Source organism: Macrosteles quadrilineatus, unplaced genomic scaffold (assembly GCF_028750875.1).
Source record: "Macrosteles quadrilineatus isolate MER2022 unplaced genomic scaffold, UCM_ALF_1.0 Scaffold_3__2_contigs__length_128488019, whole genome shotgun sequence".
In the NCBI taxonomy this organism is placed as follows: domain Eukaryota; kingdom Metazoa; phylum Arthropoda; class Insecta; order Hemiptera; family Cicadellidae; genus Macrosteles; species Macrosteles quadrilineatus.
In genome coordinates this window covers 16,306,705-16,450,883 of record NW_026542596.1, presented here as the reverse complement: position 1 = coordinate 16,450,883, position 144,179 = coordinate 16,306,705, and the positions used below count along the sequence as shown (strand labels likewise).

Genomic DNA, 144,179 nt, shown 5'->3' with positions numbered 1-144,179 from the left:
AAAAAAACTAAAATTTAGTTAAAATAAAATGACTTTTAGATTAAGTTTCAAAAAGTATTTTATTGAATAATTATCCTAAATAAATATTCTAGAGTAACAAGACTTAATATTTCGTACAAAAATATTACAAAACAGATTTTGTCGAGGTAAACATTTTAAAATCAAACATAAATGCCAGGAATGAAAAATACAATGAAGAGCACTTTCTCTATATTAACAAATAATCTAGTTATTTACAAACTGGCACAAAAGTTCTTTACTTGCTTTCAATTAATCTTTTATTTAAATTTCAAACGCTAGGATCAATCTTAGTCGACAATCATGAGTTACTGTGGCAAATTGGGAAAGTCTACCAGTGTTTATTTATATCACTTGTGACTTTTTAAGAGTCTTTTACTTTTTATACCACACATTTTGAAGATTTATTTGCTTTAAGATTATTCAATAAAAAAAATTCTAAACAAAAACTCATAAACAATAGACTTACAAATAATCAATAATCTACTTAACACATAAAATAGTAAATAATAGCAATAACATCTCATTTTACATAAAAGTTTGTACTAAATTATTACTGCTAAAGTAAAGTCACAACAGTCGTTACCAAATAATATAGTCTATACAGTAGTATTGAGTGAATATTTTTTATTAATCAATTCTTGATGTGATTTAGCATATCAAACAGCTGTTAAATGTAATGGTTGTGATCACTTAAAAAAAATGTTTAATAACAGCATAGAAAAAAAGAATTAAATATAGACTGTCAGCCGTGCTGCGGTTACCATGTTTACCATAGGTTCTGGCGCACACCGCTTGGAGCGCCGTGTAGTTACGTAGTGCGTACGCCGTAACTACATGGCGCTCCCAGTGGTGTGGGCAAGAACCTATGGTAACTGCAGCACAGCTAACGGTCTATATTTAATTCTTTTTGTCTATGATGATAGTTAGTTGATAACAACACCATCCTTGACACAGCATTTGGATAGCTCAAAATTACAACCAAAATTTCAATTCTAAAACACACGTTAGTTGCTGGAAAATAGTGGAAAACCACCTCAACTCAGATCTTGTAAAACATTATCCTAACTGAGCCTTCGGTGCAGAATGGAAAGGAAAAAATTCCCATATCACAAATGTTGTATCAACATTTTACACAAATATTGTGACAAACACAAAGACATTTAACAATTGAAGCTATCTAAACGAGCTGTTACCCACAGGCTTCACCCCATTTGACTTCATAAGTATTATATAAATCTATTGATTGGTTAAGTTAAGCTGAAATAAACAAAACAGAATACAGTAATACAAACAAATAGGCCCTAATCACACCTGACTTTAATAAGATAATAAATTGAAAGAATAACGTAGGCTACAGCTAAGGTATTTTTAACATTAGATATAAAAATGGAAACTTCCATTTAGAAGGGAATTTCGACCTTAAAGGGCAATTTATGAAATAATGGATAGTTTTACGCCAGATTTCTCATCATGAAGAACATTTTAAGTATTTTATGGTTTATGGGGGTGTGACTTGTAGTTTTCTCAAAAGTTCATAGGTACTTTGGGATTTATATATGGATACTACTTCATAACAGTAGATCCCTCTTGAATACAATATTTAGAAATAATTAAAAATAATAGAAAAGTTGAATATGTAACACAAAATTACTAATTATAATACCACAAATTAATTCAACTTTATAGTGCTAAATCCTATGAATAAAACTTTAAAATAAACTATTCCTGGACTTTCCTTTTAACAGGTCTTCTTATCTTAATTAGGGCACAGAAAATTTTTTTCAAATTTTTTTTTAATTTCATATGGGTATATCCAGTCAATGGTATATCTAATAGCATCTCAGAAATACATAATAGGTAGGTAGTAGCCAGACTCGGGTTTGGACCGTTCCATTAAAAAAATAAACTTAAAAAATACCAACAACGTGGTAGAATACACAAACTGCTTTTAATCTTTAACAACAGACTGGAAATAACAAATTAGCAATAACCTATTTATACATTTCTGTGTGCAAAAATAATAAAGTAAAAGGTAATAGAATGTGGAATGGAAACACAAAATAGATATTTAAAATTGTGTACATAACTAAATTACTTTAATAAAAATATAACATTTATATGCATTATACTATATTCTATTTTTATGTCATGGTCTTCATGGCAGTATTTTCCACCTAACTTAATTGTAGTCATAGTTTGCAACTCTTATCTTGTTTTTTTTTTTTTTTACTTTCTTAACTTTCAACTCTTTACATTTGGAGTAGAATACAGCTTAAAACATTATTGCAGACATATTTAATCACAATTTTAGTAAAATAAAAAAACAACACAAAAAAACATTGAGAGAAACAGCAATTTCAAAAAATATTTTTATTGAAGGTCTTTTTAGCAAATTTCCCATATAGAGAACAAGCTATTACCGTAGGTCTCATGACACATTTCAATAACAAATACCCCCGCCACAGCAAACCTGCAGACTAAGCGAATTTCCATTTGACTGATTGGATTTACACTGAAATGTCTACTTAAAAATATAACATTTTTATTCCCGATTTAAATAGAATTAGTTTAACAAGTACTTAGGTTTGCTGCATCAGGGAGGGTAAAATTGTTTTTTTTTTTGTAAAATGTTAATAGTTAGTAAGAAATAAAAACATTTTCCAAATTTGATCAAAATATGTTCATAAACAAGCAAACTACAACCGTTTACTTATTCTCCATAAGAATAACATGGGAATTTTAAATTTAAAATTTTTTTGAATTTTCTCCGTAACCGTTAGGTGCATAATAACGCTTCAATATACTAAATTATTTGTTTTTTTAAGATCTACAAAATGGTTTGGAAATAAATTGCAAAATTTTAAGTTTTTTGGGTAAAAAATGGGAAAAACCTATTTTTACCCCATAAAACCCCCCGTAAACACCCGTTCCCATGGTCCGATCATGCTGGATCGCGAACTCGTTCGAATAAACGTAGGTTTACACGTTTGTACCAAATTTCATCAAAATCGGATCATTTTTGCTTGAGTTATCGTGCTGACGGACACATATATATATATATATATATATATAAATATATAAATATATAAATATATATATATATATATATATGAATTTGAACGGATGGTGTTTTTGGCCTCTAGGGACCTCAAAACGAAAAAAAAAATCGGTCCCGCGTCCAGGTCTTACCATGAGTACTACGGTAATAGCTTATTCCCTATATGGGAAATTCGCTAAAACACTATGTTACCTTCCCTGTAGTAGGCAAACTCAAGTACTGTAAGTTACGCATTAATTTGATTTAAATAGGGAATAAATCTGACAATTTTAAGGAAAAATTTTAGTGAAAATCCAACCAGGCAAATGGAAATTTACTTAGTCTGCAGGCAGGGTATTTTACCATTGGACAGGTAAAGAGTTATAGGGTGGTTATTTTCATTTTAGCATTATTTGTGGCTTAGATGTTTTTGTCACAAACCACTGCCATGAAGCCAATAAATCTCTATAATTAAATAACGACCAAAGCTCTTGACAATGATTGAGCAAATATCACAAGCAACGAAGATGGTGGACGGGGCTAAGATGTGTAGGGAGGGGGAAGGTGGTTGGATGGGGGTAAATGGTGGGGGCTAGTGGATGACAGAGTTACGAGCTACAAGTAGGACATAACATTCGTCACAGACTCTAACTGGCTTGGCAGACGACGGAAGTGGCATTGAGTTGTCTGAACAACTGTTACAGAAAATGTTCCCACAGTGCCTACAGTGGTGCTGAAACCAAGTTTGTGTTGCTTGTAACTCATCAATATTATAAACTGGACAAGTTAACACTACTACCACCCTGTCATAATAACACATATTTTAGGAAGAAAATAACATTTTGATGATGACATTTTTTCCCACAATAAAACTGACTAAAAGCTGTGATAGCACCTTATAAATAAATAAACCTTAAAAATCAACCCCTGTTCATTCGACATCCAAAAACCCTGCTTATTCAATAGTCCCTAATTAATCTTATTTTTCATTAAATAAATCATTTATGTACTCTTGCTGACAACCCATTTAATTAGCTAAGTAAAGGTGTATTGAAAAATCATCATAGGAAATGGCCTAAAATCTAGTAACAGCCTATTTTACTTATTTTAGTGGAATTGCCACTGTCCTTGCAATAATGATAATTTTAGACTGTGCACAGTAGGCCTAATCCCTCATTTTCAGTACTCTGGCACTGCTTCAGACCTTAACTTGCAAAATTTGCAACTGTCTATCATATTATTTTAAAAGAATTTCTAGCCATACTATTGCAGAGAAATCTTATGTTTTAGCAAAAAAGAATTTTGTGTTTTTTTATGCTTCAATAACGCATAGAAAAACAATAGTTAAGTCACAACATGTTTCACTGTTGGTTTTCAATGGGTTTATTTTTTTGATCCTACTCTACATGTCAGAGCTCTGACCTTCTCTATGACTCACCTTTCTCCTGGTAAGGTTGAACTCCTTGCTGCACGCTCTACAGTGAGTGACCTCCTTGTCAGAGGTCCAGCTGGCGTCTGCCACACTCCTGGTAGCACAGGCCTCCTCTCTTAGTTCTGAGACCTGCAGTTTGCTATGACTCAGCTGTGTTCCTAGTTCCTCTAGGGTCATCTCTTGCTCCCTGCACTGCTCTGCCAGGCGATAGTGCTCCTCTTGCAACTCTACATATTTCTGAAAGAGGTTTTATAGTCGAGAGGAGTCTTTATCTAATGTATTGCTTGATTTCAAATCAAGGTCACAAAATACATCCAATGAAATGCATGGGAAAATATTTAGTTTAAGAAAACATTAATTTAACGAGGGCACCTAAGTTTTACTGGCTAAATAGTTATTTATTCTTCACAGTCTCGGTCCAAACGTGACTGGTCAAAAGTGAGTCTACTATGTTAAATAAGTGTCAGCACAAAAGAGAAATGAAATTCTCACATCTTTGTACAAGGATCAAACAAGATATTGTTGAATACTCACAGCTGCCACTGCCTTCAGTTGGGCTATCTCCTGCTGCAGAGAAGACATCTTGTCTTGATCCTTGGCTAAGGATTGTCGCCACTCCCTCTCTACCCGCAGTTCTCCCTCCAACTCCCCCCTCCGCTCCTCGGCCACCATGTTCTCCTCTCCTGCTCGACGTAATGCCTCCTCAGCGGCACTGCGCAACCGAGCCAGCTCAGCTTGTCTGTCGGCCACATCACACACACACCTTAACACAAGCTCACAGCCATGCACGCAATCTACAAATGTTTGAGAACACTTGCAAAACTAAATTTAATGCTTTGTTGGTTGTGTGATTTCATAGATTGAACATGCTCTTTTTAAAGATTTATCATCTCTATGAATCAGCTGAAGACAGTTTTAGGGTATGTTTCTGCTTATTTAGTTATGGTCCTGTTTAAAACCATAAGGCTCAGCCAAACAAACCAATGCAGATTCTGTGCAACAGATGTAGAATCAAACATTTCTGGCTTGCCCAGCTCTAGCTTAGAGATTATTGAAATATCTTGGAAAGGCAACCATGAGGCCAAATTAAATAAGAAAAATGGGTCTCCAACAGCTGTTAGGCTTTACCAAGAGACTAAAGATGTTAGACAGAGTCGAGGGGTGCTAATAACGGCTAAAACGTTATCAAAGTTGGGAAGGGAAGACCCCAACCTCCACCTCTGGTGATCTTGTGAGTTGACCAGAACTGACAACCAAGACAGGATGCAAACCCCTCTATCCCTGGCTGGGAAGACTTTAAACCACATAGTAATCCACAGGATCTAATGATTAACACTATATTGATGGGTGTAAGGATTTGAGTTCTTGATTCGTCTCCTATTGCAGCAAATGTTTATGGTAAGACACTAGTCTTGTTTATTATTTTTCCTATGGTAATTGAAAGTTTCCTTTTACTACTGCAGTTTGGTGAATCAGACAGGATTATGGGAAATATCTCTATTAAGAATAAACTAGTGCACCTGTTGCACCTGTTTTAAAGCTTAAGGTCCAACGACAGTGGGAAAATATCAGAAGTGTCAAAAATTACCCCTGCTCTGTCCCACAGGTCGTCAAAGATCCAACCATTTTCTAATGGAAGTACTGCTACAGTGTTTCTATAAGCTGTTTGAAATATAGCAGCTGATGTAAACATTGCATATTTGTATGTTTATTGATTTTATTTTAGTGTTCTGTTTTTACGTTAGAATGGTAATGCAGTGTTGAAATGTATCGTGTTAGGGGAAGACCACAACTACGAAGGAGTTTTTTTATGAATGGTACACAGCATAGGGAATGGTTAAGGCCAAATTACAACGGAGGTGAAAGGCAGCAATTGCTGCTGTGGGCCCCTAGTATAATGTAGTATATCTTCGGTTTGTTTGGTAGTCTTGGTTGGATTAAAGCTGTAATTATTTAGAGTTAACAGTGGAATGTATTGTTTTCAAGGTAATATTTTGTCATATTTGTTGGCCATTTTTGATTTTGGTGCCGTGTATGGAAATTTTCAAAATTTCAAAAGGGCTCCTAGGCTAAAAATTTTTGCTAACCATAAGGTACCTTTGTACAAAGTTTGATGCTTTTATCTACCATGTAACAGTAATTACACTTAGCCACCTCGCTATAAGTCTCAAGTGATTTGATTTTACACAGCTGCAGCACCGTAAGTCCCAACCTCATCACTTTTAGTCTCAGACAGTTAGAAACCAGCTGTTAGTTAAACTAGAACTTGAACGACTTTAAATTTCTAGTGTTGGCTCCTAGACTTTTTAAAAATTAAAACTTAATTTCTAAAAAAGTGAAACCCTAAACTAAAATTATGGCTTCGACATTCCCTAGTTAACAAAATTATCTTTCTTTCGACATAAAAATCATGAAAATCCGTCAATTGGTTGATTCAGATTGTGAAATAAAAACCCTGTCACGTTTTATTAGCGAATTTCCCATATAGGGAATAAGCTATTACCGTAGTACTCACGGTAAGACCTGGACCCGGGACCGATTTTTTTTTTCGTTTTGAGGTCCCTAGAGGTCAAAAACACCATCCGTTCAAATTCATATATATATATATATTTATATATATATATATATTTATATATATATATATATATATATATATTTATTTATATATATATATATATGTGTCCGTTAGCGCGATAACTAGAGCAAAAATGATCCGATTTTGATGAAATTTGGTACAAACGTGTAAACCTACGTTTATTCGAACGAGTTCGCGAACCAGCATGATCGGACCATGGGAACGGGGGTTTATGGGGGCTTTTATGGGGAAAAAATGGGTTTTTACCATTTTTGACCCAAAAAACATAAAATTTTGCAATTTCTTTTGAAACTATTTTGTAGAGCTTAAAAAAACAAATAATTTAGTATATTGAAGCGTTATAATGCGCCTAATGGTTACGGAGAAAATTCCAAAAAATTGTAAATTTAAAATTCCCATGTTATTCTTATGGAGAATAAGTAAACTGTTGCAGTTTGCTTGTTTATAAACATATTTTGCCCAAATTTGTAAAATGTTTTTATTTCTTACTAACTATTAACATTTTACATAAAAAACACTTTTACCCTCCCTGTTGCAGCAAACCTAAGTATGTTTTAAACTGATTCTATTTAAATAGGGAATAAATGTGATAATTTTAAGGAGACATTTTAGTGTAAATCCATTCAGGGAAATGGAAATTCGCTTAGTCTGCAGGTTTGCTGCGGCGGGGGTATTAGTATATATGATTTGACACTAGTAAAAAAAATCTTGTTAATTCTTTACGTTTCTGTTTAAAGCAGGTTTTAACAGAGAAATTGTTGGTTTAGAGAAGAGTGAAAATATATATGATTATCAACAAGTTTTGATATAAAATATGTCCAAACTTTACAAAAAAAATCCTCACATAAGCCAAATATATTTCTTGGTTATAAATTTAAGTAATTGCAATTGATCATTAGACTTTTATTAAATGGTCCTGGCTAAAAAAAATTATGGCCTTAGTGAGTAACAAAGTTACACAAGGCATCTCGCTCTATTCTAATCTCATCCTAACATACTTGGGATGAAATACACATTCCCTATCCCTATTTTAATTGGTGATCAGCCAAACACAATCACACACAAAACAAGAAGGGCAAAATAAAGAGAGGGAAATGGCAAAATTAAACTACAGGTGCAGCCAAAATAAAATTGGTAGAAAGGATCAAAACGAAAGATGGATATAAGAAATGATTACACATTGGAAGTGTTGAAGCATATTTTATTATAGACATGTTACAAAGCTTATCAGTTACAATATCAGTCTGTTACCAGGCTGCCTGTGGTGAAAGTTTGCCATCGACCTCTGCCCTACACTACCACAGACTACAGAAGATCTACCACGAGGTGTATCAAAACATTAGTCTAGTGGCTATTTAGAGATTTAAAATTTAAAAGGAAGTTGGAATTTCATCAATGAACTCTAAGCCCCAGTCATTACTCATTAATTTATTCATGTTGATTTTTATCACATTTTTTCTTTTCTTATGGACACAACAATTTTTTTTGTAGACACACACGTGCAGTATAGGCAAAAAGTAGGATGATTTGAGGCATTAACAAAGAATCCACCATTCCACTAACTTCCGCCGCATAATTTAGGTGTGTGCTTTGCAAAAAAAGAACTGCCAAAACTCTTTGAGAAACTAACTTGATAATATACAATAATTTATAAGTTTAAAAATCATATCCATTATTATTTCATTGAATAAAGAAAATAAATGATTTTCAAAATACAAGGCACATTCTGTTAATTAAGTTTAAAAAAATGCATATTTGATTCACCTCGTGTAGATAAATAAGAAAAAGCAACTTTTATAGAATCCTAGTTTTACAGAAATATATATTTTCATTTTTTTGTAAAGAAACTTACTCTAAAGATCAAACTAAGAAAAAATATTTATCACAAATCAAATGAACTTAACTACATCTATAAAGGCTAAAGGCTACGATTAGTGACCTCTTTCATTCAATATAATAATTAATAATGATATAATATAATCAACAAAACTCAAACTATATTAGTAAAAAAACTGAATTAACTTAAGTTAGTTGGGAAATTTAATATCTTCAATAAAGATTAATACTTCATAATTTTGTACATTATACTTCAAAGTAAACCCACTGCTATTATTATTATAAACACCAATAAATTAAAATTTCTGAAAATAAAGATTACATATAACATTCACAGCCCTTAAAGTAGTGTGTATACATTAACATACAAATACTGTAGAATGGATCAGAAGTTGTAAAAGATAGCATAGAAACCTCCCTTTATTTTGATATTAAGTCTTTCCATGAAAATTTGATTTTTGCTTAAACCTCTTGATTACCGAAATAAGTATATGCAATGGCCTAGATAAATTTAACCGAATAAATTGACGAATGAATTATGAGAACACTACAAACTCAGTTAAGAGTAATTAACAAAATAGGATAAGAAGTTTTAACAGTGATTGAAAAACTATTCATAATTATAAACATAATCTCAAACATAACCTCAGAATAGTCAACTACAAGAACAGTTGATTATAACAACATGTTTACTAATACAAAAGGATCTGAACTGTATAATCTGAAAAAAAAAACGAAGGCCAGGGGCACACAGGCGATTTTGAGTCTAGCAACAGTTGCCCGACTAAAATGTTCACCATTGTTTTAAATTCGAGTGCGCACTGCGCACACCAAGGAAACAGTCTAGGGACAGTCGCGCAACTGTTGCAACCGATGTTCCTGGACCAAATTTGCCAGAGACTGCTCTGCGACTCAATTGTTGCGGGACTGTCGCTCAAGGTTTGTTATCCATTGAAACGAGTGTAGACGCGCACACATGCGACTAAATTGTCGCTAGTCTCATCCCAGGAATTCAGCTACTCATGGCCAGAACTGTCACTATATAGTGTTTGCTCTCTTTTTGTTGTGTGAAGTTTTTAGAAAATTACTTAAATAAGAGTGTCCGTGATGAGGATGCCATACAATTAATTGATGAAGTTGAGGAGGCCGCATTTATATTTAAAGTCATTGAAATACTATTCGGATATTAATTTGAAGAAGAAGTTGTGGGATGAAGTGTCCTTGGCAGTTACTGAAGATTGGAACCTCACAAGAGGAAAAAATCACAACATAGATCACAACTTCAACAACAAAGCACATACTACTGCTGTATCATTGATATCCATTCGGTACTGTTAACAAATGTAATCTCCAACTTAACGTCCTTAAGACTTTAGATTCAAGACTAAAAAGTTGCCTGTGTGCGCACTCCAGCTCAACTGTCGCTAGACTTCAGAGTCTCCGAGTGGGTTGCGCAACAGTCCCCCAATTAGTTGGGCAACTGTTGCTAGACTCAAAATCGCCTGTGTGCGTCTGGCCTAACATAATGTATACCCTTCCATAAAAATTATTTACAGGAATTTTCCATTTGCACCAATTCTGTAGGATATATAGCTTTAGTCTTTCTATTTATATTTAGGAGAATAGTTAAGAAGAAACTTTCAGACACAGAAAATTGTGTAACTGTTAGAATTACTGCAATTTTGCTTCACCTAGTAAAATTAGTATCAATGAAAAAATTAGTAAAATATTTATTTCTAGGTGGAACAAAGCCTGTATATTTAAGGTACATACTTTTCTTCCATTTTTTGCAAAGTGTCAGTCATTGCAATGCTTTTACTCTCCAACTTTGATATCAGTTCTGTTTTGTGCTTTAGGGAACTTTCACATTCCTGCAAAATTCCAACCACATTTTAACACACACAAAAATAAAACAGCAGCAATAAAAAAGTCAAAGAAATTAAAGAGCTGCTTAATACCATGAAAACTGAAAACAAAAATCAAATAAACGTTTGAACCAATGACACTGTCAATATTCCATTTTCAAACCTTAAGGAATTTCTATGACAAGTGAATGTTATTTCAAATGCAGTAACTGTTACTAACGAGAACAAGAAATCCTAATAACTTGATTTTCATAATTTGTCCATTAATCCGCCAATTTTATTTAACTCACACAATCTGGTTCATTATACTTCATGATGATCTACAATAGTTTTCTGTTTGGCAAAATATACACCTGAGTAAATGGACAGTGTCATGGTTTATATGAAATAATTTAATTTCTCGACCTTCAACCAGTAATTAATCAAAACCCTTTGAAATGGTTGCATTTCTAAATATTAAAAGCTATGAGAAAATTTAATTATGCTCAAAATAAAGAAACAATGTACACAAATGGGAATATCACTTTTGTGTTGGAATTTCAAGAAAATAACAATTTGTGTAAATTGAAAAGTTGTCCAAAAATGAAATGGTTTTTAACGTGTATTTCTCCTTAAAGATTTTATTGATCACTAGCGTTTATTCCAGAGGGGCGTGATTCTTTATCTTTTAACGATTCAGTCCCAGGCTTATCCTTCTCACTAAAGATTTCGCTTTGTGCTGAATTATTCTCACTGGAACAGCTGTCAGAGGTTAAAAGCTGTTCTTTGACAACACTTTTACTTGTGAGCAATATACTGTTTTTATTTGGGGGAGAGTCGAATTTTCCCTTTGTTAAATTACTGGTCAAAGGTACGTTTTTAGACTTGAGTGTACCATTGGAAAAGGTGTTTTTTGGACAGGTTTTGACAGAGGGTGTTCCCCTGAAGGGAGGTATTTTAGGGATGTACGAGTCAGTGGGAGAGGAGGCTTTTTCGTTCTGCTTTTGCAGATTGGTTAGTAAGTTTCCGATCTGAGAAGTCTTCTCGTGCAGCCGACTCACCAAGGCTGCTTTCTGCGTCAATTCCTCCTCACATTCCTGTCACAATACACACACACACTTACACAAATAACTGGGTAAGTAGCATGCCTATCAAGAACACTTTGGGAACTGGTAATACAATTCAGATGAGCATTTAGACTACATTTCACGGGGAACTAACCTCTAGATCACTCAATAATGGTTTATATTACTTCATCTGTCAATTGATCTGTGTTTAATAAGTTGTTCACCACAATTTACTTGTTTTAAAAATGTAAGTGGTTAGCAACCCGTGGGACGGATTACACAAAGCAAGGCTAGAGACGATACGGTTTAAAAATAAACTATATCTTCTATATATATAAAATCCAATGTATGTTTGTTTGTTGGTTTGTCCTTTATGGACTCCGAAACTGCTCGACAGATTGTAATGAAACTTTCAAGCATTATTAAGCATTATTCAAGGATGGTTTGTGTGAAGTTTGGTGCAGATCCGTCAAAAGGGGTCCGCCCCAGTGGCTCTGGAGTTTCCCATGTTAACCTTATGAGTACTCATATTTAAATGGAATTAAAGAATCTTAACAGCTGGTTCAACTAAACAATTTGATTCTGGAATGTTCAATAGCATTAAAAAGTTAATAGGTTTACCAACAGGGTGCAGCACTATTATTCTTTTTAAATTTATGACAATAGCTCATTTGCAACCAAAAGGTGAATGAGCGTAGCGAACGAACTTCAACCTGGATGCGAGTTAGCGTAGCGAAGGGTTGAAACGCGAGTTAGCGTAGCGAACAAGCTCACCTGAAGGCAAGTGAGCGCAACGAACGAGCTCCAACCTAAAGGTGAGTGAGCGTAGTGAACAAACTTCAACCTGGATGCGAGTTAGCGTAGCGAACGAGCTCACCTGAAGGTAAGTGAGCGCAACGAACGAGCTCCAACCCAAAGGTGAGTGAGCATAGCGAACGAACTTCAACCAGGACGTGATTGAGCCATGCGAACGAGCTCATCTTGAAAATGAACGAGCATTTGACATAAAACCAAATTAGGACAGGACGACGTCTGTGGGGCCAGCTAGTGATAAATATAATTGGCGGCTCTGGGATGCAAATCCACACAACATCTCTATTTTAGATTTGCAGTCTGTCCCACTAACTGAGCTACCGAATAACCATAGTTCCAGAATTCTAAAAGTCCATCTAAGCTGTCACAGGAACAACAAAGGAATGTCAAGACTCATCTTCCACTTATATGTGTCTTAAAATTTGTACTGGTCACTACAGTAGACCATCTGTAATCCAGCACTGCGCCAATCCTGCACTCCAGTAATCCGGAGTCTTTTGACAGGTGTGGTCTTCAGCGACCAAGGCACAATTCTGAAATTCCAGACATTATCACCGTCTCCCACGTTCACAGAAACTTCATTGCCGTCTTCCGTGATCGTGTACACAAACAAAATCATGTACACCTCCCGCAGTCATGCAGACATCATCGTTGTCTCCTGCGCTCACGGAAACATCATTGTTGTCATCGCGTTTGCGGCAACAGCAGTTTACGATGGTGCAATCTTCGAAGACGTGTTTCGTGCATTGATGACATCCAGTAATCCAGCAGTATCACATTCTTATATCTGCCGGATTACCGAGTCTATTTTATTTATTCGTCCAATGTTTATTAGTCTTGTGTGCATATAAAATGCCTAAAATTTTAATTTTTTTATAGATCTGCCTATATTGACAACACAGTCTTTTGATGTTCATATGAAATTTTAGGATACACTCTTAGAAGTCTGAAACCTTAGTAGTGTACCACTGCTAAACACAAATAATTTGACAGATCAGGTAATTAAACTCAAAATATACGAGTAGATCTAGATATACACTTATAAAAGTTAGTTTTGTATCCTAAAACAATTAAAATCTATATATTATATATTATAATTTCTAAAGTACTTTTTTTGTCGGTACGCCAAAACTTCCTCATGATGGTTACCTTTTTTACCTTGAGTAAACCCAACTTGACTGCAGCTTTTAGAACACTTCATAAACGTAAAACAAGAGTAGTTAGTAAAAACCACAAAGTCATTGAGAAAATGAAACTGTTTGAAGACAAAAAGATTATACTACATGGAAAATGGAAATATCTTTTGTAAAAAATGATTTAATGAGGGTTGTGCTTAAGCTACAGAGAGAGGTAATACATTGTAGTTATTAACCACCTATTTTGGAGCGGAGGGTCTATACTATAATATGACTAACATTTGAGCACAATGATTTCAAAAATGGCTCCTATGATTTTCTCCAAATTGATAGAAATATCTTAGTTTTAGGCTAAAAACAACATTCATGCTAGGCTCAGTTTTGGAAAAATTAGTTTTTCGTTAAAAACTTAAAATGAAATTTTAATATTTTTAACATTAGTCTTATGGACTGTCAAGTAGCTATGACAGTTTTACAAAAATGTAAACAAATGAATTGTAACATATGCTTGTAACAAATAATCTACAGTACAGTAAAAGTACAGTACAAAGTAAAAGGACATTCCTATGAATCCTATTGAGCATTATATATTATTTGATTTTTTTTTTATTATATATTGCATTTGGGGTATAAGATGTACCCCAAATGACAGTTCAAAAACGTTGTTTTTTACAGCAAAACATTATGATATGAAACACATAATATTGAACTAAAAACCTGGAAGAAAGGCCAGGCACGTTTTGTAGTTTTCGACGATGCCCCGCCGGAATTGAAGCATTGTTCCACAATCCCATAATTAGTTGCCCGGTTCCGCGATCCCAGTGACTAACACAATAACGGTCAAAAGTCAACAGATGTTATGAATTATGAGTTTTTATATTGAATTTTAAGTTTATTGTAGAAATTTTCAATATAGATTGCTCGTCCACATGAAAAAGTTTGTTAGGTAAATTAAGAATGAGTAAATGTCTACCGAAATTGAATTGAAGGCGAAATATTTTAAGGCTTATAGGTTTTATTTTTTTAACCTCTTGAACAAGTCAAAAACCTCGAGCAATGCTCGGTCCCCTGGTACTATTTTCTAAACTTAAACCAGCTTTAGTTGGCCAATTAAAATTTTCATATTATAGAAAAAAAATAAAATATAAAAATAATTTGAAAAATCTAAATAGGCCTAACTATTTTTCAACTACAAATTTGTTAATAGACATAAACTTAATAGCATTAAACTATTGTATTATTTATTGATTAGCATTAATCGTTTAGGTGCTACTAAATAGATATAATAAAGACGTCTTTCAACAAAACTCTATCTATATTATGTACTGTAAGAAATGTGTAGCTCTATGTTTTTAACTCAAGAATAATTTTTTGTCTTGGATAAGCTATTTTTGGAAAAAACCATTACAGTAGAACCTCGGTTAACCGAGCCTCGCTTAACCGAGACTCCGGGTTAACCGAGGCCGTCCTCGAACGATTTTTTTTATTTAAAAAGCAAAAGAAACTCGCACAAACTACGTACAGTAATGAGCGTTTGGGTGCTCCTTTTATCGCAATACGCACGCTAGCCTGTAAGGCGTTAAAACTACTGTACAGTAAAATGTTGGCAACTGTTGTGTTTCCTCGGCCAAATATTTTCTTAGCTTAGCGCTTATCTTTGCCGAATGCATACGGCACTGTCACCCGACACCGCTCGCCAGAGCAGCTGCAGGTGTTGTAACCCAACACCGCTCGCCGCCGGACCAATGCGAACTGTTTCAATGCCGAGACGCGACTGAGCCACTCGCTCTCCCCACCACCCCGATTCGACAAAAGTTTTTTTTACAGCGATGAATCTGATGGGGCGACTGAGAAAATATCACATACAGAAGGTCTAAGAATGATCGAGGGAGCACTGGCATCACTGAGCTATAATTCTAACTGGAGGTAGCACTGAATGTCAAAGATGCGTGTCGCCAGCCGCCATGTTTGCGTGAGGTGTGAGTTAAAATGAAGCCATGTTATTGGATGAAAAAACTCACTGCTATGCAAACCTAGTTATAGAAGCCATGTTATTGGATGAAAAAACCTGCTGCTATACCAACCTAACAAAATCAGCGACACGCTTTTGACAGACTTCTGCAATGGCAGTGCTACCTCCAGTTATAATTTTAGCTCAGTGACTGGCATACATTGAACAACAAGAAACCGCAACAACAAACGATTTAGTTTGGCTGCGACGCTGGCGCAACAGGGCGGCTAGCCTAAGATCCTCTAATCTAAGTCAAAAAAACAATAACTGATTTCTTTGGGAAAAAAGATTAGCTTACTTTGTTTATTTTTGTACAATGTACAGTAAATTAATTTTCATTTCTTTGATTTAATTTTGTAAACAGGAATACTGTACTGTAACTAAACTTCTGTACATTGTGTAGCCTATATCATACGTATTCAGTTGTGCAATAAATTGAGTGTTATATTAAAACAGTGTTTAGTATTGTGAGTGTTACCGTTTCCTCTCACGTTTTATTGCGTACTAATAACATTTCTTGTACTAATAAACTAAACAACAGTTCAGTTAATAACTTTTGTTCATGTTTTAGTATATCTTGAGCTATTTTTAGCCCCGGTAACGATTTTTAGGTTACGTTCCGTGTTATCCGAGGTTCGCCGTATCCGAGGTACCCTCGGTCCCAATTACCTCGGTTAACCGAGGTTCTACTGTATTAAGTAGTTTATAGCTTGTTCTATCATAGATTAGATTATAGGAAGAGATATAATAGTTTTAAGTGTAGATATTGCTTGAAGTTAACAAACGCTTTTTCAGCTAAAGTTGGTTTAACAGTAAGAATAAAAACTGTAAGTATTACAATATAAATAAAAATAAAAACTGGTACAGTTGAAACTTGATAATCCAATACTCACGGATCAGGGAGGGTTTCAGCACAGAAAACATACTACTATAACCCAGAATGCCAACCGCATGGTAAAAAGCGTTAAGTACTTTGATATTTAGTCAAAGGATCTCCTTGGCTAGGTTTTACCTGCAGTTTCTTGTACATCTCCAAGTTAATAATCTTGATATCGTCTAGCTGCCGCCTCAAGGATATAATTGTGTCCTGTTTCTCATGAATGTCCTTCTCCAAGAGTTTCATTGCCACTTCCATTTCTGCCTTCAGACTTATCTGTAAAAGGAGACAAATGAACTGTAATGCAACACAGAATTAAATAGAAACAAAATGTACTAGAACTTCCCATATTATACCTTAGAACTTCTGAACCTCCTTTATTCTGATGCTTATAGAAATTAAAAAACAATAAGTACCGGTAATCCTAAAGTCTACAACGAAAAGTCACTTGGAGAACTTCTGAAGGTTCATCTGTTTTTTGGTGTGTAGCACTAAAATCTATTTATTTATTAGTTAGTAATCAGTTGTGAACACTACTGTTCTGATTCAGTTCAGTGAGTAGTTGCATCTAGACACATTACCAACTCCAGTAGCGTCTAGTGACTGGATTTATAAGCGTTTTTTTCAAACAAACAACCTTCAATGCCAATTCTAGCTTTTGTTAAATGAAATTTAATGTAATTAATTCAATTTATATGAATAGTTGGTTGGTTTATCAAGCCTAGGATCAGTCCCGAGGTATGAGGGGTCCTGCTGTTAAGATAAACGGCACTTAATAATAATGATAGCTCAGTCAGTACTGCATGCAAATTTGGAGCTAAGAATTTACAGTTCTTGCACTACACCCACTCACGTTTTGTACAGGTTTGTTACTTATAGCCCAGGCAAATTATAGACTACTTGTAGCTCCCAAAAATTGGAGGAATGCTGGAAATCGTTTTAACCTGCTCTGGAGATCCTAAATAAGTTAAAAATGAGTTTGCGACGGATTCTGAAATGAGCTAAGGGTATGGGTGACAAAAAACTAGGCCAAAAACTAAAAAATGAGCAAAATCGGCCTAGTTTTTTGCCTCCAGCAGCAAAAAAAAAATCACAATGCACACAGCAGAAAAAATTAATGCTGTCTAAAGAAAATTTTGAATATGTAATGACCATTGATTGGCAATTTATTTTTAACTTATTTACGATCTCCAGAGTATATTAAAATGATTTCCAGCTTTCACTTAATTTTTAGGAGCTACAGCTCTTTTTTGGGCTAATTTGCCTTGGCTATTATATGTAAATGCAGTTTTGATGGACATCACCAACTTCTTTATTTATAGGAGTCAAACGACTCAAAATCATAAATATTAAGAGAAATATGTTTTAAGGATTGTGTTTAAAGATACTTCAATAGATTTTGGTTTTAATATTATTTTGTTCGATCACGGAGAGAAAATCTCATTAATAAAGATTCAAATGAAAAGTATGCCAATTCTGAGCTTTAAATTATTTATTGAAAATGGATTTTAAAAATCAATATCTTATGACAATTTCTGTATTTTGAAAATATACAATAGCCCATGAACCTAATTCTTTTACAGCATGAAAACAATAAATGCAACAATGTGTGACTGAAGATCTACAAAATATGTTTGAATAACAAAATTGTTGAATGTGTTATTTTGCATAGGTAAGATATCTATTTTTACAAAAATCATCAACTCACTTGCAGATGTAGTTCTCGTTCAGTTTCGAGCCTGAGTTTCTGTTCATTTTCCAGCTGTTCCTTCAGACTTTCTATCTCTTTGTCATTGTTGCTGCTGTTGCTTTTCTGAAGAAAAAGTACACAAAAGTCATTGAGTTAATTTGTCAGAATCTTAATGATAAAATGTTCAGTGTGTTGTCAAAAGGACTTAAGACAAATTTTAAAGGTGTCAACAAACATGTCAATAATTGAAGTATGGTTAATTTTTAACGGCATAGATTTTAATAATGCCAATAGTTAATAATAATTAATAGTTAATTAATTGTTAAATAATGCCAAAATGTATTAAATTGCTTACAATATTACTGTTCAAAATTTCATAAAAAAACATGCCACTCAAAATAAGCAAAACTTACTTTTTTATACCTCTACATTTTATACAACTCATCGGCAAAATCTGTGATAATTTCTTGCGATCACAGTAATCCACGATCATTTCTAGTGATTGTCTCAAATCCCCAGTAACTATTTTTTGTGATTGCGGCCACATCTGTGATCACTTGCAAACACGGTGAAATTTGTGATGATTTCCCTTGATCGCGGCAACAGCAACGATCATTTCTTGCAATGGCGGCAATGTTAGTTATTCCTGATAGTTTCTTGTAAACGCAATTTTCAACTAAGCAAAACAAGAAAAACTGGTGATTTTGGGCGGATTTTTTGGCTACTATTCAAACACCTTAATTTCCCAGTTCTTTACAAAATTCACGTACAATTCCCGGTTCTAGGTTGGCTGGACACCCTAGCAAATCTGTTTTGATCTCTTTTTCTTTCTTCATAAAACCAATGTAAAAAATATCAACATTTTACTTGTACAGATTTCTTCTGTTATCTAGTGATGAGAATATTGAGAATCCTACCCTTGTATCCAAGAATCAAACATACGTACTGCAGGCACAAGATCACTACGAGGGCTCTCATTAAGCTCAGCCTTGAGATTGGAATTTTCCTCCATCAGCTGCAGAAGATTGTTTTTAGAAATGGCCAAGTCTTCCTTCATCAGGGCATTAGTTGTGGTTAGAGATTCAACCTTGGCTTGCAGGTTGGCCACTGTTGCACTGGAAAAGAATGACTACTCTTAGTCAGGGTCATACACGGGTGAAATGTACCAGAAATGTAGAAAATGTTGAAATGTAGCGGTTTATAACCCGGGGCCGGCCGCACATTGCCTCAGACAAGGCAAGTTAACCTATTAGTGTTTGATACATTACTGCATGATTTTAAATTAAGCTGACACAAACTGCTTTTTACTGTTTGATGAAAATCCAACAAATTAAGTCTTGCGACAAAATGCCATCGGACTAATTCTAAGAACTGTGTATGCACTGCTAAACATGTGACTACCTTTTCAATAGGCGTTTTTGGAGGCTGTTGTTCGATGACTTACCTTGGGACGCTTTCAAACAGAAAATGACATATAAAAACCAAACTGTATTTTTATGTTTGATACAGTATAAGTCGCCTAAACCTCCTTTAAGTAGATGGTAAAATGAGTGATGTTTGAAACAATCTGACAAAAATCAACGTTGTATAATTGATTCTACCTTAGCTAACATTTTTTTATATTCAGGTTTTGCCAATGTCAAAAATAATGCTGTCTAAAGAAAAATGTTGGAAAAATATCTGGAATGCAACCTACATTATAAAATCAAATTTTGCTTCTTGCACAATTAATATAAACATACACTCGCCAACACTTAAAAATCTTGACTCATAACACATAGATCCAATTTCTCTGGCTTGTGCATAGTACTTTGTGATCTCCTCAAAACTGTAGCTGGACTCAGGACTGTATTGCACACCCGGTAGTTTCCCAACATCAGACTTTGATCTAGTCAAATAAGGTGGAGCATAATTTCTTGATATTTATGGCGATGACTCCTGAAGACTAGGCAAACAGGTTACAACAACAGTTATTAAAACAGAAACTTTAGTATCGTCATCAATTTCATTAGCTTTGAAATAATTACTAAGCCTCATTGCATATGATTCAATGGACTCATCTTGTGGGTTGAATTCACCTACTTTACCTATTCCTGCCATCTTAGTCTTTAAGTTTACCTCCCTATTCAATTTCAATAAACTTAGTCTAATTTTTTTTCATTTGCCATCCGTAGTGAGGAAAAGTAGTAGGCCATCTAGTAGGGTAGACAAAGTAAAGGGTAAAGAAATCAGCAGTTTTGCAAACGAACACGAGTTAACAAAATGCAACTTTGTATGACAACATTGACAACTGCAGATAAAAATGTGTTATGGTTCTAGTAAGCACCTAACTAAGTATTTTACTGACTTGAGGTGCCTGTTGAGCTCCTCTATGTAGTTCTTCTGGTCCAGCACAGTAGTCATGTTGTCAGGATCCAACTCATCAGTAGGCAAGTCCCCCGTACTGAGGGTGTGACTGGAGCGTAGGTACAGGGAGAAGTCAATCACTCCTTGCTGGCAGTCCAGGTCCTCCTCCTACCACATATCCGGTACATTTAGGACTTTGAATGATTACCGAGTTCTAAAAATTACCATTATTATTGGTAGGGTACCGGAAATACTTCTAAAATAGTTATAAAAGAATTTTCTGAATAGCAAAAAAGGAGTTATGCTCTGCCAAAAGCACCCAGAGGACTTGTTCAGTTTTTAACCCTTACGCCTCTCGTGTCGGCCGTCAGCTGACATCGGCCGTTTCACAATCGTATCAAATCTCGACTTTATTTTATTTTATATTATTAATGTAAGTGGAAGTTAAAAAACGGGTAGGCTTAATGACCTAATAAATTAAACCTAGGGCGTAGGGCATAGGGCCTTACAATTAGAGTGGTAAGGGTTATAAAAACCTTGGACCTTTGACTATTAATACAACAACTTCTGTATCCAATAGTCAATGCTTGGACTTAAGCTGTATTATTAACTGTTAGAATGAACCAAAAAACTCATTTTTTTGTCAGTTAGTAACGGAGCAGAAAAATTGCAAAAATGTTTAAAGTCAGATATCTTCCAGTTGCAAATACACTAAAACCTCACTAACTCGACACTCTGTAACTCTACAGTCAACATGGCGCACGTCTAGGTGGCTTTGTCTTACTAGCGAGTTCAAATTTTCAAGGACGACTGAAGATTAGATTATTAATAAGATTCTTTGAAGATTGTTTACTCAATGTAAAGATACTCATGTAAGTAACAAATTTGAATGTAAAAATTAGTCTGTCGTGTATTATTAACTATCAAAACCCATTCAATCTTCTAGATAACTCGACAACTCACAAATGGTTTCATAAATTGTCAAGTTAACCAAGTTTTACTGTAGAAAAAAAGAATAAAATTCTATTTTGTAAAATTGTTTAAAGTTTTTTTTTAGCAATTAACCATGTTGTTTTCAAAAAAAAGTTTTAAACAACAGATTAGAATTGTAAAATTGCAATATGTCAACTGATCAACCCAAGTTGATTTGCAGTTTTAAAAGTTAATTTTCAATTTTCTGCACTATAAAACTATTATGTTTCTACCCACATTAGATTAGGAGGGAATTATTGTATAACCCTCTAATAGGGCATTCTACAGTTACCTTGACACACAGGTTACAGTCAATGACGTTGAGCCCAGTCAACAACCCCTCGATGACATTGGCCTCTTCACTCATCATGAGAGCGTCTGGCTCAAAGAAGTCTGCCATCACATCGTCTCTATGATCCACCAACACCTTCACATAGTCTGACAACTTCTTCTGCATCAGAGCCAGCCTTAGCCACGCCCTCGCACGTCCCATGTGTGTTCTAAAAACGTTTCATTATTGCTTTCTTTTAACTAGATAGTAGGCTTCCACGGTCATTGAAGACTGTAGAATCTTGGTTTCATTAGATGACCGTGGCATGGAACTGGTTATAATAGCCTACTGTCCGATTTCTTTGACTACAGATAGAACTAGATAACCATCACCATGTTTAAGTTGTTGCCAGTTTTTTAATCGAAAGGGACATAGTTTATTGAGCCACCAAATGGAACACACCCATAGACTAAGCAACACAAGCAGACTTCTCATCCCATTGTAAATTTGGAAGCTTGTTTTTCGTGTCTAGTTCATGTACGTCGACACCGATCGCTAATGTGGATGAAATTTTGTAAGTAATAACATATGAATGCGAATACTACTGGGGGGGAGGGGGCACCGCGACCATGTTTGCCCTGGGCCAACCCCAGGGACGGCCCTGACTAGGAGACCAGTTATTGTTTATGATTAGATTGTTTTATTTGGTTAAACGAGGTTTTAAATGACTGAAATAACAAGAAACAAATTGTAAAAAAAACACAACCTCTACAGTGTGACGTACACAACTAACAATAAAATTGGCTTCGGATGTTCCATAAGGATGACAAATCTACTGGGAGTATGCCTAGTAATCAAAAGGTCGCCGGTTCGATCCTGAGAAAGGTTAGTAGCTTTTTGATGGTTCAAAACTGGACCCAGCTGTTCCTGATCATTGGGCTTTAAATAAATGATCCTGGCTAATGAAACCGCTGATCTTAGTCAGTAAAAAAGCTACACAGGTCATCACACACCATTCTACACTCATCCTTCACTCATATTTGGGTTAAAATACGCTCCTAGGTGGCGTCCCCATCTCAATAATTGATTGATTGATATGTTTTATCTATGGTACAACTAAGTAAATTACTGATTTCTGTTAACTATGACAACATATTAACCAAGTCAAACTGATAGGACGACTTATTATCAGCTATAGCATAGGTCTACTTCACATCACTATCTCAGCAACAAAAACTAAGGCAGAAAAATTAACCTATTTTATTTTTTGACAGAAAATAGTCCATAGCTGGTCCATATAAATGTGATTACTTTAGTATCCGAAAGTCAATTCAAACGTTTTGAAAGTGTGATCTACTGTAGATTGCTCTGAAAATGAATTTCTGCAACATATTCAAATTGTCAACCAGTATAACCAGTATAAGGTAAGTAATTACCTTGGAAAAATTAACAGAATTTCCAAAATTGAAGTAGCTTTTTAAAGTTTTGTTTGGATAATCACTGGTGGGAACTGTTTTTTACAGTACATTAAAATGGTTTAATTTAAACACTTGCATGAAGTAATCATTGGTTGCTGTTGTGGTAACTAGTTTCAGTTCATGGATGATCCATCTTCAGGCTTACAAAGAGTCACATAGTTGGGAAAGTTAGTAAAAAAATTTAACTAGTTAGAAGTTAGTCCTTTAAAAAGTAACTGATGGAAGTTATTAGTAAGTAAGTTAGTTAAAAAAGTATCCGATAGATGTTATTAGTTAGTTGAAATACCCCTGAAGTAGCAAACCTGCAGACTAAGCGAATTTTCATTTGCCTGATTGGATTTACACTAAAATGTCTCCTTAAAAATATCTCATTTATTCCCTATTTAAAAAGCATTAGTTTAACGAGTACTTAGGTTTGCTGCATTAGGGGTTTAAAGTGACTATAAAGGTTTTGAATAAGTAGGCTTCATACTACTTCATACTAAGCTATAAATATTTCAATAAAAAAACACACGTTGTCTTCCTTGTTGTACCAAACCTAAGTACTCATTTTAATTAATGATGTTTAAATAAGAAATAAATCTGACAATTTTAAGGGAACAATTTTGTGGAATTCCAGCCAAATAGATGGAAATTTCCTTAGTCTGCAGGTTTTCTGTGGCAGGGGTATGTCTATATAATACAGTTTCACAGGTGTGTACCAAATTCGGTCTTAATTGGAGGTTCAGAAGAGATTATATGGAAAGAATAGTAAGGTTTAATATGTTTTCAAATTTCTGGACGCCATATTGTAAAAACCCAATTTTCGAGACTCTAATTTTATTATACTCTTAGTATATTATTTCACATACTTATTGGAAATGTAAACCATAAAAAACCTCTTAGAGCAATTTTTTTAAGGTTAAGGAGTTTTATTTCATATCTTGACTAGACTATCTCTTATTTTTCCTCACCCCAAGTGAAGCACAATTAAAACAACTAGTCCACTAGAGGATATATTGACAGCAGATATTACCTGACAGTTGGTAGGTCTCGTACACTAGTAGTGATGTCTGCAGCCTCAGGAGCTAACTTTTCAACCACCTGGAGAAGATCCCACAGCTCCTTCTTTGGTCCCAACAACCCCTGAAATTCATATATTCATATTCAAACATCTTTATTCGTAAATCATGTACATTGGTGGTACAGTGAAAATCCATGTTATTAATTTATAAAATCTCTATCAATTGTTGTTAATCTTTGTCCTTGATTATTGCATATTATCTGTCTAATGCACAATCACAGCATGTATTCTAGCTTCTCTTATATATTTTTTTCAATCATATAATTGAGCTATGCATGTTGCATATTTATACATACTGCCTCACCACGGGGGGAAAACACAGAGAAGATTTAGTGATTCTTCCCTGCCTTGTCCAATGCAAACTGCTGGTTGATTAAACACTTATTCTTTATGTAAATCAATTTTATCAATGTCCAAGTCACAAGGAAAAATACTTAACTCTTGATGCAATATAGAAATCTATGGTACCTAAAATCAAAAGGCTAACTCAAGGAAATGTAAACAAACAAACTAAATTAAAAAACAAATCAAACAGCTGGTGTATCTTCAATGGTTTAAATGCAATTAAATACAGTCCTTTAAACGATGTTCCTGCCTTTGGGAGAGGGCTTATCATCAAGAAACTGATATTTTTCGGGGAACTTTCACAGCAAGAACTTTCATTCGAGTATGCAATTGATAGGTGTCCGGCTTATAGTTTTCTCAAAAGTTCAAATCCATCCTAGCTTTATACAGGGTGAGTTTCTACTTAGCGTGTTAACTTCACCAGTAGGTTCTACTCACTAAAAGGAACAAAAAAGGTCCTATAAACCCATGTCCGGTTTTCAACCGTTTTGCTGTAATAGGGGATTTTGTGTTTTTCTTATTTTATTAGACTTTGCTCCACAATTTATGTAATAAAAACTTAACCAATTACTTTAGAGAGTTATAGTTAAAATCATTGGAAAGAATATTAAATTTGCTATAAATTAAAGGTTTCATTCAACAATTATACCATTACATAGTCCACGTTATATAAAAAATAAAGTAAAAATGTCATTAAATTAATTAATTACGAAAATGTTCATGAGCCCACTTTGATACATAAACCTGCATTTATGCAATGTTGAAATGCATAAAAAACTTGGTCATTTAATAATCTTTCAAATGATATGCTATTCAATACTATTATTGATATAAACCAGTGAGAAATTACTAATAAACTACAATAAAACACGGTTTACAGATTTTGTTTTTGCACAGTTTTACTGTTGATAATAATTACTGTATACTCCATGTTGTATTTTATTGAACAATCTGATAAGATTTGTACATTATTTTAACTTTTAAATATTTATTAAAATTATCTGAATTAATAAAATGTATAAACTCAAGGTTTTTCACATTTTCAAAGATGTAAAGTGTGTTTGATTCTTAAATGCTGTATAATTAGTTTTACCCTGTGCTTGATTAAGTCAGCTTTTATTGATTTGTCATCTATAGCTAGATAACTCAGCTGCTTAAACATACCTTGTTGAGTAATTTGCTGTTTTAATTTTATATTTCCAAGTCAATTAAGGGGTTTTCAACATTTACTAAACTATGGAGCGTTTTACCAATCAAGAACATGTTAACATGATGAATACAGCAATTATTATTAACAGTGAAAACTGTGTCAAAACAAAATCTGTAAACCGTGTTTTATTGTAGTTTATTAGTAATTTCTCACTGGTTTATATCAATAATAGTATTGAATATTATATCATTTGAAAGATTATTAAATGACCAAGTTTTTTATGCATTTCAACATTGCATAAATGCAGGTTTATGTATCAAAGTGGGCTCATGAACATTTTCGTAATTAATTAATTTAATGACATTTTTAATTTATTTTGGATATAACGTGGACTATCTAATGGTATAGTTGTTGAATGAAACCTTTAATTTATAGCAAATTTAATATTCTTTCCAATGATTTTAACTATAACTTTCTAAAGTAATTGGTTAAGTTTTTATTACATAAATTGTGGAGCAAAGTCTAATAAAATAAGAAAAACACAAAATCCCCTATTACAGCCAAACGGTTGAAAACCGGACATGGGTTTATATGAACTTTTTTGTTCCTTTTAGTGAGTAGAACCTACTGGCGAAGTTAACACGGTCAGTAGAAACTCACCCTGTATATAGATTTGTACCAAACATCAAGAAAATCTCAATGTAATATGGTGTATTGCTGTGTATAATAAGTACAAATACAACAATGAGTAAACCACACTATGTTAAGTGAACATTTAGATACACACATTTAGCATTTAGCTGTGGTTGCCATCTGGCTTACCTTTTTAGGCCTTAGCCCATGCCTTAGCACATGTTCCAGGACTATGAAGAAGTGTTGTAGAGGCATATGATCAGAGTCAAGCATTCGTCCAAACTTGAGGGACGTCTCAATCAACTCCTTTACAATCAGTTTGGAAATGTTAACCAGGTTACGTCTTTCAATGATCACTGGGTCTCGAGCTGGAAGAGAATGCAATGTTTATTCATCTAAGAAAACTTGCAAAGTTGCAAAGTTAAAAGACGAGTGAAAAAAGTGAATGAATCTGTCTATCGTGTATGGCGGAGTTGGAGATTAGTTTTCCCACTTGTGACTGTGTTAGGAACGCGAAAACTTAAGAACCGTTGCACCAATAGCGTAAATGTTGCACAAATAATTATGGCACTACGGGGAATCTGCCATCAAAATTCTTGACGATTCAGCTTAATTGTTAATAAGAAAGTTAATTTTAACATTTTAAAAACAATCTGTAAAAGGATAAAAGATCAGAAATAAAAAGATCAGATCCTGCACTCTAGTGGATTTGATTTGTTTAAAGAAAGAAAATGTAAGAACTTTGTTTGAATTGATTTTTTATATAAAGTAGCTGTTTACATTGTCCAATTTAATATTATGTTTCATACAAAAAAAACATGCTGTAGGCAAACATAATCTTTAAAACTACCGAATAAATATTATACATGTAATAAACCTGACCTGTGAAATATTTGTTTTGTTTCAAAATGAGCGGATTTTACTTTTATTTCTGGAGGTCGTACTGTACTGCAATGCCAATTTCACGAAAAAGCATTCCCTTAATTTTGTCAGATTGGCAAATCAGATGGAATAGGCTAAATTAAGTTATTTGAACGATAGTATGTACTGAGTGATTAAAATCTTAAGACTAGTGATAAGAAATAGGTCTTAAAAGTATATTTGAAATGAAATAAATAGATTTTTCTTGATGCATTTGTATTTATGATTTTAACTACAGGATGTAATGATTTAATATCGGCATAATAAAACCAATTTAAACATAGGCTAATATTAAAAATTGTATTTATGTTACTCATGTAATAAGGGATTAAAACTGTATATCAAAGAACTTTGATTTTTGTAAGTAGTCCAAAGAACAAAATTTACGCCCCCCTGGCTTGCCTACATGACAAAATAAACTAAACTGCTCGCAAATTTACTACAGATTGCGGGTTAGATCTTCGGCATTACACGATGATAAGTTTTTGTGCCAATTCAGTTTATTAATGAGAAGAAAAATGTAGTTTTTTAACTACTCTCAAAGTTGGTGGATTAAATGACTTTAAAAAATGAGTCACACTATTGATTCACACAATTCATTGAATTAGGGGCAAAAATATAATTCTTTGATGTAAGACTATTCAATGAATCAATCATTTAAAATGTTTAATATGTTTCTTTTACATGGTTTTTTATGGTTACATGATTTTTAAATGGTTCAAATCTTTGAAGATTTTGGATTATAATCGCTTTTTAAGCAGGTTGACCTGTGCTCATCGTTCAAGTGAACAGAAGCGATGGATTTACCACCTATCAATAATTGTTGGAAATCCACCACAAATTTGTCCAATGACTTCGGTTAATTAATGGACAAGAAGTTATGATTGTTTGTTGTTTTTTTTCCCATACAAATAACATTGTGTTCACCAGTGACACCAGTAAGTGCAGGTTGACTTGTCCATTGTTGCGCCCACAGTCATTCACTTCGTTCAATTCCTGGCACAACACATATGGGTTTGGACTGCTTTCCCTAAAAGCGATATTTTGGTACACACTGTACATTGTCTCTTAATGTCAATTAATTTTGTAACAAGGTCATGGAGTAACAATATTCTTGCAAGTTTAGTAATAAGCAGGATATCTACTAGATTTATAAAATACAAATATGAAACATTTCAGTGATTTTTTTTTCTGCAACTGGGAAAATTTCATGAATTAAATAAATTTTTAACTAATCATGAGTGTGAAAATGTTTGTGTTACTAACTAACAACATCACTAATATACTAACTGCTTTCCTTTTGTTGATAATAATTTTAGTGGATAAAAAATGTACAGTGGCCTTAATAAAAATTGTGTCATTCATTAAAACCAGTGACTTTTCTTAAACCCTCAAGTGAAACCGCCTATTTCACTGACCAGTAGACATTTCAGTCTATCTTGCTGTTTGGTACAAGAAAAAAAATCATCCAAAACAACTTAAATACAACCTGTGGACATCCCAAAAAGCATCTATATATGTACTTTAAACAAAACTCCTTAGCACAGACAACAGTGAGAGCCAATTCAAGCCTACCAAGCATGATCGGAGGAGGCTCGACAGGAGATGGTGTGAGAGGTACCGGAAAACTCTCAGGAAGATTGAACTCAACGTCTTGCAGTTCCTTGAGGCAGAGCCATTCTCCGTCCACAGAGACACGGAAGTTACACAGGTAGATAGTGTCTTGGGCTCCTGCCATAGCAACGTCCTGGTCCAGCATCCTCATGCTCTATCACTTATCACCCACAGTAACACTACAATGTCACTCGCCACAGGAGTTTTGGAAATAACTAAACCTAAAATAATCTTAGGGGCTAGGAAAAAGTATAACGTTTTTAAAACCGCTGTAAAATTGTCTATTTACAAGAAAATTTTGTCAAAATCTATTAGCTGCCCTCCACAGCAGTAGGGCACCGGGTATCCCTAAAGGTTAGAATAGTAAGTTATTTTACCTAGATTATGTCTATTGATTTCTTAAACTCCTCCACGGATGGATCACTATCCATAACCGCTATCCATAACTATCCATAACACTTCTAAACATAACCCAACATGCATTTAAATAGGCTGAAGGCAGCTAACAGATTTTGATTTAAGTGTTCTAGACAGACTTTTTTTTAGTAGCTTGTGTACTAAACGTTTAAAGTTGTGCTGCTTGAGATCAAGACCTTTAGGTTATTTTAGAGGAGTTCAATGAATCTGCAAAGTTTAGTAGAACAGTGGGTCTGTAAGGAAAGCCTAGATATTTAAAGGTTCAGTGTTAAGTATGTAGGCCTAACCAACAAAATAAAAACTGAGTTCAAAAATATGCCTAAATCGATTGTTTATTTTTTTTTAAGCACTGTCGATTTAAATCGTAGTCAATTTAAACTAGTTAATGACATGCCATCGGTATTGCATTAATCAATACTTGGTGTACATTATTGTATGTTCATCTTGACAACAAACAAAGACTAAGAATAGAAATACAAATTAAGACCTATCATTTTGATAAATATCCAGTGCTGAGGTCACCAAGCATAAAAATTTATATTAAATTGTAAATACTAGAGAGAATATCCTAAAACAATTATCTGTAAAAGCAATTTTCACCACCGGTGAACTGTAGTGTTAAAGTAAGCTAATTTACGCTGTAAAGAAGTGACAATATCAAACTATTGATGGCAAATAATAATGTACAAAGTTGTTAATGTCCATGGTCACTACTCAAGGATAATACAATGTTATAAGTCAACATTAAAAGAAAGAATCACTATTTTCAGTTCTCCAGAGCAGTACATACGAATCACATGAAACTATAAGACAATATTGATTCCAGTGGGGTGGGGGTGGTTGTATAAAGGGAGGGGGAGGAGAGTTGGGGAGAGGAAATCAATATCATGGTGTAATAATAACATAGCCAATGGCCTATCTGATGATGGAATATACAAAACATTAACAATATATACTCAATATACGTAAAATATATGGATATGAATTATATGAATGATACTCAAGTAGCCTACCTATAACGATGAATGAAAACTAAGAGATTTAAAAGTGAAAATTACTAAATGAAAGCTACTTGCTCCTACTAACAGCTTTAATGGTGTATTAGACATTAAAATAGAATCAACAAAATAAAAATAAAATAAAAAGGTCTTTATAAGTTTATATGCAAGCGAGTTTCATGTAGGAAACTGACTCAAGTCAAACTAAAACTAAGGTAACCTAATATTTACACAAATATAATATACAAGTAATTAATATGAAAAATATTTACACTAACATTTTAGTTTTAGCGAATTTCCCATATAGGGAATAAGCTATTACCGGTACCGTAGAACTCATGGTAAGACCTGGACCCGGGACCGATTTACTTTTTCGTTTTGAGGTCCCTAGAGACCAAAAACACCATTCGTTCAAATTCATATATATATATATATATATATAAATAATATATAAAATAACATGAGTATTTATAATATATAAATAATATATATATCGTTAGCACAAAAACTCGAGTGAAAATGATTCGATTTTGATTAAATTTGGTACAAATGTGTAAACCAACATTTATTCGAGCGAGTTCGCGAACCAGCATGATTGGACTATGGTAACGGGGGTTTGTGGGGGGCTTTATGGGATAAAAATGGGTTTTTCCCATTTTTCACCCTAAAAACACAAAATTTCACAATTTCTTTCCAAACCCTTTTGAAGAGCTTAAAAAAACAAATAATTTAGTATAATGAAGCGTTATTATGAAGAAAATTAGTTTCTTCCAACTTCAAGCCTCACTTTAGGAAAGTGAAGCCTACTGTCCGAAGGAGTACCACGCAGACAGATCTGCCCACTATACTTAAGCCTCTCGCTGAGGTACCAAGGCTCTCCCAGCTTGAGCACTTTGTGGACCAGGCAGCAGGTCAGGTTCCTGCCATCGATATATACTACTGGATCGGCAGCCCCGCTCCGCTGCCCGAGCCGCCTGCAGTGGTTGCGTTCAAGGAAATGAAGGGTGAGAGTGGGCAAAAGCGCAACGCAGCATATTGCTTCTGCATTGTCGCGGCATATGTTAAGCTGTAATAAACCTAAAAAATAGGTTTTCAGAGACTTCTTTTTTCAAATAATTTATCTTCTTGACATGCTCAATCATAATCAATGTAATGAGTAAACATAACAGTACTACTAACAATTATTCTCAAGGGTTTCTTCCGTAATTAACAAGATGATATTGTTTATCGACTAGATTCTGCTTGTTTAAATCTGTAAATACATGGGTTGCAATCACTTATATAATTTTGTATAGTAGTAGGATGAAATAAAAAAAAAAATGAATAAAAAACCAGTGTTTATTTAACATAACTGTATTTATAACGATTACTAAACGCTTACACACATCACATGTTACAAAACAAAATGGTCTTTGTCAATTTTTGCCTTTATTCTAAGTTTGACTTTTTTGTTCTTTCTACCGTTTCCCTTTCGCAAGGTGATCTTGAAAAAAAATAATAATATGTAGGCCTAATTACATACATACTTGTACCGTACACACATACCGACATACTTGTAGTTATTCCATATGCAAAAATTAATTATTTGTTGTCTCCTTTTAGGCATATCAAATCAAATTATCCTTTATTCATTTTGCACATAAGTCATAAATACACGAATAGTGTCAATACAATAATAGGGACAAAACGTATCTTAAAAATACTGTACAAGAGTCAGTGGAAATAATCATTTACCTTAAAACAGCATTTATTGCATTAAAACTTAAATAACTGCTTTTTAAACGATTTAAGGGAAGCTGCAGATTTATTCGAATCAGCAGGTTATTATAAAACTCAACACCAGAATAGCGGGGAGAAGATTTTAAAGTTGAAGATTTGTGTTTAGGGTATAATTAAAAGGCAGCTATTGTGTCGGGTATTATAATTATGACTGTCCGAATTAACAGAAAATTTTGAAATATTTTGTTTCATAAATATTAACAAACTACAGATGTACAGACTAGGAAAGGTAAGAATAGGCTATTGTTTCTTTTAAATGTATTTTCACAAGAACCCCTAGCTTTGATAGAGTAGGCCTAAATTGTTCTAATGATTCTTTTTTGCAATTTAAATTTTTTTTTTCTTTTTTCGGAATTCTCTCAAAATATTATTCCATAATTAAGATAAGGATACACATATCCATAATCATAAGAGTGGAAATATCACCTGTTCTAGAATGAATGAGAGTTACAAAATATGCTATATATTTTTAGCTGTTTGATGACGTCTTTTAAGTGAGTTTTCCAGGTTAATTTATGATCCACTGTTATTTCAAAAGAATTGGTGCATCTAGCAAGGTTGCAAGATAGAGTAGTGTTTTTGTGCGAAGAATTGTTGTTAACGTATTTTTTTAAGTTAATTAAAAGAGACTTGGATTGATTTAGTAAAGGTTATCTCTATTCGTTTGACAAATTCGTAACAATAACATCAATAAATAAAAATTCATATGCTATAAGGGAAAATTTCCAAGTATTCAATTCCAAATTAATATTTAATACTTACTTGTAAAAAGAAAGGTTGCAACCTCTACTCCATCTTTGCGTTCAATTGTATGCAGCGCAACTCTTAACCATTGTATTTTATTAACATTTTGAAACTTAAAAACAAACTATGCACTAGTTATCACATGTATTTAAAAAACTTAGTCTTTCTCGTAGCAGACGTCAATACAAACAGCCAGGGTGCCAAATCACACATTCGCGCGTCTGACTATTATTTATATTATCATGTGGCATTAAAAGGCGGGAAATTAAATGTGGGAAATAAAGGAGGATAATTATGTAAACTTGTAAAGGGATTTCAATAAAAGTAATAATTTACAACAAAGGAAACTTAAAAACAATCTAATTACACTACGCATCATAATTATTAATCAAATCATATTAAAAAAACTGCCAGTGTTTGTATGTAGTCGCGTGGTTGTCGCTCAGTTCTTGCCCACCCAGCACCTGCGCGTCTATGGATACTCTCCCGCATCACACTCGTGTGTGCGACCGGATTTTAAACCACAGTGCTTATGGACAGCGCGCAATCCAGTAGTTATATATCGATGGTTCCTGCATACATCATTCATTGGGACGAACACCATCCATTGGGATTGGGAGCTTTGCAGCATCTCGGAATGAGGACATGTGGTCAAAGCGATAAGGGCCAAAAATGAACCTTGTGGCAGAATTTAGAATTCTTTGAACTCCTGCCATATCCTCCTTGCTGTTTCCATATGCAGGAAAGCAATATGTAAAGGCTGGGAGGACCAAGGACCGCATGAGTTGCGTTTTGGCATATTCTGGCAGTAGAGTTTTAAATCTGCTAAGATCTCGAGCAGTCTGCCCACTGCGCGTTAAACTGCGGATGTGACATGGTCAGAAAAAAAGTACAACACCAAGCGTGTTAACAGAGTCACAAACAGACAATCTCATGCCACCAAGGATGACTTCTATAGCATATTTACTCAATTCCTGCATCACAATGTGTGGTGTATGCTTGACAACACACTTGTGCTTGGCTTCTAATAGTATTCTAATAGTAATTTGAACTAAGCCTATAAACTTAAACATAATAATAACAACATAAAATACAGTCAAATGTAAAATTATATAGTTTTGTCTGTAATTACACAAGTCTTAGAGCATGATTTAGGTTGTTTGCTGGGTAGGGCTTAGAGTTTTTCGAGAGCTCTTTGTAGTAAATGTTACATATTTTTTTAGACATAGCTGGACAGGCCTATAGCTATAATAAATACATTTGTTATACATGATTTATCTTCAGTTTAATGCTCTTTAAAGTGAATGTAAAATGAAATTTCAATGAATATTTAATCTTCAAGTAAAATTATTAATTAGGCTAACAAAGAAAATCCATGCACTCGGTGGAGGAATACTTTGAGCTGTGGGAATAACCCCTTATCACCACCAACAATTAGGCCTATAGAGAAATTGTGATAGTTTAGTAGTTTTTTAGGCTTTTTTTGTTGTTATTTTACTCTGAAACGTTTATCTGATTCATGTTCAATAGTCTATAAGCCAATACCATACTGTAACTGACTCGCCACATAATTTTTTATTTTATGTAAGCTATGTATTATAAAATTGACAAGACCTATTGTATTTTGTAATTACTTAAGGGTCAATAAAATGTCTGATTGTCTTTTTGTCTCATAAGTTAACTTATGTTATTTTAACTCAAACTTTGGAAATGAGAATAAACTGCATCATATTTCTGTCTTTTCCATGAAAATATTTTATTTCAACTCATAAAACCCAACTAAAATTAGTATTTTAGGTACTTTCCTGTTAAGGGGAACATTCATTATTACAAATGATTTCTTTTCAATATATCGATATTTTTGTTTTCCTTTACGATCCATATTCCATCTGTTTTAATATCTTCAAACACATTTAAATTACAGACAGACAAACAGACATAGGTTAGCAAATATGTTTAAGTCATACTTGGTTCAATAACCGAGTTATTGAGTTATAGCTCGTATTAGAGGGTAATTATTGCGATGAGGGTGACCAAGAGTAGGTACTATAGTAATTTATATATCATTAGAAACAATATTTTTATCTGAAAACAATGGTGCAAAAAATTTTCTGCTTTCACAAAAACTGAATTAACTACGATTTTTTGAATTTTATTACTTCAGTTCTTATTTAGACATGTGAGGTCGGTAGGTTGTGTGTTATGCGGATTCGTGACTGTATTAAGTGTTTTGAAGTTAGGTTAGATTAGAAAGGTAAGGTTTAGGTTATAATAAATCAACAGCTTGATTCATTATAACTTAAACTTTATCTTCCCTAATCTAACCTACCTTCAAATACAGAAAACATACTACTATAACCCAGAATGCCAACCGCGTGGTAAAAAGCATTAAGTGTTTTGAGAGAGCTTTGCCTGTCAATCCATAGGCAGCGCCACTATTGATAAACTCCCAATTAGACATTCCATCCCCATATCGCTCAGCTACCCCCCCCCCCCCACCCACACCCCGTTTTGATCTAAATTACTGATTTCTGTTGAATACAAGAACTGTTTTACCAAGTCAAACTGGTAGAACGACTTTTTGTGAGCTATTATAGCTAATGTCATGACCCATAAAGTATAAGGTACAAAATAGAAGTTTAGACACTAACTTAGCACATTCTGTTACTGGCTCACACAACTAACTTAGGCTATGTTCTTTTCAATAAAAATTTGGCAACAGCTAGTCCATATAGATGGGATGTCTACTTCAGCATACAAAAAGCAAGGTTAAAAGATGCCACCAACCTCTTAAAAAAGTCATGACATACCGACATACAACATAACTTGCCGAACCTAAAGATTGTCTTAAAATTAAGATTTCTCAACAAAGCAAGGTAACTTACGCCACTTTTTCTTCATCTTCTTGTAAAAACTAGGAGGTTTCTTTGAAACAAGAAGTGTTGGCCAGCGGTCGTAAGAGGATGAAGATGGAGAACGAGATATTTTGCTCTCAGATTCTGTTGGACTATTTACATCTTCTGATACACTATCATCATTAAATAGTGAATTATTTTCAGTTTCACCACAGGCAGCCATAATAATTACAAATATAAAACTACAATAATTATAATAACTACACCTAAAATAACTAACTATACATGACGGTAGGGTACGCCTACGACAGCAAGTTGCTGTCAGCTAGTCAGCTGTCACTGTCAGCTCAGCAACACAGCAACCAAGTACCAACACAGCTGACGCGCTGACGGTCGACGCTGACCTTACATCATCTTATATTTTTTTATCAGAATTTATTTTACAATCTGTTCAAATATGAGAACAATAAGTAAAACATATATCAAAACAATGTCAGGAAGTAAGCACCTGTTCATCAACGAGTCTTGCCAAAAATTGGACCAATCATTTAAATATTTACAGAAATCTGTAGCTTAGGTCCAGCACATGCACAACTCTTTTTAATCTGGTAATGCACTGACTATTGTCCAGCAGATTAACAGCAAGACTGTTCGGATGATATTCTAATTTTTCTTGATAATTTTCGCTAAGGTCTGTAATTTCTTCTTTCACTGATTTAATTTTGAAGTCATTCCTAATTGTAGTGTTGGATACGAACCAGGGTGCGCCAATAATTCTTCTCAGTGCCTTAGCCTGAAATCGTTCAAGAATTTCGATGTTGGATTTGCTCGAGGTCCCCCAAAGTTGAATTCCGTATGTCCAAATTGGTTTGATCATAACTTTATACAGTAAAATTTTGTTAGCCAATGATAATTTTGAATTCGTACCTAGTAGCCAATTGAGTTTACGAAGTTTTAATTCCATTTGCTGTCTCTTGCACCAGATATGAGATTTCCAATTTAATTTTTTGTCAAGAGTTAGACCTAAATATTTTACACTGTCTGCCTCCGTTAAGGCTACATTATTAATGGTTACTGGAGGATTGTACCCTGTTCTCAGAGTAAAAACAATATGTTTGGACTTGTTTTCGTTGACTTTTATCCTCCACTTTTTAAGCCAATATTGGAGCTCAGTCAAGGCAGCTTGTAGATTAATGTAAGCGACTTGAGGGTCCACATGACTCGACAATAGTGCGGTGTCATCAGCAAACGTAGCAACTGTGACGTTGGGGACCATAGGGATGTCTGCTGTATATATCAAATAGAGCAAGGGACCAAGAACACTCCCCTGAGGTACTCCGGACTGTATCGGCTTCAGACCAGATAACGAATTATCGAATTTTATTTGAAAATATCGAGTGGTCAGATATATATGATTTTAGAAGGTTACTAGCTGTGTACCCGTTCTACGCACGGGGATCTTATAGTAATCAGTTGAAACCTTCTTATATAAAGAACAGCAGTTGGTTTGCATATTTTCAGATATGCTGGCCAAACTATTTATTATACATAACTTCATTTTATGTCGTTTGTTGTTCTTCCGGATCGGTATGACAATCAATAAAAGGCTAAATTACCTGTGTCCGCCGGTCGATCCTAATGTATCCTATTACAGGAGATGCATTTCGGCGAAATTAAATCGCCATCATCAGTCCTAATATAAGATTTTGAGCTTCCCCATTAGGTGCGTCTTGGAGTTTTTGAAACACATACACGAACTGTACACTTATATACATGACGAATAAAACATAAATACACGGTAGGCCTACTTTTATTTTTACTACGGACAAGTAGACGCGCGTCGGTCGTGTGCCGAGGGGAGGCCTTCTTTTAGGCAACCTTTCACCTAGGTACCATTTCACTTAAATCACATATCAAGCTGGTACCGACAGCTCAAATCGGTCAGCTAGGTCCCGGCCCCTCCCATCTGGGGGAAGGGCGTGGCTTCGCCGTGGTCACGTGTTTCGCGGTGCGGTCGCTTACCCTCTACACTTCTAAAAATTCCCGCGACTTCTTTGAATTACCTCTACTCCACCCAAATTTCAGCCTTCCTTCGTCTCGTTTCTTGTTCTGTTCTGCGTTTCTTCTTCTTCTTCTCTTCTAGATCTGCTTCTGCTCTAGCTCCTGGCTCCTAGTAAGTTTGAGGTTATGAGGTTGGATTTTGGAGAATTTATTGTTTGTCAATTTCAATTGTCATACAAATTTGTATTTTAGGTGTGTATTTTCAATTTATGCCTATCTTAAGTTATAACTACTACAGTTTAAAGAACCATTTTTGTCATCACAAAATTGAAAGGTGTAACTTATTGACATGGACATGGTCATTAGAATTTAACGTTTCAAGCAAATTCAAATTAGTTTCTGGTAGCCTATAAAATAAATTGGGGGTACAGTTTCCTGGGCTTCGCTAATATCGATTGAAACTATCAAATTGAAAATATTGATTAATAATCGATATTTAAAATGTATCTATTTTAAAATTAAACTGCACTTTGAGCCTTACGTCCTACACTATAATTAGAATAAATATATCGATCGATAAATTGATTATTTCATTCAATAGGCTATATCAAGTTTGGTTAGTAAAGTTAACCTAGCCTAACTTAGCTAACCGAACGAATCGATACATCAAATAGGCCTAGTCTATCCATTAGTTGCATACTACGCTTTTAGTTGGATTTTTAAACTCTTAGAAAATTATGACTATTAGTTTTAATATAACTTCCGGTACTAGACTATTGATCGATTTCGAGCAACAAGTGCACTAGTTTTTTTATATTTTTATTTTTTATAAGATGCTGACAATGTATAAAGTTTTTTGTATGACAGTTTTAGTTTACCATTTGAGTTTTTAGCATTTTATAACATAGCCTATACGTATTTGATACTCTCAGCAGCTGGAGTAGTATGATTTTTTTTCTTTGATTATTGTGGCTTTACGTGACAGGTGGAGGTGGATGGCTATAACTTACAAGGTTACATGGTACACATTAAATTCATAATGATTTGCCTATTTCGGTAGACTGGCTTTTTCTTAGGCCTACGCTTCATTGCTCTTTACAATTTCAAGAGATCTATTGTTCAATGCGTCAATGGGCAACTAACCTAAGTTTATCGCCGTTCTATTCTACCGCATTATAACCCACCCTACAGGGCCCGGATTTTGTAGGTAGCAAATGCGCAACTAACCTACCGCCAGGGCAACGGCCATCAAAACATTTTTATGTGTGATAATAAACCTTGATCAATAGCAATATAGGCCTATTATCACAGTCACATTTTTTATGCATAGCCTATCAAATATATAGGCTCTATCACAGACGTTAAAATAAATAATAAGTATAGCCTAGTTGTGCAGTTAAATAAGTTAGATCAGGGGTAATAGTACTTGTTGTAATATTTAGTTCTACTTCATCAAATCCATTTCAATGCATCAAGCAAAAGAGCTGTAACCCCATGAATAGCCTAGGCTAGTCTAATAATATTTTAAGAAATTTTTATTTTATGATATTAAAAACATTAGGCTACACTAAGCTAATGAAATCTTCCCATAAACTTAGCCTACTCGGCTTTTAATTTTTGCTTTGATTTTGACTGCCCTACCCGTCAATGAGGTTAAGGGTATAAGTTAGGCCTAACCTATACAAAATCCTGCCTTAATCTGAATGGGAAAACATATTATTTGCAGATGATACAACGATGCTGTCCAGAACCTTTAGGATTATTACAGTTGTTCGGCATTTGGATCATTGCCGGCCAATCTTAAAGGATCTTAAGCTACGTTTCCATTCCTGCAAATTTGTGCCGGCACAAATCTCCAAATTTGTAGGAATGGAAACTTCCTGGCTCAAGTCGCGGCACAAATTTGTGCTCGCCGACTGCGCGACAAAACATGTGCCCGGGCCGCGGGCACATGTGCCTGCAACTCGCGCATGCGCAGGTCCTCCAAACTACCGCATGCTCATAAATGACAGGTAATCATAACCTCAAATTTCGTTGAGTCCGTTGGAGGAAATTTTCGAAGCCACTTTGTACGCGCAAATCTCTCATCAATTGATTAAATGCACCTTCCAATGCTCTTTTAGCCAAAAAACTTCTTATCCACTATCTAGGTAGTTTTCTTCTAAGTTCATTGTATGCACCAGCCATAAATAAAAAAGCAGAGGCTGTTATGTCATCAATGGTGATTTGTAGAACACAATATAATCAAAATCAGCCACCGAACCTCACCACATCACAATAATTGAGCGGAGCGAGCGTAGCTCTTTGGGATCAACTTCAATGCAACAAATAAAGCAACATCACTCAATAATGGCAGAACACATTTCAGCCAAACTTAACAAGATTACTTAGACTAATAGTGAGATGGTTAATAAACAAACAAATTTCAATTAGATAATGCTAATGCAATTTAAAACGAACTTAAAATTTCAAAATTTTAACATTAGGCTTATGGGACTAAAGTAGCCATATGACAGTTTTTTGTTTACAAGAAAAATGTAAACAAGAGAATCATAAGGTATTTCTGAACTTTCTAGAGTTTTCTTTTAAACGTTTTTAAACCATTCCTATGATTTCAATAAACAAGAAAATGCCGTTAAAACATTTTTTTAAGGCGCGGAATTCACTGAAAATCGAGAAAATATACGGAACTACTTTCTCAATGCGCGGAGCATAAACAAGGAGCGGAGGGATACGGACCAGTGACTACTTTCTTGGGAACCTATTTGTGTTGCCAGCTGATTAGAAACAGCCAATGTTAGAAATCAGGATTTAATAAGCGATATATCAAACCGCATCGAAATCGATATTTAATCCGATAATACATCACAGGTTATATTATGTTGAATTACATCGACGGTGCAGTAAGTTATTACACTTATTAATAAAACGCAGATTGAACACTCATCTAATTTAGGCATGTGGGGAAGGTAGGTCGGGGTTTATGAGTATTCCTGACTACATTAAGTGTTTTGAAGTAAGGTTAGATTAGGGAGGTCAAGTGTAGGTTATAAGTAGGTGATCGGGTTGTTTATTTGTGTTGCACTAAATAAACTGATAATATTTTCCTGGTCAAAACTACCATAATGCACTTTTGGAAGAGGTATCTGAATAGCAAGATGTAGTAAAAACAAATCTGAATTATTATAATTTTAATCAATAAAACAAGCATTAGTACGTCTATTGACTTTTTTACATTTATTTAGTTACTTATACAAATATCAAATCACGTTTGTTCCGCTCAACTGGCTTTCACCTCTCTGAAAGCAACCCTAGTAGAGAACACTGCCTTGTCTGCCAGTTGTAGTCGCGGGACTTGTGCCTGGAATGGAAACGGCATGACAAACTACGTGCGAAATGTGCCTCGTCATGGTCTCGACATGTGCCTCGACTTGTGCCTGCGACTTGTAGGAATGGAAATGTAGCTTAAGGGTACTCACGGCGTAGTGCTTGATATCCTGACCCTAGAAAAGATGACATGCAGGCAGTGGTGGATCTAGAACAGTCACAAGGGGGGGGGACCGGGGTGTCTGAGAGGTTCGGGGGTACCCCCTTCCTCCCCAAATATTTGTTTAAACTAAGTCTTCAAAAATGGCAGTTTTATACCATTTCTTTGTCCTAAGTTAGTGTGACAAATTATTTTACGCAATTTGTATGCACTACTGTATTACATGCAGTCAAAAATATATGACATATATTTCCAAACTGCGACTGCCCCCCCTCTGGATCCGCCACTGGGGTGCAGGAGTACTATACCAGAAGAGCACAAAATATAGACTTTTCCTGCTGTCGTCTAAAATGTACCTAGAATAGCTATCCTCATTCTACTATTAACTACAACTCATAACTGCCTGCTCATTTGCAGGAGATGGATGCACCCTCCTTCAGAAGGCGCTGAAAGGAATACTAATTATAGGCCGCTGTACTCCGTAAAAGAACTTAAGGAAGAGCACCTAGTGAGATAAGTGTATGTCTGCCATATCATCCGTTAAACAGCCAGCTTTTTGAAGGTATAGTTTGTTGTAAATATTATATATAGAGTTATTTATTAAATCACTTAATAATTTACTAGCTTCTGTGCCCGTGCTTCACAACGGGAAGATGAACTATACCGCCTAATCCAAACAGTTGTTAAGTAGTCCGAATTTATGAACAAAAGCCACCAAATGTTGGCCTACTGTATAAACACAATTATGACCAACATTGTAATTGCCCTACTGTTTACGTTAAAACATATCAATAACATAATATTCATTTTCATATTTGAGTTGTTTTGTCTCAAGATCAATGAACCAACTATAAAAGGTATAAAATTACCTCAGTACTGCCAGATTGATCCTGTTTAGTCCTTATGGATTACGGGTTTTAAGGACTTAAGTCCTCATCATGAGATCTTGTACAAGAACATTTAACACTGTAACATCGATAGGGTCATCAAGAGTTTAAATGCGAAACACGGACATATACTATTTACAGTCATAGACGTTTTATGAACAAAACGAGTAGGCTTACTGACAAAAACTTACAATGTCCAACCCCAACCTCGTGCACACAGTTGCAGATGAGGGTCATGACTGCGATGCGGAAGATGGTTGGTCAGTGGACTTTGTACAGTTCGGCTCCTTGTTCATCAGCTGTTCTTGTTTTTTTATTAGAGTATCATACAGAGCGTTAGACTGTAAACTGATTTTGTCGGTTACTAATGTGTTAGCTTGAATTTTGATTGTTTTATAAATTTCAAATTCTTCTAAAGCATATATTCCTGTATATTGCTTTTACAGTCAAAATAAACTACGCCATGGCTCGGTCCCCAGGTACTTATTTCAATTCAGGAAATTAAAGCCTTTACAACTATTATCCAACAAAAACTTCTTTGCACTAACTTGATCAGGGAAATATAGGCCTAGACAAAATATAAAAGGATTAATTTACCTGTTGCTGATCCTGTTAAAACTGTTAACAGGGGCAGGCCAAGACCATAAAGCACTTCATCCAAAAATAAAATTATTGCGCACCCCATACAGTTGTTTTCTTGAAGTTACAAGTTCAGGCGTCCGATAAAAGCCTGTAGCTTCCCAATTAGATCCTCCTCAGGAAGATATCTACCTCTTGCCACATTTACAAGAGTTATTCTTCTAGCAAGAAGAATAACTCTTGGTAATGTGGCAAGAGGTTAACATGTGTCTTTAACAAGCAATGAAAGCCCCTCAAAGATCGAGTTTGTGTCGCACGTTTGTAGGCGGAATAAACCAGTTAAAAACTTTTAGTTAAGGGTACCTATGGTAATTTATTGTAAAATACGACCTTTTTATTTGAAACTACCAACTACACCAACCCACATAATTTGGTACCCCTTAGTATTTTAAAATTGTGACTTTCTTTACCAAGATTAAAATGTTTGTTTCAGGAAGAAAGATGTAGCCCCAGCTCTGGACAAAAATATTATGGAGAAGGTTGGCCGCTGTACAGGGCAGCTATAGTTATTATTATATGTTGCCTTTTATTGTTATGTACTGTTTTTATACTTTACCAATAAACCTTATATTTATCTAGAGCAGTTAATTTTGTTAAAATTCTTACCAGTAAACTTCTCTGTAATTTGTAAAGAAAACATGTAAAAATGATTATATATTTTATTTTGATCTTCTAACTATTTTGACAGTTTTATAGATAGAATATTCTTTTTTTAGATATATTTTTTTATTGTTCTTGTTCGTACATGTCTCAGATAACTATACATAAAGATAAAATGATATTTATATTTCTATTATATATGCGAGTGCCAATCTTAAGAAGCAAAGTTAATATATAGCTAGTAAAAAAAAATAATGTTGGTGTTTAATGACTAATGAGTGTACTGTAAAAATGAAATAAGTAATTCAAAAGTTGAAACAAAAACTCTATTTAGCCAGCCCATTAAAATCACTCAAGAATTTTCCTCTGAATAAATGTTTGAACTTCATAGTCTAGAGGTGTTAGGTTAATGAGACATAAGACTGCTTAAGGGTGTTGCTCAACGTGTAATGAACAAAATTAAATTAAGAAAAACAACAAAAGTAAAGCAAAAGAAAACTTTGAAAAGGCAAAGATCAACAATAATAAGATAAATAAATTTACAACGTTATAATTTACAAGAAAAGAAAATCAATTTAAAATTTAAAAGAATGAGTTACTGACAAACTATATGACTTGTTTGTTTTACAAAACTTTAGTTATATATTTTATTCTTTTTACATACTGTTTATTGTCCCAGAAGCACACACACCGATACACACACTCCGAAACTCTCGATCTTGGTCCAGTGGCCCGTGGTGAACTCCTCGATTTGTTTCTTCAGGTCCTCTAGCTCCGAGACTCCTCACCCCTCCATTTTCTTCATTAGCCCTTCTCATTGGCTGATTGGGTGTTTGACTTATAGGTTAACGATGTTTCTTGGAAGTCAGCCCTACCGGCCATCGCCTAGCTCACGTCAGCTGGGAAAGGAATTTGTAAATCAATACTCATGCTACTGTTCAACTCTCTTCACACCAACTGGTCGACTATAGTCCTCGCCACCCTAAGTTGAGGCAGCCAAAGGCCGCACTAGATATACACCGTGCGGCCTTGGGCTGCCTCAACTTAGGGTGGCGAGGACTATAAGTGTAATGTAAACAGAGTATCTGCTTAGATGAGCACCGTGGGTACGGGATTAATCCCCTTTCTTACAATGTAAATCTATGTTGTAAACTTCTTGACATACGAGAACTACTTTAAGGACAATTTATATTAGGCGTACGCTCATTCTTCCCGTATTGGGGGCCTAAGACATTGAAAAAGGCTGTGCTGGTAAAAGCGACCAGAATACACAGTAAGACCGAAGACCCTAGTTGTTGCCGCACATAAAAATTATACTGGATATATAGCAGGTATGGATAAAAAAATCATAAATGCTCAAACAGTGTCTTGCACAGCAGATCATTTTGAGAATGCCAGAAGTCTTGGCACAGATGTGCTGAATGTCTGGCCCAAAGCCCAAACGCACATGGCGAGTCAATAAGAATCTGGGAAATAGTCAATATCCAGAGAATTTTGTTAATGCCAACAATTTTTAACTTATTCTTGGTGGAATCAACCATTATCTTTGGTCAAGTCTTAGCTAAGACATCATTAAGAGACTGAGACGGTGGTGTCATCCTGTAATTCAACTACTAGGTCACGAGTTGGATATTTATAGGCATGTACTGTGGATGTGATACTTCGTGGTTTGAATTAACGCCCTTACTACGACTATCCTGATAATTAGACCAATTTTTTTATACCAAGGAAAAATGTGGTTCGGATTCTACTATAAACTGTAGGTCCCTATAGTTTCAATTAGCCCAAAGTATGGGCTATTAATTGGCAGCTGTGTCTAAGGAATATGTCAGCCTTAGTCACTAACAAGGATACAAAATCGTGCCACTCATCCATCCTACACTCATCTCCATGCATACTGGTACTTGGCTTAAAATACCTACTTTGTATGGTTGCTATTTCAAATTAAAGTATTAAGCCTAAGGCAAAATGACTCATAATCATAGAGGGAAGCAACAAACAGATTTATATCGTCAGCGAACTAAGGGATCTTGATAACTCTCTTGATGTCTTTAAAGAATATGTACAACTAAAAATATCTGTAAATTTCTTTTGATGTTTTCATGATAAATATGCAATGCAATACAACAAAGTAACTTTTGAACATTAAAAATAGCTGTTAACAACAAATTTTTCGATAAAACTCTTTACAAAAATTTGAAGGGCAGGTCCAGAATTGATGGCCTCTCAAGTCCGTAAATTGCATCTGTGATGTTGTTTAGTAAGTTCAACGCTAAATGATTATCAAGTTAAGGGGATCCAGGCTTCAGAAAATACATTTATTTTTATTTTTTATGTTTATCATTTTTTAAAGATATTTATTAACTTACATCAAATAGGCCTAAAAACTGTTATTTTATTTGTTGTAGCCACTCTATGTACCACAGTACCATTTTATGTATTTTTATGTATCATAACGTAACACATTTTTATTTTTGATATAACTCATAAAATTGTTGATCAATTTTGTTCAACTAGGTGTCTTTTTGTAGCTATGTACACTTACTGAAATCCTGGGTATTACTTTGTTTGTAGGATAATTAGTTTTTATTTTATAAAGGTTGAAAAACAAAAAAGAAATTTCTTATACTATATTTCAAATAAAAAAAAAATATATTTGTTTAACTATTTGACTTATATTAATAATTATACCCAAAAAGTTTGTAAATACTATCAAGAACATCTGGTAAAAAGTTCAACATGATAGGACAAAAATTGGCTGAGATATATCAAATTTTCTGTTACAAAACACTAAAAACCACAACTTTCGGGGAATCGCGATCGAAGTCCTAGAAAATACTAAGACGCGCGCATGTAGTATCTGGGGAAAATATATTTTTTCTTTTTTTGTTATGAAAAACGTGTAGGATACCTATAAAACTTATATTTTCTTGTACATAAATAACCAAATAACAATAAAATACTATAAAAAAGAAGTGAATTTTGGCAATTTTTTCACTTTCTGAAGCCTGGATCCCCTTAACTTAACTTATCCAATCAATAGTGTTATTAATACTTATGAAGTCAAACGGAACGGGGTGAAGCCCGTGGATAACAGCTAGCTGTCTAGTTGATATAAAACACGTTTTTGAAAATAATTCGATTGATGCTTTAAATTCAAATGTTAGGCATTTATTTTATGAGTTATTTAACTTTTCATACAACAGATCTATGGAACATAACAATAAATTATTCTCTTTAGCGCTCCTTTAGCGAAGCACGGGTATGGCGGCCAGCTATAGTACGCTCTATTTCGCAACGGGTACACAAGTTCAGAATACATTTAATTGTTTGATAAGTCAATAGCCCAAAAGTAAACACATCCGATTTATTGTGCATCCTATGTTCATTGTTCAATTGTGTTTTGGATTTCGTCACATAACCTGAAAACTAGTCAAACGGTTACATGGAAATTGTGGGAAATTTAGCTCTACAAGTGCCTGCTGCATCCCTGCATTTATCCCACTGAGCTAGATTTATCCAACAGTGTTGTCATATTGAGGGAGTAACACTAAATTCAGGGGCGTAATCTCGCTGAATAAAATTAAAAGTCTGCAGCAGCACCTATTTCAAATTTTAAATACAGCTTTGTCTGGAGCTCCGTTTTTATATATTCTACTACTGTATTTAACTTATGGATTTTATTTTGTACCTTTCATATGTGTTATATTTAGCTAATAATCTTAACATATAAAAGTAAAAGCCCTCACTCAATGATTCATTACTAATCCAACTTCCAGACTAGCTAGAACGTTGAAATTTGGTGTACTGATTCTTCAGGCATTAAATAGGAAAACTAAGTAGTTTTTATCCTGATCTGACTTGTGGTTCTGGAGTTTCCTTAACCTTATAAGTATCTATATTATTAAAAGACTTTGTTGGATTTTGTGTGCAGCAAATTGACCTATAAGTTTGAATGTTTATAGGCATATTGGGTATCTATGTATTAAATATAGATACCCAATATATTTAATAGGCAAACACGAATTTTGTGACGTATCCGTTTTGAAGCTGCTATGCATCCGATCACCACGTAGATAAATGCTTTCCATTGACCTACCTTTATATTGATTGGCATATCACTGACAAATTATCACTATAATGTATCTCAAAACATATATAAGACCTAGAATAATAAAATTTTGCATTGGGACGACAATCCATGTATATGGTGTAGATGTACAAAGTTGGGGGTTTTGCAAAGTTCTAAATTCAAGGGTGGTTTAGGGGATTAAATCTATTTCAGAAGAAATTCGAGTATGCAAGATATTATTTTTATTTTGGTCTGTAACTTATAAGCTACAATGCTTGGATCTTAAATCTTATGGAAGATCGGTAGTGTAGAATTAAATTATCCACAACTTTTGTATTTCAAGAGTGTTTTTCTATCTCAAACATATTTCGAGTAAAATGGGTTTACATTCAAAACTGTGAAAATTTGCTTGTTCCGCCCCGCCACCTAAAAACTAGTCAGTGTCCGTACGTTTAACCATATGATTACCAATCTTTTATTTTATTAAATAGCACTATTTATTATATAATAATAATGCATAAATCAATAAAAGCTTTTAAAAACCTATCAAGTGTACTATCGCAAGTATAGCTACCGACATTATTACATTTTAGGAGCTTGCTCCCGTAAACATTTGAAATCTTCTATTCTAAAGCTTCAATTCAGTATAGGTTGTTATCATTAACCGGAACTGCTACACAATTTGTTGTAAAACGGTGATAGTTTTCGTTAAACGTTAATAGAGTCAATCTTCTTATATTTAAAAATAAATTTAACCAATTTTCATGATTGAGGTCTCAAATTGAAGGTGTGCACAGATTTCACTCTAAGCATCGGCATATATATTGATCTACTGTATTACTCGTCCAAAAAACATATATTTGACTTTTTCGAATTCTTACTTCAATTTAAGATGCATTTCACCAGTTATAATTATATAATCCTACATATTTTGGTCTAAGAACCTTCAGTGAAATGCCGGCTTTCATTTAAGCTATTAATTAGTTATCCAAATCGGACGGACTACAAGCAATTGCAATGTGCGAACAACCAACATATAAATTATTTTTTTATAAGGGTTTTCTATGATTAAAAATCAATAGGTCCACTATTGTTTATGTTTTTTCATGTTTTTGACGCAAAATAGTAAGTTAATTAAAGGTTTTAATTTGAGCTATTTATCGTTTGAATCAGTTAAGATCTAGATACTCAATAAAAATGTATAAATTTGATTATTGCTCGAATATGATTTTCATTTCAACGTTGTAGAGTAGCATGGGCCCTCTAGTAAGTATTAAATGTACAGAAGGGACAACAAAATTCAAGAATAATATCAAATCAAGAGCATGCCGAGACAGTAACGGGGAACATCATATATACAGTATATCACTAAATAAAATAATGTTTTTGTGTTACTTTTAATCATACTTTAGACTATCTGAAATACTTTTCAATGAAGTTAGAGAAAACTAACTGTACCATTGGAAAATTTGGCTTGGAGTATGATTATGAATGAAAGGAGATATGAATACTTTAGTATTTTTGGTAAAAACATCATTCAGTTGTTCCAGAGAGGGTAGTTCCGTTCCGTAGCGAAGTCAGTGACAACTTCAGCAGGCTTATAGTAAAGAATAAAAGACGAAAAAGTATGTTGGGCGATGCCAACGGCAACAGCTAGTTAATTAATAAAATCTGACCCGCTATACTGTAGATTTTGTTACAAGAGAAAGTAGCTTAGCAGTGACCCAGGGGCATGGAGAGAGTCTTAATATCGTATTTTGTTATTTACAGTATTTCACCTATGAAAAGTTCTAACTAGATGTTTTATACATATAATTTCCTTCGGCATTTATACTGCCTACTTTGTAGCCGTAAATATCGGAATTACCCACATTACCCTTGTATGGGAATGTTTATTGCTCCAGACTTTTGGGTTGGCAGCACTGTTCACCCCATAACAACTACTCCCTCCCCCAGAAACCTTGCAGCCAATGAGAGCAGTCGATGCCCCTACCACAAGAGCAAGAGGGCCTTCATTACCTCACCAAATTGAAAAGTAACCAACTTGACCGATTTCAATATCGGGCAGGTAGGTCCCTTCACCAGTTTGAAAGGTTACCTACTTGAAGGGATCCCGTGCCGAGTCTCGACTGAAAACGCTCATTTAAAAAATGTAACACTGATTCAAGGTCTATTTCCCGGTTATCAAAACTCAAGAACAATTTTATACACAAAGAATCTCTATTTTCATTTACTGTTACCCTACATATTATTGCACTTGCGATTAATTAAATCCGTTATATAAGGAAAAACGTTTTTAATCTTAATTGGTTTGGATTTGCTTTCAAAACGTGATCGGAAATGGTTGCGGTATTTGTAAACAACATTCAATGTAAACATATCAGTGACAGCTAGAAGAAAAATAATCTTGATTTGAACAGCTGTTCGTTATTTCATAGAAGAATATGTGCTAAACATTGGGAGAAAACATTAAAAAAATCGCACAAAATTGGGTTTTTAAACTTCCGTCATTTTATTTACAAAGTGGTGACGCCATATTTTAATGGCTAAAGACAATCTCGCCAATCCAGTGAATACATTAAAATGATTTGGAACTTGATAGGTACTCTCGTTTTTGAGGAGTAGGCCGCGTAAAATGGCTCTTGGGTCGTAACAGACAGGAAGACAGACAGAAATTTAGATGAGACTTGTTTCGGTTTCTCTAATGTATAAAACGCAAAAATAACCTAAAAGTTTATGATTCTGAGCAATGTACAGACAAAACTCTAATTTTATTTATATAGATACAAAGAGTGAGGGAGAGAGGTTTTGAGTTTAAACAGAAATCCGACATGCCGCACCTTAATTGTCAAACGCCTGTTGGACATCCAAAAATGAAGCAGAACAGTACTGTTTTTTTCTCAAATGTGTTTTTTATAATATCCACTAATCGGTGAGTTTGTTGAATCTGGAATGTTGTTTGCGGAAGCCGAACTGATGATCTGGTATTAAGTTTCAACAGTGGGGGTTAACCTTTTAAGTATTACCTTTTCAAACAACTTTGATACTATAGGAAGCAAGCTTATGGGTCTGTAAGAAGATACGTCATTTTTGGGATAACAACTATTTGTGCAATTTTCAGTTGAACAGAAAAATATTCCAATCGTAACATAGCATTAAATATAAATGTCAACAACATACCTAATGCCTTTACGGGGTAGTTCTCTTAAAATTTTTCCCGTGATGAGATCGTACCCAGGACTTTTCATGGGATTAATTTCCTTAATAATTATTCTTGAAACCTCTGAAGGAGTGCAAGATTTTATAGGCAGTGACAACTGATTTGGTGCATCCAAAAATTCGTAAATTTCACTTTCGTCATTGGGGGGATTCGGAGTAATAGGCTTAAATACATCAGAAAAGTAATCTTCAAAAACCTTCGCTTTTTCTTCAGGGGTTTTAGCCCAGGACCCGTCAGATTTCCGAATTGGAGGTACATGTTGAACTGGACGTTTAATAGTAGACTTCCAAAGAGAATACTCGGTTGCTTCAGTTGGGGTTAGATTTTTCATAAAATCGTCAAACCATGTATTTTTCAGTTCCACTAAACATCGTTTTAATTTCTGAGCTGCACGATTTAGACGAATTTTATCAAGAGGGTCGCGTGAATTTTGCCAAATTCTCCGTAGTCTACGTTTTTCTGCTACTTTATTCTTAATATAAATTGGGTAGTTATTTGATTTTGAGATTTTTTCTGTAGATTTTAGATTTTGGAGTTGCTTCCCAGGCTGATTTCTGTATGGTAGTGTTGAAGTTATTTATTGATTCTTCCACATCATGTTCATTCCGTAACGGGATTTTAAGATCAATACTGTTATTATCAAGGGTCCTAAAGTAATCCCAGTTTGTATTCTTATATTCCACAACGACGGGGATTTTTCCTTCAAGCATATACTAGTACTGTAAGTTATGATTACAGGGGAGTGGTCTGAAGAAAGATCAAGGGATGATTCGATATTCGTGTAGTTCAATTGTATACCTTTAACTACAAAAAAGTCCAGTAGGTCCGGAATTTATTTCGGTCAGTTGGCCAGTAAGTAGGAAAACCTGAAGATACACAATCCAAATTCATATCTGTTATAGCTCTGTAAAGAGTTCTGCCTCTTGGAGTTACTAGTCTCGAGCCCCAGTGTGTGTGTTTAGCATTATAGTCCCCACCCGCAATAAATGTTGGACCAAGTGTTGAGAAAAAGTCTCTAAATTGATCTCTACTTATTGCATGAGGTGGAGGACAGTAGACAGCCGAGAGTGTAAGAGAGGCGTTATTGCCACATTTTACAACAATACTCGTGGCTTGTAAGAAATCATTTTTCATGTTAGGAAGCTCAAGCTCATAGTATTTTAGTTTTTTGTGCACTAGTACAGCAGTTCCTCCATGAGCTCTATTTGGATGGTTAGTAAAGTAGACAATATAACCAGGAATTTTGAAGAAACTTCTATCAGTGAAGTGGGTTTCAGAAATGAGGCATACATCTATTTTTTGTTGAGTGATAAATAACTTAAGTTCTTGGCTGTGGTTTGCCCAGCCATTAGCATTCCAAAGTGATATTCTTAGGAGAGAGTTCATTTCAATTTGTTAATGACAGCTGTTAGTAGGTTCATGAGGGTACCTATTTGTTGGGTTTGTTGTAATATTAGCTTCTCAAATTTTTCAATAAAACAGGTAACTGTATGCTCAAGATTGTTGGAGCTAGATCGTTCACTACTCACATTTGGTGCTGATTTAGGAGTGGCAGCAGCTTGAGCATAAGTTTGATGTGTAACATCAGGTTTATCAGCAGTGGAAGGATTTACTTGACACTTCGGCACGAGCTGACCCAGTTGCAGTTCTCAACTCCTTCAAAAACTTTTGCTAAGGGTTGATTTTACGTTTGATTTCTTGATAAATTGCACAGCCCTTGTAGTTCGCTGGATGGTTCCCTTCACACAAAGCACACTTTGGTGGTTCAGAAACAGATTTTGTACAAATCAAGGTATCATGGTTTTGACCACATTTCACACAGCGAAATGGATACCAGCAGTAACCCTTTCTGTGCCCATATTGTGTGAACCGTCTGTGGCAGTTAGATTAATGTATCTTTAATCCTAAAATGCTATGAGAATGGAAGGAAACAGGCCCCACGACGTAGGAAGTGGTGAAGGAAGTAGTAAAGGCTGGCAGTGCAGAGTGGGAGAACCATTTGGGCAGTTAGATAAATGTATCTAATACTTAAATGCTATGAGAAGGGAAGGAAACAGGTCTATGACGTAGGAAATGGTGAAGGAAGTAGTAAGGCTTGCAGTGCAGAGTGTGGGAACTGTCTTTAGCAATTACATTAACGTATCTGCAATCCAAAAATGCTATGGGAAGAGAGGGAAACAGGTCCACGACGTAGGGGTGGTGAAGGAACAAGGAAGTAGTAAAGGTGAGCAGTGTTGAGTGTGGGAATGGATTAATGTATCTGCAATGCTAAAATGCCATGGGAAGAGACTGTAGACTGTAGGTAAAAATGATTACGAAGCACGGATCGATATATATTTCGGTACATGCGATCGTTTACAATAGAAATTTACAACTGAGTTGACAACAGCTGATTTTTACTCCATAGAGGCTAAACACAATTTTTACTCCCTAAAGAGTAAAAATGCTACTTTAGACCCGCAAGGCATGCATTAAAAACGACTGTTTTTACTGCAGTATGACAAAAAAAATATAATATGAACCCTTGATGACTCCGCTCAATTTTGTGGATGCCTCTGCGAACGCCACCTAGTAAGGTTTCCCAACAGGGTGCAGCACTATTATTATTTTGTTTTTGCATATGACAATAGCTGATTTGAACTAAGCAGCAACAATAAGCTGTGATACATAATGAGAACTGTCAAAGTAGGATTGTTTACAGTTAGGTTCGATTTTTTAATTTGACAATTTATTTTTTTCTATTGTTTAGGTGCAGTAGTAGAACATTATGGCAATGGTAGATGTGTTTATATACTATATCATACCGTAAATTTATGAACCAAATTTTACTAAACTGTGTCCTCCCCCCATTGCCGCAAACGCAAAGCTTGAGTATAACTGCAATAAGCACTTTATACTTATATGCCAACCCCGTACGAAGGACGGGTGCTCTGCTAGTAAATTAATAAATGTCCAAGGTTTACAACAATAAACACATAAACCATTTATTGATCAATTTTTACACAAATTGTATGATGAAACTCTATCTCAGGGTACTAGGGGTATCGTCCTGGCTCAAAGTAGAATTATGTGATTTTGATAGGCTCGTTTTAAAATGCTCAACTTTGTTTATAGTTGCTTTTGTGGAGATAAAATTTGAATTAAGAGATGATTTTTAAAGACAGCGTATTTGGAAATTTGTTAACTATTGATTATCTAATTGTAAAATTATGTAAAAAATGGGATTTCTTGAAGGAATTTGGTTATTCAAATACCTCTGTTCAAGTTAACCTGCAGACTAATGCGGATTTTAATTTACCTGATTGGATTTTGACTAAAACATATAATATATTCTTAAAAATGTCAGATAAAAATGAAAGATTTATTCCCTAACTAGGTTTAATGAGAACTTAAGATTGCTGCTAAAGGCAGTAAATTTTATTATTTACAAAACTTATCTGCTCCCGAGATATTCTAAAAATATAAAACAAGCATTTCAAAGCAAAGATAAAACATCTGATTACAGATAATAAGGTTTTGGTTATGTAAACAGGCCATATAAAATAGATTTAAAATTTTTATTTTCACATTAAAGACTAAAAAGTAGAAAATAAATTATAAACATGTTGAGAGAATAAATACTTGTAAGATTTAAAACGAAAATATGGGACGCATGCTAATTTACAATTAACTTCACCTATTGAGCTATTTTGATCTATTAAATGCGCCCCACGTTTTTCGTTTTAAATCTTACAAGTATTTATTCTCCTAACATGTTTATAAATCATTTTCTTCTTTTTAGTGTGTTTAAAAATGTGCAATTTTAAAAAGTATATTAATTTATAAAATATTTTCTACTTTTTAGTCTTTAATGTGTAAATAAATATTTTAAATCTATTTTATATGACCTGTTAATACATAACCAAAACCTTATTCTGTAATCAGATGTTTTATCTTTACTTTTGAAATGCTCGTTTTATATTTTTACCTAACCCGCCATGTTAAACTTCCCTATCCCAAGCGTGATATATATAACTTCGTTACTTCTCGAGTGATGTAAAGTTGAAAAAAACTCACTCGGTGATGTAATGAAACCCATTTAAATAACATTGAGTGCTTAACTTAAAAAATATACCTCTATGGAGCCAACGACGTTCAACGCTAGAAATCAGCTGTGCGCTTGAATTTTATTGTTACGTTTTGAAGAATTTTCCTAACCTAGCTTTTGTTTGTAAATGAACGTTACTGTTAGACGATGAGTGAAATGGATAATGAAAAATATTGTTCGTAACCTCCTGTATATTGTCGGGTCAGGTAAAATCTTGTACGTTACACGTTACGTAAGAGCGTGATGTAAAAACGCTCTAACTACACTTGTAAGGTAAATAGCTATTAGAATATCTCGGGAGCAGAATCTGTACCTCTTAACCTCTGCTCTTCGAACTGTCAAATTTAAGTATTTACAGCTGACTTAAATTAATTGATATATTTACATTCTTTCAAAACGTAAACATGGAAAATTTGGAGGCCCATTGGGCTTAACCAAGAGAAATATGAAAATAAAACCATACAGTATTGCATTGTCATCCATTTGTGAGCTATATTTCAAGTTTCAAGTCTCTAACTCATCAGGAAGTTAGTTTAAAATTGATATCAAAATTTGTAACGGACAAGAAAGCGAGCTAATAAAAAAAAGCCCATGGGGAGTAGCCCAAGGGGAATATGAAAATTAAATGGTATAATATTGCATTGTCACCCATTTGTGAGCTATGTTTCAGGTTTCAAGTCTCTAGCTCATGGGGAACTCCGTTTAAAATTGATATCAAAATTTGTAAGAAAGCAAGCTAATAAAAACAAGTCCATGGGTCGTAGCCCAAGGGAAATATGAAAATTAAATGATATAATATCACATTGTCATCCATTTGTGAGCTATGTTTCAAGTCTCTAGCTCATCGGGAAGTTAGTATAAAATTGATTGCAAAATTTGTACCGGACAATAAAGCGAGCTAATAAAAACATTTCAAAAAGTGTTTTGTTTAGTGAAATCTTATAATAGCTTACACACCTCAGCTTAAACATATATGAATTTGAATGGATGGTGTTTTTAGCCTCAGGGGACATAAAAAGAATGTCCCCAGTCCTGGATTTAGGTCTTACCATGAGACCTAAGACGGTAGTGGCCTATTCCCTCTATGAGAAATTCGCTAAAACATAAATCATATTACCATTTGGCAAATAAAATGCCTTAATAAATTTTCAATTGCATTTTCCTGCAAATATAATACATTTTTAAGTTTCCTATGGCTACATGTATGCTAAACCACAGGGTTTTTGATCTCTGAAAAAAATAGGATAGAAAAAGAGAAGTAGAGTTTATATAAAACATGTATTATTATAATTTACACACTTATACAAAGCTGTTGTCAATTTATTTATACACCTTTCCTCCATTTCTCGGCAGATGTGAACTCTGTCATACCCTTGCCACTAACTCCGCAAGTGCCGATTCCTACTCGGCCATTTACATTGTCCGGTGATGCAAATATACTCTTCCTGATTATCCCCTTCTTTGTTGTCTGAAAAAAAAACAGTGCAACAAACTTACTCAAAAGTTATATAGGTATCTATCTATTATATTATAAAGAATATGTAGTTTATGCATGTACAGTAGAACCCCTCATATCTAGCCATGACGGGAACGGCCAAAAGGTCGGATATCGGGAGTAGCATATCATGCAGTTTCAGCGACATCGGTAATCGTCTCTCGAGATTGCGAAATCACCCGTGAGCGTACATGCAGTCTACGTGACTTCGGTAATCTTCTCTGGCAATGGTGGCAACACCTGTAGGCGTAACTTGATGTCCCCGTGACTTCCGGTAATAGTCTCCCGCAACGGCAGCAACACCTGTTATCGGCCACAGTGGTGATCGGCTGCCGCAATTACGGCAACATCCGCAATTGGCCTTTCGGTTAATCGATCGCCCTCGGCATTATCGCCCCCAGACATGAAACAAGTAGACCTGGGTGGGTATTATGAGGTTGTCCAAAAGGTAAGTCCGAATGTGCAATGAATTTACTAAGTTAATAGGTGAGTTTAAATTAAAATAAACAAGGATATCCTGAGGAGTCGGTTATTCCGAGGTCGGATATAAGGGGTTTTATTGTATGTCAGTTTGTTTGTTCAAACTGAACACAAAAACGAATGAACTGTAAACTCTCCACAAAATATTCCTTTTAGGCTAGGCCTATTGTATGTTTAATAACAGAACGATATACAAAAAGGTATTTTATTGAAACAAGATTAACAGACAGGTAACAAAATTTAAAAGGCTACAATGAAAGGACTGATGATGGAATGTAAGCTTACAATAAAGTGGAAGATTAGTTTGAAATTTATGCCTGTTAGGTTCAAATTCACAATAGTCTCTTTTAAATGGGCTCTATCTCAGGGTAGGGTGTCGTGCTGGCTTGAAAGCAAACATTTGATGAATTAAATAATTAATGTGTTTTACTTACATTCCAACAATGAAAATCAAATTTTGAGGTTGTCCAAAAAATAAGTCCGAATGTGCACTGAATTTACTAAGTTAATAGGCGAGTTGAAATTAAATTAAAAAGTTTGTACTTAATTTTGGAATCTAACGTTAAAATTGAGTTCTCTTGAGGTTAACTGTGATAAATTACATCAATTTGATTTTCTTGATGAGATTAATTAATTTAACTTAGATGAAATCTTGGCTTCTTCTTTAACAATTTTAATTATGGCTTCCTTCTCTCTTCAGAGTCACTATCTCAATGTTCACATGGGTCTATTGTTGAACACATGGTCTGATCATTGCTCACTTGAATTTTGATTCCTTAAGGACTAATTTTGAATTATATTATATGTAATTTTGCCAGTTTTTTTTAATCATCAAATAAAGTCAGTACTTTTAAATGAGTTAAAATATGACATGAAAAAGTTTGTTGGCTGCTACTTTTTTATTTTTTGGTCAGGTAAGTTAAAAAACAGGATTTTGTAGCTAGAGAGTTGAATTTATTTTACCATAATTTTTAAATTTTTAGCTGGTGTAGTTTAGTTGTAATTTAAATTGTACTATAGGGGCTACCCACCGCGTCACGTTGCGACTTGCGGGCGGATTCCGCCTACAACCTCACTTGTAATACAGTTTAGATAGATACTCAAGTTTGTAGCTATACAGAAAAGTTACTAAGCTAATTAGAAAAACACGGAGAACATATAAATGTTCTTCGTTTTATTCTTTGTACTCATCTAAAAATTAATATTTTTTAGCTCTTTCACAAAAATTAACATGACAGTCAGCAGATAAAGGAGAGTCGTATAAAGAGTTTCAGAAACTGTCTTGTGATTTTGAACATTCGTACATTGTAAACCAAATGCCAGAACTTTATCAAACTTTAATACGATATAGATGCGTATATTATAAATTAATTTGTAGCGTTTCAGAATTTGTCTTTTGCCCAAAAGGTTTTGTTGTTAATTATGTAAACTAACTTTTTTTAAGAAACAGCAAACCCTAGAAAGAAAAAAATGTATTTTGAAGGTCATTGTATAAATAGAAATATTTATAATACAAAGGCGTATTTTCACAGAAATCATTCATATAAACCAACATTTAATTAGTTGCACCCGCTAATAGGGCTCATCACAGCCGGAAGCCACCATTTTGGTGAAGATTAGTGAAAAATACTGGCTTCACGTTGCGGCCAACGTGCTCCAACTATTGGTCTCATGTGATCGTTGGTTCACATCCACACACACACACGGACATCACTTCGAAAACCACTTTTTTGGGTTCAGGGGGATGCAAAACGGATATATCCACTCTAAACTCAAACTCAAAAATGTTGACGAAAACAATACTTTCTCCATAGGCTATACTAAGTATAGGGGGAGAAAGTAAAAATGATGCCACTCATCCGGTTGTAAATATTACTTAAATGGAACTTTCAAACCATATGTTAACATTATTAGTAGGGATGGTCAAGTCTCGAAATTTCGGGAAGTTTTCGGGAAATTTTAAATCTCGTTACACGAGACGAGATTTCTTTTTGGCCGAGATTTTTATCGAGACGAGAATTAAAAAAAAAAAAAATTAAAAACGCCTGCAGAAAGTCAATGCAATACCCGCAATACAGGAGCGTGTTGTAGTAGCGTTTCCTTTGCGAAGGCGTTCTTATTTAATTAATTCTTTAAATGTAAATATTACTTTTTATTTGAATAATATTACTTTAATAACATTTGAGAAGTTTTGTTAAGTGTAAGCAGTGTAAGGAATGTTTTATTACTATAAAAAGTCAAAACAAGTAACTATTTTATAAAAATTAATATTGCTTTTATTTTATGATTTATTTTATTTTGGGATGAGTTGAACTCTATCCTAACTGATATCACTATGTTTCCTAATCGTAGGCATTTTTAATAAGTTAGGCGTGATTAATAAAAAAATGTTATGCTGATGTTTTTTAATAAAAGATTGTAAATATTCTTGCCTATTATCATTATTTTTGTATTTAAACAGTCATCTAACAATGTTACAAAATCAGGTAAAAATTTTGAACGTGCATTTCCCGTTGTGTATGAGAAGGGAAATCCCGTCTCGATCTCGTCTCGAAATTTTATGAGAAATAAAAAATCTCGTCTCGTCTCGTCTCGAACTAAAAATCCAATCTCGTCCATCCCTAATTATTAGTATAGGATTCATTCAGTTTCGTTATTTTTTATGTTCTATCATTGACTATTGGATACAAAAGGTTCTATACAAAGTCTGTTCTAATTTTCCTAAACTGCTGTAATAATATTTTACAAGGAATAAGTCATTGCAAAAGAAATTATTCATGGATATAAGAAGTAAGATTCTATAATCATTGGTGTATCAACCTAGGCTCTTATCCTGAGTGTTATGAGAATTATTTTATAGATATAATTTTGTAAACAGTAATAAAATACCCCTACCGCAGCAAACCTGCAAACTAAGGGAATTTCCATTTGCCTGATTATCATTTCACTAAAATGTCTCCATAAATATGTTAGAAAATTACACTACGGTACTCTCCCGATTATCCGAGGTTGTTGGGATCGAGGGTCGCCGGAATTTTATCCCCCTGGAATTTTACCCCCTGGGCAAAGCTGACGTCACTATGACGTAGAAACCTGAGTGGCCAAAAGTTTGTTCGCGGCCGGAATTTTACCCCCGCGAATTTGGAAGTTAATGAAAATAGTCAGAGCGTGATTAATTAGATTAGCGATAAAAACCGGAATTTTACCCCCTGTCCATATAACTAGCGTTTAGGCAACTGAAGATGTACCGGCCGGATTTTTACCCCCGGAATTTTACCCCCCGGAATTTTACCCCCTGGCTGATTTTAGAAATTGAATGATTGATTTCCTTATTTCTGTTTTTAATTAATTGTAAACATTTCATTATTTAGTAGCCTATCTTTATTTATTTATTTTGTAATCTCAACTAAGTAAACAGAATTCGCTGTTTATTTTGATCATATTAACCAACAGTTGGATTCAAAGATCAAATCCTGACACTCGAATCTCAAAATTAATATTAAAACCCTGTTCGATTAGTTAATGTTACATATAAATTTAGATAGGCTACTAATAATAAAATGTTTACCATTAAATTAAAACTGAATGACGATAATTAATCATTCTCACTAATTTATATCTGGCCAGGGGGTAAAATTCCGGGGGGTAAAATTCCGGGGGTAAAGTTCCGGGGGGTAAAATTCCGGGGGTAAAATTCCGGGGGGTAAAATTCCGGGGGGTAAAATTCCGGGCCGTACACTCTAGATTTTTATAATTTGATGTGTTCTGATTAAATTCACAACCATGAAAATATATGTTTAATTCCGCGTTTAATCCATCGAGCTGATGTCGCGGAACTCAAAAGTTCGCGGCCGGAATTTTACCCCCTGGTTTGTGACGTCACGTTTGCCCAGGGGGTAAAATTCCAGGGGGATAAAAATCCGCTACCCCGGGATCGAGACTAACCTCTGTTACCAAGAATCTCGGATAACACAGAGGTCGCATAGATTTTGAGGTTAGGGTTACAGTACCTTGTTATGAAGTCAAATACTTATAAAATATATCTTTAAACAACACATAGCAAATGAAAAATTATTATCATGTTATTTTGATGTAACCTTTTTTTTTCAAATAACATTGTATTTTTAAAGAAAAAAAATGACACAACAAACATGTTTAACACTTTTTAATCGTCTTAAAAACTTTAAACACAGTAAGCCTAGTCTATTATTAGAATTATGATCAGCCAATACACACTACATTACTTGAAACAAAACACTAAGGTGGATCTTTCTAGATTTTAAAAGCATAAAATTACATTCTTACCTTATGACTGAATGCCAGCCATTTGTTCTTTTCTTGCTCTCTTTCCTCTTCTAATTGTTTATATCTTTGTAACTTCTTCTGTTTCTTTTTCTTCTGATATTCTCTAACTTTTGAAATAGGTTGTTTTCTAAAAAAATTAAGTTATGCAATAAGTGTGTAAATTCTACTAAAGGATTACTTTCTAAAAATGGTCTATTAATTAACAACAGGTTTATTTGAACAAGCTTGTTTGAACAACTGTTCATCCTACTAATATATTAAGTGAGAAAGTTTGGATGTATGGATGGATGGATAGATGGATGTTAGAGACAAGTAAACGCAAAAAAATACTGGTTGGATTGGGCTGAAATTTGGTGTGATGACAGCTCGACATATAGACACATTATTATCCAAAAATCCATCCGGGCTCCCCCCCAGTGGCTCTGGAGTTTACCATTTTAACCTTATGAGTATTCACACTTAAAAGGAATAAAAGAATTTTGTCAGCTGTTTCAACTACACAAGTTGGTTCTATCATAGAAAAAAAAAATTAAATATTGACTGTCAGCCGTGCTACGGTTACAATAGGTTCTGGCACTCACCACTGGGAGCACCGTATAGTTACGTAGCGCGTACGCCGTAACTACATGGCACTCCCAGGGGTGTGCGCCAGAACATATGATAACCGCAGCACAGCTGACGGTCTATATTAAATTTTGTTTACTATGGTTCTATGATATTAAATAGCACTTAAACAGTTATAAGGTTTACCATTAGGATGTATGAGCTGACAGAATAAATGAAATGAGTGATTTTGACTACATGATCCGAAAATAGCTATTAGGCCTAATGAAATTAAGTAAAACTATTGTCTAACACGGTACCTCCATGGGGGCCATACCCCCATTTCCCACGTCTTTAGCAAGGCATCCTTCTGGGTTGACAGCAGAGACACAACAGCCAGTGTTGGCGTCGTGCTCCCCTAGTCTCCTCCGTGCGCATGGGCGACCATAATGTCCTAGGTAGTGTATCATGGCTTGAACGTGGCAGGATATTTAAATTATTGTGGACTGATCTCCACACACACAATAATTATTGGGAAAAAATTATCTTCATGGGTATAAAGGTGTTATAAAAATCAGTTTTTTATGTACTGGTATGTCAGATCCAATTCAATATGAACGGATCCTTATCACAGAATTAAATCCACATTGATTATTCACTGATTTAACAGTCAAGTACAACATTCTGACTATAAGGTCAGCCCCGCTTCTATCTACATTATAGTAATACTGTAGGTATAATTAAAGATATAGTTAATGTAGATTGCAAAAAATGACATACTTGTGTTTTAAGCTTCCTTCTTGATGAGGTAATTCTTTTATGAACTCCAATGTGGACACTTGCGCACTCTTGTACTGGTCAAAGATCACCGACACCTCTTCTCCATCGATGCTTTCAATTGTGGCTTCATAGTACCTATGTACAATGTTATAGAATTGAAATACATGCTTAAGGTTTTACATTTCTTACCTATGTAATGGGTCTACTAATACTTTTTATCACAGAATAAAATATAATAGGCTCTACTTATACGAGAAAAGGATTGGTTATCAAATCTCATAGTAAAAAGGGGATCAGTGTCTTTTTTTCAAGTTAAAGTAAGGTAGTGGTTTATGGGTACTTTGCTATTATACGGAGGCCACTCTAATACAACGCGCTGCGGCGGTTATGTTAGGTTGGGTTATCATAAATAGAAAGTATCACTCATCTGGTATCGTTTGATTCATAATGAAACAAGGAGATCCCTACAAACATATTTATGATAACCCAGCCTATCATAACCGCTGCAGGGTGCTGTAAAATATGTGGCCTCCGTATAATACCAAAGTACCGGTTTTTGTCCACAATCAATCTAAAACTTACCTTTTACACCCAAATTAAAAAACAAGGACACCCTATACCTGTAGAAAAATGCACTAAAACCTTACGAATGTTTAGAAAAGCACAATAAACAGACTACAAATACACTGTAGAATCCCAATCAACCGACCTAGAAACTGGCCAACTTGGTTGGATATGTTAAAATTGAATCAACTATTCTTTAATAACACTCACACAATAATAACTTTTATTTACTTATAATCATAACAAAACTAGATATATAACATATGATTTTATAAAACAGGTAATAAGTAAATTGGATGATGTTGTAACTCCAACACACCCTCTCAACATCATGCCTAGTAAAGTCCTAGGTAAAAGAGTGATCTTTTAAACACTTGCCCTAGAAGTGGCTTTGTTAAAAGGTCCGCTTGATTATTTTCACTTGGACAGTATTCCAGAAATACTTCGTTCTTATTTATCATTTCTCGGACGTAATGTTTTCGAATATCTAAATGTTTTATTCTAGCACTCATCTTTTCATTTTCAATAAACTTGATACAGCTCTGATTGTCTTCAAATATTACTGTAGGATTTTCTTGGGGGAAGCCCATATCTTTCAACAATAGTCTTAACCACACTACTTCTTGAGTGGCTAAACTTGCGGCCATGAATTCAGCTTCTGTTGAAGAAAGAGTGACATTGGTCTGTTTTTTGCTAATCCAGTTTATAGTGCTGTTTCCTAACTTGTACATCATTCCGCTGATTGATTTTCTATCTGCTAAGTCACCCCCCCAATCAGCATCTACATAGCATGACAATTTCAATTCTTTTTCCACCCCTAATTTTAATTTCTTGTCAATGATACTTTTCAGATATCTTATTATTCGCTTTACAGCATTCCAATCACTTTGGGTGGGTTTTTCAACTCTTCTAGCTAGAATTCCAACAGCTGACAAAATATCCGGTCTTGATGTCACAGCAAGATAAAGAAGTGATCCTATTGCCTTTCTGTACATTTTGTTATCCGGCAGATCTGGTGACATAGCTGTTGAGTTGATAAATCCAACTTCCATTGGTGTTCTTGCTGGTTTACTGTTTTCCAGCCCTTGTTCAATTATGACTTTATTTATTTTTCTTCTTTGGTGAATGTAAAAGTCTCCATCCATCTTATCAATTTCAATTCCTAAGTAGTTGTGAACAACTCCTAAGTCTTTCATTTCAAAGCATTGTGTCAGTTTTTGAAATGTTTTCTTGACATTTTCAATTGATCCAACACACAAAATGTCATCAACATGAACCACTACGTATGTATAATTTCCATCAGTATTACTCGTATATAAACAAGGGTCAGAATTGCTTTTTTCAAATCCCATGCTCATCATTGTTGTATTTAGTGTTTCATTCCAGGCCCGAGCTGCTTGTTTTAGCCCATAAATTGATTTCTTTAATTTATAAACTTTATCTTCATTATCAGATTTCACAAAACCTTCGGCCTGTTGCATATATATTTCTTCTTCTAACTTTCCATTTAAAAAGGCTGTTTTTACATCAAAATGATGCACAGTCAGATCTTTTGTCGCTGCTATGGTTAGTAAAATTCTTACTGTTGTTGAATTAACAACAGGAGCAAATATTTCATCATAGTCTTCTCCATATTTCTGTGAGTAACCTTTGGCTACTAAACGTGCCTTGTAGCGCTCAACCATACCGTCATCTCCATACTTTGCTTTAAATATCCATTTACATCCAACTGCTGTTTTCTGTGGAGGTAAATCTACAAGTTCCCATGTATCATTTTTTAATAAGGCTTCCATTTCTTCTTGAGCTGCTACAACCCATTGTTTTTTCTCAGGTTCAGGCAATTTCTCCAACTGTTTCCAAGATTTTGGCTCAATCACATTTCCTTGAGCTATTAATGATAGTCTGTTAGGAGGAACACCTTTTGTTTTTCTTTCAGATTTTCTTACTTTCAAGTTAATATCATTATTCTGATGATCATCTCCATTATTATCCCCATCAATCATATATGGCTCGTCATGTTCAAACTCTTCCATTTCATTTGACATATGTTCTTTAGTTTCATTTGTTAATGTTTGCCTATCATCAAGTACATTTTTCTCATCAGTACCTTTTGGTTGATCAACTTGAACACTTCTTTGATTTTCTTCGACCTTTTCATGTCTTTGGAGTAAACTGTCTACAGGCAATACCCTAAAGCTTGAATTAGTATGATTTGCATCGACATGTGGAAAGGAAGATGTGTCAAAAACTACATCTCGAGATGTAATGATTTTTCTATCTTCGGGTAACCACATCCTCCAGCCCTTTGATACATCTGAGTAACCAACAAATATCCCTTCTTTTGCTCTTGATTGAAACTTGTCATTTGTCTTGTCTAGGATAAAACCTTTACAACCAAACTTTTTTAGATATGAAACATTTGGAATTTTCCTATACCATCTATGATATGGTAATACACCATTGATTGCATCTGATGGGCATCTATTCCTAACATGAGCTGCTGTTGCAACTGCCTCTGCCCAAAACGTTTGAGGAAGATTTGCTTCAATGAGCAAACATCTTGCCATGTCGTTTAATGTACGATTCATCCGTTCAGCCACTCCGTTTTGTTGAGGCGTTCCGCTACATGTTAATCTTCTCTGAATACCATTACAATTCAAAAATCCATCGAACTCTCTGTTAACATACTCTCCTCCATTGTCTGTTTGAAGATATTTAATTTTTCTTCCTGTAAAATTTTCTACTTTGTTCTTGTACCTTTTGAAAGAATCTAATGCATCACTTTTCTTCTTCAAAAAGTAAACTTCAACCCATCTTGAGCTATCATCAATAAAAGTAATGAAATATTGAGATTTTCCATGTGACTCAGTTTTCATTGGTCCACAGATGTCAGAGTGAATAATGTCCAGCACTTCAGATGTTCTTTCACTTTTAGGAAAGGGTCTTTTTGTAAATTTTCCTTGAATACACACCTCGCATTGTGGAATAAGCTCTTTTGTGTTCACTTTAATACCTTTAACCATATTTAAATTGATTATTCTTTTCAAGTCTCCAAAGTTCAAGTGTCCAAAATGTTGGTGCCAAGACAATAGACTTGATTTTTCACAGCTTATATTCATTTCTTCACTACTCTCTTGTACGTAATAAAGTCCATTTAACCTATTCGCATGGATCTTTGTCTGTCCATTCTGATCTATTATCAAAGCAGCATCTTTTTTAAACAAAACTTGATACCCATGGTCAGTAATTTTAGCTACAGACATCAGATTTGTTCGAAGTTCTGGTACATACAAAGTGTCATACAAATTAACGCTTAGATTTGTACTCCCATTTAAAATGTTCATATTAACTGTTCCAACCCCTCTTGCATCAGTTGATGAATTGTTGGCAAGAGATATACTTCTTCCATTTACAGGCTTGTACTTGGTAAATTTACTGTTCACATGAGTCATATGTGAAGTGCATCCACTGTCCAAACACCACTGTATATCTTTCATTGACAAGTTTCCAAAATAACAGTCATCTTGTACAGAAGAATTAAGTCCTACTTCTTCTAGCTTAGCAATCGCTACGTTTTGTTGATCTTTATTTGCTTTGGGACAAAATTTTGCTTTATGCCCGATCGCTTTACATATAAAGCATCGAAACGGAAAATCAACTGATTCCGTTCTATTTCTATAAGAGTCTTTTGAAAATCTCCCTGGTTGAAATCTAACTTTATTCTGAAATTTTCCCAGCAGAGCTTCACTACTCTCTTTCTTACCATGTTCTTTTCTCGCTTCCCACTCTTCTACAATTTTTATTTTCAAAGTTTCAGGAGAAGGCAGTGCATCTCTAGTTTCAATAGCAATTCTAAAGTTTTCAAATTCATCTGACAGGGAATTCAAAAGAATAATTGTCAAAAGATCCTCATTAATATCGATGTCCATTCCTTTTAATTTGTCCACTACATCAAAAAACATATTCATGTAATCTCTGACATCATAATCAGGGGTCAGTTTTGCCAAAATTAGCTTCTTTAACAAAAAGGCTTTCCTTGCTGGTCCACTGGAATCATAAATGCCTTTTAATTTTTCCCATATCTCTGCTGAAGTGTCACATCCTTTCACTTGCTTTAATTCGCTTGGGCTGATAGAGAGGATTATATCTGCCTTTGCCTTTGCATCAGTGATTAGCCAAGCAGTCATTCTTTCACCTTCTTCTAGAGGCCTTTTAATGGTTCCTAACACATACCCAAATAAATCATTTTTAACTAAAACTGCTTCCATCTGCATTTTCCATGTGTCATAATTATTTCTGTTCAAAAGTTCAATGTGATTACTCATATTTCTTTCCATATTCCTCACTTAATTAAGTCTCATAATCTGTTAAAATTGAATCAACTATTCTTTAATAACACTCACACAATAATAACTTTTATTTACTTATAATCATAACAAAACTAGATATATAACATATGATTTTATAAAACAGGTAATAAGTAAATTGGATGATGTTGTAACTCCAACAGGATAATGTGAAAATACTGCATGGTACAGTAATTAAATTTCAAAAGGGGCCTTTGATTCAATTAAATTTCCCCCTTGTCAAAACTTAATTAAGGTCATAAATGAAAAATAACTTACAAAGCGAGCACACACCCACTACTTTGTAGAGTAAAACGTAAGATCAAGCAACACAAAACCACTCAACCACAGGGCTCTGTTCTCACTGGTACTAAGACATGAGAAGTAGCAGAGGCAGAGAGACATGTAGGTATGAGGATTTGATGAGTTGAGTAGTATGCAGTACATCAAAACAATAAACAAATACAGTCAAGGGTGACAAAAGGGTTTGTATCAAAGCACCTGCTAGTGTGCTATGTATCTGTGAGTATACAGTCATTCTATATCATACAGAAATAGGTTGCAATATTAGAGTATTTGATCATTTGTAGGAAGAATCAAATTTATACAGAAGAAGATTGGATGACCGACGATTAGATAATCAAAACTGTAATACTGTACTTTACGATTTAAAACATGTAAGTATTAGATTATTTTGAGTTTATATTTTAGGAAAAAGCATTTAGCTTGGATTAAAGAATTATATAGGATTTAGAGGACACAGCTAACTCACCAAAGGAAAGGTTGCAGACAAGCCACAGCACAAATATGTACCTACACACAAAATACTTGAAATTTTGCAAGTACCTAGATGTGTAGTTACAAATACAACCTGGTTTGGTTATCTTTGTAACTTTCATCTACTTCTGAAGAAGCCTCTGAAAGAGGCGGTATATAACAAGTCTTTTGTGAGTACATAATTTATTTTTGCTGTTGCTTGTCTGTAACCTTTCTTCAGATGAGTTAGCTGTGTCCTCTCCATATAGTTCTTTATTTGAGTGTAAAGATTTTAAGTGTTTGTAACTAATCTGTGTAAAATTAGGGATACAAAGAGAGTAACTCATGCTAAAGAGAAACTCACTGGCCGTCCTGTGTCCACAAGGCGAGGCAGCGGTCTCCAACTATCCATTCGTGTTTGGATTTATGCGATGTTGCTGCTTCCAAAATAGAGTCCTCGATTTCCCCTTCTGCTGAATCTGAAATAATACAAATTGACAACAAATAATTATTGTGCCTTATACAATAAGCATATATTAGCTAACTCTGTAGTGAGTCAGGAAAAACTAACACAAATCATTTTACATTGAAGTACCTAAATACGAGACATTTGTATTAAACTATTACCCATTAATCCGGCTGTGAATTACCACTCTAAATACGTCTGAACAGTCACAACATCATCACTTAAGGGTAGAATCCAGCTAGGACAGTAGTGGTAAAGAACACGGCGCTGGTGTCGGATTTGAATAATCCCACTTCATGTGACAAAAGGTTGTTGGAGACACAAATTTACAGACAAGCCTCGTACCTTTGAAATCAATGATACTACTGCCACTTTTTGCTATAGCCTCTAGAGTTCCATTGTTTTAAGGTAGTTTAACTTAATAGGCCTATGTAGGAGTACACCCGATGATTAAACAGAAAGATTGCCAAACACCAAAAACCCTTAAAACCCTAGATATTTCTGCTCCTAAAAACTTCAATCCGAGTTTTCAAACAATGAGTAAGGTGCCCTAATTAAAATTTCAAATTTTAGATTTTTACCATATCTGAGGGACGCGTTGCAGAAAGTCAACAGTGCCGGAAGGTCAAATAATTTATACTTGTGCCGATAGGTCAAAAACTACAATGTTTGCAGTGTCTGTAGATCAAAAATCCCAGTAAGTCAAATAATACAGTCCGTGCTAAAAACATAGTCTATGTTAAAGCGATTGACACATTGGGAATTTGACCTAATACAACAGCAGTTTTAATATGATGAAATACGATAAAATATAAGTTCAGTTTCGCTGAGTCAACAGTGCCGGAAGGTCAAAAGTATATTCTGTTAAAAACAACAATTGTCCTCTCGACGCATGACTTCAATAATTTCGCGTTTTGGTGTGCTTAAAGTTGTGCTCAAATTTTGAAAATCGGCACAGAGCTTCTTGGTTAATCCTACTTGATGACTGTTTTGTTGGAACTTCAAACTATTTACCGATCTAATTAATAAAAATGTATATGTATGGTGAAATAGTATAGGAAAAACCAATTTTTACCCCATAAGACCCCCCCCCCATAAACCCCCGTTCCCATAGTCCGATCATGCTGGTTCGCGAACTTGTTAGAATAAATGTAGGTTTACACGTTTGTACCAAATTTCATCATAATCAAATCATTTTTGCTCGAGTTATCGTGCTAACTTTACTTTCTCGAGATAGCGAGTACTCTGAATATGTGGACATACAATTTATCAGTGAACTATAACCTAACTATATTGCGGAATAATAATTTAATAATAATAATAATAATAATAATAATTTTTGCGGAACTGTTCGAACAACTTCTGTAGGAACACTTTGTATAAGACATGATGATAAACGTGGAGTTTGCAAATGAATAAGTATAGTCTATATTCCTAACTGATAACACACCAACCACACTGTCTAAAAACGAACTCAAAATTCCTAAAAAAAATTAAAGCTAACAGACTTATTAACTGAGGTGAACATAACATGGCCGATTAAAAGCGTTGCAGTAAAACTGAGTAAAACAAAAACACACTTTTAACTGAGTTGTAATACCAGCCAACACTGCTAACAGCAACAATCACTAGGCCGGCGCGAGGCGGCTCAGCTATCAACACGTGAGAACTGGGGGCCTGGGGGAGGGCGAGAGAGCGCGGTGTAGTGACGTCAGACCTCTCTCCTACCGCGCCCCCACTTGCGGAGTAGCGCGCCAGTGAGCGAGTAGTATTCTTGTAAATATTGTATATTGTATTAATTAACTGACTATGCTAGTTTTAGCAGTTTTCGGACATTGTCAATAATTTGTATAAATTCACAAGACAATAAACACATTTCATTTCAATATTAAGGTAACGGTACCAATAATGTAAGTATTAACATGAAGTTAAAAGTGTATTGCGCTATTTGCCTCAAGGTCCAGCTCCATGTCACCGTGTGTTATGCTTGTTTTCCACATAGTTTACTTAAAATCAGCAACTTGAATACAAATCTTTTAAGTAGCAAAATGCTTTTAGAGAACAGTTGGACTGTATTTTGCTGCCGAAATGAACTTTATTGTAGCCGCCGCTTGGCCTAGCCTTTTGCTCTCTCCCTTCACTCTCTACGCCGATTCTCTGTCCCACTCACACTGTGGGTCCCATTGACTCTGCTCTGCGTCAGTGAATGCAGTGCCTTTGCTACAGTGATCACTTCGGGAATTAGCCAAAATTTTAAAATCCCAGATTAAATTTGTAACATGGGCATTTAGCTTCATGTAAGTTTTGCATTCATTGAAATCAGTCGTGTAAAGCATAACTCATGAGAGAAGAGACTTAAGTAGGCCTACCTTTTAGTTTTTGTTCCTCGAGCAACTGGGTCTTTATGAGTTCAAGAGTTAACTGAATAACCTCCTCAAGATCTGTTTTTAGTTTGTGAAGTTCTTCATTATCTGGGTCAGTTGTTAAAGCTGCTTCCACCTAAAAGGAGAAATGTACAACATTACATTAATCTTACCTAGAATAAAAATCTAAAGGTAGGTACCTAACTTAATGGAATATTTTCTACATTTGGTTATTTAGATGAGTTAAATATAAGTGTTGAATTCGGATAAGATGGTCTAAAATTGTTACAAAGATAAGATATAGACAAGGCTTCACTGTAACAAGAGTAGGCAATGCAGAATATTTATGGTTTCGGTTGGTTTGGAATACTTTAGCTTCGCTGAAGTCAAAATGCAAATCTCACTTAATCTGTTAGGCCTACAATCAATTTTGGCTTTGGTTGGGTGAATTCTTCTTTATTTAGGCTACTGTAAGTTAGTTAAGTTCCTATTTGTTCTTCCACCTCACTCAAGGTAACTTAGCCTAACTTGGGCATTATTTTAAATAAACTTATTTCGGTACCGGTAAATTAGTTCAAACCTCAAATTTACAGAAGAACTTGGTTGTGTTTGCATTTGATCAAAGTTTTCAATGAAAAATTAGTGCAGGCTAGCCTTTAAATTGTCAAGCTCTTTTTTCAAGTTTTGAACAGTATATCGGGAGCCTACTTTTCTTAGCCTAATAAATGTTCTTGTGAAAGGAACAGAATGAATTTCTGGTCCCTTGATGTTCAAACCATCAAGTTCCACTGTAAGTTAAAGAGGAGATAACTTACATTTTAGGAAAAAGTTTGGCTGCACTTTATTGTAGGTACTTAGTTTGTAGTTAGTCAAAACTTATATTCATTTATGCAGAAGATACGCGTCCGGTAACAGGATGTGGATTAGGCGTCCGGCAGTTACTGTCATAACCTAACCTAACCAACCAAACTTGCTGATAATGAAAAAAATCAAATGAAGGTTCAATTCTCTTCATAAAATAAAATTATAAATGCCAAAAATTCTAACAAAAGATGTACAGTTAAGAAGAAATTACATTAAAAGCAAAATCTGTGACAAAAAGTTAAAGAAACCGATGGGTTTCGAACCAGGGACCTCTTGGATATCAGCCGAGCACTCAATCCCCTACACCACGAACAACGCTGGCCGAACATCGTATCGTTGTGGTAATGGCGTTCCGGGACCCCACAACCCGGTGACGTCACTACCGGAAGCCTAAGCCACGTCTGGTTACCGGACGTGTATCCTCTGAATTGTATATTTCGATTATTCTGTTGTTTTTATTGTAAGTTAACTTAAATGTTTACATTTTTGTTTATTTTATTGTTTTTGTTTGTATTAGTTATTTTCAACTAACTGTAAAATGAATTAGGCTATCTTGAATTTAGTCAAAATGTTTTACAGTATCACACAGAAAACTACATTAGGCTAAATGGATGCAGGAACTAGGTTCAGTTCCAAAATCTTTATAATTCAATAAATTGTAAAATAGTTTGAATTATTAAATACCGTATCCTTTTATTTATCATTTGTAGGCCTAAGTTATCTATTTTCTAATTTAAGATAAAATAACTTAACTTGAATAAATTACAGCTGATATAAGTATCATCTAAAATGATTTTAATGGAATGAAAATAATTGAGATTAGGCCTATCGATTATAATCGAATAATTGATATAAGTTATCGATCGATATATTCATTCGAATGAGTGTAGGACCTAATCTTAAGTGCAGCCACAAGTTTCATATTTGACTCCATTGTATTATTATGGTAACAACTGATAACTTTAGGCCGAGTGTCCAAAACAATAGGCCTAACTTAACCCTTTGAGTGCCAACGTCCGGGGAACCGGACGTTTTTAAAACGAGCCAAAAGTGCCGACGTCCGGCCGACCGGACGTTTTTAGAACGAGCCAAAAGTGCCAACGTCCGGCTGACCGGACGTTTCGTAATGATCGAACAGTTGTCATAACAACCGAATGGATACTCGGATTCTTTTAACCCATATATTAACATTGAGTCAAAAGTTACTAAGATGCGATACATCGATTTTCGTTGGTCGAAATATCGAAAATTCGATTTTAACGAAATTTTAACCTAAAAATCGCCAGATCGCGCTCGGCATTCTTAGCGCGACCTTCAGGAAAAATCATCGGCATTTTTTGAGCGTTACTTTTATTTCTCGCCTGGCACTCTAAGGGTTAAATAACCCCAATGGAGTTGGATAACTTAAGCTAAACTTATTGAAGTTTTGCAAAATTTTAAAAATAGGCCTATATTTTCATTAGGCCTAGATAAGCCAATATAATTTGACAGTTTTTGTAGCCAATAGGGTAAATCTTGTAAAAAGTTAAAACTGTAGGCTAAGTTCTATAAATTGCTCAAAAATGGGGGTCTAGTTTATAAGCCAAGTAGGCCTAGTACTACATGTAGGCCTACCCTTGTTTGATTCTATGATTTGAATCAATTACAGCCTTTTACCTGCTGTAGTTGAAGTTTGTAGTTTTGCAAATCTTCTTCAGCCATACCAACCAAGAACTGAAGTTAAATAACTAAAACAACAAGTAAGGCAAAGTTTTAGTGTCGACAAAAATAAAAAACATCATAGGCCTAGATACTGAGGAGTAGGCGAATTGACCTTATTTAATTTTATAAACATAAATACATCATCTAATTATTATTATTAAGTTATTATACTCAATTCTAAAATAAATATTCTCACAAAACACAGCCCACTGCTAAGGGTGGAAGGTGGAACCAAAGTTGTAGTTAGTTGAGTCGTTGTTGAAGTGAAGTGAATGTAGTGTTGGTTGGTTGAGTGCAGTGCAGTGAGTGAGTAGTGAGTTGAGTTGTGAGGCGAGCGTTTCAGGGCAGGAATTGGACTAGCCTACTGCGCATGCGCCAGAAAGAACCAACTCAGTTGTATTTGGTCTTCAACGAGTCGACTCATGAGTCATAACTTACTAGTTCAGTTCAGTTTCAGTTCTGCTAGTGGTTCTGCTCGTTCTGCTGTTAGCTACCTCCGCGAAGAATGACGATTGATTGACGACTTGAGTCAGTCGTCTCTGTCACCCCATCATCCGTTGCATCCCTATCGTCCATTTTAAGTGCATATTCGGTACTTTAATACTGACTATGGGAATGGACTAAAAATTGAGTTTTCCCATTTGTTACCCTAAAATCATAGTTTTTTGTATTTTTCAAGTTATTTTGTGGTACTTGGCAAAATTAATAATTTAAACTTAATATGTTCAGAATATACCATTAGTATTCCAGATTACTTTTCCAGAATATTCTGAGAATGTTCTCCAGATTTCTAGGCTATATAAAAATTTTCTTAGAATATTTTTGTTGAGTGATCTGAGTATATTCAAGGAAATTGCCTGGGATGTTGAGAATGATCTCAAACATTTTGGAAAATTCGAGGAAATCCTATTATTTTTCATGTTGTATTTAAATGTTATACGGTATATACTGTACAAGTGAGTTAACAAATTTTTAGATTTTCTTGAATTTGATGTTGGCAGATATTGATTGCAGTCCATGCCCTGGAATTTGAGGAGCAGAATCATTGCAATTATAAAATAAATTGAAATACCATCCAGAGAAAATATAGGAAATAAGGTCAACACTTGATATTTGGTATCAAATTAAACTTACCAAATTTAAAATAAGAGTTTTAGGAATTTTTTACATACTTTTACATTTCAACCTCCTTTGTTTGAATAATCTTTATGTTAGTCTGGAATTTTCAGATTTTATTTTAGTTCCTTTATACATTTAAACAGACCAATGCATCTGCAACGACGCATGCAACTTAACGATTGCAATACAAAAACACCAATAAATAATAACAATGGTATATAAAAAGCTGTTGTGTTTACTATTTTATATTAAAGTGCATAAAGGCCATGCTGCAGGATTCATGACGTCACACTAGTGGATGGATTTCATTGATAAATTCATTGCCATCACCATCCCCATACGTTTTAGGTAAATAAACAAGCTGGCTGTTTGTAAGATTTTAGTACAACTATCCACCACTGTGACGTAGTGTTGCGCTGCCCGTGCTGCAGCATGGCCTGTTTTTTCTAGTGGGGCCTTCATATTATGCAAATATTGATTACATCAGAACTTATGTTTAGAAACAAAGTAAAAAATAAAAGAAGTATAAAAAAATTATTACAGCTGGAAATAGTGGCATTAAATGATCATTCAATTTTAATAGTTTATGTAGAACATTTATTTTAAAAACATATAAAGTAAATCATAAACAGTGGTAATTTATCACAACAGTCCGTACTATTACACCTCACACAAATAACAAAACATGTTTAAGTCTTCAATCAGTTCACCAGCACCTCAATCAATGACTCTGTAACAAAAAAACTGTGTTTTAGGTTTAATTTAATAAACTTGGGCAACACATTCAATGTGAAGCCTACAGCGTAGTTCATACCAGTAAACATATTGTATGTGGTACTATGGGGTTAATGCATGAAGTTTTGGCTGTTATTTTTTTATTCGTGTAACTATAACATAGTAAAATATACAGTACAATGGACTCCCTCTTATCCAGACTCTCGGGACCGAGGTCAGAGCGGATAATGGATTTTCTGGTTAACTGATGTCCCACAAACTCATAAAAACTGACCGTTTAAATGCATACTGTATATACAGTATTTGACTAAAATGTAGTAGAGCATTTTATTTAGACTAGTAATCACTGTTCTCATATCCTTAACACAAGAACAGTCGTTTCAGTAACGCTTACCTCCCACTTCCTGCCGACCTAGTCCGGTTAAACCGATGTGCTGATAAAAATTGCCCGGTTAAAGAGATGTAATTTCCACCGAGTGTTGTCTGGTTTAACCGATGTCAGGTTAAAAGGTGTCCGAATAAGAGGGAGTCTACTGTACCTTATCATGGCTATTAAACATGGTAATAATGTTCCCTAATATGCAGCAAGGAAAATCAATTTTACTTAGCCTAAATACAAAGTGAAGAAGACTGATTCTGAAAATTACATTGCACTGCAACAGCAATGTTATGGGGTAAAGTTCTGCAGAGAAACCTTAATGTATTATTCTATCCTATCAAATTTTCAATTTCTATAAATTAATAGGCCTACTGACAATAGCTTCAAATTTATATAAAATAAATTGATTAAGAAATAGGCCTGCTTATTAATCTGTTAGGCTATGGGTCTTTTTAAAAAGAGGACCACCCGCCAATCTTTTACAGACCATTGCGGCGTTTAGGTTATGTTAGCTTATAGGCCTACCACATAGAAAAAAACCACGCACCTGTTTGAGTCGTGCATGCAGGAGAGTCAGAGTGGGGGGAAAGACACCTCGCCCCAACGACTTATCCCCACCACTGCTCCAGGCCCTTCCCCACCATCACCCTTCACATCTACGTGCGCGAGACAGCCATGGTTCTGTGCAGGTTCTTTTGAAAGTGGTAGGCCTATTGTTTATAAACAAACAAGGTATCATTAACAAAATTTTTAGCTTTTTTCTATAAGCTAAGTTACTCATGAAAAGACACGACTAGGTATAATTTGGCGCTTTTGACAATAAGTTTTGATAGAAAACACTAACCCAACCCAATGATGATGCTATTGGAACAATTTGTATTTATTTAGGTGTTACCTGGTTTTTATTAACATAAACTAAACCAAACTGAACTAACCTTGTTTAACTATCACAGCACAGTGTGAAAGTCTATTTGAAAAGACTCTATGGCTTTAAATATTTATATCACGATACCTTTAATACTCAAAACAAAAATCGGAATTTATATCGCAGGGAATAATATAAAGTACGATTTGTATAACAAACTGATATTTCACCCAATATATATTGAAGGTACTGATATTGCAGGTTCTCTTAAGGACTTTACTGCAGTTCTTAATAGCCTACATTGTTTATAGTAGAACATTCTAGCATAAAATGAAGACTGTGAATGTATTGTTACATCAAAATTACCCCAACTAAAGAAAGAATTGTAGGCCTAGTTATTTTGATCTTTATAATAATAAAGACCATAACAACCTGTAGGCCTATAGTGATTTTTACATCACTAAGTAGAGGCACAGAAAACATACTACTATAACCCAGAATGCCAACCGCATGGTAAAAAGCATTAAGTGTTTTGAGAGAGCTTTGCCTGTCAATCGTAGGCAGCGCCACCAGCGTTGCCATGCACTCAGCATAGCAACGCTGGTGGCGCTGCCTACGATTGACTGGCAAAGCTCTCTCTAAACACTTAATGCTTTTTACCATGCGGTTGGCATTCTGGGTTATAGTAGTACGTTTTCTGTGGTAGAGGGCAGATTGTTTATTCCTAAAAGTAGGTAACGGCACAACAGGTTTTGGGCGCTACAAATAACTAGCCTACAATTTAATAGTTTTTAAACTTAACGTTTATTTTTCTGTCGTTGGAGTTTCAAATAGCATGTTTCTCATGGCCATGTTACTCTAAATAATTTCAAACAAACCGCCATTTAAATTAAACAAACGATGTTTTAATATTCTGACTATTACAACAGCACGAGGAAATGCCTCTTTCAAAAGGTTACAGCATTCTAAGTTATTAAGTTAGAGCCTATATGTGTGTATGAGTAGCCTTTATAAAGGCTAGGTATAATGTAAAGAATGGGTAGCCTACTTTCCTGTTAAAGGGAACATTCATTATTATATATAATTTAATTTCAAATATCGAAATTTTATTTTTCTGTCCGTTGAACAGCCATTCCCCATGCCTTTTCTGTTATTAAACGGAATTTTGAAACGGTAACATAGCCTATACAGCAAGTTTGGTTAGTTATGTTATAGTTTCTAGTTTAGCTTAGTTTGATTTTATAATCCAATAAAATAGGCAATAAATGTTAACCTAAACAAGGTCCGGCCTACTTCTTAATTAGTAGATAATTTAAATGCGTTTGAAGATAACAGAAGGAATAAGTTACGGATTGTGAAGTAAGTTAAAACAAAAATATTGATAAGCTTATATCGAAAAGTAATCATCGATAATAATGAATGTTCCCTTTAACAGGAAACTGCCAAAGAATGAGAGACCCAATATAATATAGTAACCTAGTAGGGTACTATAGTGTAGGCCTATCTATCGATAGCGGAACCTAGCCTTGCCCTACGCCAGGGTAATGCAAAGCCTAGCCAAGGCCTTAAGTTATTTTAATGTTAGTTAGTTAGCCTACACATTTAATTGGCTTAAGGACCATATTTAGTCTACGGCATAGACTTTTTTCCAAACAGTTAATGGTTTACAGGCTATAGGTTTAAATGTGTCAACCTTTAACCTAAAGATTAGGCCTTTATACAACTCACCCAAGGGTTTCTAATATGAAAGTTACACCGCTTGGTAACTTATTTTGTAAGTGCCTTTTACCACACAGCCTAGACAGTTCTTCAATCGCTGGGGCAACCGGGCAAACAGATGTCGATGACAGAACAACAGTAAACAACTCTTTTGCTTCAATTGTGTGAGAGTCGTTCATTTGAGATCAGCTCAATTTTACGGTTTGCGCATGCGCAGTAGGCTAGTCCAATTCCTGCCCTGAAACGCTCGCAGTTGTGAGTGTGTGTTCGTGTTGTGCGTGCAGTGCACTGTTGTGTTTTGTGTTGTTGTTGTTGACATGAGCGAAGCCGAAGCGACTCAGCGAGCGAGAGTCGACTGAGTCAAAGTCGAGACGCGGACGCGACTGACAACTGACGCGAGCGACTGCGAGAACTACTCAGTCTTCATCATCTATAAATAAAACTAGGTTTACAATGCAGTTGTCTGCTTGCAATATTGAGCGGAGCCAGCATATTAATTCAATGTCAATGATATATTTGGTTTGCAATCGCATTTTAAATAGAATGCCTATTTGCAGTAGGTATCCAAAGTCGATCATAAGTCAGGATTAAGTGATGAATCGTCTACTTGCAGGAACCATATTCTATGTTTCATCTGGTTCTCATAAATATAATGTCTCCTTGCAGTATCCAATGCCAATGATATATTTGGTTCGCATAAATGGAATGCCCATTTACAGATTCTCAAGTCAATGGTAGGCCTACTGCTGGTTCACGGAGTATGTTTAATCTATGGTTCACGTCATGGTGGAAGGAAAAAACATAGGAGTGCTATCTATTATATTATTAAAGTGATACAATCAAATTTTATGTAAACGGTTAAGATCATTTGCCAAATTAAAATATAGGCATATGGCACATCAAAATGAAGCATAGAGTGTGTAGATATGCCGAAAAGTATTGATATGGACGAATTTCTTAAGGGTTCTGCCCCACGGGCTGATTTCCAAATAAAAGGGCTACGCCTGGCATGCTTCCAATGTTTAAATGATTTAATTTAATTTTGTTAATGAAACAGCTGGTTAGTACAATGAACTGGTGTTTGTTTATTTACTCGAATAAGATGTTTGTTTTGCTTTATGTAGATTTAGGAGGGTTATGTTTGGTTTTAAAGTGAGGTTGTGAATGTTTTGTAAAGTATTGCTCAAATTTTCATTTTTTAAATATATATTAAACTACATGTGAAGAGGCTGGACTAAAATTGAAGGAAATGGTAAAACATGTCATTCATGAAGCGTCTATATGAAGCAATAATTGATGCTATTACAACACTGAGGTATGTTGTCATATTCTTAGGGATCTATTAACATCAAAAGTAGGGGTTTGAAAGTAAGTAGGTTTACGCTTTTTAAATCAGTTTTATTTTCAAACTAAATCATAGAGTTGCTGTATTTTAAAACACACATCAGCACCACTTTAATAGCTCTCTAGCTAGGTCACATTTTCTTCCCGTTGCAAAGCACGGGTATAGCAGCTTGTTCCCACATATTCTGACGTCACTCGGATTGCAAACAAATAAAGATCACCTGATTGTAACTGTCAAATTAGTATGTAGTTGTTTTGATTTTTGTTATTGTTTTTATAATAATAAAAACAATAACAACCAAATCAAAACAAATACATATACTAATTTGACAGTTACAATCAGGTGATCTTTTGTTTGCAATCCGAGTGACGTCAGAATATGTGGGAATAGCACACCTATGTTTTTTCCTTCCACCATGAGTTCACGTAAATGGATTGTTTACTTGTAGTATCCAAACTCAATGGTGCATGTAAATGAATAGTCTACTTGCAGTATCCTAAATCAATGGTCCATTTATTTTGTTCACATAAATAAAATGGAACATTGATCATTATACAAGTACATTTTTTACAAATTTTCTTGCAAATCAAAGGCGGTGTGATTTTTGTTGGTATAATTATGTTGTAGTATTTTTTTTTTTGTGACCTCGTTTTATCCTCTCCTTCTCCACGCAACATACGTTTAGGCCTAATTAGTTGACTATCCATTGTTGTTAAAAGAACAGAACGATTATACAATTAAATATAAACTGCATGATTTTAATCACTCAATATAGAACTGATTGTTAATCAATTCGTATTACATGCTCTTTAATATTCATCCGATTTTTTCTTTTGTACTGTATTTATAATGTGGTAGATTTGTTGACTAACATTTGTCTCAGGCTCTTGTTTACTTTTTAGTGTCTAACTCGCAAATAATGTCATGGCGGCCAATTAACCCATAAGGCCCATGTTAAATTTCTAAAAGTTTGCATTCATGTAGGGAAAAGTCCTATGGTCCGATTTGTACCATTTCAGATTTATACCTTCCCATGGTTGGTTACTATTTCGTGCAGATTGCTTCAGCCGTTCAGGAGGAGTATTTGTAAAACAAAAGTAGGAGTGTAGTATAAGAGCTTCGCTCGCTTCGCTCAATTACAGTTTTGTCTGGGCCAGTCTGTACATTGCTAGAAACCGAAACAAGTCTCACTAAATTTATGTCTGTCTGTCTTCCTGTCTGTCACGGCCCAAGAGCCATTTTACGCGGCCTACTCCTGAAAAACGAGAGTACCTATCAAGTTCCAAATTATTTTGTATTCACTGGATTGGCGAGATTGTCTTTAGCCATTAAAATATGGCGTCACTACATTGTAAATAAAATGACGGATGTTTAAAAACCCAATTTTGTGCGATTTTTTTTAAAGTTTTCCCAATGTTTATCACATAATATTCATCTATGAAGTAACGAACAGCTGTTCGAATCATGATTATTTCTTCTAGCTGTCACTGATATGTTTACATTAAATGTTGTTTACAAATACCGCAGCCATTTCCGATCACGTTTTGGAAAGCAAATCCAAACCAAGTAAGATTAAAAACGTTTTTCCTTACATAACGGATTTAATTAATCGCAAGTGCAATAATTTGTAGGGTATCCGTAAATGAAAATAGAGATTCTTTGTGTATAAAATTGTTCTTGAGTTTTGATAACCGGGAAAAAGACCTTTAATCATTGTTGTATATGGCTGGGAAACTTACATTTTTTAAATGAGCGTTTTCAGTCGAGATTTGGCACACGACCGACGCGCGTCTACATGTCCATAGTAAAAAGTAGGCCTACCGTGTATTTAAGATAGCATATATCTGAAAACACGCAAACCAACTGCTGTTCTTTATATATGAAGGTTTCAACTGAATACTAAAAGATCCCCGTGCGTAGAACGGGTACACAGCTAGTACATAATACAGCAATAAATGCAAAAAATAAAAATATCACATGGGTCACAATGATCTGTGCGAGTCCTTAACTGATCAGCTACTTGTTAGCGAATTTCCCATAGGGAATAAGCTATTACCGTAGTACTCATGGTAAGACCCGGACCCGGGACCATTTTTTTTCGTTTTGAAGTCCCTAGAGGCCAAAAACACAATCCGATATATATATATATGTGTGTGTGTGTGTGTGTGTGTCCGTTAGTGCGATAACTCTAACAAAAATGATCCGATTTTGATGAACGTGCAATTCCAACACTCCAACACTGGACAACTAAAAAATGTGTCCATGTCCGTTTTTTGTCGTTTGCGTGCAACGTTAAACTTGGACACATTTGAATGTGTCCAGGTTCATCGTTGTCTGCTTTTACGTTGATTTAGGTGGTGTCATGTCTGTTTTTTATCGGTAGTGTCTGTTTTTTATCGTTGTCCGCGTTGAACCATGTTAAACGTTGTCCAACTTCGTCATCAATCGTCCCATTCAATATACATCACCACACTCAACACTCAATTGATGACATATACATCATTGACACTTCTCAAACACACGTAAAAAAAAACAGGTTTTACCATTGGATTTGGATTGGCCGAGCAGTACTACTAAGCACTGAGCTATAATTCTAACTGGAGGTAGCACTGAATGTCAAAGATGCGTGTCGCCAGCCGCCATGTTTGCGTGAGGTGTGAGTTATAAGAAGCCATATTATTGCTATGGCTATTATTATACTTGGCTTAAAACACCTACTTTGTATGGTCGCCATTTCAAAGAAAATTATTAAAGTATTAAAAGTATTCAAGTATGACAAAAATACTCACTGCTATACCAACCTAGTTATAAGAAGCCATGTTATTGCTATGGTAAGAAAACTTACTGCTATACCAACCTAACAAAATCAGCGACTCGCTTTTGACAGACTTCTGCCATGGCAGTGCTACCTCCAGTTATAATTTTAGCTCAGTGCTACTAAGTCATGGAAATACAGTAATTTAAAATTTTTATCAGAAGTATATACATTAGCATTCAATTTCGATTCTGATGATTTTATCTAGCTTCTATAATCAATACTCATTCCAAGTAAACATGCAGTTGCTGCTTTGTATTACTGTATAAATCTGACGTAATAAATGCAAACAAGTGAACAGAAAAGAAAACTAACCTTCAATATCGTTTCGTTTGTCGGTCTCCGTAGTTTCATACGATACGATTACGTATGATAGGCTTGTTTTTGGAGGTTTTCGGTTTGTTGTGCTTGTGAAAGTGATGAGTTTGATTATCTACGGATTTTTATGGACCTTGATGGTTGGAAGCTCTGTTTTTTCTTTTTCAAATGAGATCTCCAGAAAGAAGTGAATTGAAAGACAACAATAAATGTAAGATCATAAAAACAGATCGAGTCTACGTAGATGTATTGTATTTTTGGTAAGTAGCCTAGTGGTGGTTTATAATAATTGTAATGGTTTGGTAGGCCTAGCTTCGACACAACCAATTAAGTTACGCTTCCCCTAAATTATTTGCCCAAACGATAATTTGGATTTGACAAATGAAAAATGTTTACTTAGCAGGTACTTAATTCTTTAACTTATTGTTAGGCCTAGGCCGTAAGTTACTATTTAAATACATCTTCATAATTAGCCAGTTTTAACTTTTATTGCTTAGCCTATAATTGAAATTGGACACTTACCATGTTTTGAATTAAAAAATGATTTGCCTCAAGCTTTTTTCCAAAGCTTGTTCGCAGTACAAGAGTACAGAATAAAAATATTAGGGTAGGCCTACAGTTTCTTAACTGGGCTAAGTTATGCTAATATCAATTCGATTTGTAAACCTTCATTTGATTTTTTCATTGTGTTGTGCACATTCGGAGTTTAAACACTTTTGTAATAAGTTAAGCCTAGCCCTAGCCTATGTAAGTAGAAACTTGTCGATTTACTTTTACTTAAGTAGTGTTAAGTTAGCATAGTCCTTCTTGCGTAGCTAACTTAATAATTCTGAATTCACTAAAATATTATAAGTTAAGTTATGGTGCCAAGGAAGCTTGGTTAGCACAAAATACAAAGTTCTCCAAGTTTTTTTGTGTAAATAGAATGCCTAACATTTAGGGCTTTTTTCTTGTGTCTGCGTGAGTAGCTTTTTAGCGAATCTCGCTTTAGGGGATTCGTCTTATCGTAAGTGGCACGGTAAGTTAAGACCTAGGCCCGGGACCGATTTACTTTTTCGAAAAATCTGAACTTTCTGGACTTTTCTTTAAAACATTTTTAAATCATTCCTACAATCTTAAAAAAACAAGAAAATAGCCTAAGTTTTACCTTTAAACAAAGGTATCTTTTTAAGGCGCCGAAACCACTGCAAATTACAAAAATATACAGAACTATTTGCTAAATGCGCGGAGCACATCGCTTGCCGAGGAATGAGGAGTGGAGTGATACAGACTGGTGACTAGGCCTACCTACCTACTTACTCTTGGACTCCTAGAATGGTTTGCGTTACCATTGATTAAATATTGATTGTTAATTTTACGGTGATTTTGAATCACATTAAAATAAAATGAAACTATTCTAAACTAACCTAACCAAACGTGCTGTATGGTTACATAAATTGGGTTTACAGCAGAAAAGGCATGTGTGGAAGGCAGGTCGTGGTTTATGAGAATTTGTGGCTCCATTAAGTGTTTTGAAGTACCGGTAGGTAAAGTTAGATTAGGAAGGTGCCCTAAAGTGTAGGTTATAGGTAATCGGGTTCTTTATTTGTGTTACACCATACCAGTATTGTTTTTTATCTTATGTAATAGTTGGTTAAACGGGGAAACGGTTTCAAAAATGCAAGCAATTTGCAGTGGTTTCCGCGCCTTAAAAATGTTTTAAAGGTAACTATTTTCTTGTTTTAAGATCGTAGGAATAATTTAAAAACGTTTGAAAGAAAAGTCCAGAAAGTTCAGATTTAGATGCAAGCATTTTTGAAATTGTTTTTCCGTTTAACCAACTACCGGTATTCCAAAAGATAAAAAACAATATGGTGTTACAAAAACAAACAACCCGATTACCTAAACTTTACCTTCCTAATCTACCCTTACTTCAAAACACTTAATGGAGCACTTAATACTCATAAACCCCGACCTACTTTCCCCACATGCCTAAATTAGATCATTGTTCAATCTGCGTTTTATTAATGTAATAAATTACTCTACCCTCAATATAATTCAACATTCATTATAACCTGTGAGGTATTATCGGAATAAATATTGATTTCGATGCGGTTCGATATATCGCTTATCAAATCCTTTCTAATCAGCTGGCAACACAAATAGGTGCCCAAGAGGGCCAAGAGTAAATAGTCACCGGTCCGTATCTTTCCGCTCCTTGTTTCTTGAAGTGCGATATGCTCCGCGCATTGAGTAAGTAGTTCTGTGTGTTTTTGTAATTTGCAGTGAATTCCACGCCTTAAAAAATGTTTGTAAATGTATTTTCTTGTTTATTAAGATCGTAGGAATGGTTTAAACACGTTTAAAAGAAAAGTCTAGAAAATTCAGAAATACCATCACTTTTTCATTTTGATGGCCCCAGACACCATTCGTTCAAATTTTTTTATCATGTATTGGCCCTAAACCTCCAAGATTTATATATAGGCTACGTCTGTGAACGTGATAACTTGAGTAATTTTTGTCTGATTTTGATGAGATTTGGCTTAGGCTACCGGTAGAGGTGTAAGGAGGGATTTAACTTAAACTTGAATGAGTTCGCGAACCAACATGATCGGACTATGGGAACGGGGTTTTACGGGGGGTTTTATGGGGTAAAAAAATGGTTTTTCTCATTATTCACCCTCAAAAGACAAGATTTCTCAATTTCTCTCAAACAATTTTAAACAAAGAGCTTAAAAAAACAAATAATTTAGTATATCAAAGTGTTTTTGTACGGTTATTGGTAACGGAGAAAATTGAAAAGTTGTAAATTTAAAATTCCGATGTTATTCTTATGGAGAATATTGTAAAATTTTGTAGTTTCATTTTTTATGGATATATTTTGATTAAACCTGGGAAGTTAATTTTGTTTATACTAATTTCTGTAGCAGTCTTTCATGTGAAATACTAGGCCTATCAAATGCTTTAGAAAGTCCATGAAAATACCAGCAACACTTTCTTTTTTGTCTATTGATTCTATAATTTATATAGGCCCTAGTGAAATTGATCAGATCTGTGGTGACAGATTTATCTTTGAAAAAACCATGTTGTTCGTCATCTAAAAGACTATTTTGTTTTAAAAATAGCATGAGTCTTCCATGCATGGCTTTTTCAAAAACTTTTGAGATTGAAGACAGAATAGAAACTGGACAATAATTTTCAACATTAAGTTCCTCCCCTTTTTTGTAGGCCTAGATTGGCACATGATTATAAAAATCTTAAAAATTTTAGAAATCAATTTGTCCGGGAAGATGCCAGAAATGAAGGATGAATTTATCAGGTGTAATAAAGGCTTTATCAATGCAATTTTGGACAATTTTGTAACTGTTGTTGGTATTTCATCATATCATCCGTAAGAGTTTTTATTTTTCAAAGAATCAATTACTTTAGCCAATTCGTTTTCATTAAGTGGATTGCAACGGAACACTTTTTGTGGATTTAATGAGTTATTTGTCAAAGTCACGGGCTGTGCTGGAGGCAATTCCTCAAGTAAATTTTCAGTTGCATTCACATAATAGTCATTAAAAATGTAACTAACATGCATTGGATTGTTAGGACTAACAGGCATACTAACAAACCTTGCTTTTAGGACTAACAGGGATGTTAGGACAACTAATTTTTAAATAAAAAAAAATATTTAAATTGACATTCACTGAGCTATTTACCTCATTGGTGTGTACACTTCCCCGTAGTTGGCATCCACCAGAAATTGATTGAGACGGTTAATTTTATCCTCAGAAAGAATTCAACATTTTAAAATTTCCTACACTTTTTTTGTTTTATTTTTGTATTATTCATACTCAGGTCAGTGCTGAGACTAAAGGTAGTCCATACACCTGCATGGTCAGATAGTATATAGGCCTAGTAACTGTTCTAGCAACCTTACCTCCACCTGGTGAGACATGACGTAAGAGGCTACAAGAATAAGGCATGCGTTGAACCTGGTTAATTCTTCATGAACAAAATAAAAATTAAAAGATCTCAAGATACAACTTAATTCTAAGGTCTCATCTCATGGGATTGGATGAAAGATGGTAAGTGGTGATCAATTTTGATTGGACACTCCAATCATCATCAGACCCAATAGGTGAAAAACCTATTGGGTATCTATTTCGCCTATTGGGTTAAATTTATTGGGTTTCGCCTATTTTGATCTTTAATGTAAAACTTTATTTTAGCGTTTTACTTCCTGAATACCCTTGCTTTGTTATAAAAAAACTAAATTAAATTTTATTTCAGATTGCAGGCAACAATCAACATCTCTAGACCAGAGAAAATGATTCCCATCCACTGCCCACTGTGCTGTGATCAGCCGTTCGACGACCAAGATGCTTTGTTCCACCATTTGCGAAGTTTACGGAACAACCTCTTTTGCCCAATCTGTTCTGAGAGGTTTAGTTCCCTGGACTTGCTCATTAAACATCTGTCTCGGAAATGTGATGGTCCCCTCTCACCTCGCGAGGCCAAACGGAAGTGTCTGTACAATCAGAACAAATTACTTGAAATGGTAAGATTTTATAACTGTCATTTTAGATCTCTGATTCATAGTTTACTCTGTAACCTTAGTGTTTATGTCTGATTTTGTTATTTTTTCCTGTCCATTACTATTACAAATACAATAGCCTATATAAACTAGTGATGGGTTGGTCGGTACCACATTTTCAATGTCGGTTCCGGTACGGATTCGTAAACAAAATCGGTTCTCACTTCCTGTACCATCGGTACCTCATTTCAAATTATACTACCGGTACTTGTTTTATTTTAAAAACAAAATATCCCTATTTCAATTTTTTTTAACTGATTATTTTTCATTATTGTAGGTTGGTTATATTATGGGATTAAGAAAATTAAACTTAGGCCTATTTGTATAAACAACACTTTGACAACCAAACACATGCAAATCAAAAAAATATATACCATAGCCTACCAGAAGAATTAAATATAGGTCTATTTGTTGAAATCACTGTTAAACCAATAAATTTAACATAGGTCACTACTCACTAACCTTGGAAAGAAAAGGGGCTCTGGAAATGTGTTAACTAAGTTCTAGCTAAATATTTAGAAGGGAGTAATCTTGAGTTATTTTGTACCTATAGTCTGCATTAAGTTAATTTTAGATTCCATTATTAAGGAAAATTTAGAACAAAAGTATTTATGAAAAGGACGTTTTGAACAAAACTTTTTAGAAAATATGCCTATTCATCTGAGGTTACAGTTTGAGGTGCAGGCTTGTAGAAAAAAAGATTTAACAAAGGCTTAGCTCTGTGGTGCATAGTTTAGATCTTAGTGAACATTTAACAGTTTATTTAAACTAAAAACACATTAATTATGCCAGGAGGTTCATTTTTTGTAGGACCATGTTTACGGCGTAAACAGCCGGCGGGTGGAACCCCCCTACAGTAGACTCCCTCTTATCCGGACACCTTTTAACCAGACATCGGTTTAACCGGACTACACTCCACGGTAATTACATCTCTTTAACCGGACAATTTTTATCAGGGCATTGGTTTAACCGGACTAAATCGGCAGGAAGTGGGTGGTACTGAAACGACTGTTCTCGTGGGAAAGATTTGAGACCAGTGATTACATGGCTAAATACAATGCTCTCCTAAATTTAAGTCGAATAACACCGTAAACGGTCTGTTTTAACGAGTTTTTGGGGACGTCGGCTTAACCGGAAAACTCGTTATCCGCACTGGCCTTGGTCCCAAGGAGTCCGGATAAGAGGGAGTCTACTGTACTGGAATATTTGCTGAAGGATATGAGAAACTATAAAATATTAACATCATATTCATCCCTTGAACTTCTATGACTTGGTTAGTGGTAGATTTCAACAGGCCTTGAAATGTGTGCATACACTCCCACCTTAGCTACAGTACTATTTTATGGGGAGGAAGTAATTATAGAAAAAAAAACTTAAAAGAGCCCTATAATTTGCGTTCAATTATAGTCTTTATTAGTGAATTTTGATCTAGTTTCGACAGAAAAGGTAAGCCTACTGTTAAACTTAACCACCACAAAATCCATTAAAATACAATATTATGTTGCATACAGGGGGAGGGTTTGGAAATGTGTATAAAACCGATTTCATACTTTGACCATTGTCGATTTAGCTTTGATTCTGTAGTTTATTTCTTTACTATAAACATGTACTCTCTTTGTTACAGTTGCCAGGCATCCCTCCAACTCCTCCAAGCAGCCTCGAACCAGCCAATTCTTCAGGTGCTTTTCTTAAATAGTTATAATACAGTAATAGTAAATTTAAAAATTGTTGTATAGCCTATAAGTTATTTAACAGATTTATTCCATACATGAATTAAAATGTACTATATACAGTCAAACCCCAATAACCATATCAATTAATCAATTATTTAAGATGGGGACGCCACTATGTGCGTATTTTAACCCAAATATGAGTGTAGGATGATTGTTGCTATCCTGTAGTCTTGTTCCAACATGTTCCTCAGACACAACTGTTATTTAATAGCCCATACAGCCAATGGAAACGAAGGGACCTATAGTTTGTAGTGGAATCTGAACCACATTTTTTCCTTGTAACAAATTGGTCTAATTATCACGATGGTACTGGGGATAGTCGTACTACTCACTAGTGTGGATGTTAATACACACCAGGGAGCATCGCATCCACAGTTCATGCCTATAATTTATTATAGATTATTTTGCGCAAAGACTGTTGAGCTTAAATCTGTAGACCTTATTTAATTATAAGACTTGACTTTACAAACAAACAATACTTTATTTTTTATAGCTTCACAACAGAACACATACAAACTTTTATAACTCATAAGCACATTTGTTTTACTCCAACTAAGAAGCTGCTATGCCAACATAACAACAAATTGTATAAACATGAAACAGTCTTTAGTCCCCAAAGCAGAATGGTTCCTACGTGTCTGCAACGGCCTGTGAAAACCTCAAAATGTGTCCGCAAGCGCTAAAACTAAAAAGCTAAATAATGACTTATATACCGGTATATATATATATATATATATATATATATTCACTCTTTAGGGCTACTAGTAATATAGTTAAATAAAATAAGTAAATTTCAATAACTTGTATAGCCTACTTTTAAAACAAAAAACTAAAAAACTATTAAGGGGTAGGCATAATCAGGTTATTTAAATTTACTTTTTTTTAAATACGTATATATATATACACATACCTTAACAAGTGTTAACAAAGTCTTTAGAAGTAAAACTTTAAATGTACTATAGTTTCTTTATATAAATACACTAGGGATGGACGGGATTTAAATTTTTAGTTCGGGACGGGACGGGATTTTTATTTCCTTCCCGATTTTCGGGACGGGATGGGACAGGATTTTTTTCTGTGCATAAAAAAAAGTACTGTATTGCAGTTACCAAAAAAGACATACGAAATCAATGTTTACCATTTGTGGCACTGATCTATAAAAACCAAAAAATGGGTAACAATTTACAGGTACCTATAGAAACTTGTGACTCGCGGGTCACGGGGTGATCGTCTGTAGAACTCACGGTCACGGCGCGATCGTCGTCATGACTCGCGGTCACGGCGCGATCGTCGGTATGACTGCGGGACTCCACGGTCACGGCGCGATCGTCGGTATGACTCGCGGTCACGGCGCGATCGTCTAGACTCCTCATCCCATTGTAAATTTTGAAGCTTGTTTTTCATGTCTAGTTCATGTACGTCCACACTGATCGCTGGGGTAGACCACATTTTGTTTCTATTATTTTAGGGTTATTTTCATGATTTGTGCTTTACTATTTGGCTATATAACTAGGGGACCAGTTATTCTTTATGATTAAATCGTTTTATATGATTAAATGAGGTTTTAAATGACTGAAATAACAAGAAACAAATTGTAAATACAACATAACCTCTACAGTTGGACGTACAGAACAAACAATAAAATTGGCTTCAGCTGTTCCATAAGGATGACAAATCTACTACGGGAGTATGATTTATCTATGGTATGACTCGCGGTCACGGCGCTGTAACGTCTCAATGACTTAAATCTGAATTTCATTTAATTGTATTTATTTTATTTTGTATTTTTATCAAAGTTTCTCAGGGATGGGTTCTTTGCCACGTGACTGATTTTATCCTAACTGCAGAATGTGTGAAATGTGAGATATAATGTTAAGTTATACAGAGCCACTATGTGTAAGTGTTATTTGGTCGCAGCACTCTTAAAATAAGGTGCCAGACAACTACCAAATATGCGTGCTTGTTTAGTGTTAAGCCGCAGCACCAGCGGTCAGCCGGGGCCTGACAAATGCTTTGTATGGAGTTAAATTGTTAGTGCCACTACTTGTAAGTGTTATTTCGGTCGCAGCACTCTTTAAAAAAGGTGCCAGACAACTACCGAATGTGCGTGAGTGTTGAGTGTTAAAGCCGCAGCACCAGCGGTCTGCCGGGGCCTGACAAATGCTTTGTGTGTAGGCCTATTCTAATTTCTATCCTACTTACTTGTCTAATTCAAATTACCTTATTAATATTTCAAATGAGTACACAATTGGGACTGACCTTATTCCTTGTTTTTATTTTCTTTTACAAATACAAATTTGATTACTATTGATTATTGTTTTATTTGCGCCTGGCAAATGGTTTAAACCCGCAGCGCTGACTGTCAACTCGTGAAGTGAAGACTGGCCCGTGGACTGCTGTATTTATACCCGATTTGGTTGCTATGGAGACCATGGAATGTTCTAGAACTTTAAACCCAGATGTTTCCACCAAAAGTTATCTTCCTTTTCCGGCAGCCTGACGTCATCGCTGCCCACTTGATCGTTCTTGATCCAACAGCTGCTGTCGGCTGGAGCTCGAGCTGTCAGAGAAGCTATTGTAAACTAGTAAACAAACATTCAATAAATGTAATAAATAAATATGTTTTAATTATTTAGTTAGTTGTTATATTTACATGTTTATCCCTTTGTGTGTGAAATAAAATAGTAATGTACATTCATAACTGTTATTGTGTTGCTGAAATATTTACAATGGATAACCTAACCTAAATACGGTAAGTGGGTAAGCTAACCTAGGTACGGTAAGTGGGTAGAAATATTCTTTATTACCACTATTTACAAAATAAACTATTAGAAACATTATTTCATTAGTAATTTAAAGAACATTAAGAAATATTTAAACTATGAAAAATGTGAGATAGGCCTACTTTTATTACAATTGATCTAACAAAAACCTAACCTAGCCTAGGCATAACATAGCCTAAAACGGTTACCGGTAAGTTAAATTGAAACATTACAGCGCGATCGTCGGTATGACTCGCGGTCACGGCTCGATCGTCAGCATGACTCCGCCATCACGGCATGATCGTCAGTATGACTCCGCGGTCACGGCGCGATCGTCGGTAGGACTCTACGGTCACGGCGCGATCGTCGGTAGGACTCCGCGGTCACGGGGCGATCGTCGGTATGACTCGCCATCATGGCATGATTGTCAGTATGACTCCGCGGTAACGGCGCGAACGTCGGTAGGACTCCGCGGTCACGGGGCGATCGTCGGTATGACTCGCGGTCACGGCGTGATCGTCGGTATGACTCGTGGTCACAGCGTGATCGTCGGTAGGACTTCGCGGTCACGGCGCGATCGTCGTTATGACTCCGCGGTAACGGCGCGATCGTCGGTAGGACTCCGCGGTCACGGGGCGATCGTCGGTATGACTCGCGGTCACGGCTCGATCGTCAGCATGACTCCGCCATCACGGCATGATCGTCAGTATGACTCCGCGGTCACGGCGCGATCGGTTAATATGAGTCCGGACAATCGAACGACAATCGATCGATGATCCGGAACAATCGAATTAAAATGTTAGATCACGGCGTGATCGTCGGTATGACTCGTGGTCACAGCGTGATCGTCGTTATGACTCCGCGGTCACGGCGTGACTGTCGGTATGACTCCGCGGTCACAGCCCGATCGTCGTTATGACTCGCGGTCACGGTGCGATCGTCGGTCCAATAATCGCGGCCACGGCGCGATCGTCGTTATGACTCCGTAAATGTGTCCGCAGGCCCGCGTTTCTCGGCGTTTCGTGTCCGCGACAATGTCGCAGCGTCGCTCGTTGTTCTGCTTTGGGGTCTTTAGTTAAACATAGAGTAATAAATAATTGAGTTAGGGTATATTTAGATACATGATGAATATATTATATTTTTATATTGCTCCCTCAATATAAAAATGTATTGTCTTCTTACAAACATGTTATACTAGCAGAGTACCCGTCCTTCGTACGGGATTGGCATATAAGTATAAAATGCTTAGTACAGCTATACTCAAGCATTGCGTTTGCAATGGGGTAGGACACAGTATAATAAAATTTGCTTATTTCAATTCACGGTATACTATAGTATTACATATCTACCATAGCCATAATGTTCTACTACTTCACCCAAACAATAGAAAAAATAAATTATTAAAGATTCACAAAATATGACAAATTATTCGTGAAATTAAAAACAAACATAACTGTAAACAGACAGTTCTCATTGTGTGTCTCAGTTTTTTTTGTTGCTGCTTATCCACAAAATTAAACATGTTGGGCTCAAAAACACTAGTGACACATATTAAGACATTTTCGGAAGTACAGTGAACAGTCAGAAGCAGCCGGGTTCTAGGTTGGATAAGAAGGGTTTTTAATGTAATAGTCTAATAGGGGAGCAAGCTGGTCTAGTGGTTAGAGCGCAGGACTCCGTTTCCTGGGGCCCCGGGTTCAAATCCCGCCAAATCACCAATGAATTTTATCTAAGTGATAATGCTGTAACCCCTAGGTCTAGCCTGAAGTAATGTGAAAAACAATTCCGGGTTTATGCCTAGCATCCTAGGACTAAAAAAATGTGATAGTGTTAATTATATTTTTGTGATATTGTCTAATATAATGTTGTCAACAGATTCACTGGAAAGCATGAGGTCTGCTGGTGTTGTCGTTGCAAGTCCTGCTTCTACACCAGCCGTTGCCCAGCAACCAACTCCGTTGAAGCACAAACTCTCTTCAAGTGTCTCCCTCCGTCCGTTGCACACGATACTACCTTCGCAGCAGCACAGCAAACTTGCTAACAACTCCTTGAGTGTAGTCCTAAACCCAATTTCATTCCATCCTAGTGTGGATATCAGTTTTACACCAGGTAAAGCCAAAGGCACATCCCTTGAACAATCAATTCTTTTGGGATTAGGGAAAGGTTCTCAGCCGAAAGTTGTCTTACCGAACCATACCCAGAGCTCTACGTCTAATCACTCCAGAAAAGTAGGCCCTTTATCCTCAAAACTGAAAGAAAAGGGCAAAAAGTCATTAGAAGTTCAAACAGAGGACACGTGTGTTTCCAAAGGATTGAAAAAGTCATTAGAAGTTCAAACAGAGGACACGTGTGTTTCCAAAGGATTGAAAAAGTCATTAGAAGTTCAAACAGAGGACACGTGTGTTTCCAAAGGATTGAAAAAGTCATTAGAAGTTCAAACAGAGGACACGTGTGTTTCCAAAGGATTGTTACTAGTATCAAATGAAGAAAAAACTCGAGGGGAAGAAAAAGTTTTAACAAAAAGTAATACAAATGCTGAAGTAAGCAAAAAATCTATAATGAGTGATACTAATCAAAGTCCCACAGTGAATGGTGTTACGATTGTAGAGAAAACTCCTAATAAAACTACAAATAACAAGAGACCACACAGGAAATCTAAAGCCAATCCCACACCAGAGGTGACAGAACTAGTTAGTCACAGGAGGACCAGAGGAAAAAAAATCTGTTATAGTAAACTATTAAGTGACCACGATGATGGTTTTGGCGATGACTCCAGTGATCACGTTGAAGATGACATAAGTGATAGTTCCAAAATCAGTGAAAGAAAAGAAAGTAAAAATCTGGTAGGCAGTCCAAAAAAAGATGAAAAGACATCTGATCCAACTATTAATGCCATAAACAAAGATTTAAATGGAAAACTTCCAGATATAACTAATTCAGTTCCTCTAACAACAAACTTAGATTCAGTAAAGAGTTCTCCTACAGAGAACTCTACAGATGCAGGAAGAAATGAAGGCGTAGATAGTTTAGCGAAAGAATCAAATACATCAAAAGAAGAGGCCAAAGACGTTTTGTCATCAGATGAACAAAAAGCTGAAGAAGACGAAGAAGAATACACTTGCTCAGCGTGTAACATTAGGTTTACTTCGATTTACGAGCATATTAAACAGTACCACAATGGACAGGAAGTTGTTGTGGAGGTTAGTATGTTATTTGCACTTTTCATCCTAAGCTCTAAAAGACAATTTTCCTCATACTGCAGTGAAAATAGCTGTTTTAGTAGATGCATTGCAGGTTTAAAGAAGCCCCTCTTTATAGTGGAGAAAGAGAGTAATCAGGGGCGTCAGTTATACATTATTCTAATTTATAAACTGTGATTGTAAGTAATTGGATTATTGTTAGCCCAGGCAAATTAGCCCAAAAAAGAGCTGTAGCTACTAAAAATTGGGGAAAAGCTGGAAATTGTTTTAATCTGCTCTGGAGATCCTAAATAAGTTAAAAATGAGTTTGCAACGGATGCTGAAGTGAGCTAAGTGTATGAAAGTTTTTGCTTATAACTAAAAGAACAGTGCATTCCACAAAAAAGTGTTTGCATACTTTTCTAAAGAACATTAAATTCCCCGTCAAATGACGATAAAATCATTAAAATCGGTTCTGTCGTTCTGCTACAACAGGTCATCAAAGTTCAGTAATTTTAACATTCTCCTTGTCATCCTATTCTTGATGATTACGGTGTGTTCCGCCAGATGGCAGTATATGCTATAGTGTTCGGTTAAAATTACCGAACTTTACCGACCTGTTGTAATAGAACGACTGAACCGATTTTAATCATTTTAACGTCATTCGACGCAGAACTTAATGTTCTTTAGAAAAGTATTTAAACACCTTTTTTGTGGGATGCACTGTTTTTTAGTTATAAGCAAAAAACTAATAATGAGCAAAATCGACCTACTTTTTTGCCTCCCATACACTTAGCTCACTTCAGAATCCGCCGCAAACCCATTTTTAACTTATTTAGGATCTCCAGAGCAGATTAAAGCCATTTCCAGCTTTCCCCCAACTTTTAGGAACTATAAGTCTAATTTGCCTGGGCTATGTAAGCAGCAAATGTTTTTATCGATTGTAGTTTAACCAAATTGCAGCAACATCATAATTTAATTAGCCTAAATTTATCTTATAATTTATATAATTAATTTATATAATTTATAATTTATTTTATGTATACTTGTATAACAAAACACAAGTAAGGAAAATTTATTTTTCTTTTTCCTATAATTTTTTCCCGTTCTATGTCACGATTTCGCACGTCCGGGAAGGGTACATTTAGTACCCTTTAAATTATTAATTTATTGAATAACTAACATGTTTCGGCTCTTAAGCCATGATCACAGTTATTAATAAATAGTAAATAAATAAATATAGGCTAAATGTAAATAAACAAGTAAATTATCATATATATACTAGCTGTTGTACCCGTGCTTCGCAACGGAGAGGGCACTGAAGCGAAAAAATTTGATCTTGAATTCTGTTGTATAAAAATAGTTACACATTCCCCTTTGGTATCAGGAACATAACTCAATTGAAACTCTTAGTTTGAAGAATATCTTTCTTTAAGGCTAGGCAACTTATAAGGCTACCTAGTACGAATTATATGAGGCGCTGATGCATTTATAGAAATAATTTACCCCTACAATTCAATTTTCAAATGATAAGCATACTTAAACATTTATTTTGTTGATAAACGTACATATAAAGTTAATAAGGAAAAATAATCGCACAGCATAAAGCACTGTAGTAAAGCAAAGAAATAGTTTTATTGATTTTACATATAATTGATATGTTTTACCGTAGCTAATGAGCTTTTTCGTTTTTTTCAAAGTTCAATCTTTACCTCGCAGATCAGTGTGTATTTATCAGAACAATTAGCGAAAATAAACTAAATATAAAATGGAAAACTTGTATTACCTTTTTTGGAAAACCAACCACTATTATTTTAATCAGGGCACAAATTTAATCAATCTATACTTATAAAAGGCAAAGCCCTCACTGACTCACTAACTCGCTCATCACTCATCACTAATTCTCCCTTTTCCCATTTACCTAGGAGGCTGAAATTCGGTACACCGATTCTTTGGGCATTAAATAGGAAAACTAAGTAGTTTTTATTCTGATCGGGCTTTCGGGCTCCGCCCCAGTGGCTCTGGAGTTTCCCATGTTAACCTTATGATTTTTCATATTTAAAAGGAATTAACGAATCTTAACAGCTGTTTCAATTAAACAAGTTGGTTCTGTTCTATGATGTTCAATGTATTACCTTTTTTGGAAAGCCAACAAAGGATTTTAACTGTACCAGTTTTTAAAATATATTAAAATCCTGATCCATACATTTGTTTATTAGTTCAAATTTGTAAACAAAAAGCTACCATATCGAAATTAGTCCAAAAAAATAAACATTGTAATGATCCTTCTGTTTCTATTAAAATAAGTATACTTTCATAAATATTTTAAATCAAACTATTCTCATACTCATAAAACTTAAAAATCTTGGGAGCAGAACCTGTACCTCTTAACCTCTGCTGTTTGAACTGTAAAATTATAGTATTTACAGGAGAGTTCAATTACAACTTTTTACTAATTACATTGTTCCAAAATGTAAACATTGATACTTTGGAAGCATATGGGGCGTAGCCCAAGGGAAAAACAGGAATAGGCCTAAATGTTTAACCAGGTATATAAGCTACCTTCATACAAAACTTTACTTCAATCGGTTCAGTGGTTCTTGCATTATTAAGTAACAGACAAACACACACAATCTCATTTTTATATATTAGTATAGATGTGTGTCCGTTAGCGCGATAACTCGAGAAAAATGATCCGATTTTGATGAAATTTGGTACAAACGTGTAAACCTACGTTTATTCAAATGAGTTCGCGAACCAGCATAATCGGACTATGGGAACCGGAGTTTATGGGGGGTTTTATGGGGTAAAAATAGATTTTTCCCATTTTTGACCCTAAAAACACAAAATTTCACAATTTCTCTGCAAACCATTTTGTAGAGCTTAAAAAAAATTTGTGTATATCAAAGCGTTGTTGAATGCCCAACGGTAACGGAGATAACTAAAAAAATTGTAAATTTAAAATTCCCATGTTATTTATTTGGAGAATAAATAAACCATCATAGTTTGCTTGTTTATGGATATATTTAAACCAAATTTGGAAATTTTGTTAATTTAATACTAAGCTGTGGACATGGCAATAAAAAAAGCCAATATCTTCCCTCAATATCTTCTCAATATCTTCCCTGTAGCAGCAAACCTAGGTACTCACCAAAATTAATATTAATTAAATACATCTGGAATATTTTAGTAGAAATCCAGCCAGGTAAATGGAAATTCGCTTAGTCTGCAGGTTTGCTGTGGCGAGGGTATTTTTATTTTTTTATAGCAAAACTGAAAACGAATTCATTTCCCAAAGTGAAGAAATAATCTATTTTGTATGGTTAAATATAAACTGTCTATACACAAAAATCTAACAAAATCAATTTGTTATTTCACCTCTCCAAGGTTAGTCAAGTAAAAAATTTTAATTCTGTACATAGCATCCATTTCGTGGGGCAATTTTTCTTCCTCAATATATAAATAAATATATATAGCCCAAAGTAACAGTCTTTCCAATCGTAACCATATTTTAAAGAAAATACCATATACACAGCTTATATGCAAGTGATACAGTTTGGACGTAGTTTACTATTGCACACTAATTACACTGGTCATGTTTGATGCCATTTTCTCTTCATTCGTTACAATTTCAATAATCAAGTGTTATGTGTTATCTGTAACTGTCACTATTTTAACTTTTAAGTCTTTTTTCTTCTCAAAACTACTGTATTTACCACTCTAAAAGAATATTTACCAATTACAAGCTTTCATAAAATGTTTTTCTTCTTTTAGGTTCCTGAGGAAGAAATAAAAGAAGATTTGAAAGCGTATCAAGAAACATCAGAATCATTGGTGTCGATTTCAGGACCTGAAGCCACCGACACGCCGACACCGCCTATTGACAAGGGAGAGATTCCAGAGGTAAAAAATGAAATTACCTCTCCCTGCCCCGAAGCAAAAACCGCAGGGAAAAAAGATACTTCGGAGGTCAAAAATGGAATTACCTCTCCTCGACCTAAAGCTGAAAGCAGGGTTAAAAATAGAAGTTTAAATACTGAAGACAGTGAAAATGATTCAGAACACACTAAAACACCAAAGAAGGCTAAAAATGACACTGAAGAACACTGGGAAGAGTTACGGACAGAGAAGAAAAAATTCTACCATTTTGTGAGGAACAGGGAAAAATTCAATTTGCTTCTCTCCGAGTTCAAAAATAATCTCTCTATTCATCCTGAGTTCAAAACGACAATGAATTCTTTATTTGAATCTCCAAAAATTAACGTCGTTGAAATCACATACCGAGAAAAAACACCTTATTTTGCAAACAGAACAGTCAACTTGAATAACCCCATGCCGATTTTTATTGTCGACAGAGAGGCAACCGACAACCCGGCCTTACTCGGTGGCATAGCAAGTTTTGTCATGGCTGGCAAGGACAGGACTCCTGTGCCGAGCGATTCTAAACTGATCGCTGTAATGAAGGTGATACTCGCGAGTGACCGGGAACTGACGGTGGAGAATCTGGTGTTCAACGACAAACCACTCAATGCGGACATGGTGCCTGTGTTGGAGGATGTCAAAACCCCAGAGATTCCGTTGTTGAAACACGCTAAAATGCTCAAGTGGAGATGCAACAAGTGTTTGGGCACTACTTGGAAGTTCCCTGTACACAAGGACTCACACTTGTGCAACGCCTGTCCCATCTGCCATCAAAGCTTTACCAGTCCGGTGTCACTCAAGAAACATTTAGTTGTAAGTAAACATTAATCTGTGTCATGTTCTTTTTATTTTCTAATAGATAATTTTGTACACAATGAACTGTATTTTGACATACAGTTACTTAAAGTTTGGCACAAAGGTTAGGTGTGACCATGTCTAGGAGTAAGAAAAGACGTAATTGGTTCCTTTTATAGGAAGCTACACCCAGTTTAAACCATGTCTTTAACAAATGACCAGTTATTATAAGTAATTTAGATCAATCAGTTCAAGTGACTTAATATGGAAATACTTTTACTTTACAAAAACCTTACACTACAATAATAAATTAGTCTGGTATTTTGCAGTGTACAAATATTGCTGTCCCAACCAAAAAAGATGTAGTCTTCTGTGCTATATTTTTAATGTACAGGATAAAAAAATAACAAGCTTGGACTTGTAAACGCTCAAAGATTGTGGGTTTGTTTTATAGGCTAGACATCATAAAAAATAGTATACATTCACCCCCTTAAATCAATGCTCACCCCAGAAAGATCTTGAAAGTATTGTTTGCACTGTAATTTTTTGCTGTTTCAGCTTCACAGGAAAGATGGTACAAAGTATTGCACTGAGTGTCGAGCTGCGTTTGTCAGTAAAGAAGCACTTAACCGTCATTTGACACTGCACACGTCGCATGTCCTGTGTGACAAATGTCAACTCTTTGTACAACGGGAACTCTTTGAAATACACAAGGATGTACATAGTAGTGACTTATCTGAGCAGTTTCCATGCAGGTATGTGACCTGATTGCTTCAATGGACTAATATGTCCAAATACCAGGATATAAAATTACACTGTTAGTTTATAAAACTGAACAAATATGTGCTTATAAATAGTACCATACTCATAGATAATTGGTATTTTTTTTGCGAAATCCTGCAATTTCCAGAGGCAGGTTAGCAATTAGCTACTGAGCTAGTGAGAACATTTTGTTATACTGTTTTTGATAAAAAAATGATACAGAGATAAAAATTGTATAACAGTAAAATCAAATTAAAGTTAAAAAAATACTTTTGAACTAAGGCTTTGTAGGTGAGTTAGCTCCAGCTCAGTCCGCTGGTAAACTTATCTGTGGCAGTGTGTAATGTGTATGTGTGAAGATCCATTGATCCTACATTGGATGCTGCCCGCAGGTGCCAACACCAAGTGCCTAGATGCCTAAGCGTGCGGCAGGCGGAATCTTTTGTGTCCTTGTCTAGTTAATTATAAATTTGTCAGTAGCTGGATAGCACTGCCCCTCAAGTCAAAGATAAAACCCTTGACTATTAATACAACTAGACATTCCATCCCCATTTTAAATTTTTAGCCAGATTTTTTTATCAAAACATCATAGTTGATGTGAGCCACCGACAAATTGCGCTGAACTATATTACTAAATTATGTCGAATACACAAACCTTTATACCAAGTCAAACTTAGGGAATGACGTATGGTGAGCTATAGCAACTGTTATGAACCAACAACCTGGTCATTAACAACAAATAAGGTATAAAATAGAATTTTATACACTAGCGCTGTGACTGGCCCACAGATAGATAGATAGATGGGATGTCTACTTCAGTATCCAATAGTGATAAAACATACCTGCTTAGCAGATTTCCCATCCTTATCTAACAACTGAAGCCAATTTTATTGTTAGTTCTGTCGGATGCACTATAGAGGTCGTATTTTGTTTACAATTTGTTTCTTGTTATTTCAGTCATTTAAAACCTCGTTTAGCAAAATAAAATAAAATGATCTAATCATAAACAATAACTCGTACCCTGGTTATATAAGCAAACACTAAACAGTAAAGCACAAATCATTAAATTAACCCTTAATTAATGGAAACAAAATTTCGGCGACACTAACGCCCAGTGCCACCGGACATGAACTAGACACCAAAAACAAGCTTCAAAATTTATAATGGGATGAGAAGTCTACTTTTTGTTAGTTAGTAGTGTAGTATTGTGGAAGGAACCCTACCTCAAACTTAGTGCAATGGTAGTTTAGCTTGGCACCTTTGTTGTGGTACCTATTTTTAATGTTGTATCTGGTTACTTCGCCCCTGTTTTCCCCTGCATTTGGCAATACAGAGGACCTGTTAGTAATTTTCTTCAGTGCTGCTACCTGTTGGTTTCTTGTAGAACTACGCCCACAACGACTGGAACACAGTACATGCTACATTGAGCCTCTCCTATTTGATGAAATCAAATTTAAACATTTTTTACATTTTCACACACTCATCCATACAGCTGCCAGCTATCATGCAACTAAATCGAATGTTTAAGGTTCACCAGTAAACGGACACCAGTTTCATTTGGATCCTTGAAAGAAGAATGATTTAACATTTAAAAGATTCAATAAGTCTGGAATAGATAAATGTTTATCTAGCCTTTTAAACACAGTAAATTCAATTCAAATATCTTTATTCATTTTTTTGTACATTGAACAATAAATAGTGTCAAAATAATCACAGTTTCAACAGGATAAAAACAGCAAAAAATGAGGAATGATTATAAAAACAACAAATACTTAGTATTATAAATCTAGTAAGATAATGTCAACTATCGTAGCAACTTAGGGAGGTAGAAAAATCTTCCAAAGAATAAATTGCTAAATTTATTAAAAACTCTTTCAATATTTGTATTAAATTTGTTTGGATCTATTTATTTTTTAATATTATTTGGAATAAATTTTAAAAATCTATTACCTGCATAAGATAGTTTCTTTTCAAAAGATTTAGTCCTGTGTAGTTGTATATTTTTGTTCTTATTTCTTAAATTATAAGAATGGGATTTTTATTTTGGTTCCGAATATACTTCTTGTGTTTTTGTAATTGTTATTGATTCATATATATACTGCCCGTAAACAGTAAAGATTTTTAGGTCCTTAAAATGTTCTTAGCTGACTCATCACGCTGCAGTAAAGTCAGCCTCACTAACCCTCAGTGTTGTAACCTAAGTAAAACCTCAATAACTTGACATCCGGTAACTCGACAGTCAGTGTAACTCAATTGTCAACAGCTGACAGGGCGATTGCAAAAAAACATTTTTTCAGAAAATTAAGTTTTAAGGATTGAATATTTTACATTTCTTTGAAGATTGTCTACTCGGATATGTAAACGTACTCAAGTAAGTGATAAATTTATAGGTAAAAAAATTAGTCTGTTATTTAGGCTACTCATTTATTGAAACCCATTTAAAATGTTAATATTTTGGATAACTCGACAACCTGAAATCTATAAATTGTCGAGTTAGTGAGGTTTTGCTGTAATTTATACTAAAAACTGGATAATGTTGCTGGTAACAGTTTTACCACTAAATCAGTAAAACGTTACACTAAACTAGCAAAGAATCAGCTGATTTTATCTTTTGTTTCACGTTCCAGTGTGTGCAAGAAGGTTTTTGGATCAGGTGAAGATTTGAACAAACATGAGACCAAGGTGTGCTCAAAGTTGGTCGCTCGGTTTAACTGTTTCACGTGCGACAAGAAGTTTCTGTCTAAGACAGCCCTCATGTACCACACAAAGGCCCATGAAAATTCTCCTGTCAAACTCAAGTGTCGTTTCTGTCCTAAAATATTCATTGAGGAAATGGAACAGGTGAGTTATAATTGACAGAGCTATTGACTTCTGACACTTACAATAACAAATTAAGGATTTTACGTTTTTCTTGTCTTGAATAATGGTGATTGTTGGAAATGAAATGAAACATTTATTTGTCACACAAAATTTAGGCTACATAATTGTGGTACATCACTAGTAAACATATGACATGGAAGTTTTTTTCCTTTTAAAAGTAAAAGGAATTTAGGAATATTTTTGAACATTTTAAAATAATTTCTTTTCAATATCTTTTGAAGTCCTATATTAGGATGAAATATCAGTGAACTATACCGTTTTATCAATGTCTTCAGTGTGTCCTAGCACATTGACTTTTACATACCAGGTTAAGCCAGTGCTACACTATCCCATTTTGCCGGTCCGGGCAAACAGGAGCCGTTTGGCAGGATGGTTAGAACTCATGTGTTTTAATGGCCACGGTCACTAAAGTTGAAAAAACGTGCAGTTAAATGAGAGCAGCCACACCATCCCGTTGTGCCGCGCGTTTATACATACTGCTGTCGCTATCAACAGTGCACAGCATGTGATGCTCACGCTCTTCACTCGAAGTATGTTGAGGTAGAACAGGAAGGTGTGACAAGGTAATGTGTTTGCGGTAAAAGCGCATCCATCTCAACCGCATCCTGCTAAACGGAATAGTGTGGCGCCGGCTTAGACATCCTATATGGGCCAACTGTAGGAAATCTGTATTCACATAGTATCCATGGTATCTCCTAGTGTTTTTCATTCATTTGAATTTTTTTTATTGTGATTTTCTCACAAAAACGCATAAAATAATGGAAAAAAAGAAATTTTACAAAAACAGCTCTAAGGATTTTGATCAAAATATGGTAAGTTATAGTCCTTTAACCTTGAACAAAATGGAACAACTCTCAACACTGTAAATTAGTGTGTTTCTCCTTGACAAAATCTTACTCGCCGCTTGCCCATTATAATGGTTTCTTTTTTATGAAAGTAGTAAAATGTTCAATTTTAATATCAGGCTAATTGGAGAAATTGTGAGTCAGTTTTATGACACCGTTTAGATTAACATTGCAGCTAGTTTTAGAATAAAAATTAATGTTGAAATAAGACTCTGACACAGTGTGTTATTCTCAATTTCTGATTTCTGTTTGTTGTATGTATGAACTTATTTATTAACTGAGCCATACTAAAAATACCCGGCAGCAACAAACCTGCAGACAAATTTCTGTTTGCCTGAATTGATATATAATTAAATCTATTTATATAACATTAGGTTAAACAAGTACCTAGGTTTGCTGCTACAGGGAGGCACTAAACTGTGTTTTTTAGTAAAATATTAATAGCTTAGAATTAAAAAAATAAATTTGCCAAGTTTGAACAAAATATATCCATAAACAAGCAAACGAAAACATTTTACAACATTAGAATATTCTCCATAGGAACAACATGGGAGTTTTAAATTTACAATTTTTTTAATCTTCTCCGTAACCAATCACCGCACAAAAACACTTCAATGTACTAAATCATTTGTCTTTTTAAGCTCTTTAAAATGGTCTAGAGAGAAATTGGGAAATTTTGTGTTTTGATGATCAAAAATGATAATAAACAATTTCTACCCCATAAAACCCCTAGTAAAACCCCGTTCCCATTGTCCGATCATTGATTCACGAATTCAAGTTTATCCTGCCTTACACTTTCAAACTAAATTTCATCAAAATAGAAAAAAAAATACTCAAGTTATCACGTTCACGGACACACATATATATATCTCTATATATATATATATATCTGTATATATACAAAGTAATGTTATAGTCATTGCAGCTCAGCGGCAGTTCTGTGCTTTTATTCAATTAGGGCGACATGGAGAAGTTCCGTCGTGATTATCTGTATGGATGATTACCAAATTAAACAGATTATTATTCTAATCCATAGGGATGAAAATTAACCTCAAAATTAGTATAGCTGAGCGGTCAGAAATGTTCAAGGCAGCCGCTTGTTTTCGGGTGGGCCTACGAGGACTGTTTTGCACAGCAGCACGAACTCTATCGAATTTTCGTTGTCTGGAGTCAGATCTGACTTTGGCCTGTCAGCTTCCTCTTCAATGCAAAGGCCGTTGTCCTAAAGTAAGTAACCCACCGCATTATTGTGCTACGTAACGGAACTTCTTCATGCATTAATTGAAAGAATGCATGAAACTGCCGCTGAGTAGCAATGAATGAATTCACTATTTTATAAAAACGACTCCATAACAACCACACTAGCTCAGGCGACCTCTGCTCTATGACTACAAAAAATGGCATTGTGTAGGCTTTCCAACGAGCCTACTCCCACCACTCTCGGACGACCTGTCGCTGAACACTGCTCTGCAGAAAATAGATCGGTTTTTTTGCCGCACCCTGTATATACATATATACAAATTTGAACGAATAGTGTTTTTGGCCTCTGGGGACGTCAAAATAAAAAACAAAATCGGTCCTGGGCTCAAGTCTTACCATGAGACTTGGTAATAGCTACTTCCCTACAGGGAAATTCGCTAAAACAACTTATTATTAAACGTTACACATTTTGTATCAATCATCCAAACTATCACATTATAAAAAAAAACTAATTAGAGAGAAATCAAATCACATTCAACTACGAATACAGAGTTTACAGAGTACAGAGTACCTATGTGAATACAGAGTAACTATGTGAATACAGATTTTCTACAGTTGGCCCATATAGGATGTCTAAGGCCGGCGCCACACTATCCTGTTTAGCAGGATGCGGTTGAGAAGGATGCGCTTTTACCGCAAACACATTATCTTGTCACACCTTCATGCTCTACCTCAACATACTCACATTCTAAATTTCATCAAAATCGGAGCACAGGTGTTGTGGCTCTGTACACACATACTCACACAGACACAGATATCACTTCTAAAACCACTTTTTTGGGTTCAGGAAGACCCAAAACAAATATATCCTCACAAAACTCAAACTTGAAAATGATGACGAAATCAATAGGGTACTTTCTCCATATTAATACCGGTATGGGGGAATAAAGTAAAAAGAACTTAAATTTATCTAGTGTAAAATGTGTTAAAAGTACTTGGGGTATCTGTCATCTTGAAACTAATAAGCTTTTGTATCAAGTTCAAATTTATGGAACTACAAAAAGATTTTACTACAAAATTGATACACTTATATGTTGTGTTGTACAATAAATACTACAAAACCCATCCAACAACAGCCTAGAAATTTTCTTAGTTGTTTTTCAAGGAATAAATAAATATATAGTGTAATAGTAATATTTTTGTCCTTAACTTTAAAAGTAGGGTTAATGATAAAAGTTTAAGATTTAACCACTTAACCAACTATGTTCTTTTTAAAATTTGTTTTCAATTATTCAATAATCATATAATTTTACAAAATTTATAACCTTTTTTTATGATTCAAGTAGATACTGACAAAAATAAAGTTCTCTCACATTCACTTAGGCCTACTAATAATCTACCACACGACATTCTATGGTGAAGTTGTTACTTTAAGCCCTTAGCCCCATTACTTTCATTGTAGGTAAAATACAACTAATAAACCACTTTAGGATTGAAGGTTTTCTTTTCCTTGTCATTCTGACATCGGAGCATGATATGATGTATGTAAGATTTTGTTATAATGTTACTTGTGCAAAAAACTTTGCAATATATTTCTTTCTTGTTTGTTAAAAAATATTTAAAGTTTTAATTTATTTTCTCCCTTGTCCTATTATTTTTTACTATCAAAAATTCATGTTTATTCTAGTAAGCTAATTTTTAATAACTCGTTTTGCTTTTTCAGTGTCCTAAAAAGGCAGGGAAAAGAAAACCTTCCTACTTCAATCAGAAAGTGAGTTTAAGCTATAATTATTTTTCATTTAGCATAGCATGAATATAATTTATAAAGATGCAAATATTTTTTATCTGCACTCTTAAGCTTTTTGTGAAGCTTATTACTGTACCAAAAGTACCAGGTTCCTGAGCAACGTCTAGAAACTACTTTAATACTATGGTCGCACAAGGAAGTTCTGTAGTACAAAAGAATCAAAATGAGCATTTTCCTAAGTATACCCAACCTCTGCCCAATGCCTGCTAACTCTGTGAAATAAACCTAAACTCTGGCTTATTCTGTGTGAAACACACCTGAAACCAATGCCAGATTAGCAGAGTTTTAGCGAATATCCCTATAGGGAAGTAGCTATTACCATAGGTGGCATTTGTATATTCTTAAATGTTTATTGTATGTGAAATCTAATTTTGAAAAACTCCACAGTGAAAATAATCGACACAATTATAACACTAGATTTCATACAGATTTTCAATATCCTATACACAGATTAAATCTTGTGGAAAGGACACCTTCTTATATGGGTAAAAGATTTTTTAACAATTTGCCTGGGTACTACAAATCTATAATAGGATTAGTATCTTTTAAAGAAAAAATTTTTGAATTTTTATTGGAAAAGAATTATTATAGTATTGGTCAATTTCTTGAAGATAAATCAATGTGAATTGTTTGTTTTGTTACCTACTATGTATTTATTTTTACCAATATAAGCTAGTTTATTTTAGTATAGTTTGACAATGTCACCTGTTTTGTCTGGCTGTGCCAGAGCATAAAAAAAACGTTTTGTGACAATAAAGATGACTTTGACTTTGACTTTTGGCATGGTAAGACCTAGACCCGGGACCGATATACTTTTTCATTTTGTTGTCCCTAGAGGCCAAAAACACAATTCCTTCAGATTTTTATGTACGTATTTATCATATATAGTACATATATGATATATAAAATCATATATGTTTATATTGGATTTTATATACAGGGTGTTGAAAAGTCTTAACACGCCCAAAAATAAATTAAATTGCGTAAGATAAAATTTTGCAACTTCAACATATCATTATCATATGATGACTTTTGTAGCTTTTTGCAGGAAATTAAAATGTTGCCCCCCCCTTAATTCTAGGGGGCAAAAAGTTTTCAAATGTAAAGACCCATGTTATGACCGCTTTGGAAAATTTTTGATTCCATATTGACTTGATTAATTGTCTTAAGAGACAGCACCCATGATGTCTTAATCATATCTTCAACAAACTCACTGATTTAATCTCAACATAGAAGTGACTAGACCTGGACACAATCAGGTCTGCATGTTGGCTGGCTCCATGATACACCTTTGTGTTCAATTTCAGCCCAGTTAGTTCAGTAGTTATTTCCTTCACCCACAAACACACAGACACCACATCTTCTTTATGATACAAATGTCAGTAAAATGTTGATTCTTTCGCAGATCTGGCATGAGCGGATACACACGCGGGAGAGGCCGTACATGTGTAAGTCTTGCCCCAAGTGGTTCCGTACCAAGCATCATGAGGCGCAGCACAGCTCGACAGCTCATTCAACCTCCAACACATCAACTACTAAGAGTGTACGTTTCCACATGTGTACTTACTGTGATAAAGTGTTTAGTGGTGAGAGACAACTCCACAAACACATGCAGAAACATACTAAGTGACTCTCATATAGGTGAAATTATTTCAGGCACTTTTGGAATGTAGTTCAGTAGGCTCACCTGTGGAATTTAGAGCCCAGTGGCTACACATAGGCCTGAAACGGAATGAGCTTCAGTTTTGAACTTGGGTGAAACTGATCTTTAATCTATCCTCAGTAGAAGTCCTATATTTGGACGAAATATCAGTTTAATTTCTTGTGACCTTTTTGTGTATCAATTAGCCCCAGGACTCAATACCTAGCACTATACCTATCCCTTTAAAAATCCAAGATTAGATAAGAAACGTTACTCTTTTGTACATTAGTTTTGATATATTAGCCTCTAAAATACTGGATTAATCGAAAATATTTTAAACTACCTGATCTATTGAGTGATCTTTGTTTAGAAGTATGCTACTAAAAATGTACTCATTTATTTTTCACCTGAGAATCAAGAATTATTACAACAAATTACAAACTGTACATTTTGTATAGTTGATGTCAACACACGGATGGGCAAAAAGTATCAATGCCCCTCTACAGTATAGTGAACAGTGGATATTATATTTATGAGGGCCTACAAGATATAATACAATGATACTGTAATATTATACGGGAATTTAACATAACATGGACATCCAGTCAGGACACTAAAAACTAATATCAATGTCAAACATAAAAAATTCACTTAAACTATAAAGAGGATGATTTTATAACCAGCAAAAAAGTTTACTTTCGAATAGCTTTAAATCAACACAGTATGCTTCAGCTGGCAAATTATTCTTGAGACTTTGTTAGTGTGACCAAAGGTCAGATGGACCTGAGAGCATCCACAAGCCATGTATTTGATGTTCTTGTGATATCTGTAAATGGTTTCTGAAGCCTGAAACCTTACTAGTTTATCTCTAAACAGGGACCTCTTGACAGATCAGGTAATAGAAACCATTTACAATAATTTTTGTTGACTTAATAGCTTGCATGTCTTATCTCATTTGGGGTATTTTTGAACGAGATTGATTCCTTAATCCTCAGCCTTTCTGTCAAAAATTGATTCTGAAGAGTCAAAAAGATAGTGTTTTGGTATTTGTTTTTAATTTACGGTATACACTGTGAATAGAACATCTTTGTTCTGCTTGGTTTACTATTGAATAACGGTGCATGTATAAGTGTGACAACTAATTCCTAGACATCAATACTTTTAAATAAAATCTCGATTGAAAACAGTTAACCCATTGGATCTAGTTTTCCTATTGTTTAACTTCTACATTAATGTATGGAATTAATATAGAAAATAAACAGTATCAGAAATCTGACACATACTTTCAGGAATTAGCTTATCAATAATAATTTATTATCTTGTGTTTTTATGCACTTAAATTTAATGTTTGATTTGTTTTTGTTTATACTGGTTTGTTTCTCCTAAACAAAATTAAGATAGCTTGTAATGCTGGCCCGTCACAAGGTTAATAATTGCTATTTAAAATAGTTTTAAAACAGTTCCTTGTAAATAGATTACACAACCAATCTATTATTAAGTAACCATTTAATCTATTAATAAGTGTCTGGACCCTAGATGACCAACCCAAATGGGAGTTTTAAGCAAAAGAAAGAACTTCTTTAGTTTTTTAATGAAATCACTCAGTATAACAGATTAATCTTTAACCTGTTATAATGATTGATGTCAAATGTAAATATAGATTTAATATTTGATTTTCCATTGCTTCTCATGTGTTTTTAATGAAAAAGAAAGAGTAGGCTATTTTAAGTTTTTAAATGAAATATATATATATAACTTATAACATACTTCTAAACCTGTTAATGAAGGCTAGATTGATGTAAATATAGATATAAGATTTGGGTTTCCATTGGATCTCAGGAAACAAAGATGAAACATAGGTTTATGTTATTATGTTGTTTGTATTTTATATGCGTTCTCACTTTTAAATTAGGTACTATGTCTGTAGCAATCAGTTGTACAAGCTTCTTACATCTATAGGAAGTGTCAAATATATTTTGTCAATACGATAAAACCATAGTTTGTATTTTTCAACATTATACTTGTATATATTATGTGCAGTTTAATATAAATATTGTTTCTAATTATCTTTATTTACTATACAATTAATCTGTGGAACTCCCTGGATGATTTAGTGATGCTTATTTATATGATTATCCGTCATATTGTGACTACAACAATCCAAATTCCTATCAAACAAGTTTCAAGACACATAGCAAGGGAAGACAACTCACAAAATTCACCCTTTATACTGAGTCATTTGCTTTTAGTTAGGCCTCTCACAAAGACAAGTAAATTCTGCATAACACCTAACTGAAATGATTCCAATCCTTGGTCTCCTGGCAAGAGAAGCAATTGACTTGCGTTTACACCTGAGTTTACAAACAAAATTTAAGACTTGATGATGAAAAGTTATTTTCTTCTGTATGTATACCACCCGCCCATAATACTTCTCTCCTGGTTAATTTTTGAACGCTGCATATATTCAAACGAGCATCGATACACGTTTATCTATATACTAGCTGTACCCGCGGGCTTTGACGCGGGTGTAAACCACAGTGACAAATACATTGTTTTAACGAAATATTTAATCAGTTTTTTGAAAAAGGTAACATTTAAACGCTACTAATTGCTGCATTTACTTACTTTGCCTACGGCTCGTGCGTAATCATTTCTCTCGTGTGCAGCAAAGGGCCACTTCGCCCACTGTTTTGTACAGGGACTGCAATTACAAGTGAACAAATTCTTATCCATATAGCAAAGCTACGCTAATGTTAAGATGAACATTAATGCTCGGGATCTGTTATTGACTAAATTATTTTGGTTTCATGTAGGGATGGACGAGATTGGATTTTTAGTTCGAGACGAGACGAGACGAGATTTTTTATTTCTCAAAAAATTTCGAGACGAGATCGAGACGAGATTTCTCTTCTCATACACAACGGGAAATGCACGATCAAAATTTTTACCTGATTTTGTAACATTGTTAGATGACTGTTTATTTTTATACAAAAATAATGATAATAGGCAAGAATATTTACAATCTTTTATTAAATAACATCAACATAACATTTTTTTATTAATCACGCCTAACTTATTAAAAATGCCTACGATTAGGAAACATGGTGATCTCAGTTAGTATAGAGTTCAACTTATCCTAGAATAAAATAAATCATAAAATAAAAGCAACAATAATTTTAATAAAATAGTTACTTGTTTTGACTTTTTTATATAGTAATAAAACATTCCTCACACTGCTTACACTTAACAAAACTTCTCAAATGTTATTAAAGTAATATTATTAAAATAATTAAAGTAATATTTACATTAAAAGAATTAATTAAATAAGAACGCCTTCGCAAAGGAAACGCAACTACAACACGCTCCTGTATTGCGGGTATTGCATTGACTTTCTGCAGGCGTTTTTAATACTTTTTTTTTATTCTCGTCTCGATAAAAATCTCGGCCAAAAAGAAATCTCGTCTCGTGTAACGAGATTGAAAATTTCTCGAAAATTTCCCGAAATTTCGAGACTTGACCATCCCTAGTTTCATGTGCTTTAATAGATAGGTATTGCCTAAATTTATGCTTAAGTGAATTTACCAAACAACTCAGATTGGAAAGAGTACATTCAACAGCAGTATTCTGGTCAACTTTAGAAATTGACTATTCAGCATCCTCAGTCAAAGTTATCCATGTTAAAAGTGAATAATATAGGCTATTCTTTTATTTTTTTTTTATCCTGAACCATTCACTAAATTTTCACTTGGATTCTAATATTTTATTTGATATCTTTTGTGGAACAATTGACAAGAAAGGTAACACTCACATTCAATAACTATGTTTATTACAAAAATTATTTTCATACTAATGTGATGGTTGTTGGAAAAATTTGTAAACAAGAAAACAATGGTTAAAAACGTATATAATTGTATAACTTACAAATTGTTTATACATTTAACAACAACATACACTAATATGTACAAAAAACAACTCATAACAACAGTATTTTAATGTAAAAAAACTATGTATACCTAAATTAATACATGTTTTATAAGGGGGTTTGAAATGTAATATGTAAAACTGGTGTAATGTAACATGAAATTTTATTAGTGAGATCTAATATAATTATAAACGTTATTAAGTAATGCATGAATCATTTTACATTTTTGCTTGATTTTGATTCTATGACTCTTCCTTCATTTACAGGGACAAAGTTAACCTGGAAAAGGCATACTCAATACTGCTGGAATTGTTAATAAAATAGTAGAAAAGACACTTTTGCCCGTGAACTATATTTTTTTGTCTTATATATGCAGCTTTAGTTTTAACAAACTAATTTATAGAACAAAAAGCATAGAGCTGCACAATTGGCACACAGCTCAAAATTAACAAATTGTATGCCTTTCATGATTCTTTTCCAAACACATAAAACGTGAAAAAAGTGGTGATGATTTCTCAACTTTCATGGAATTGTGAAAAAAATACTCTTAGAGGAGAAATAATTTGTATACAAAATGTTTTTCAAAGCTTAAAAAATAACACTTCCATAATAATTGTAAAAATTCCAAAACAAAAATAATGTTATTCTTAAAAAATGTGGATTGTTACTAAATTTAGAAACTTTTACCGAATTAGCAATCAGGAGGTGAACTCCAATTTCTAATTTTTTTTGTTGTTCTTGTATGTACCAATAAAAACTTTCCCGCACTATAGCAACTTAAATTTCACAGATTTTTACGCATCAACCTAATGTAAGATGGCCATTTACGGTTTCAATTAGTAAACTGAAAAAATTTGTGATATTTGTTTGCCGAACAATATTGACTTTATTCCCATATTATATTTTCTGATATAAATTGTCTGCATCAATGACTTACAGCAATCTTCTGAGAAAATCTTTTTTTCCTAAACCGTTTTTCAACAAACAGATAACGAGATAACAGTGTAAGTAGTCATATTTTAATACAAGTACCGGTACACTCACAATGAATCTCACAAATAGATATTTGTTACAAAAGGCTAGGCCAGATGAAACCATAACACGCAGCCTTTTGTATCCTTATGACAACCATATACTGGTTACCAGCTAGGAACCCTTTCTCAAGAGACGGATCATAAGTATTTAGGTAACACCAGGATTGGACTGAGGCTCATCAATCGCTGTCATCTTCATTACGACTTCTGTTGAGCGGCTGACGACTCTCCTCATCTGACCCGTAGATCACATCTTCGTCAGAATCATTGATCATGGAAAAGGCGGGGTTGTCCTTCGTGATACCTGTTTCTGAAACAAAACGCCAAACATGGTAAAATTACGATATTTACACTTCAGTACGAGTGTTAGTATAGATAAAACACTATGAATTAGAATTTGACATTCTACTGTTTGTGTACTGTTGTGTACAAATGAAAATTAAGGGCTAGAGGAAGATGGTGTAATCTTGCTTGTAGTAGTGGTGGAAGTATGGCGGTATTTTTTAATGTCTGAGGTTACACTTGGGACTACTGCAATGGCTAACATGGTCAGGATTGGGGGACGAGATGGTCAATGGTAGAGCGAGGTGCCTTGATCCCTGAGATCCTGATTTAAAATACTGCTAATTACCAATAGCTTTAGTACTGTGATGATGCCGGGACTCTCTAGGCTAGCATTAAGTATTGTGTAAAACGGTTTTGGCTAGGTTTGATATAAAATGACATCAAAATAAAAAAAATAAATTAAAACTGGATTACGAATGGAATGTAGATAAAAAGTAGGTTCAAAAGTGTCTTGAATTAAAATCAAAACAAATATCTATACTGGAGTTTACTAAAATAAGGTAACTTACCGAAGATAGTCTTCTTGCTAGGGGAGTAGACATAGGTCATTGTATAAAGGTAGAAGTTGAGTAGACCGTAGCAAGCCATGAACTGAGCAGAGCTGGCGTAGTTAGTGGACAGGTCAGCGACAAAGTTGTCTTCCAACACTCCTAGACCAAACCTTGACACGGTGATGGACATGCTGATAGACAGCACGATCAGCATCAGAAGCGTCACAAACTTCAGTCGCATGTCTGCAACCACAATCAGTATGGCAGTGTGTCAATAACTAGAACTGAATGTCCACAACACCTTAGGTCTGTTCTACATGGGAAGTAAATACCCCCGCCGCAGCAAACCTGCAGACTAAGAAAATTTCCATTTGCCAAATTGGATTTTTACTAAAATATCACAATTAAAATGTCAAATTTATATACCCTATGTCAATTTAAATAAAATTAGTTTACTGAGTTGGGTTTGCTGCAATAGGGAAGGTAACAAAGTGCTCTTATAATTAAATGTTGATAGTATAGTATGAAATAAATAAATTTTCCTACAGTCACCCGACAAAGTGACACTGCACTGGTTATAGTACAGAAAGCTGCTGAATTGCTTAATTACTTACTTTGCCGCACACTTTTAGCGAATTTCCCATATATTGAGTTTGGATACTGCAAGTATACAGTTTGTTTACGTGAACCCGACGTATCATTCACTTTGTATACTGCAAATAGACATTCCATCTAAGTAAACCAGAAGTAAGCCTATCATTGACTTTGGATACTGCAAATAGGCTTCATTAATATTTATAGGAACCAAATTGACCACTGACTGGATACTGAAAGTATATTTCTCATTTATGTGAACTAGGCATACCATTGACTTAGGATACTGCAAATAGGCATTTAATATAATTATGAGAAGCAGATGAAACATAGACTTTGGTTCCTGCAAGTAGACAATTTATTTACGTGAACCAGGCTTATATAATTGACTTTGAATACTGAAAATAGACATTCCATTTATGCAAACCAAATACACCATTGACATTGGATACTGCAAGTATTTAATTTCATTTACGAGGAACAGATGTAGCATTGACTTTAGAAAAGTATTGGATTAATATTCTTGCTCCGCTCAATATTGCAAGCAGACAACTGCACTGTACACCTAGTGTGTAGAATGAAGTATGAACTACTATTGTCAACAATAGTAGTGCACAACATACGGAGTTAGTCAAGGTCAGACCAGTGAGCGTCAATGTCGATGTGTTGTGTGTTTGTGGCATGTGTGGTGAGAGGGATGGGGAGCTGTGGATGGGAGCCGGGAGGGGGAAGGAAGTGTTCTGACACTGCCCCGTCCTAGTGACTCATTCCACAGATAACACAATGCGTGCTCATCCTCATACTCGCTCCGTACCAGTTCATCCGGACCATAAACGTAATTCGTAAACAGTCTAACAGTCAGATAGCATTCATCATTTCACTTGTGTTTGCACTTTCTTAGACTTAAATAAAATAAAAATAAGAAATGTAATGATTTTCTTTTGCAACAAACGTCAAATTAAAAATATTTTGAACAATTTTTTTTTGAAAAAAATCTGTGCCTGTGTTGGCGCCCCCAACAACTGGCGCCCGTGGCTCATGTCCCGCTCCCCCCCCCCCCCTAGTAACATCCCAGCGATCCACTGGCAAGAGTTGATGACGTCTTTCCCGCTATAACTACAGAATAGGGTATATATTCCTAGCGAGAAAAACATCACGCTAGAAATAATGTAAACTCCGAAAATCTCCATTCCATAGTATTATTGACTTACCAAAGAATGGCATCGAGCGCAGTTCGCTGTAGGCTCTCAAGATAAGGCACAACAAGTATGTAATGTAGAGGCCCAAGAACAAAAAGAAGGTCATCTTGAAATTCTGTAAAAAAAACCAACAAAATTATTAAAAATACTCTTACAAACTATAACCTGCAATTAATTGCACTGTTGCTGTAATTATATTTTTAATAAATTTGTTGATCATCCGAAAAAGGTCATTTTATAAAGTCTGATCTTTTAAGAATAAGTATAAGAATAAGAATATATTTATCGTCATTAAATACAAACAAAAGTACAATAGACAACGTCAAAACAAATACAATCTTTCTATGGATTGGGTCTATTGTGTTGATAGAAAATAAGTTACAACAGGAATTGAAAAGAAAAAAAAAACAATAAACTATATATTAGGTATTTGGTATCCTAAAAATTCTTTTACTGAAAAAAAAACTTCTGTCAAGAAGCCAAACAGCCAATTTATTTTTAAATTTATTAAAGCTAATCTCTTGAAACGATACAGGTAGCTTTAAAGAGCTGAATTTGGAGGAATTTGTGGCTATTAGTTGATTTTGATAATCTTACCATCACCATCGGAATATCTAGCTGGTTACGTGTTCTAGTATTATAACCGTGAAATGCATTACGTTTTGGGAATGATGAAAGATTTTCTTTAACAAATAGCAAATTTTGAAAAATAAATATACATGGAAGAGTCATTATTCTGTGTTTGATAAAGAAAGGTTTGCTGGTCGTTCTGCGTGGTATGTCAAAAATTATTCTTAGTGCTTTTTTCTGCCACGAGAAACCTTTCTGGCTCCAGCGCTACTACCCCACAGAATGTTTCCATACAGAAGATGAGAGTCGAAGAAACTGTAATAAGCAGTAATGAGCATACTATCTGAGACGCAACTCTTAAGTCTTCTCAAAAAAAAGCAGACTCGGGAGATCTTAGACACATCATGCGTAGTGTGGCGTTGCCAGGTAAGCTTTGTATCCAAATGTATGCCTAAAAGTTTCACTGATGACGGGATATTTGAACCTTCTAAGTGTTTTAGCGAAAAGCAAATCCGCTCAGTTTTCTCATGATTTAAGGTAAGAGAGTTGTCCCTAGTTTTACAATAATATTGTAGGTTAAACTTATTTAAACCCCGTCCTGTATGTTGTGGAGTCATGAAAAGTATTGTACGTAACCCCCTGTATATTGTCGGGTCAGGTAAAATCTTTGCTCATTGCACAACATTCACCTGCGTGATGTAAAAACGCTCTTACTACACTTACTTGTAATGTAAATAGCTATTACCTCACTTGTTGAATGAGTTTCCATAAACAGCTATACCTACTGAGGACAGTTGTTCAATATGGCATCACACCTGACACCAGAAAAACAGTGTGGGCTCTATGTCTATAAGTAGCCTAGCGTATCTGTGAGTACAACAGGGCAAATTTGATGCCATATCTAGCTTTAAATGGACAGTGGACACTCTAAGTGGCTTATAGATCGCAGAGGATTAAGTTTAAGTTGATAATTGTTTTAAAGCTAAAGTTAACATAACTTAATGTTTTTTAACTATAATTAGTTTTTAGTGAATTTCCCTTTAGGGAATAAGCTCATACTGTAGGTCTCAAAGTGAGAATTAGACCCGGGATAACTTAGGTACTTTTTCTTTTGATGCCAAAAACACTATTTGTATGAATAATTTTAGTATTTAAACGATATTAAAAACATACATAAAAGATCATATTTAATATGATCCAATATTTTAAAAAATTAAGTTAAAATGTGTAAACCTACATCCATTTAGGTTTGGGAACCAGAATGGATTATTGGGATTACGGATTATGGATTATTAAACCCCCGTTGGTTTAAGGGGGGAATATGGGATTTTCTTAATTTAGACAGTAAAAACATGCAACTTGACTTTCCTGTCCAACCGTTTTAAGACCTTAAAAAGCCAACAAACTAATATATTGGTGTTGCCACGTTTGTTTCGCTGCGTCCTTTACACTTTTATCACCTTTTCTGCAGCAGCAAACTTAAGTTCTTTTAATACTACAATTTTTCAAATCGGGAATATCTGACCTTTTGAGGAAATAATCTAGTGAAAATCCAATCAGGCAAATGGATATTTGCTTAGTCTGCAGATTTGCTGCGGCAGTGGTATTTTGATTTCAAAGCGATATGCAAAACATACGTAGAAATAAGATGTGTCCAACTGGTAGCTGTAGGTCGGGTCGAGATGTTCATTATACTTCTGCCATGTAGCCATTATGACAGCACACAACCACACGGGACCCACAATCAGTAGCTTGGGCAGATAGAACGTCAGTAACCGCCTCTCATTCTACAACAGTATATCACATTAGCCTAGTATTAAAATAAATAATGGGTAAAGATTATGACACAGTATAATTCTACAACTACCATTTTGTATTTACCTATTTGAGGTTTGTCTGTAAATTAAGGTCTCCAATGAGCTCCTTAAGTTACCAAGCTAACAAATTCAAATCTGACAGTGACATGTGCGTTACTTCCCTGGCTACTATTTCAGCTGATCCCCAACCAATGTCACAATTAGTTTTGTCTTAAGCAGCTCGTTGGAGACATTGATACACAGACAACCCTCGTAATTGGATTTTCTCTTTGTTGTATTCATATGTTATTATGATATAAAACTTGAAAATTAAAAACATATAATAGTAATAACTCATTCGTGCTAACTTTTTCATTCATAATGGACCAGTGACACACATATGCGGCGGCCGGTTTCTACCCATTGACTGACGTCCCATATTTGTATATTTCACTTAAAGGTACCGACAACAATCAATGATCACTGATCTCTCTCGGTATCACTTCTCGGTTTTGTTGAAATTGCCTAAACTATGCTATGAGCTATGCTTTTTCTAGTCGGTGGTTTAATACCAAATTCGATGCGAAAAGCCTGCTACACTGTAATAGGAGACTCATGTTTTGCAAACTCTGTCACACAGAAAATCAAATGGCATGGTAGGTAGCCATCTTACTACTAATGGTAAAACAAAATGGCTGCCCATTGTTGAAATAACTTTGTCTGCTGTTTACTGAACTACGGAAAAAAACTTAGAAATTTTCTCTTTTTGATGGTGTTAAGTTTATATCTACCCGATTTATACTTTTTCAGATACAAAGTAATGAAGTTATGGGTCCATATTTTTGAATAGCTCTGTAAATTTAAGCCTCACCTGTCTCAGCCCGTGGTAGATACACAACCAAAACAACAACAAGGAACAAAGGAACGAAGCCTGGAACAAAGCGTCCAACATGCCAGGGATCCAAGAATCCATCAGGAACGTCAATGCAAATATGGGGTCTGAAATCAAACTTTACATTAATTAAACCCCAACATAGCATACAGACTTGGTGGCAAGAGGATAAGTAAAAGGAACCACAAATCAAATCGTTTGTTAGTCATGGGACTGACCTTTTTCTTTTTATTTTCCTTTCACAAATACAAATTGAATTACAATTAATTATTATTTTTGTTTGCACCCGACAAATGGTATTAACCCTACTTGGCTGACTACTTGGAGGGCGAGTCAAAAAATCATTGACAAAGTATCAGCCTGCATGGTCTGGTATGTATTTTACTTTGGTTACTTTAATAATTTTCAGCTTAACAATCTGGAAAACTTAAAAGCAATTTATTGTTTATTATATTTATTTATATTTAGTCCAGTAAATAGAGACAAAAATAGGGGGGTTAATTTACAAACAGTTAGGTAAGTCTAATTTGTTTATATGTTGTCTAGGGTGGTAAGTAGGTGTTTAAAATGAAAAATGCACAATTCTTCCCCCTCCGTGCCCACCACCATATTGAAAAATCGAAAAAATCGGTACTTTCTAGAGATTTTCGCCTATATCTCCGTTTTGGTGTGTTTTAGTGAAAGATATGTAATGTCAATGTTGTAGACAGTAGACAATTAAATTTCCTATAATATTTGTATAACAATTTGGTCTAAGACTTTATGGATACAAAAATATTAATTTTTTTTACAATAAAACGTCACATTTTTTTTGTTATTTTGCCAAATCTCTATTAGTCCAAGCAAACTAAAAAAAACAGACACAGGGAACGTTAAAAATTTGCAAAAAAACGTTTTATGGTTTTATTTTGTAGTGTTGGGTCTGCAGAGTGACATACTAAAAGTTGCCAAAAAAAGGTCTACAGGAAACCTTCTAAAATCACGATTAAAAATGAATGGCGGCTTTTCCCAACATTGGACAAATTTGAAAAAAGTATATCACATGCATATTTTATTCAAAGTTTTTTCAGTTATTGACTTAGGACGACCACCGATGTTTATTGGGTGGGTAGTACTTCATTTCGAACTGATTTTTTGCGGCCATCTTGGATCTGCCATATTGGATATCAATAAAAGAAATTAAATGTAATGATAACGTTGTGACACATCATTATAAACAAGATTTTCACGCTGATTTCAATACCAAAATCCGTTTTTAAATATCTGTTTACGTTTTGAAGATATATTTAAACGAAAACTCTCTCCCATACATTTTTTATGGACGTTTCGTTCGTACTTTGAAGGTTTTTAAAAACCATTTTTCTTATATCTCCAGTTCTTATTAACGCTTGCAGTTCAGTCTAGCCTGTGATGTAAGCGCTTTCATTTGACCTATTGATCATTCAAATCTAAAGAGTTAGCATGGAGATAGGATCCCCAAAACAATATTAATATTAAATTTAACTTTTGTAAATATTTTTTTATTAAAAGATTTATATCTCGTTAGTACGTCACCAAGTTCTTTGTGGTCTCAAATTACTCATTTATTGTTTTGCTTTAACTTTATTAATCATATAATAAAATCTAACAAATTTAAAATGAGCAGAGTTCCTTTATTTAACATAAAGTTATTGTTATTTTGAAATTTGTCTTTAGTTAAATACTTATTTCCCCAATTACAAATCTATATAATTAATACGCTACATGAAACTTTGTCGGTTATAGACTAGTAAAATTGTTGGTTAACCTAGAAGTAATTGTAATATAATTTCTGTCAATGGAAAAATGGCTGAAAAAAACGTTGGTGAAAAGTCTACCACTCTACGGAGGTGCGTTGGCCTTGTATGAAAGGTTTTTAAAAATGGCTATCGGAAATATTTATGTTTTTAGCCAATAAGTCCTAAATTATTACAGGTAGCTTAAATAAGTAAATGATAAATTTTAAAGAATTAAATTGCGCATTTTTTGGTATATAATAAGTTAAGTTAAGGTAAGTACTTACATTCTTGCAAGAAAATAATGTTGCCAAACAATTTTAATAGTTTATTGTAATTCAGGGAAATTTTGAGTTATGGATTTCAACTTGGCAACAATGATTGTTTTGTTCCAGCTGACAGTTCTAATTGTTATTGTTAATATTTCAATATGTTTCATGAGTTTCATGTTAATCCCCCTTAGTATGACGATTGTAAAATAGAAAAATTAATATCGAAACCTGTTTTATTTGTGAACAAATTATACACGACAGTTGTGAGGTGTCATATCTCACTGAAAAAGGAATTGAAGCAATACACCGACCTGTAAGGCAAGGAAAATAACTGAACTCCATGTAATTGTTGGTCAAAAAGTTCATAAAAAATGTAGGGCACAGTTTATTAATTTCTCCATTCAGAAAGCAGGAGGATGATACCAGTTGTTCCCGTTCGACACATTTTAGTGAAACCTATTTTGATTTCAAAAGTAATTGTTTTTTGTACTGTAATGCTTTTACTATGATGAAATGAAATGAAATCAACTTTATTCATACTTTGCAAACATGTGCACGAATGGCGTCATTACATTGGATCAAAATCATAATGCTTAATCCTAAAAAAGTATAAAAGATATAATCACTATTGAAAAAGTTCTTATTCTAATATATTATGTAAGAGGACAAATTCGTTCTTTGAATACAGGGGATTGGTTAAAAAGTACATTTTTAGATTATTTTTAAATTTTGTAGTCCTTGTGTAGTCCTTTAGTTTTGTTGGAAGAGCATTGTAACATTTTATACCCATATACATTGGTTTTTTTTCAAAAAATCTTAATCTATGTGAAGGTGTTGCATAGTTATTTCTGTTTCTGGTACAATATTGATGAGAATCCCCTACCAGTGAGACATTATTTGAATTTTTGACAGTATATAGTATACATTGATAGATATAATAGCTATATACAGTCATTATGCCTAGTTCTTCAAATTTTTCCCTAACAGAATCTTGCCAATCCAAATTTAACATAATGCGTATTGCTCTTTTCTGGAGAATTAAAATTCTGTCTAAATTAGCTTGTGATGTTCCTCCATAAATACTTATACCAAAGGATAAATGTGAGTGAATATGAGCAAAATAAACCAATTTTAGGGATTCAAGTTTAAAAAATTTTGATAATCGATAAAGTGCAAATAGGCCTGTTGACATTCGATTTGCCACATGATCAATATGATCATTCCAGCTTAATTTACTGTCTATGTATAATCCTAGAAATTTAGTGTTCTCAACAATTTGTATATCTTCACCGGCTAATTTTAGTGCTGGGTAATCTGAATTGGTATTAGTTTTTAGATTAGAGCGTGTAAAATTAGTTTTGGAAAGATTTAGTAATAGCTGATGATCTGAAAAAAAGTTATTGATGTTCAACAAGTTATCGATGGCAGATTTTTCTATCTCATGAACAGATTTTCCGCTTACAAGAAGATTAGAATCATCGGCATATAAACAGATGGTATTCATTGTTGAATTTGAAATAACATTGGGTAATCCATTGATATATGTAAGAAATAGTAGAGGACCCAAAATAGAACCCTGTGGTACACCATGTTTAATTGTTCTCAACTGCGATCTTGTTTTAACCATCTGGTTATGATTGTTTAAGTGTGTAATTTCTACGAACTGTTTCCTATTAGTTAAATATGATTGAAACCATTTTAGTGAAATTCCTACAACCCCTAGTCCTTCCAATTTTTTTAACAATTTATGATGAGATACACTGTCAAATGCTTTGCTTAGGTCCATAAATATTCCAATTACTTTATCTCCCCTATCTACAGAATCAATTATTGACTCAATATATGTAGCAGCCGCTGATATTACAGAATGGTTTGATCTAAAACCGTGCTGCTCTTTATCGAGTAGATCATTACTTTCTAAAAAGTTAACGAGCTGATTATACATAGCTTTTTCATAAATTTTAGACATGACAGGTAACAAGGCTACTGGGCGTGTAACCAATATTTTTTTTTATATAAATCAGTCCTGATTATATAAACTTACTGTTATACAGCATAAGGAGGGGTAGAAGAACTGACATCCACTTCTGCTCAATGGACCAATCGTGGACTGAAAACGTCCTCAGCGTAATTGAGAACCAGCACTGAAAAATAAGGTTAAGATGAACATCAGTGATTGCTGAACGTAGGAGCTAACAAACCGGAGTAATACTAAGCTACATGACCACCATCAACTGTTCGCTACCAGCTATCACAATGCTCTGTTGTGTATAGTCTACTGACACGGTAGTGAATTTGAACCAAGCAGCAACAAAAAGCTGTGATACACAATGGAAGTTGTCTACAGTTATGCTTATGTTTTAGATTTATAAATAATTTGTGATATTGTGAGAATATTTTGGTAATTTACTTTTAGCGAATTTCCCATATAGGGAATAAGCTATTACCGTAGTAAAAAGTTATAAAATTTACCAACAGGGTGCAGAACTATTATTTTTTATTTATTTATTTATGAAAACAGCTAATTTGAACCAAGCAGCAACAAAAAACTGTGATACGCAATGAGAACTGTCAAATTAGGATTTATGTTTATGTTTTTAATTTAATGAATAATTTTGTCATATTTTGCGAATTTAATAATTTATTTTTCTCTATTATTTAGGTGATGAAGTAGCAGAACATTATGGCTATGGTAGATGTGTAAATACTGGGTACCGTAAATTTAAAGAAGCAAATTTGATCAAACTGTGCCTCTCTCCATTGCAAAATAGCTTGAGTATAACTGCAATAAGCATTTATATTTATATGCCAATCAGGTACGAATGACGGGTACTCTGCTAGTATATATATATATATATGTGTGTGTCCGTTAGCGCGATAACTCGAGCAAAAATGATCCGATTTTGATTAAATTTGGTACAAACGTGTAAACTTGCATTTATTTGAACGAGTTTGCGAACCAGCATGATCGGACTATGGGAACGGGGGTTTTATGGGGTAAAAATAGGGTTTTCCCATTTTTTACCCTAAAAACACAAAATTTCACAATTTATTTCTAAACCATTTTGTAGAACTTAAAAAAACAAATAATTTAGTATAGTGAAGCGTTATTATGCGCCTAATGGTTACGGATAAAATTCCAAAAAATTGTAAATTTAAAATTCCCATGTTTTTCTAATGGAGAATAAGTCAACTGTTGTAGTTTGCTTGTTTATGAACATATTATTTTGCTCAAATTTAGAAAATACATTAATTTCTACTAAACTACAGTATTAACATTTTACAACAACAAACACTTTTTTGCCCTCCCTGTTGCAGCAAACCTAAGTAGGCTACTTGTTAAACTAATTCTATTAAAAAATCTATATAAATAAAATTACAGTTTTGTCTGTACATTGCTTAGAATCATGCAGTTTTTGGTTATTTTTACGTTTCATAGCCTAAGAAAGCTGAAACGAGTCTTATCTCAATTTCTGTCTGTATGTCTGTCTGTCCATTCTGTGACTCCGTCTGTAACGCCAAAATGTCATTTTACGCGGCCTACTCCTAGAAAACTAGAGTACCGATCAAGGTTCTAATCATTTTTCTGTATTTACTGGATTGGTGAGAGTGTCTTTGGCTATAAAAACATGGCCTCGCTTCTTTGAAAACAAAATAACAAACCACCAAAAACCCAATTTTGTTCGGTTTTTGTCAAATTTTCTCCCAATGTTTACTATTACACTTTATGAAATAACGATCAGCTGTTTGAATTAGTTCTCACTTTTAGCTGTCACTGATATGTTTACATTCAAAGTTGCTTACAAATACCGCAACCATTTCCGATCAAGTTTAGTCAGCACATCCAAACCAAGTGAGATTAAAAACGTTGTGCCTTACTTAACCGGTTTAATTAATCGCAAGTGCAACGATTGTTCTTGAGTTTCTTGAGTCCGGGGAAAATCCCGTGAATCAGTGTTGTATTAGTGCAAGGAAACTTACATTTTTTTAATCATCGTCACCGATACCGTAGCTTACAAAGGTTTCCACTCATTGACGGCGCTTCAAGGACAGTTGTGTTAAGTGCAAAGTAAAAAATCACAACTGCAGTGGGTGATCGTGGATGTTGCTGCGATCTTGAAAGATCTTTCTGATTTCGCTGTGATCGTACCGCAACAGAGGTTTAACTTATCAGATGTAGCTAAACTCGCTTATCCAATGTGTCACTTTTGGTTTCTACTTACTTACATTTCGACAACGATATCGGTACTTTTCCTACATATGAAATAAAACTACAAACGTACAAACAAGACCCAGATTTGTGCGTTTTTTGTCACATTTCCTCCGAATGATTGCTAGAAATATGACGTACCGATTATCGTTTAGAGAATACGTAATCTTTTAAATAAGAAACCTTTGTTTGGAAGTTAACATTAAAAGCTGCTTACAAATAATGCTATTAATGGGAAATAACTTTGATTTTCGAAAACTAAAAAAAATGTAAAACCAAAGGAGATTAATAACTTCAGTACTGCACCACATCAAGTGAAATTTAATCTTTACGTTGTTAACGTTAAGAGTTTTGTGGCCTGTGTATTTATTTATATATATATATGCAGTTTGATTAGAAGGAGAGTTTGAATTAGTCGTAAGTACTACAGTTCTTTTCTCAAATGTAAACGTTGGTTTTGGTACTGCTACTTTTCCTTAGAACTGGTGGTAGCAGTAAGAATCATTTTACATACAAACACATCACTATTTTCAATATTTATTTATAAACGCTGCACCTTATTGCTTATTAAATTTAATTGATGTCTTACTGTATAATGTTTAACGTTTTCTGTCTGGACTCCAAAATGTTGTGTGCACTCAATTCTGTATTTGTGTGTGTATGTCTATTGGTAACGCATTAATGTCCTTATTTTTCGTGGAAAAGACAAGAGCACCATTGTTAATAAAAATTTCAACCCGAATTTTGTGCAGTAGTGAGGTTGAGGTAGTGTTTTAACTACTTTTAACCAGTGTGAAAAGTAACTTTCAATTACATGCCTACCTTAGGGCTATGCCTCATAGATCTATACTGTAAAGCAATTCCTTTCATCGTTAGATAAAATATGGACTAACACGATCGGGTGACATTTAATTGCGAAGCATTCGTTTTGGCTTTGAAACTGTCAGATATTGTATTTGAGAAGGTTTATATGAATTCCTAAACAATTATAGTTTTGCCATCATTTCTGTAAAAATGCACACTAAATATGCAAACCAACTCCTGGACTGAATATAAGGTTTAAACTTACTACAAGATTCCCGTACGTAGAACGGGCAAACAGCTAGTAGGGAATAAATGTGATTTTTTTAAGGAGACACTTAAATGTAAATCCAATCAGGCAAATGGAAATTCGCTAAGTCTGTAGGTTTGCTGCTGCGGGGGGTATTTTCTATTGTTTAGGTGCAGTGGTAGAACGTTATTATGGCTATGGTAGATGTGTTATACTATAGCATACCATAAATTAAAAGAACAAAATTGTTTCAAACCGTGTCCTCTCCCAATGCAAACGCAAAGCACGAGTATAACTGCAATAAGCATTTTATACTTATATGCCATCCCTGCACGTAGGACGGGTACTCTGATAGTACAAGGTGAGGCATAATAACAAGCGATTTTAAAAATACTGTTAAATAAAAACCCTTTGTTAAAAAATTATTTTTATTCCACAATATTAAAAAACATGAAAAAGCATTTTCTGCAACAGTAAAATGTCAGTTATTTCTTGAAAATAACTCCAGTAAGATGGCGTCCGTTTAAACGTACACATTCCTCCAGCCGGACCTTGAAGTGACTCATCACATTTCGTAGCATTGCCAGTGGGATTTGACCAACTTCCTGCCGGATCCGCTCTTTCAGGGCTTCAATTGTTCTAGGAGGATTACCTTGGTAAACCTTACTTTTCAGATAACCCCACAAGAAAAAATCACATGCTGTGAGGTCAGGTGAACGAGAGGGCCATGCAATATCTCCATTTCGGGAGATCACACGATTTGGAAACAACTGATTGACAATATGCATGCTTACTCGAGCAGTGTGGGATGTTGCTCCGTCTTGCTGGAAAAACATTTCATCGTTCACTTCGTACTGTCCAAGTTGTGGAGTAAAAAAGTTGTCCAACATCTCTGCGTATCTCTGCGAAGTCACTGTCACCGCATTGCCTTGGCCATCTTCAAAGAAGTATGGCCCTATGATCCCTAATGAAGACATGGCGCACCACACAGTTACTTTTTTGGAATGCAATGGCTGCTGATGCAGTTCTCTAGGGTTAACATCACTCCAAAATTGCTTGTTAACATAACCTGAGAGATGGAAGTGCGCTTCATCACTCATCCACAAACGGTTTACAATGTCCTCGTCTTCATTAATCAAATCCAAAAATTCTAAGCTGAACCGGCTTCTGCTTACAAAATCTGTTTCCTTTAGGGCCTGAACCATTTGGATTTTGTACGGTTGGAAGTGCAAATCTTGGTGTAAAATTCGTCTTACCGTTCGGTTTGAAATCCCAAGTGTAACGCTGTGTCGGCGATCTGAGCGACGAGGGCTTCTGTCAATGGCGACTCTTACACGTTCAACGTTTTCAGGTGTGCGCACAGTTTTCGGTCTTCCTGTTTTCTTCCTTGTCGTTGACGCAGTCTCTTCAAAGTTCTTAACCCAATTTTTAATCGCACAGGCAGATGGCACCGGCTGATTCCGATTAATGTTGAAATGGTTGCGGAATGCACGACGTGCTAACTGGTATGAACTACCGTTTTGATAAAAGGCTTTGACAGCGTACGCACGATGCTGAGGGGTCCAGCGCTCCATTGTGACTAAATGCTATTTCGCGCCAAACGTAACTGATGCTATCCCCTCCACCTCCCTCCAACGCAGCTTGGTTCGCACGCTTTTTAAAATCGCTCGTTATTATGCCTCACGTTGTATTATAAATGTGAAAGTTTGTGCAACAGGAGTGCTAATTATTGCATATTTGTTAACTGTTTCTTGCGCCTTTTATAACTACATATTTAAAAGTTTTTATTTACCGTAACTCCAAATGTGGCCATGAGGAAAATAAGGCGAAACCACATCTCGATCTGAGTAAACCCAGGATTGTAACTCTTGAACTGGAACAAACAAAGAGAGATTAGCACTTGTGGTGGATCCTAAGTTTAACAGAAAATTGAACCATTTGTCTGTCACAGTACAAGGGAGTGTCTCCTAATTAGCTGTGTAGTGACTTGTGCTGGCCGGCCAACTATGTTAAATGTCTACCGTGTTATGTATGTGTATTTAAGAAAATTTGACAACATTCAATGAATCACATTCATTTTGAAAATGACTACTTAGTAGTCGAAACTAGTCAACGGAAGTTCGACTAAGGAATTGTGGATGTCAAGGTACGTAACCTGTTATAATTGATTACCAATTCCGGAAGGCTTCAACATGAATAAATTGGGATCACATCAGAAGTAAAGAAGAAGCAATATTTGATTAACTTGTTAGCCCCAAAAGTATTCCATGATCTAAGAATTAGTTTAAGCCCATCCAACACTGAGGATCAAAGTTATTATGATTTGTGTGAAACTTTACAGCTATTACTTGAACCTGAAGGTAGCATAATCGTGGAACAACACTACTGTGACTCTGTTAGTAGCTTCGCCAAAGATCTCAAAACCTTAGTCAGTAAATGTGATTTTAAATGGGGTGGCCAAAATCTTATGCATCAACATCTCAGGTCCACTTGCAGTAGCAGCTTATTTCAGGGATTCATATGATGGGAAATTGTTGTCAAAATTAATTGAAATTCACAAAAATAAAACTTTTAACCAATGTCTTGAAATACCTAGTGGTTTTGAACAGATCAAAAGCGAAACAATGAAAATCCAAGAATCAAATTTGGGTTCTAAAGTGGAAGAACAATATCAGATTAGAGGAAAGAAGAACGCAGGGTATTCACAAGGAAGAAAGGGTGGGCACTTAGCCTGTTTCAGGTGTGGGGGAAACTATCACATTAGTACCTGCAAAATTCCTGCAGACATAAAGTGTTGGAATTGTGAGAGAAAAGGACATCTCAGCAAAGTTTGTTGGAGAAAGAAGCAAAACATGCCACAAGCTGACGATGCTTCGCCTTATGATGAATATGAAGATGAAGGTCAAAATCCACCATTCATGTCAATGTTATCCATTGTAGATAGGCAGAAGAAATTTAGACAATTATCTAAACTCTCAGATGCATATCAACCAGAAATTATTAACAGGACGGGGAAAATTATGTTAGAATGCACCATTGACGACAAGCGTAACTTCTTTTGAGTTAGATATCGGTGCTGCGGTCAGCACTATACACTTGCATCTGTTTAAAAAATTATTTCTAGAAAAGATTCTTAATAGAACAAGAATGCCATTAAGAACATATACAGGAGAAGTAATTCGCCTGATAGGCTTTGCAACTGTCAAAAATTGTTATAAAGATCAAATATCAGTGGGTAACCTATATGTAATTCCTGAAAATGTAGACAGAGTTTTCGGAAGGGAATGGTTAAAGTTGTTCAAAATTGAGCTTCAGAAGGAGAATGATCACTCAAGTAAGCAAGTTGGATACGCAGTGGAATACAAGACATTGACAGAAGGCCGGTACACGATAGGAATGGATTCAAACACTTGACGCTCGACCAGATTGCAAAAGAGGCAAAGGTTCTATTGGCCGCAAAGCGACAGGCGATAGCTGAGGCCAGAGAAATCAGGATGAGGGAACTAGAAAAACTTCAGCGGAACAACAAAGTTAATGACAAAGTCTACGATATCTACTCCACTCCAGATGGGGTAGGCATCAGACCTTCTAGAACTAGCCTTGTCACCAATCCTAGATCTCTTATGTGCTCCAAGAACAGCTACCACTCGTCCCTTAAGGGTTCTGAAAACTCTCTGGAGGAAATCAAAAGCATACGAGAGGTTAGGCTGAGGGAATGTGAGAAGTTACATAAGGTTGTGGTGACCAAGACGCAGCTGGACAAAGAGAAGGAACAACATCGAGGAGGAACAACATCTTCAGTTATTGAGAGAACACAGATGATGCAATAAGGAGACCTGCCGGAAGTTTGAACAAACCAAGCGGAGCAAGACCAAACTGCAGGAAGATATGACTGTATCAAGAGCTCAGTTGGAGGAGTTATGGCAATTTATCAAGGAGAAGGGTCTAGTGGTGGTAGAGGTTGAAGAGGATTATGACGAAGGAGAGGTCAGAACACCGAGGACCAAACCTCCGAAGAAAGCTCTGGTTGCAGCAGAAGTAGCGGAAGTCCTAAAATATGGATCTGGATCTCTAGACATTCGGTTGAAAGGTGATGATTACAAGTTCAAAATTCAGAAGGCTGAACACGATGTCAACACTTTAACTTTTCAGGCTAACCTTGCAAGATTGGAGACTCAAGTAGTTAGGAGGTCTAAGTCTATTGCAGAAACTTCGGAAAAAATAGATGATGAGTTAATATTAAAAAATAGAAGATTACAAAGAACGCTGAAGGAAGCTCAGTCTCGTGTAGAGGAGATGGAGACTTCTCACTCACACCTGCAGAGGACGCTAGACAAGCTAAAGAAATTCACAGTATCTCACTGTTAGCTTAATTTTATGGGGGAAGAGTTAGTTGTACTATCTGTTCACAGATGATATTAATTTTATTGTTTATCAGCTGGGTTATTTGTTCGTTTCTGTTTGTGTTTTTATTGGCTTAAACTGAATTAAATGGATGTACCATAGTATTAGTTTGATTTTATGTTAAAATAACTTGCAGACTCATAGAGTTAACATCCCAAAAGCCATCTTGTAACAAAACCATTGCCTACTATATATAAAAGCATAACTCAACTAAATGCGGATACTCACAAAGAAGTTGATCTCTCTAATGTGATAGAGTTTATGGAAGCTCTGGAGACCATAAAAGCGGACGGTGATCAAGTAACGTGAGAAATAGAGGTAACCAAGGTGTGCAACCGTGACGGGCTCACAGCTGCGCTTTGCACAGTGTAGGTGGCGAGTTCTGGAAACAAAATTAAACTATTGGACCCAACATTGACATAACGATACTTCCACTTACAAACTATTGATGCAATTATAACTAAAAAACAGCTGAAAGCTATAATTAACCTGGGTGCAATGTTTAGAAGTACAGTGCTAAGATTGGGCTTTAGGTTGACAGTGTGGTAGATATTGGTTTTGTTACCATAAACCACCAACCCCGAACTCTCATCCATCCGACTTCCATCTGTGTAAAATACCAAGCATGCTCAGTCCATCAAAAGGTTGCTCTGTTGCCTGTCATTCCTTTCCCCTATGGCCACTTGGTAAGGAATCTCTAAGTCGTACTACTTAGTTATAAAGTTCTGGCATTATTAGTTTCATGTCCATACTCCCGAAGTCCCTTAGTATGGACAGGTGTCCAGTCCCTCTCTGAAGCTTTATCTCGCCTCTGCTTCCCATTTTGAGGGCAGCAGTGGCTGAACGTTTCTAGCCTTCCAGCCCTAGTGGAAGCATGTCGACTATTGCTTCAAGTGCAACTGTAGGACAGGATTTCATAGTCCCACAGATCCCCATACAGCCACTGTCTGCTCTGCCTTTGGCCACCACACTAGGGCTGCGTATGTAACCATTGGCTTGACTATGGTCTCATAAGTCATATTTTAGATTGGGGCTAAGTCCACATTTCTTTACAATGGTTCTTCTACAGGCTCCGAATGCTCCTATGCCTGTTGCGAGGACATAGTCAAGGTGCCTGTTCCAGGAAGACAGCAAGGTATTTTGTTTCCTTCACTGAATTCACACTTTTCCTCCAAATTTCTCATTCTCGTGAAGAAGATTAGCTCCATTTTGTCCGGGTTGATTCTGAGGCCCTCTTTTGAGCACTAATTAAGATTATAACTTTATTATTTATATTTTTAAAAAGTAGGATTCACAAAAGATTTACCCAAATAATTATACTTATCAGATCTAATTACTGTACTAACCTCTCTATCATTCCCAATGAACCTAATGCTCTGGCTTATTAATTAAATGTATTTGTCACATAGGTTAAATAAAGCACTTGTCAGACATAACTTTTGGCCACGCTCCATAAACTGAGAAGATTGATTTGAATTTCTTACTTGATAAATAAATGGTATCAGCAATCTGACACATACTTTCTCCCATTAGCTAGTCAACAACCTTTGTCATGGGTATGCAGTGGGATCATATTTTATAGGAAAAATCACAAAAGTTGCATTTACTTTTGAACCCTAATTTTTACAACTATGAGGGGGTTGCACTATTTTTTTGTTCAGAATGATAAGGACCATAACATACAAATTTTAATCAATACTGAGTTTTTTTTTAGGAAAATCCGATTTTATGTTTTTTTTTTATAGGAAAATAACAATAGTTGCAATAACTTTTGAACTGTAATTTATACAGGAGTGCGATTAGTACCATTCTGTTCAGAATTTAAAGGGCTATAACATTTTTATTAAAATCGTTTAGGCCGTTTTTGAGAAAATTTGATTATTCTGTTATTTTATGAGTTTTTATGGGAAAATCACCGTTACAAAAAATTGCAACAAAATTAAATGAAACGCCTGGAGATACCATGGATTAGTACCTACATACCAAATTTCATCAAAATCGAACCACTGGTGTGGTCTGTAGCTCTGTACACATCCACACATACAGACATACACACACATGGACAGACATCACTTTGAAAACCACTTTTTTGGTCCAGGGGGACTCAAAACGGATATATCCACTCAAAACCCAAATAAATACATTCTCCATATACTATGAATAGGGGTAGGGGAGTAAAATCACGACATGAGATTGGTTCGCTCATATGGCTTTCACTGCTCTAAAAGCAATCCTAGTTTAGTTATGAATGATTTCCCCCCTCTTACCTGTTATGGATCCTGTCAGCCCTAAGAACAGCAATCCTCTTCTCAGAAGAAATACCTTCAATTGTGATAGATACTTGGAATGGTTTTTCATATACTTCATCTGCAACAGTAAATATTTTACTAATAATAAGGAATATAGAAAGAAGAATCAAAGCTAAATTAAATTGAACTACATTAGATTAGGAAGTAAACTCTTAAATTAATAACAGTAGTTTTGGCTGTTACAAATAGGAGTTGGTTACAAAACTTTGAAATTTTGTTACTGATGACCTTATTTAATTTAATTTAGCTTGGTCCTTCACTTACTGTTTTGTTTCTTTTAGTCACATACGGGTGCATATCTGTGGATGTTTAAAAAACTTAAATTTTAAGTTTAGAGGGTTCCCTACCCCCATTGAAAAACGTCAGAAAACCGATTCGCGCGGTATCATATAGCGATTCTAGTTTTAACATTTAAATTGTGAACCAAACACCATTTTGTACATAAAGAGTGGTTCTACTAAGTTTGCTTTTTAAAAAATGTCTATGCTTACGCAATCAAGGGCAACGACTTGTCAAAGTTAGTGAACTTTACAGTTAAAGTTTGAAAAACGTTTGAAAAACAGCTAAAAACATCATAGTGTGGTAAACATATTTACCTACGACCGTTTTTTAAAGTAGCCAAGTTCAGTTCTTAGAATTGAAAGGTTTCACATAACAGCATTGTTTACTTACATAACAGCATAGCTTTTCTAAACAACACGGGTAACGGACCGATGAGTTTCAAGGATTAAAAGAAAAAAGTAAAATTGTAATGCTTGCACTCGCCAAGGCTTAAATTTACCTTATTTTTTCTACTTGGGTCGTTAACCAAATACGCGATTGTTGCTTAAACTGAGATAGGCCTAACTGTTATGTCACAAGTAAAATAGTAGTAGTAAAGTTTAGTAAAATAGTAGTAGTAAAGTTTAGTAAAATAGTAGTAGTAAAGTTTAGTAAAATAGCAGGTAGAGAAGTACACTTACTTAGGAATTAAATTGATCAAAAATATAGTTGGGCTCACCACATTCATTATCTCAAACAACAAGTTAGAAAGCTCATATATGCATTTTCTCAACTTGCAGGGAGTGCTGACCGCAGATTACTGTAGGACAGTTTACTATGCCTACGTGCAGTCATTGCTTCAATATGGTATACTGGCGTGGGACGTTATCTCGGCCTCTACTGGCTGTTACGCAGGTCATTAATCAAAACCGTCCTAAGCAAACCATCAAGATATCCAACAGAGGAACTGTACTCAGATTTTCGTGTTCATGATATTCGACAATTATCTGTAAAATCTCTTTTTTAGAAAAATAACATTTTTACAAATTTGCAGCACGACTATTCTACAAGACATAGAATTACCTTTGGTTTCCATTTTCCTAGATTAAATATAACCTCCTTAAAAAGTAACCCATATTTTATCGCCCATATCTCATATCGGAATCTTCCGCCACGAGTCCTGCAGTATGAGGAGAGCAGTGCCCTGGTGTACAAAAGAAAGGTGAGTGCATGGCTTGCTAGCATTGGCCGGACGGCTACGGAGGCGCTGGTAAAATCCCCGTATGATTAAGTCCATTAAAAAAAAGCATAAAACTGTTAGTAAATTGCCTGGCATTGTAGCTACATCTTTCAGTTGCTATAATTTCAATCTTTGGTTAGTTTAGCAAATCATACTCTAAATTACTTATTGTGTTATTTTGTCCTTATTTGGTATATGTATTATTTGTATTATTTGGTATTTGGTATTATTTGTCCTACATATTTACTTTTCAATAATGTTTTTATTTATTATTTACTTAGTTTTAAGGAATAGTCACACAGTAAATTTTAACACATGTTTTTCTTGGATAATAGCTATTTACCTTACAAGTGTAGTAAGAGCGTTTTTACATCACGCAGGTGAATGTTGTGCAACGAGCGGAAGCAAGTTGCATAATTTACCTAAGTGATGTAAACACTCTCTTGCGTTACGTGTAACGTACAAGATTTTACCTGACCCAACAATATACAGGAGGTTACGAACAATATTTTTCATTATCCATTTTACTCATCTTCTAACAGTAACGTTCATTTACAAACCAAAGCTAGGTTAGGAAAATTCTTCAAAACATAACAATAAAATTCAAGCACACAGCTGATTTCTAGCGTTGAACGTCGTTGGCTCCATAGAGGTAAATTTTTTAAGTTAAGCACTCAATGTTATTTAAATGGGTTTCATTACCTCACCGAGTGAGTTTTTTCAACTTTACATCACTCGAGAAGTAAAGAAGTTGTATACATCACGCTTGGAATTGGGAGGTTTAACATGGCGGGTTAGGTAAATTAAATTATTGTATATCCACAATGCAATGGTTAGTGTACGCTACATAAGCAGATTTAGAACTCTTTTTCCACACACGGGCTTAAGCCTATGCGGAGAAATACATTTCATTATTAATATGTATCTGTTTATTGTCTGGTTCAATTTCTGGAAATAAACTATTTGACTTTAAGTTTGACTTGGTTAAAAGGTTTGTGTATTCAACATAAATCAATCATTAAAATTGACTCTATCTGTCGGTGCATCAATTCAACTGTGTCTGTTTTATTGAAAAACTGTTAACAACTTTAACATGGGGATGAATAATGTCTGGTCCTGAGAATAATCAGAGGTTTAAATAATAATTTACTTTCCTTTTCAACACAAGGGTTGTTTTTTTGTAGGGGTCCCGGTTTTAATACATGTATTGTATTGTTTTGTTTTCCTTTAGTTTATATTTAGCCCTTTTTATATATATTTTTTTAGAAAATTAACTACATTAAATCCATCCTATACATAATTTTCATTATCAGCAACAAACTGGGCAAGAATATATTTTAAATCATCTTTCAACTAAACTAATAAAAAAACTATACTCTGAATAAACCAAAACACTACATAATCAAATAAAGACAACATTATAGAGTGTTGCTACCATCATTGTTGCTGGTCTGTACAACAGTGATGACCCATAACTGTTGTCTGTAAACTGACAGTAATGGACTCTGGATGGGGAATGGTCCTTGGTCCATTAGCTCATAACTAATGTTGTGGGCCTCCAGAGCTGAACTGCCTTTCACATGTGTCGTCTTGGTTATTGGAGGTCCTGCAATGCAAAGAATAATAATCATAGATCTGACTACACAAAAAGTATGAACTATCGGAAGAGTTTAGTTACTCTGTTATCATCAAAATATATCATTAATAAGTGAGTTAATAAAGTCTGCACAGTTATAACCTATAAAATACTTAATCAAAACTTCATAAATTGGCATATGTAGGCCCTAATACAACTGATACAGTATTTTCAATTTTAGCTCGAGTGCTGACCATTGCGAGCACAGAGTTGCACGATCTAGTGTTCTCTTTCTCGTAGTTTCTGCTCAAATGATTTGCTCCATTTGGTAGGCTCTGGATATAACGGCTTTCTCGGTATGGTGGTAGATTCACTTTTCCTTTATGGCAGCAGGATGAAAATTCTTCGCCTAGTCCTCTTTTTCTTCTTTAAAATGTAGTGCACCACATTTCTGACATTTTAATGCCATCTCGCCAAGTGAATGCTGCTGAATTCTTGTATTAGTCAGTGCAATTTTTTAAGTACACGTTGCCACTAACTGTTCCAGCTCCTCGTCTGGGCTCCTTACGTTTTGCATTGCTTGCCGTATGTTGACTCGCCGTGTCCGACCGGCAATATTTCTTTTCCGTCGGGTCCTTGGCATGTATAATAGAAACTATAATATAAAACATATCTCCCGTCTTGTCCTATAGGTAAAATTTCTTTGCAGGGTTTCTAGTTATTTTTAAAAACATGCAAACTGTTTACATTTCAAAACCAAACATAACAGCTGGGATTTATTTTTCTTTAAACTAATTTATTGACATCTGTTTCAGAATATTATAACATTCAAATCAATCACAATGCTATCCTTATGGAAGGAACTTTGAGGGCAGCCCATACCCTTAAAAAGATATATTTTGAAAATCAAAAGCCTGTTTGCATATCTACACATCTAGACGAACATTTTGGTACATAATATGTGGGTTTAAATCTTAAAACAAAAAAGCCTTATTGTTCACAAAGTTTCACGTCGCGTATTAAATATATAGAAGATAGATGAAATCAGGTTGTTCATGGTTTAAAGAAAATTTATAAAATATGCATATGGCCCGAGGCGAAGTAAAATGGCGAAGCCAGATTTTTGGATAATCTCTTCACAATTGTAGTTCCTTAGTAAAATCACTATATTCTGTACAGGTTTGAAAATCCAACATATGTCACTGTAGAAGACATTCTCTACTACTTCATTTTCATAATACCAATTAAGTTTATCGAGTGGGTGGGGGGTACAATTCCAGCTCGTACACAAGCCAAGCTAGCTGTCCAAGAGGGGGGTACAATTCCGGGGGGTACAATTCCACCCCGTACACATTTGGCTTTCTGATGGGGGGTACAATTCCAGGGGGGTACAATTCCACCCCGTACGTAAATATTTTGATGTTGGCAGGGGGTACAATTCCGGGGGGTACAATTCCAGGGGGTACAATTCCGGGCCGTACATCTCCTGCTCTTTTTAATATCTAATATAATTATCCGGTTCACTGATCATTGCCCACATTAAATAGATTAGATTTCGTTCAAATCAAAGTGTACGGGGTGGAATTGTACCCCCCCTAGGCATGACGTCAACAATCACCGGGGGGTACAATTCCAGGGGGGTACAATTCCGGTGACCCGATATGCATGCTGGTGCAACATTGCCACACACCAACTTACACCGCGGCCTTGTATTCGCACTCATATTTGGGTTAAAATACGCACATAGTGGCGTCCCCATCTTAAATAATTGATAATTGTATTAGAGGAGGCTATGGTAGCTTTGATGATGATTAGGAACAGGTGTTTTATCCACCCATTTATAAAGGCCGATTGATCCAGGACACATGGGTCCAATTTCAAATACAAAAACTAAAAAATGCACCACTTTCACTACAATCTGAATTATAACTAACAAGGTCTGGTATGTTTTTCTTTTTTAAGGATTACAAATATGAACAAAAACTTGCCAGGTTTAGTTCAGCAAATAGACAATAAAGTAATTGTTGTAAGATAAATCTGTTCAAGTTATACATTATAAGTACAACCTCAGAGTAATAATATATAATATATATATATATTTACATACATATTTTAAGTATTTACTCTAGGATACAACTTTTATAAGCTTCGCTTGAACATTTTACCTGCTAGTCCGATGAAGACACTGAGTCCCAGACAACAGAAGAAAGCTAAGAAGACCATCACAAACTCCCCCTTCTGCATTGAGTAGAGCCTCATTTGCACAGACCTACAAAATTGTTTGTCTTAAGATAATTAACTAAGATTATCATTTGCTAAATTTTTGGGACAATAATATATTGTACACAGTGTTTCAAAAGAAGTTTTAACAGGTTAGAAATCACATTTCTATTATATACCTGGTTTACACCATCATTAAATAGGTATTGGCCATATACAGGTAGGCAGGCCCTTATACCTGTACTGTAATTTTATACTGATTATTAATACAGAATTCATTTTAAGTTTACCAATATTAGCCCAGGCACTTTAGGTAAAAAAATAGAACAAATTAATAACTAGCTAATTTTTTGTGTGGTGTTAGTATGTCATTAGGTATAATTTTTATGTTGGTGGTTCACCTATTTTGCTTGAAACTTGTCCAATTTGAATAACTAATAGCTTAAATGAAAGCCAGTATTTTACTGAAGGTTCTTAGACCAAAATATGTAGGATTATATAATTACTAGCAGAGTACCCGTCCTTCGTACGGGGTTGGCATATAAGTATAAAATGCTTATTGCAGTTATTGGTGAGGACTTGGTTTAAGAAAGTTTGGTTCTTTTGTTCTACCACTGCCCCTGAACCATAGAAAAAAAAGGTATTCTAATATTCATGCAGTATTTAAATGAATGTTTGAACCAGCTGTATGGAATTGTGAAATCAAAATTAATTTGACAGTTAGTACTGCTTGTTTACATTTTTAAACTTTGTAGGTTTGTTCTTTGTTGTCATGGATACCATCAATAAAAATTTACTTTGAAATCTCTCACCTCCGAAGTTAATCATCTCTCAATTTGAAGTTAGAAGTAATACAGTAGGTAAATATATGCCGATGCTTGATGTGAAATCTTTGCGTGCATGTCTTCAATTTGAGACCTCAATCATATAAATCGGTCAGGTAGAAGAGCCAAACGAACTCGGCATAGAGAAACCATATTTAACTCCCATAAGAAATACATGAAGAGCAAATTTAATTTACATATAATCCGACTGGGATTATAGATAAATATATGCCGATAGTTGATGGCGAATCTGTTTATGCATACCTTCAATTTAAAACCTCAATCATGAAAATCGGTCGGGTAGAAGAGCCAAATGAACTCGGAAAAGAAAAACCAAATTTTTTAAATATAACTTTAATAACGCCTTAATATACAACATAAATTTGTTTTTTAAGCCATAAAAAGTGGTTTAGAAAGAATTACATTAATATTTGAGGGCCAAAATGGAAAAATCCCATTTTTACCCTTTCCCCTTCCCAAAAACTCCTGTTACCAAAGTCCGCGGTCATGCTGGTTCACGAACTCATCCAAATAAACATATAGGTTCACGCGTTGGTACCAAATTTCATCAAAATCGGATCATTTTTACTAGCGGGCATGTGTGAATACATGAATTTGAACGGATGGTGTTTTTGGCCACTGGGGACCTTGAAACAAAAAGTGGCCCTGGGGTTAGGCATTAACATGATAATAAATTTTCCCCTCGATGGAAAATTTTATAAAACCAGGGATTTTTACAATCAATATTATATGACTCATAAATATTGTTAATAGATAACTTTAGTGATAGTTTTGTTTTTCAATGAATAGATTTTTTATATTTAAGACAAAGCTTGTAGCTAAGGTTTCTACACCCACCTCTCACATCTATCGTGGTGATAGGCAGGCGCTATGTACTTGTTAAACTCACTGAAGAGGTCACTGAACTGTGACAATGCGTTGCGCAGTCGTAACAAACATCCCCCTGATGGCAGGTGGTAGGCATACCCAAGATTGACTCCTTCTAACTTTGCCATTCTGTTTTATGCTTTACCCTGAAAGCAGATGCTTATTTTTAGTACGAAGCATTCAAGTAATCCTTCCAACAGATGTAAATACTAAAGCGAAACACAGTGGATGGCTGTCATGTATTCCATTAAAAAAACTTAATTTAGATCTTTCTTCACTGGAGTTCAGAGATGCTCTTGCACTAAGATATGGGAAAACTCCAATACACCTCCCATCTTCATGTGATGGCTGTGGCAAAAACTTCAGTATGGAACATGCCCTTAACTGTCGCACAGGTGGGTTGATAATAAGAAGACATAATGAGGTAAGGGATACTCTTGGAAGCTTGATGGAACCACAAAGAACCATGTCAAAGTTAGCATGGGGAAACTGTTTTCGAGAACCAATGATCTCTGAGCAAGGGTCATTGGATGCTGCAGCACTAAAAGCAGACTTGGCTTGTAGGGGTGTATGGGAGGTTCAGACGGAAGCATTATTCGATGTACGTGTCGTTGACACTGATGCTCCATCTTACTTGAACCTCCCATACGAAAAAGTTCTGGAGAATGCAGAAAGAGAGAAGAAGAGAAAATATTTTACAATAACAGAAACAAGAAATGCTTCTTTCACCCCACTAGTCACGTCTGTGGACGGAATGCTTGGCAAAGAATTTCAGACCTTGCTCAGAGCAATGGCAGAACGCCTCACAGAAAAATGGAAGAAACCTTACAGTTTAGTGATGAACTGGATAAGGGTGAAAACCATCTGTGCGACGTTAAGGGCCAGCAGCATGTGTCTATGGAGGACAAGAAAGAAGTGGAGGACCCTTAGAGAGTTTGAAGATGGGGCTGGAGTACCAGCTTTTTATTAATCTAAATAGAAAATGTTTTATTATTTTTCCATGTCAAAAAATGTAAATAAAGATTGCTTGTCAAAAAAAAAAAGCTAAGTATTACAGGCGTTATTTCAAAACTAATAACAGTAATGATTTCCAATGACAAAAAAAGTCTACTCAAAGATAATGTTATCAATCACTCCACTCTAGTTATCGAAACTGAAAACGAACATACTCTGAAAACGAACGCTCTTGTGTGTATTATGAGCAGCTGCAATTAATACAAATTATTTGTCTGTTTAAGTAAACAAAATATTTCCTTCATAAGAAATACATTTGGATTTTGTTGGCCTGTGGGGCAAAGCCCGAGGACTTTCATTGCAGGAATTGTTGAAAGGGGGGTTCTGCACAACAAATACTTAATTATGACACCTCGTTTGTAAAAATCCGTCCATTATTAACAGAGGGGTAGTGTTTCGTATAAATCGCCTTCACGTATTATATTTTTGGTGAGTGTTCAATTATAACTTGTTTTACAGTATTTTAAATAGGTTTTTCCAGTGGCGTAACAGCCGGCCCCGCAGACCCCACGGTGCGGGGGGCCCACGAGGTTTAGGGGCCCGCGAGGTTGAGATACCCTTTTCTCCTAAAACCATCCGTAATACCAACCACGAATGTTTTTTTCTCCTGACAAATTTTTTAAAACGTGTTGGTAGATACTTTTATTCTGCCAAATCTACTGAAGTTTTATCTTTTACTTAACAAAATTGTTAACGAAACGCCACCGCCCAACACGATCACCCGACAATGTTGTCCGTGTGGTTGTGTTGCTTCAGGCTAGAAGCTGAGTGACTGCCGCCTGGGCGACACACACTCGGAGCAACCCCTACCCGCTCACATGCAACTCAGCTGACCGTAGATCACCTGATTTTGATAGAGATCCATGCGGGTGACTCACCAGCGGTGCCTGTCATTGTGTATTAATAATTCTATTAAACAAGTAATAACATTAATGTTAGTAATATGTTGACATCGTTTAATGTTGTTAGGTCTAAAAGTGAGAATGAACTAAGGTAACAAATTTAACATTTAAGGTTAACAAAATTTAAATCATTTCGATGAACTAGCAGAGAACAAACTGCCTATCGGATCCTGACCTATATATTAAAACTGTTGTGTATCATGGATCTTAATAAGGTACTGTAATAATCAAATCACTTAAATATTTCTTGGGATGAACAATGCAAGTAGTATGTATTCTGTTCTCACCTAGGAGTTTTTATCGTAGTCTACAGATGAACAGTTAAATCAACAGAACTAGCTGCTGAATGTAACGAGGATTTCACTTCAGATTTTCCTCACTGAGTTAATTTATAACCATTGTTAAAAACTAACAGAATTAATTATTTATAAAATGTGTTATAAATTAAATATCAAACCCCCTTTATATAAAACATTCTGATACGTATAAAAATAAGGTATTTTGATTTTATTTTATTTTGATATTATTCATAGGGTACCGGTCATAAAGTGTGTGTTTTTAGTAGAATTCTAAAAGCTTAGTATAAAATAAATATAGGTATTAAGATTAAGTTTGACCAAAATGTATCCATAAAATATATATATACATATGTAACATTTTGAACGGTTGGTGTTTTTGGCCTCTGGAGACATCAAAATGAAAAAGTAAATCGGTACCGGGCCTAAGTCTTACCATGAGATTTATGGTAATTGCTAATTCCCTATTGGGAAATTCGCTAAAAGACCCTAGTTCCATGATAGCACTTGTGTGCCTATATTGTAAAAATTACAAACAATTTGAATTTAGGACGGAAAACATTGAACTACCAACCAATATTGCAAAAGCTAATAAATGCATGTAAATGTTCAATGGGTCATTACTACTTGCCATCCATATGTTTTAGCCTTCGCTCTGACTAAGTATTAGTATTAATGGTCATTGGTTTGATCAAAATTACTATTTAATAAGCTAATAAACAAAAAACCGTGTAATAAACGAGTAAATTACCTTTAGAAACAAAGTAATCCCAATAAGACAGTTGACTATTACATGATGTTCTCAATCAGCTGGGTGGAAGGTGTTTATTGATTCTCACCCCCTCCCCTTCCCCCCACTTGAGCATCACCATGGCAACAGCTATCTATCCACGTGCTGTCATAATCAATGTGCAGTGACTTTTTTAGCGAATTTCCCTTAGGGAACAAGCTATTAACGTAGGTCTCATGGTAAGACCTGGACCCGGGACCGATTAACATTTTTGTTTTGAGGTCCCCATAGGCCAAAAATACCGTCCGTTAAAATTCACACACACACACATATATATATATATATTGGTGAGTTTCAATAGTCCCCCCCACCAACTTTTTTCTAATTTTTTTTCAAATATC

General features: G+C 34.9%; 4 protein-coding genes and 1 long non-coding RNA gene across 10 annotated transcripts; 2 read left to right on the top strand and 3 right to left on the bottom strand.

Moving 5' to 3' along the window:
• Positions 1-3,256: 3,256 nt before the first annotated feature.
• On the bottom strand, positions 3,257-36,267 carry LOC128988845 (RUN and FYVE domain-containing protein 2-like). Of its 5 annotated transcripts, none has more exons than XM_054410542.1 (12): positions 29,115-29,400; positions 26,808-26,986; positions 24,443-24,552; positions 21,971-22,178; positions 20,708-20,874; positions 19,307-19,475; positions 18,379-18,483; positions 16,806-16,946; positions 10,696-10,793; positions 5,025-5,229; positions 4,497-4,727; positions 3,257-3,791 (listed from the first exon to the last, which is right to left on the bottom strand). In XM_054410542.1, exons 1-12 carry the CDS (start codon positions 29,302-29,304, stop codon positions 3,651-3,653), a joined length of 1,944 nt encoding a protein of 647 aa, XP_054266517.1. In that variant the 5' UTR covers positions 29,305-29,400; the 3' UTR covers positions 3,257-3,650. The 5 variants fall into 5 exon arrangements, with proteins under 5 accessions (XP_054266517.1, XP_054266516.1, XP_054266518.1 ...); XM_054410541.1 differs by lacking the exon at positions 29,115-29,400 and adding an exon at positions 35,977-36,267 and having other exon boundaries at positions 3,258-3,791; XM_054410543.1 differs by lacking the exon at positions 29,115-29,400 and adding an exon at positions 35,977-36,267 and having other exon boundaries at positions 3,258-3,791; positions 5,025-5,202.
• A 1,833-nt stretch (positions 36,268-38,100) lies between these two features.
• Positions 38,101-43,548, top strand: LOC128990530 (uncharacterized). The gene is made up of 3 exons (XR_008490538.1): positions 38,101-38,199; positions 41,852-41,996; positions 43,394-43,548. It is a non-coding gene; the product is annotated as an uncharacterized LOC128990530 (long non-coding RNA).
• A 12,670-nt stretch (positions 43,549-56,218) lies between these two features.
• On the bottom strand, positions 56,219-73,849 carry LOC128991048 (survival of motor neuron-related-splicing factor 30-like). Its single transcript, XM_054413766.1, has 7 exons — positions 73,799-73,849; positions 73,558-73,628; positions 71,044-71,173; positions 68,573-68,687; positions 62,543-62,677; positions 61,220-61,346; positions 56,219-56,407 (listed from the first exon to the last, which is right to left on the bottom strand). Exons 2-7 carry the CDS (start codon positions 73,600-73,602, stop codon positions 56,264-56,266), a joined length of 696 nt encoding a protein of 231 aa, XP_054269741.1. The 5' UTR covers positions 73,603-73,628; positions 73,799-73,849; the 3' UTR covers positions 56,219-56,263.
• A 9,082-nt stretch (positions 73,850-82,931) lies between these two features.
• Positions 82,932-111,056, top strand: LOC128990275 (uncharacterized). 2 transcript variants are annotated; one of them, XM_054412593.1, is made up of 9 exons: positions 82,932-83,157; positions 87,155-87,422; positions 89,083-89,137; positions 93,829-95,153; positions 98,907-99,866; positions 100,407-100,603; positions 103,238-103,451; positions 107,259-107,306; positions 108,748-111,056. In XM_054412593.1, exons 2-9 carry the CDS (start codon positions 87,192-87,194, stop codon positions 108,970-108,972), a joined length of 3,255 nt encoding a protein of 1,084 aa, XP_054268568.1. In that variant the 5' UTR covers positions 82,932-83,157; positions 87,155-87,191; the 3' UTR covers positions 108,973-111,056. The 2 variants fall into 2 exon arrangements, with proteins under 2 accessions (XP_054268568.1, XP_054268569.1); XM_054412594.1 differs by lacking the exon at positions 107,259-107,306.
• A 1,944-nt stretch (positions 111,057-113,000) lies between these two features.
• On the bottom strand, positions 113,001-143,851 carry LOC128991022 (transmembrane protein 181-like). The gene is made up of 13 exons (XM_054413730.1): positions 143,800-143,851; positions 140,807-140,982; positions 139,070-139,173; positions 136,764-136,934; positions 133,786-133,885; positions 131,747-131,900; positions 128,907-128,987; positions 123,898-123,997; positions 119,807-119,934; positions 118,777-118,926; positions 116,582-116,684; positions 114,795-115,019; positions 113,001-114,250 (listed from the first exon to the last, which is right to left on the bottom strand). Exons 2-13 carry the CDS (start codon positions 140,962-140,964, stop codon positions 114,120-114,122), a joined length of 1,605 nt encoding a protein of 534 aa, XP_054269705.1. The 5' UTR covers positions 140,965-140,982; positions 143,800-143,851; the 3' UTR covers positions 113,001-114,119.
• Between the last annotated feature and the right edge of the window lie 328 nt (positions 143,852-144,179).

Excerpts from the sequence above, each read along its gene's own strand:
- LOC128988845 (XM_054410541.1), bottom strand. The coding sequence starts at position 36,169 with ATGGCTGCCTGTGGTGAAACTGAAAATAATTCACTATTTAATGATGAT. Across the intron at positions 19,476-20,707 it reads GAGCTCAACAGGCACCTCAA|TGCAACAGTGGCCAACCTGC; the intron begins GTCAGTAAAATA and ends ATTCTTTTCCAG. Across the intron at positions 4,728-5,024 it reads AACTGAAGGCAGTGGCAGCT|AAATATGTAGAGTTGCAAGA; the intron begins GTGAGTATTCAA and ends AACCTCTTTCAG.
- LOC128991048 (XM_054413766.1), bottom strand. The coding sequence starts at position 73,602 with ATGGCTGAAGAAGATTTGCAAAACTACAAACTTCAACTACAGCAG. Across the intron at positions 68,688-71,043 it reads CGAGGAACAAAAACTAAAAG|ATTCAGCAGAAGGGGAAATC; the intron begins GTAGGCCTACTT and ends GTATTATTTCAG. Across the intron at positions 62,678-68,572 it reads TTGTGGACACAGGACGGCCA|GTACTATGAAGCCACAATTG; the intron begins GTGAGTTTCTCT and ends CATTGTACATAG.
- LOC128991022 (XM_054413730.1), bottom strand. The coding sequence starts at position 140,964 with ATGGCAAAGTTAGAAGGAGTCAATCTTGGGTATGCCTACCACCTGCCA. Across the intron at positions 139,174-140,806 it reads CACCACGATAGATGTGAGAG|GTCTGTGCAAATGAGGCTCT; the intron begins GTGGGTGTAGAA and ends ACAATTTTGTAG. Across the intron at positions 116,685-118,776 it reads TGGACACATCTTATTTCTAC|AATTTCAAGATGACCTTCTT; the intron begins GTATGTTTTGCA and ends TTTTTTTTACAG.
- LOC128990275 (XM_054412593.1), top strand. The coding sequence starts at position 87,192 with ATGATTCCCATCCACTGCCCACTGTGCTGTGATCAGCCGTTCGACGAC. Across the intron at positions 89,138-93,828 it reads CGAACCAGCCAATTCTTCAG|ATTCACTGGAAAGCATGAGG; the intron begins GTGCTTTTCTTA and ends TGTTGTCAACAG. Across the intron at positions 107,307-108,747 it reads CTTCCTACTTCAATCAGAAA|ATCTGGCATGAGCGGATACA; the intron begins GTGAGTTTAAGC and ends ATTCTTTCGCAG.